Consider the following 143,813-nt stretch of genomic DNA (forward strand, 5'->3'; position numbering starts at 1 on the left):
TTCAAAGAAGTCTAGTGTCCTTATGGAACTTTCTCTTTTTAATTTGGTAGGATATATGCAGAACAAAGCAAACTCAAGACAAATAAACTTACATTTGTAAGTCATTTCAGGGGACAAAAGACACATAATTCACTCGGTTGGAGTACAAGAACTCTGTTACACACAACTGAATCCACATTTGTAAACAAACCACTAGCTTAGTTTAAAAAGCCCCAACAAACAAGCAAATGCTTTCTCAAAATACTAGCGGCAGAAACCACCTGTTATTTTTGGTAAATTCAGATCACGTCAATTTGTCTTGAGGCTGTTGAATATTGGGTTTCCTGTGCTCACTTTTCTCCACCCCAGAAAACATATGATTCCTTATTAGACAGATATTTGATCCAAGTCACATCAGATACTTTTTTAATTATTATTTCTTTAGTGGGTAATTCCTGCATTTGTCTTCTCCCTTACTTTGACTCCTAGCCAAACCAAGCAGCTGTGTACTCCCAGCTTACAGATCCATAAGAGCTATCCCCAACAGCTGGGGACTTTGGGACATTTAACTAATCTGTGTGGCTATATTATAGCTCTGCTGTCATCCTTACATATTTATTCAGGTTCAGTTCATGAACAACTTGTGTGCACGTGGGAAATAATTCAGCCTGCAATTAAAGATGCCTCCTCCACAGCAAAAATGCCTCTAAGAATCTAGAACATCTTTCCCATTCATATTGAAATTCAGCAGCTAAAATAATATCTCCCCAAGTGATGTTCCTAAGGAGTTTCCTGCTGCCTGCAGAAAAAGTCTGAGGTAGGAGACCCTGAGCACTTAAATATGATCTGCATTCTGAACAGACTCCAAAATTTTTCTTTCACTTCAGCCTTTGTCAGCTATAAAAATGCTTCTGCCATTAATTTAGGAGCCAATGCCCAGGTGGCCAGCTGTTAATGTTACTGATAAACTGCTTGCTCCTGTTGAGTGGTGCCTCACTCCACGCCTGCTCCCCCTGAGGTCAATTTGCTGGGGGCAAGCAGTGCACAAATTCAGCAGGATTTGGCCTTCGTTGGGAATCTTTTTATGAAAACTGAGTAAAGGACTCTTCTGGTTTCCTGCCCAGTCAAAACTTTTATGTAAGGTAGAAAGGGATAAAGTTCCTGCAGCGCACATTAAAAATATGCTGGGCAAAGCAGCCTGGGTGATTCCTGCCTCAGGCAAAGACAAACCATCTGTGAGATTGATTTTGCTCAAGGACCTGGCTGTACTTGGCAGGTAACTGGGGAGGAAAGGGAATCCTGGTGTCTGTGATAGTGGGGTTGATTCTGGGTGAGAATTGTCTCCTGCCAGGTCTCCAGACCTGGCACCTGGCAGTGCCCATCTCTGCCACTCCACATTTGGGGACCTGAGGGCAACCACGCTGATCAGGAATGAGCTCCCAAAGCACACCATGAGGAATGAGCTGTGGCCCAACTGGACACGTGCTGCAGCAGTGGAACTGGGGCTGGCTTCAACAAGTGACAATCCACCACCACACACCACCTCTCCCACCCCGAAAGAGTGCTGGACGCTCCCAAGGGCAAGGCCTAAACCACTGAGTGTCCTGAGTTGGAAGGGACCCACAGGGATCAGAGGGGCCAACACCTCAGTGAATCCCCCACACAGGGATCAAACCTTGGTGTTATCAGCACGAGACAATCTCAACTCGTTGCCTTCCTTCCTGAGTAAAATAATTTTTATTTCTTGCTCTAACAGCAGCCTCAGACAGAAGCAACAGCCTAAAAAGTGCATGGGGGAGGGCTGACTGTGTGAAATGTTTCTTTCTCTGAAATTAAATGCTGGTTACATTGGGACCCACAGGCAGTTTTTAAATGCCCTTTGCAGACATATTTTGAAGTTTCTAGATTTTTTTTCTATAATTGTAGAGATGGAGGTGGCTCAGCACTGCACTAATGGGATGTTTGCATGTACCTTCCCCACTCTAGGTCCTGGTTGCCTTTCCATCCTCCAACTCTTCCTGTGACCCCCAAGTACTACTCAAAATCAGCCTTCTCCCACACACTGGCACCTGCTGGGTTACAACCTGGCCAAGAGAACCCCAGGTCTGGGGTTTTGAACGTGTTTTGTGAGTGTTTCTGCAGGTACACACATTTTTAAATTAACTTTAAATTAAATTAAATGCCAACTATGGTACTACTTAAATTGGAAAACATGGAGCAGCCTAGCCTTGCCCCCTGTAATTTTTTTGGCACTGTACTGCAACAAAAATCCTGTGGTTTTTGATTTTGAAACCGAAATAAGCAATACACTTATAACCTTTGTGTTCAGGGAATATCACAGAAAGGGGCACTGGTAGATTTGAGGGTTATTGAAGATGAGAAGGATTTAACAACTACACCAAGTGAAGTAATAAAGTACAGGGGGGTTTTTACAGTGCTTTATTTATTGTGCCTATGTCATTGTCATGCTAAAACTGCACACTGCTCTGTGTGGAGGATTTTAAAGGAGGATTTTAAAAATAATTGGAAAGCTATATAATTTCATTGCTGTGGCTGATAAGAGTTGTGAAAGTGTTGTCTTAGCCTGGAAAGCTAAAAATTTCATCATATTGCATATATTTAAACCCTGATGTTTGTCACTTTTTCCATGATTTACTGTGGTTTGGACAGGTTTTCAGCCTGAAAATTACAAGGTATTGCATTCAGTCTGCCATAGATTGACTTCCCCTAATCTGAAATAAGTGTGCTAAGTGTGAATTTTGCTTTGTGTAAAATAGCATTAAATGTGCTACAAACACAAGTTTACACAGGAATAACACCAAACTGGGGCCACTAAGAGAAAAAAGAAGCCTCTGATTATCCTCTTACTGTACAAACTCTGCACCTTACTCTTGGATTTTCAGGCAGGAATGGCAATATTTTAATTACAGTAGATTAAATAAATTTGAGTAGGAATTAAATATTCTGGGCATTTTAAAAATAAATGGACTTTTATAGAGATGGTCCATAAACTAAAGGAAAGATAGTTGTGAGAAAGTCTGTCAAAAGATCAGAAAGTTAATGGTGCATTAGGAAGTGTGAGACCTGGTGTGACCTAAGTGGCGCATAAGGGATGGGAATTGTCCTGGTTTCAATTATGAAATAGGTCTCATCTCACTCCATGAGGTGTTGGGAGATTTCCCTCCCCTGACTCTCCTTCCCATCCTACAGGGCTGGGAGTGAGCAAGGAGCTGTGTGGCCCTGGCTGCCAGCTGGGGATAAAACACAGCAAAGACAGACCATAATTTTGCTTCTCTGTAAGTGAGAGAAGCAGCTAAAGTAATCCAGAGTATTGGATCATCAGTAGCCTGCAATCTCTTTATTCCTGGAGGCATGTAGCAGATTCATTCTCAGCTCAGTTACAGAAGCTGTGGAAATGACCAGGAAAACTTCTTTCTTCTGGAGGCCTGGCATCGAAACTCTCCACGGTCTTATCAACCCAACCAACTTCTCACATAAAAAACTTTTTAAAATACAGAAGACAAAAGAGTGAGCTCACTGAAGAGCCTTTTTTAATAATTACAGAACCACGGATTAGTTTGGGTTGGAAAGGACCTTTAAATGTCATGTGGTTCAATCTCCCTGCAATGAGCAGGGACTGCTTTATCTTCCTATTCAGTACCTTTAATGAAAAGCAAAAGTGCAGGTTTTTATCCACAGCCCTTTGTCAAGGGATAGGGACACCCAAGCTTCTGATAAACATACACAAAACCATAAGTTCAATGTGTTATGATTATGCCTTCATTTCTGATGCTTTGGGGGTTTCTCTGGAGGTTCACACATTAGCATCTCCATCTATAAGAGTTACAACCAACATTTAGCTTTTCTCCAGGTTTGCAAACAAGAGAGGAAAACCTTGACTTCCTTCCTCTTCATCAAAGAGCTCTCAGGTGCTTAAAGCAAATTGCCAAGAGGATGTTGGATTCAAGATTCTCTGGTGCTGCAAAAGTGGTGCTCTTTTTCTCAGAGGTGTCTGATTCCCAGGGTCACCATGTGATGAGCCAGAGGAGTGCTGAGCTCTGTGTTTGAGAGCAAGAAATGCAAACTCATAAAAGACTCACAGAGTGTATAAGAGAGCTGAAAAGCCCAGAATTACATCATAAAGCCTGAGCTGTCTCTATTCTTTCTTTTCACATGATATATCTATCCTCTGCTATCCAGCACCACTTTAAAAATACCTGAGCTTGCTCTGAGAGTGCACACTTGCACAACAGGAATAATTTGACACCAGCATTTGTGCTTGGAAATTCTGTGAGTGTGTTGTTAAAGGGGACTTGTGTTTTCCAAAACAGACTTTTAAAAAGATCAGGCTCTGTTTTCATCAGGCAGCCTGTGTAAATTCTTCAGTTCTTAGGTTGCTTCTGGAGTATGACAAAAACCATTTGTCATATTTACATGTCTGGTTGCTTCTCCTGCACCACCTTACCAGGAGAGCATCCAGCCTCACATTATTTAAAGGCTCCTTGGAACAAAAGCCACATATCCAGTTCATTTATTTCCTCCTAAAACCACAACCTTGGGTGAGTGCCATTCTCACTTGTTCTTTATCATGTGTCAGCATTTTACAGACACTTTCCCTCTGCCAGCATAATCTCCTATGTGAGCCTAATGCTGCCAAACTTCAGAATTATTTGCCCTTAGACATTTTCTTTGTCACGTATGTTTTTCTGATACCACTTTGAAGGGGATTTAATTGTAATCTAGGCCACAGCAGACAAAACAAATTATTCAAGTGATCAGCAGCCTGCTCCTCAATACCACAACCAATACAGGACTCAATCCACAGCTGTGGGTACCACGTTTGGCTGGAGGCTAGAATGGATACATTGGATTCAAGGAGGTATCTTGTGCTGTTGGGAGGCTGGGAGGGAGCTCTGCATGAGGTCTGGATCCTCACAGGGACTCACATTTGTTTCAAGGTGGCACTCCTGGCAAGCTGCATTTTCTGCTGCGCAGCTCCAGACAGCGCCCAGAGGCACAAGCAAGCCCACAGACTTCCAAGAATGTGGCTGACTCCTGCCCAAATCCACTTTTGCTTGTACCAGATATCCTCATTAAAGCCAGTAATTTAGGTAAAGGCACCCCAGCTGATTTAAGGAAGGGTTTACAAAGCCAGTTTCTAAAGCAGCAAACAGAAGGGTTAAACCCACCTTGCCTCTACGCTTCTCCGAGGAGACGAGGCAATTTGCCAATTTTGCAGCCCTCAGTAAACTTGACAGAATTGTTTAGCTGGACAAATTGGGTAAATTATTTCGTAAATACGTGCTGTTGTGGCCTTTCCCTTAGCTTGCTTTTTCTGTCTTTTCCTGGTTTTTTTTTCACCACTCTTATAATTCAACTTTGATAAGCCCTTGTGATTTCTTACTATTCCCCCCACTCATTTACCCCACCTCTAAGCCAAAGGGAGCAGAAGGGGACAAACAGTAAGAAGCCTGTGATCCTGCCAGAGTGATGCAGCAGTGGGGTGCCCTCCCAACCTTGTGGAAATTGAAGCCTTCCCCTGAAAGTTAAACAGTCTTTATTCATCTTTATTGAGTGTTTACACCAAGTGGCCTTTTGAAGCCAACCAGAGCAGTGCAAGGGCTGCACACTGCCTGTAATAATTTTATATTTGCTGCAGAATTCAGAGCAGGGGGGAGATATAAAGCAGAGGCACCATGGTGCCAGCAAAGCAGTATTGATATTTTTTTCAAAATTCTGTGTTTGCTCTGTGAGGTATTTGTCTGACCTCACTACTCAAATGACATTGATGCCAGTAACAATTTTGACACTGACTTCAAACAGATTTTTTATTTTTCTCTTCCCACCTCCCTGAATTTTCACAAGCACTAAAAGTGTCATCTTGAAATAAAGAAGTAAAACATACAGGGAAAGTTGCATTAAATCCAGTCTGGTCCTACAAAAGTCCGTGGAATGGCATCCTGTTTTCATGAGGGATGTCCTGAGCAGAGCCATGATAGGGGATCTCTTACTAGAACAAAAATTGGGGGAGCAACCTTTATTTTGTGAGCCTATCTGCTGAAAAAATTCAGGTAAAAACCTGATGTGCTCGCAGCAAAGACACAAGCACATGAGCACACCACTCCAGAACCAGCCCCATGCCCTGGGCCAGGGTGTGCCAGCTCAGGGAATGAGTGGTGGAGATGACTTTTCATCTTCAACAACTCACTGTGGATACTGGGGATAGCATTTTCCTGGCATAAAGCTGGTTCTTCTTTGGCAGGGCTCTGGCCTGGTCTGTGCTTTACCTTCGGTCTGGAATATCCAGACAGCTCTTCCTGTACAGCTGGTTCCACAAGACTTCAAGACCCAAGACAGAGCTTTTATATCCAAGCATCTCCTGGTTCCCAGATCATCACCTGCCTAAGACCAGAACCTTCTAAAGACTCCCTTTGCCACCCACCACGACGCTGCAAACTGTGCTGTGACCAATCCTGTCCACTGGAGCTGCTTCCATCACTGTCACATGAATAAACAAGACAGAAATTTTGACGAATGGAATAGATTCACAAGTAAAAATAACTAAAGGCACTGACAGAAACTTCACATAGAGGATCAAGGTACTAGCCAGATGTTTACTAATCAATGAAGTCACTATAATGGTTTCTCTTCCAGTTGTCCCTCTGCCTGGGATTAATTCATCTCCAAGATGAGAACAACAGGGACTATTAAAAACAACAGGCAAGGAGGAAAACATGACTGAGCATCAAACTCAAAGCACACAGCATGAACAAAATATGTGGCAAGTGGGGATCTCAAGAAGGTTTTACAGCTAGTTGTTTAGAAATATATACACTGCCACCTCGGAGAGGGAGCAATAGAAACAATCGACTGGATCACTCACACTGACAGAGAGAGCGATGCTGCCACGTGCAGCTGAACACTTCCTCCCTCATCCTGGCAGTGGAAACAGGGCTCACAGAGTATTTGTGAGTATTTGTGTCTCCTTTAGGCACCTTCAGTCAGTTCCAGGGGTAGAATGAAGCTGTGACTGAGTACTAGTGACATTCAGGGGTTTGGGTTTTTTTTTTTTTTTTTTGTTTTGGGTTTTTTCTGTTTTTTGGGGTTTTTTTTTGTTTGTTTTTTTGTTTTATTTATGGGTACTTGGAATGTACTGAGGTCTTTCCATGGTAGCATTAGATTTAGAGAGGAGACTACCAAAGCCAGAGGGGGTGGTGAGCTCTGTGACCCTTCCTGTCGATGTTACAAGGTTCCCTGCTGCTCTTGTAGCCAGAAGGGACCACAGAGACAGTGTGGTTGACTGCCTGTTTTCCTCACCCACTTCTTGAGCACCCTCTGACAGGATCAGCCTTTAGCCTGTCTGGATTTATACTGCCAAAAGAAACAAAGTGGAAGCTTTGTTCAGGTAACAAAAACTGCCTCGGCCTCTCCTGCAAGGCAGTAAAGTGGCACACAGCCCTCATTGGTGAAAATCCATTTGGCTTCAAAGCTGTTGTTAGGATTTGACACCAGGCCTGCCCACCAAAGGATTTTTGCAGGCATTAAGTGTTAATACATTAATTTTGGCAGAAAATAAACCCTCTTGCAGATCAGAGGGGCTGGGTGTGCCTGGGCTTCAGTTCTGGTTAAAAGCAATTCCACACCGTCAGCCTGGTCACGTTCAGTAGGAACAGTCATGATCACAGATTCACAAATAGTGCAGTTTATTGAAAGAAGAGAAATAACAGACTCAGAACTGCCATGGATGAACATACCAGCTATGAGAGAACTCTAATAAAAACCATAATATTGTACTAACCTGGGTAATAGTAATCCTGCACAGAAGCTTACCAAGAAGGTGTCCTTCCCTGAGAGAAGGGAGAACAGAATATCCACTCATCTGTCTCCATCTGGTTTGTTTTGGGGCTCCCTCGTAGCTAGGTGAAATTTCTACCCTCCTGACAGACAGCCCAAACTTAACCCCCTCCTCCAGCTTCAAACAGCAGGATCAGGGTGGACAGTTGAGTACTTCAGTCACATATGTGGTAGCACTTACCTCATGAAGATTATTAGAGAATGCAGGTATGAGAACTTTAAAAGACAGGCAAAACTCACTTTTTGTCTGTGCTGACCTTCAAATTTTCAGTCACACAGCCTTGTTCTGTTCTTCACGTCTTATCTTCACAGGACCTCCCCCCACAGCCAGCTCAGCCTTTCGTGATGTCACCCATGCAGTTCTCCATCTGCAAAGATAACACAGAACGAGCACAGCATGTGCTGCACACAGGAAGCCTCAGCCCTTCCCTGACTCCTTCAGGATCAGCATCCATCCCACAGTAAGGCTGGAGCAGCCAGTGCACTGATGATCCACCACAGCAACGTGAAGGTTTTCAAACATAACACACAACATCCTTAATGCAGTTTTAGATATCTGAAAGTCTTTGCAAATTTATTTTTCCTGGCTGGTGAAAGACTGTGGAGGACAGAAAGCAAGGAACATCCAGAGGACTATTTTTTTCCCTTCAAGTGGCAATTCAAATGAAAAACATAGCATTTTGAAATATTGGAAACTGTGTTTAGATAAATTGGATCATCTTAATAGAAACAAAATAGTCCATTCCTAGTAAATTAAAGGCTTAACTTTATTTGAACAGTTTATTTTTTCCTCTCATTTCTCATTTTCTAACTATAATTATGAAAATAGTGGGGGGGGGGAGGGGGGAATCATCCCAGGCTGACCCAAAATAAGTCTCTCACCTACTCCAAGGCTAAAGAGAAGTGAGAGGAGTCCTGCAGCTCAGCTCGTGACTTGGGCCTTTCAAAAGATGTGAGCAGCCAAAAAGGAGGGAGATGAGCATGAATTTAAGTAATATCACACTCTTTAAGGCCTTGGGGTTTTTTCTCAGCAATGGGAGCAGAAGAACACAGAGCTGGACAGAAGGACTGTGATAACCTATTTCCAAACAAGCCCAGTTGCTCAGAGGAAAAAAACTCTGTAGAAGGTCACTGTGATATACACAGGACAAATGTTCTGCAGCCCAGAAAGCAAACAAACCAACCCTACTTCAAAGAAATGACAGTGAGCCAAGCAAGCGGAAAGAGCAGCAAGAGAAATACGAGGGGTGATTTTAATCACATTTCCCTGCTGCATTTTTCGTTGCTGAAGGGCTTTCACCAACTCTAGCTGCGATGCTCAGACACAGATCAAGGAGGGATAAATTCTGTGGCCACAGCTCTCCAGCAATCAATGCCACCAGCACTGCTATGCTCATGGTTACACAGGGTGACAACCAGCTCAGAGGAGGCGAATCCATTTGCCTGGGTCTGCCTGGTCTTGTTTCAATTGAATAACTAACACACACACACACACACACACACACACACACACACACACACAAAATAGAGCAGACACACACACACAAAATAGAGCAGAATGGACATTTCTATGGCAGCAACCACCGTGAGAAGGTGAAAATGAGGGAGGAGTGTTGAAGGCAGCCAGTCCTCAGCATGAAGTTGAAAAGTCAACAACTCTGTCAAAAATTATATTCTGTATTTTATTCAGCTCTGGAAGAGAGACTGCAGTACTTCTGAAAAGCAGGGTGCAACTGATAGCAGTCTCCAAGTATTTTATTAGACTACAACAATTGTGCTCTTTTGCACATGAATATTTATGAAAAAAAAAGGCAGAAAAAATAATGACACAATTTTCCAAATATATAAACTTTGGTGGCATTTATATCCTTTCTCAGGGCACTTTCTGGAAATATTCCAGCCTCTCACAGAGCACTACTTAAGGAGTACTTAATGTCCTCTGAAAAACAAAGCCTGTGTTCAAGAAATTTTTTATATCAGGGACATTGCAGAGAATTTTATTAGCAGAAATATTTGAGCAAAGAGTAAAAATAAACACAAATGTCAGAGAAGACAAATCCGTAATTTATTTATTTATTGCTGTAAATAATGAAGCTGAAAAGATACTTTCAAGATGAAGAGCCATTTGAGTCACAAGCATTATCAACAAAATTTGACCACTCTGTACAGTTCAGGTTTCTAACAGTGACAACTTGCTATGACTTGCTCAAAACTGAATACAGAGCACAAATTCTTTACAGCCATAATCCCCAGAGTAGCACTGATGACCAAAAAAAATCATATCACAATCTGGTCATAAATTATCCACAAATGAAAAACAAACAAGCAAACAAAAACCCCAATAAACAAAACAAAACCCAAACAAATTAAAAACTGACTAGAAAAATGGCAAGCAAACAAGAAGAAAAAAAATACACTGAATGATTGCATTTTTCTAATTGGTTTCTAGTGTAATTTTCAGAGTTCTTTCAATAATAAGGCTGATTAGCTTTCCTGAAGCATGTGCTTTTTTAAATTAGTGTCACCTGTGCCCAAAAGCCAGAGGAAGATTTTCTCATATAACAAAGCTTTAAATGAATGACAATTTAGGACACAGAAGAGTCACCATTTCTTATAAAAATAAGTCCCACATGAAAACTAGTAATTATCTAGCTACAGAACAGAAAATTTATGTGCTTACCAGTTATTTTTTTTCCAACCTCACAAGCAGGATGCAGATAAAGACAAGACCTCTGGAGCTGTACAAATCTCAAACGATCTCTTTCTCACTACCTAAAGGTAACTCCTGCGGCTCAGGAAAAAAGAAAAGTTTTCTACACACTGTGTGTGAGATTTACTATACCCAAAGCCAATTCTCCCAGCCAATAATTCCTTATTGCTAACAGAGGAGACTTGGAACACCTGTGTTAACACAATCCATCCATTTCTTCAAAGAAAATGAGGAAAAGTGACAAGAAGAAGCCAGGCTGACCAGACAAGAAACAAAAATGTAATTACAAGGCTAAAAGAAAAAAGGAAAAAGAAAAGGGGAAATAGGAAATTCTTGCTAACTCAGACAAGCTATCAGCTCACCCCTACACGTGGAACATGGTGCACTCTCGGCCTGCAGACCACCATGCTCTCCTCTGTACTTTTCCATGCTGGGAACCAATTTTGAAACCTTGTACCAATTTAGAGAGAGCAGTGTGAGAGAAGCATGAGCCTTGCAGGGCACTGGGAAGGTAGCAACAGGCAGGGGTGAAGTCAGTGTGCTGGGGATGAGGACATGAAGGGGGAAAGGACTTAGAGAAACAGCAGCACGACTGCCCAAGACCTGGGTAAGACCTTGCTTTGAAGACTTTGTACACCTCTGGTGACCCCTGCTCAAGAAAGATGAATTTAAATCAGGAAACACACAGTTCAAACCTATTGGGAGGCAGTCACCTCCTCTTTCATGCAGCATGATGGGAAGTGTTTATTTCTATGCAGATTTTGTGTATGTCAATGGAAGAAAAACCAAGGGGGGACAACAGAGTTTTTCCAGCAAGGGTAGTAAAACATTTTCAGAGTTTGTCCAGAGATTGGTGACTGCCCCATCCCTGGGAACAGTCAAGGTCAAGCTGAATGGGGCTTTGAGCCACCCCATCTACTTGAAAATGTTCTCCTTATACCAGGAGGTTTTGAGTAGATGGCCTTTTAAGGTCCTTTACAACCCCAACCGTTGTGTGATTCTATTGTTTTCTTTTTCTTCATAAATATCTCTGAAGATACACCTCAAAGAAAGGGGAAAGGAAGTTAATATCCAAAGAAGGTCTTAAGTTAAAACACTGGGTCAGGGTAAACTGCTGGAGGAGGGGCCGAAAGACCTCTAAACACTCCAGGAGTGAATGTATCAAACCATCCTCCCATGCAGGACGCTGCACTGCACCCAGGACTCAAACGGGGAGAGAAGACAGCAGTCCCACGGGCAGAAAATGCACCCAGGTGTACTCAAGCTGGCAGCCTCCGCCTCGCTGCCGAGGAGAGCCGTGAGACGATTTCCATCGCGTGGCCGAGGAGAGGGATTCCTCTGGGATCCCTGCGATCCACCACAGGACTAGAACGTGTCAATGCCCCAAGCACAGGATCAGAGTCTCAGACCTGGGGTCTGCACGGCTCCCAGAGCCCAGGATTAAACCCATCTACCAGAACTAAAACAAGTACGGGGACTTCCCGTGATCTTTTCAGACAAGCACACAAACGCCCATCTCAGCTCTGCCCTGTTTTCCTTTAGGTCAAGGGTGTTCTGTCCTAAAAGCCATGTCAGGCAGTGCCCCGGGTTTGCGGAATCACGATCTCGGGTCCCACATGTCGGAAATCGGTTCCGTTTGAAGCAGCAGCGCACGGGAAGGCACCGGGCACTGCCAGCGCTGCTTTCCACAACAAGCGGCAGCGGCAAACACGGCTCCCCCTCCATCCGAGGGGGGACCCAAGCCGCACCTTCGGTTCGCAGCCCTTGGGACACGAAAAACAGCTCCGCCGCTCCGGCGGGGTGAGGGGGGCGCCCCGCGGCAGCACCGAGGGCTGCGGAGGGGCCGTCCCAGGACGCTCCCCGGGCGTGCAGAGGGGCGGCCCCCCAGGCCCCTTCCACCCCTGGGCGGCCCGGGGAGGAGCCGAGCGGGGCCGGCGCTCGCCGTCCCTCCCGGCGGGAGCGCAGCGCAGCCCAGCGACCGCCCGCAGCCGCACCGGCAACTTTGCCCGGCTCCGGAGCCGGCGGGGAGCGCTCCGAGGGCTGCGGGGGGACAAGGGCAGGGGGCTGGCTCAGGGAGCCGGGCCGGGATTACGGGGCGGAGACGCTGCGAGGCGGGGAGCGGAGCCGGGAGCGCGGAGCAGCGCGGGGAGCCGGGCAGGGGCGCGCCGGGGGGCGCGGAACGGGGAGCGCGGAACGGAGCGGCGCAGAGCCCGCCCGGGCTGCGGAGAAGCGGCGGGCGGGGGGAGCCGGGCAGGGCAGCATCCCGCTCCCGGCGGGGCAGCGGGCGGGGGTCGGGTGCCTGCCGGCCCCCCGGAACCGAGGGGGGCGGTCCGGGGGCTGAGCCTCCCCGCAGCCCCGGGGCGGGGGCGAGGCGGCGGCGGCCCCATGGGCGGCGGCGGGGGCGGCTCTGCGCGGGGCTCGCCCGCCGCGGCTGATGCCGCTGTCGCCCGCCCGCGGGGCGCTTGATGCGGGCGGCGGGGCCGGGGGAGGCGGCGGCGGCGGCGGCGGGGGGCTCCCGGCCATGTGTCGGCCGGGGGTGCGCGGGGTCCTGGGCCGGGCGTGCCTGCTGCTGCTGCCGCCCTGCGCCCTGGTGCTGGCGGTGGTGCCCGGCTCCGCGTCCCATCCGCAGCCCTGCCAGATCCTGCGGCGCATCGGGCACACGGTGCGGGTGGGGGCCACCCACCTGCAGCCCCGGGCCGCTCCCGCCGCCGCCGCCTGGCCCGGGGAGGCGTCGGGCGGGCGCCCCGAGGGGCCGCGGGGCCGGCGGGCGGGGGGCGGCGGGGCGCAGCGGCGGGCGCCCCCCTCGCCGCGGGACGCGCTGCTGCTGGCCGTGGCCAACCTGAACGGCGTGCCCGGGCTGCTGCCCTACAACCTGTCCCTGGAGGTGGTGATGGCCATCGAGGCGGGGCTGGGCGACCTGCCCCTCTTCCCCTTCTCTTCAGCCAGCGCCTCCTGGAGCAACGACCCCGTCTCCTTCCTGCAGAGTCTCTGCCACACCGTGGTGGTGCAGGGGGTCTCAGCCATCCTCGCCTTCCCGCAGAGCCGTGGGGAGATGCTGGAGCTGGACTTCATCTCGGCGGCGCTGCGCATCCCGGTGGTCAGCATCGTGCTGGGCGAGTTCCCCCGGCGGAGCTTGGTAAGGCGCCGGGGACACGGGGAGAAAGCGGGGGCAGGGGAAGGGGACGGGCGTCGGGGCCGGGCAGGGGTCTCGGCAGGAGGATTCTGACCGAGGGAGAAGCGCTCGGACCGCGGGGCGGCCGGCATCGCTCTTCGGTCCCTCCCTCCTTTCGCACCCCGCTCCGCGTTAGCCCCTGGGAGGCCGGGGAGAAGCGTCCTCTCCCTGGAAAGGCAGGCAAGAGCTCGGTGGCACAAGCGAAGTTGCTAGCCCAAAGCCACACACTGCGATTAGTTGCAGAGCCGAGAGCAGAAGAGGGGTCCGGGACATGCTTTGCATATCAAGAAAAGGTTGTTACGGGGGAAAGAAAGAAAAAGGCAAACCGAAAAAACCCCGAACGGCTTTCAGAGTGTTTGTTTTGGGTCTTAATGCTGTGGTCTGTGTACGGGCACTGCAGGTTGGGCACCAGGTGACACTTCTCAGAGAAGTTGTTCAGTGTAACTTGACTTTGCATCGAGCTGAGCTGAAGTGCCAGGAATTTCTGTAGTTCAGTTTCACCTCTAGTTCATGCGTTGGTACTATATCAGATTTTTGCCAATTCGAGCTGCCTAACTAAAGTAGTGGAAACTGCAGCCCATCCTGTTTGCTTGATTTTGTAGCACAAATAGTATAAATGGAATTCTTTGTGTTTGACAAAACTCAGGCACAAGCAGAAGTAGCATCAGGAGCTAAACTTTCTATCGTACAAAGACATGTAACTTAGTGTCACACACTCTGGAGGAAGGTGATACAGTATTTTGGAACTGCATTTGATGTCAGGAATCATCTTCAGGTAAAAGAGCTGGAAGAAAATGCTCTATTCTGTAAAGCCTGTGCAAGGGAAGTCATAAGTAAAATGGTACAGCTGCCTTTTAAGTACAGGATAAATAGCTGTTTGATGTAAAAAGAGGTAGCTCAACTTTGCTTTCAAAATATAATTAGAAAACACAAGTGAATTTGCTTTGCAAAAACAAATACAGACCACAGTCTGGATCTAATTTCTATGGGTTTGGGGGTTTTTTCAGCTTTTGTGTGTTTGAATTGTGACAGAAAAGGTAGAAAAAGTCGGCCTTAGGTAGTTCCTAGTCTGTAACTGAAGATGTGACTGCTGTATCTGGTCTGCATCAGAATGATTGGAGTCAGAAGGGACCTTAAAGAGAATCTCATTCCACCCCCTTCCACACCTTCTACCAGACCAGGCTGCTCCGAGCCTCATCCAGCATGGCCTTGAGCATCTCCAGGGATGGGGCAGCCACAGCCTCTCTGGGCAACCTGTGCCAGGGCTTCATCACCCTCACAGTCAAGGATTTCCTCCCAGTATCCCATCCAGCCCTGCCCTCTGGTATTTTGGAGCTTCTGCCCCTCCTCCTGCCACTCTGTGTCCTTGTCAAAATCCCCTTTAATTCAGCTAGGCTTCTCTACCTCAGCAAAACCCACATAACTCAGATCTCTCTAGGTTTAAGTAGAAACTCGGGCGTAATAATCAGTGCTGCTGAATTCTGCTGTTGATGGTGCCAGTAGCATCCAAGTTTGCTGTTGCATCTACCAGCCTTGCAGCTGCAGGCACAACGGTGCTGGAGGCAACAGCCAAAGCTCCCTGAGGGCCAAATCCTGAGTGCAGGATTTGCTCTGGCTGTTAGCATTATTTTATCTTCCATCTCAGAGAAGGTCTAAGTTCACCCAAAGCTGCCTGAGTTCACAGGATGTGTTCAACACATGCAGCACAGGGTTAGATTTCATTGCTGCTTTCCACAGATTTCAAAGCTCCTGCCTTACTTTCAGATTGTTCTCAGTGTGGAGCCGAAGGATCAGTCTGTCCAAATCAAGGCTTTGTTCTTAAGCAGACTTTAACTGGCATCGTCTTCAGTGACAGTGAAACCAATGCCTGGCACTGCACCTGTGCTGCACGGACTCCGTTTTTCTTTTAGGCTGAGTTTTAAAAAATTACTTATTCAAGGATCTATGGCTTTAAAAAGACAACTCAGACTTGCTCAAAGGCCAGCAGGCACTTGAATACAAGTGTGCTGGTCTATCATGGTTGTCTTGGAAGGGCTGACATCTTTCTGAACACTGTTTTTTTAATATTTTCAGTTATTACATACCATTCTTAGGCTAATGCTGGAGGCAGTGCTACAGCAGCCTTGCCCTGCATACTTCTAGAGTTACAGGATTTCCAAGAGCGTTTTGGACCCTGAAGTCCTGGCGTTGTTGGCAGTCTCTGTGGCAGGCAGGGGTTTTGTGTTGCTCACAGTCCCACACCAGCACTGACATGAGATGAACACGCCCCAGACCTGTCACCTTCCTGTCTCTGTAGAGCTGGAGCTGCAGATTGGCTTCTTCTACTGACAGGCCATCTTGGAGGAGGCAGTTGTACATGGCATCATTGTGGACAGGGCAGATTTTACTGATAGGCCCAACATGCAGATGTCCAGAGAAGAAAAAAAGACTGATTTCTAACCCTACTTCTGACTTGGCATCCCTGGGATCACTCCTCCTGCTGATGCTTGGACAGAGCATCTTCCCTCCCACAAAATCACTACAGCATGCCCTTAGGAGTGCCTGCAGATATCTTCCTTCCACAAAGGCACAGGAGCAGACCCAAAACTTGTTTTGCCCTTGGAGGGCATTTTGTACTTGTGTTCATGTGAAGACCATGGCAAACAATAACAAACCCAGTATTCACTAGATGCTGTGTCATACTGCTTCTCCTTAATATTGAAATCCTTTATTAGGGTGATCTTAAGGTAGTAATGTCTAGCAAAGTCTCATTTTCCACACTACAACAGGACAGGAGCATACACATGCAATGTCTTGTACTGCTGCTGAATGTTAATGTCATTATTTCATGCAGAAGTTTATAACAGGCAAGTGTTCACTGTAATTGAAAAGCACGTTGATCTTGGAGCAAATCTCCTCTAACATGGAAAAAAGCAATAGAATAAAAGGGAAGGTAAAGATCCAGAAATTAAATACATTTCAACAATACTGCCTCTTGTCTCTGTGGTGTTTGATGACAGTAATGTTTCAGACGTGTAACATCAGAGGAAATACACAGCACCACAGATGGGCAGCTACAGTCACGTAAGATACCTAGACAGTGTTTTCAAAAGTTCTGTCGTTGCTCAAACATATTTAAAAATCAATTTCCCATTAAATTCTACCACCCTGAGGATAAAAAAAGAGAGCAGTCTTTCCCCATGCCATGAACGATCACAAGACAACAGGCACCACAAGGTGTGGTACTACACTCCTTCTCCCACAAAGCAACAGCGTATTCTAAAGGTTCAGGAGTGTGTTGGTTTCAAGGGACGCTACACAGAGTAAAATGTGACACACTTTTTTCATTTTATATCTGTGATTTAATTGTTAATGTACACTAATAATATATCCAAGTGCTTTTGTGACCTGAAAAAATGCTGTTTACTCTTCCGACTTTACTGTCATTTCAGTAAATTTTCACACTCAGTGAGCAAAAGTAACAATTTAACACTGTCATTCAGCAAGGGAAAAAAAATAGCACTGGATTTCTTCACTACTAACACAAATGCAAATTGCAGTGAAACTTTGACAGCTCATTATTTTGGAGAAGGCATCTTCACAAGCACTGATGCCACTGAGGCAAGGCTTGTCACCTTATGTATGTTTGTATCAAGAGAAGCACTTTATCTTTTGTTTCCAAGATTGCCAATGTCATTAATAATTTTCCCATGGATGGAACAGGGAAAAGATCCAGAGAACATGAAGCATAAATAAATTCAGTGATATTGCTTCTAGTAGTACAGCTCAGAGCTGAGTCTGGGAAGAACAGCCTGTAATATCCATTTTGTTGGTGATAGTATCAGAAACACAGGGGAGGTCATGTTTGCAGCAGTGTTCTCTGAATTCAAAGGAGTATTTTTAGTGGGTTTCATATAAATCAGGACCTCTGATGTCTGTTAACATGAAAAGGAATCTTCTCAGAGTAACTAAACTGAATAAAGTAATTGCAGATCATCAGTCCCTGCCAGTCTGTGCTTTACCTAGTTTCTTAAAGGAACTGAAACTGCAGTGCTACTGATTACTGCTATGACTTCAGAAGGGGCCAAAAGAATAAATAAACCAAATCAAAGTTCCAGATTAAACTGAATTTTCCAGTAAAAAGCAAGCTCAGCCTCAGAACAGATGCTGTCAAAAGAAACTGCCTATAATATTTAATTTTTTGTTTTTAAAAGAATTAAGTGGGGTTTTTTAACAGCTTCCTTATTTATAGATATATCAGACCAGCCTGGATGAGGAATTGCAGGTCTTTTTGGAAACAGACAGGAGTACCACTGTGAATACAGTGTCCTCAGAAGTCATACTGACTGCAAGACACAGACTATGCATTGCAGTGAGGGCAAGCAGAAATTACAGCAAAGGGACAGAGATGTGGGAAAGCTTCTGCCCAACTAAATGCCCAGAGCCACTTTTTTCTTTCCTTCTCAGAGACAGAATTTCATTTTTGCAGAAAAGTGGGTTTGATTTTGGAGAAAGTTTTAATAATTCCATTTTCAAGGGAGAGAATGCAACACACACATTTGGCTGCAGGCTCTGGTCATTCAAACTGCCACAGCTAATCTGTCTTAGTCCAGATACTGGGAGCTTGTGCTAGTTTCTGTGTAGATGAAGAATATGTGTTCAGTCTTTCTCTGTGGCCAGCGACCCTCCTGACCCAACACTGAGTAAATAGTGTGTGGCACTTGCCTTTTGTGTACTTCAGGAGGGTTTATGAGAGGAGTCTTGAGAGGAATCGAGGACAGAAATTCAGAGGATGTGCAAACAAATGCCCAGTTGCTTCTCTTTCAGCCAGAGACCCCCGTGATATTTCCTCTATCAAAAATCTTTGCGTGGAACAAAGAAAGGGAGAAAAAACCCAAACTAGTCTCTTTATTGGAGTTAAAGAGTTTAAGGAAGATCCAGTTAATCAAACCTGTAGAAAAAATCCCTTTTCAGAATGCTGGGAAGTGGTGAGAATGTTTAACTTCAGTTCTCCTCAGGTTTCTTAATTTTAAAGCCCTTGGCGACAGAAAGAGCCAGAAGTCTGCTGGGATAGCACTCATTCAGAGCTGGCCAGTAACAAGATTTTATCATTCCTTGTCTCATGCTGATTCTTTGATGCAGAAAAGCTGAGTTAACATCAAATTCAGTGCCATACATGATGTTTATTTTGGGTTTGGCTCTTTTTTTTCTATTCTGGGTGTTCACAAAACAATGTCTTCCTTGCTGCTAGGTCTTTCATAACACACTGCACAAACTCCTGTCAGTGATGAGTGACTAAATTGTGACAACGGTAAATCATTGATTGTTACTTTGCTGAAGGACAGGCATTATCAGAAGAAACATCAAAGAATACTTGGCTTAATCCACTAAGTAAAAATTATAATTTTGCCTAGAATAGACAAATTTAAAGACAACCTGTTGTCAGATTCTATATGAGTACATAAATTACTGTACTGAACAGATTGTTAACAAAGAAAAGTAAGTTTGAGTATTTAATATAATTTCCCTCAAGTATTCGTTCATGAAAGCCAGTGAAAGTAGAGCTCCAGAAACTAGAAATCAATAAAAGATCTTGTGATGTGTTATTAAATTTATTTATTGTGATTAAATTCACACACTACCTTAAAAAGTTCTCCTTTAGGGTATATTTAATAAATTGTTTACTATTTAAACCCACGAAATATTGAAAATACATAATTTTAGGACTTAAGACTGTGCTGGATCTAGTTACAGTTTTAAGTCCTCAAATAAAGTGTTTATATTGTGTTGTATTATTTTCCTCTCTGGATTCCCAATCAACTTTTAAATGTGAAAGAAAACCAGGCATAACACATCGGGAATTTATGTATTTATTGTAATCAGCAGAAAACTAGAAAAAGCAGTTTCCTTTAAAAAAACCTAAATTTACCTTCCAGCAAAGACTCAGACTATAAAGGCATGTTTTTGTAGCCATTCACTGAAGGGCTTTTAAAGAGTGGAAGGGTTGTCTTCTCAATTTGATGAAATGAGAGTGTGTCAGATCTCACTCCAATGCACTCTGTGCACTGCAGAGTTTGTTCTGAAGAGTTGAAAGCACCCAGAAAAAAGAGGAGGAAGAAAACAAGAAGAGGAAGCAAGAAAACTGGAAACGTCACATGTCAGTGACGCAGGGGAAGAGAAGGAGAAAATAACCTGAACTGAGAAGAGAAAGAAGAGGTGCCCTTCCCTATGTCTTTACATTTTGTGGTTCTAGCAGCAAAAAACAAGGGAACTGAATTTTGTAGGAAAGCACTGGACAAAAAGCTGGAATCACCAAGCACAGAGAAGAATGGCTTGCCCAAATCAGAGTTGAATTCACAGGGCTGGCTTGATCCCTGGCTAAGAATAGTTACTTCCAGTGAGTAATACTTGCCCAAAAAAGCATTCCCCACCCCCCCAAAATGCATTGTCTCTCTTGCAGATTTCTCAGGAAACTGATTAAGCCGGCATCTAGGATGCAGTGATGGGAACAGGAATTAATGCCAAATGTAGATAATGGTTTATTGCTGTTGCCAGAGGGATGTCTTGCAAAAGGTGTGAGGCCTTGGTGTATTTGGGTGTGATTAACAGAAGCCTTTTTGCAAATTTCATGCTGAGAGTTATGATTAGAGTCCCTCATGATGGTCTGGGACCCAGGGTCAGACCGGTTAGGATTTCAGAGCACCAGGTTACTGGGATGCATGCAGCATCATACCAGTAGGTACCCAACAGGGATTTCCTAATAAATGGGGGCAGGTTCAGGCACAGGGACTTAAGGATTGGAGCTCTTGACATTAGTGACTGTACTTTACTTCTGCTCTGGCCCTGAAAGACTCCACATTTTTCCCAAAACCCTGTCAGTCAGCCAAATTGGTGGTTCTCACCACCACAGGGAAAGGATGTGCAGATGGTGGAAGTAGCAGGAGAACTGGGAGAAGGATTTAAGCTTGAGTAGGCAGCGCTGATGGATGATTCATTTATTAAGGGAGTCACACTCGAGCAAAGCTGCTTGTTCAAGGGGCTCCTCATCAGTGTGACTCAGAAGTTCACAGCCTGGCCCCAAGTGCTTCACAGCTGTCACAGCAAGCTGATAACACTGCTCTTGGTAATATTCTTCATGAAGAACTGTGACAGACATACTGCAGCCATTGCAACGTTGCATGCTGCACTTGTGGGGCATTGCAACCAAAAGTTTGTGTGCAGTTGGACTTGAGACTTGGACTGGGCTGCAGACAGAGTTCCAGAGCATCTCTCTGTTCAGGCTTGATGTTCAGCCCTCAGACCTGGGCTCTGTGTGTCATTTCCCTGCAGTGTGGGTCCATGCAGGCACTAATGAGCATCTTGCATCCCTGGAGCACAGGAATGCCCTGCTGGTACAAGCAGAAAGCAGGTGCCATCCCCCGTGCCAGGCTGCCATCCTGTGCCTCTGCAAGCTCTGAGTGCCTTGTCAGTGAGTGGGGAGATGATGTTGAACCTCTCAGATGCTCCCTGCTGCAAGAATGGTGAGGTGGGAGAGCCCTCAGAAGCTGATGGGAAGGTTTCCAGTTGGCAGCAGTTTGGAAAGGTCTGGTGTGCAGTTTAGTGCTGGATAATTAACTTTTATCTGAAATGTTTCGTCCTGGGTGGCTGCAGGCTGCAGATGAGGGGGTGGAGGAGGAGGGCACAGGTGGGCACAAGTGCACCCTCAGCTGACACTGAACCAGAGGAAATGGGGAAATTACTGTGATCACTCAGTTCTTATTATTATACAGGAAAAATCAAATATTGGGGAGCTCAGAAGAAGCAGCCATTTTTTCCTTTTCTTTCTACAGTATTTTTATTACTCTTTTTTCACTCACTTTCATCTATGATGATCATTTCCGGAGCCTGTTTTACAATGTGGAAAGTATTTGAAGTGGATTATAAAAATCTATGAATGTGCTGCACAGCCATATTTTAAACTCTTAGTATTTCCCTGAAGGCATGGAATCCCACTTCCAACTTCTTTAAGACTGTGAAGGAAATTATTGCCCATGCTGTCTATATGACATTTTACAAGACTTTCTAACTCGAGACCGAGTCAAAAGACAAGACAGATCTTCAAGCATCAACTGAGATTTTAAAATGAAGTTTTGCATTTTTTGCAAAGAAAGAGCTATTAGACATAGCAAATAATAACCAGAAAGAGCAGCTGAATTATGCACCAGCCTCTCTCAATGATGATACTGATAAAGCAGTTGCATTACACTGATTTTAATGGCATACTCACTCAAACTGGCTTAAAAAGGTCTTTTGATTTTGCAAATCAGATGAAAAGTTGGTATCATAGAGTTCATAGTTTGATAATTTTCTGGTGCTATTTTAGGTGAAAGCATAATTATTTATCACTTTCTGAGTATGTAAGGCTCACTCATACATAACTGCTTTCTGTAAGGCAGCGGTTGTTTTTAAGAATTTTCTGCACTCAGTGTAAGTGTCAAAAGAGAAAAAAACAAATCTGACCTCTATTTGGAGCTGCCCTCCTTTGAGAGTACACTGAAAGTGTTTTAGCTGTGATTTACATTGTTTTAGTGTGCTAATACTATAGAGCTGATTTTACTCTGCCTTAGATGGGCAACAAGATGAAAGGTTTATGTGGCTGCTTAAGTTGTGTGTGTGATAGGTGATGAACTACAGAAGCAACAAATGGATACCCACTGACAGCCTTGAGGCAAACACAGGTAAATAGTTACAGCAGTAAGCAGTGGTATTTTTTGTTGAAGTGTCGAGGCATGACAATTTCAGATGTCCGATCCTCTGTCCCTAGAAGTGTTGAAGGCCAGGTTGGATGGAGCTCTGAGCAACCTGGCCTGGTGGAATGTGTCCCTGCCCATGGCAGAGGATTGGAATGGAATGCTGTTCAAGGTCACTCCCAACCCCAATTATTCTGTGGTCTGTGAAAGTGTCTGCTGCAGAGTTCATGACCAGAGAAATGGTAAAACATAGCATAAGTGTTTCTTCCTCAGAGATAATGGGGAGAGAAAAAACACCTATTAATCACCTCTATAAAAGTTCCTACTGCAATGTGGCAGTACAGAAATATCCTGAGTAGCTGGTATGGTTAACAATACTCCTGTGGCATCTGATTAGGAATCTTACATCAGCAGTCAACACAGGGAAGGCAAAATGATGATTATTCAGTCATCCTTATGATCGTCTTTTTATATACATGAATTATTTACAGAGTACAGGGTGCTTACAAGCTTGTTAATTAAAACCTCCTTTTTCACTTCAGTTATACCCCTAAGATTTCTTCCAAGCATGTCATTCTTCTAAAGACTTTTATTTCATGTTCATTAAGCCATATTTTGTTTAATGTTTTCTTCCATTATCTAAACTGAAAATCCCTTAGTGTGGAGTACTCTTGGGAAAGGATTCCTTCACAATGAGAGTTTGTTTTTTGAGAGATAGATGGGTGGTAGGTCTGTTTTGGATATTGATGCCCAGAATCCCCAGGAATGCTCAAATATTTTTTTCAGGTGCTCTGTTATCTATCTACTCTTCCATTTTCAGTGCGGCATGCTCATTTCATCCTCTCTTTATCTTGCCCACTGGTCTTTGTTCTGAGGTCCTGTTTTCCTCTGTAGGATACTACAGATCCTGAACTTACAGAGTCTGTGAACTGCAGGAAAAGACTGCAAGGCTCTATTGTGATACAAATGATCAGCAACATAAATTGCTCATCACTCACTGTTCATCTGCACTGAAGAGCACCAAAAATAAGGCACTTATTTATAAATAGCTCAGCCTGCTGGATTCCAGTGAAACACAATTTTGTATCTTCCCACCATTTTGACAGTGCATATAAATATGTAACATGTAGTTATGTGGAAGTGAGCTGTGCCACGATGTCCTCCTGGGGTGTTCACAACCCTTACAGGTTTATAAGTGGCAAATTTAGACCCATGGTGGGATGCAGCAGTGCCACATGATTAGCAGAAGAAAGATGCTCTGTTTGACAGGGAATAGGAGCTTGTTGACCAGCTCATACTGCCCTTCTATTCCTGCCCAGAACTGTACTTTAAGAGGAAAATGAAGTGAGAATTCACAGTGAATAATGCATCTGATATAATCACAGACATTTTATTTCTGTGTCTGAAAACCACCTGAAATTTCTGGAACAAGCCAGAACAAAGGAATGGCAGTATCCCAGAGCCTTACAAAACATACATGGGAGTACTTCCTTTCACTTCACTAGCTTTGAGTAAGGACCAATTTGAGATACAGTTTTGGTTATCTAACTAAGCCCATGATTTTTTTTTCCAGTCCAATAAACACAGGAATTGGTGATATACATGGAATCTGGAACTTGCAAATATGTCAAGTGTTTGGTTTTGCTGTGCATTTTCTATAAGCATTTGTCCTAGTGTAATTTGATTACTGAAGTGTTCATGAAAAGGGGAAAACATTCTTGTCGAGGAGAACAAAAGCAGCTGAAGTGAATATTTTCAGTTGTATGAGTGCCTGCATGCTGCTTCTGATGCAGTTGGCATGGTTTTTTAAAAAAATATTCAGACTTCATTTAAGTGTGGTATTGTTTTGCTTTGAATGAAGAACTAGTCCAATAGGATCTGTGGTTTGTTGCTGTGATAATAAAAATATATTCATAAGCAAGCTTCGGATTTCTGTCAACTCTAACCTTTAATTTTACCTGAATTTGACTTATTTTCACCAGAGTTCCCACTTTGCCTAAAATCTTATAGAAGGCAATTCACTAACTATGATCAAGAATAATTCAGAAAATTCATCTTTTTGTGGATCCATATTATGCCAGCACTGTGAGAGCAAATGCATGTCTTCCGAGAGTCATACAAAATTATTACAATTTTATTGGAGAATAATAAGCAGCAAAATGGCTTATTATTGTCAGTGAGATGAGGAGAAATGAGTCTGCAGTCTGACCACTGAACAGGGGACTCAAATGGGAAATTCATTCCTCTTTAATACAGTTAAAATCACAGGAAAGTACACTGGACTGAGTACTGGAATAGCTGCTGGTCTACCAGTCCAGGCATGAAGAAGTCCAGATGTATTCCTGTGCTTTGTCAGAAGCCTCCTCTGGAAGATTAAAAGTTGCCAGGGAATTACCCATGACATGTTTCCTGTCTATAAGCAATGACTGCCCAATGTGACACTGATGTGGCTGCCACTGAAAATGTTTAGTGGTGCTGTGGCATCCTTTAACAGAAGATCCTTGTTTCTTGAGTCTCCCTTTGTTGCTTTTATTCTCACTGCTGGCTGTCTGTTTCATTCCAGTTTGCCACATACCTCGCAGAGCACTTCTGGGGTATCAAAGCTTTATTGCAACAAAATTCAATTCAGGTTATAGTTTTTCACTTTCTTTAGTTCCATCCCAGGTGACTGAAGTATGTAATTCTGCACATTGCTCTAATAACTGTAGTACATTCCCCATCCCTGGAAGTGTTTAAGGACAGGCTGGACAGAGCTTGTAGCAAGCTGATCTAGTGGGAGAAGTCCCTGCCCTTGGGACTTCAATCCAAACCATTCTACGATTCTGTATCTTATGCTGACCAAGACTTGCACTCAAGTGCTAACATCATGTAAACAACGAAAGCTGAAATGTGGAAAGAAATAAAATCCCGACATTCCTGTGTCTTCAGGGAACATACTTTCTTTTTGTGGCAGTTTTTGCTGGAGGTTCTCTCTCCCTGAAGCAGTACCGTTTCCTGCAGAGAGAGCGACAGCAGTTTGCAAGCTCTTGCCAAATTCTTAGGAGTGGTGATCTGTCATCCCTTCCTCTCAGGTTGTCTGGGGGAATTAGATACTCCTCTGCAACACTCCCGCTTGTTCGGAGCGTTAAAAAGAATCGCGGTCCCAGAAATAGTCGCTGCGAATTCCTTGTCCCCAGGCTTTGGTTCACCAGACTCTGCCGAGTCATCATGGATTATTTGCATGGGGATGGAGAGACGCAGGCATCTTGCAGAGATTAGTGAGACGTGACGCTCCCGTATTTTGTCGGAGGCGCTTATCCGTGTTAAACTCCCGGGGTGCGCCTCATTTTCTCTGGTTCTTACCCTCTCCTTCAGGAGGATACAATCACCCACTCAAGGAGCAGAAATAGTGCATGACTAACTATGTCACGGAACAAATGATTAACACTAAGTAGTTTGTGCAAGCTGTTTGCAAACAATCCACGTGCCGACAATTACGCGGGAGCAATTTTGTGAATACCTAACTCAGTGTGTTTTGCATAACTCAAGACTGGCTCCCAGATCATTAAATTCATAACTTCTGTCTCGTTTGCTAAATTCATGAATGTCATTATTTCTTCGAGCCCGTAGAAGTTGTAGTGTTAGACTTGACTGTGTTTGTTAGTCTTGGTAACACCGGACTGGCGAAGCTGTCGGAGCGATGGTGGCTCTGATGACTGAGGAGCTGTTTAAGAGGAGTAACAGCTGCTGTGTTTTTAGACTTTCTAAATCACTTGCAAGTTAACTTACAAGTTTTTAAGTGCAGAGGAGGGCAGGCTATGCTGGCATTACTGATCTGATGCTCTCAGATTCTCAGTGACACAAATAAAGATGCTGTTTGCCCCAGCTACACCCGGAAGACCCACAAGCCCGAACACTGGCTGCCCAACTGCATCAAAACACTCTCAGAGTTCATTTCTGAGAGCTGAGAGCCTCTTTGCCAGCTGGAAAAGTTTATTAGCTGTTTTCAGGGTCAAAAACCTGACTTGTAGAGAGCGTAGCATCCATGGATCAGGCCAGAGAGAGCTGAGCCATGAGGAAGAACGATCTTGTACCTCTGTAGGAGTCTCAAGCACAGACAAGAGTTTGTTGATCCATTTGGTTCAGAATGTTTGGGAGCCTTTTGACTCTCAGAAATGTGCAGCCCAAGCAGATGCTAAAGCTCTTAATAAGGTAACTAAATGCCCAATGTTCTTGGGTAATTGGTGCTTTGCAATGAGTGTAGTGGCTTTTCAGCTGTCACGGGGTTTTTCAAACCCTATGTAATTCTAAGGAGGAGGTACATTAATTTTTAAGGGAGATTATAAGACATTATTTCATAATAGGAAATGGAAGCAGTGGAAATTTTAAGGAATTGCAACAGAGAAGATAAAACCAGTATCAAAACTAGATTTTCATAATTTCCATGCTGCAAAGGATTCTTCCCATCCCTAACATCCAGGCTATTAAATTGTTGCTGTTACTTTCATTACTTTCTCATAATCAAAGCCACCCCCTGCTAACCTGCCACAACCTTTCCCCTCAAACAATGTAAGGTATCAGTACACATAAGTTTTTACATAAATAGGTAGGTTGAAAAACTTTGTTTACAGAGAAGTTAAATTGGTATTTAATTGTATCTCAACAATTTGTCCACATTCTTCTGTCTTTTTCCTACAAGTGTATTGAACTTCCCTGCCATGAAAGGCCTTGCCTCGTAAGAGCAGTATGCTGAGTTATTTATGGATGGACACATTGCTTAAAGCCTCAGTTACCACTGCTCCACTGAATCTAAACATGATTCAAAGGAGGGATTAATATGTATGATTCATATTCCATTATTACTTACAAATCTTGTGCAGTCACTTCATTCTTGGTCCAAATGACTACGATAGGTGCAGAGAGACCAAACTGGCAGCAGTGGTCATGCAAGTATTTGTGTGTAGTAGGGACGTGAAGCTGTTGTGTATTTTCTGTCAGGCATTTAGATGAGCCCAGAAGATTGAGTCACAAGTAGGAGCTGTAAATGCTCACTTGATGATCTTGCACATTATAAATCCAAGAGTGAGACAGGGATGGCTGATGGTTTTTGACACATTCTCCCAAACCTTCCCATAATACTGGCTGTAAACCACTTTCTGTCCTCTGAGGCACCTACTACAGCAAGATCTTGTTTCATGGCTGTATCAAGGACTTTTGGAATACTGTGGACCATTAGTAACTTGCCTTTAAACTAATGAGGAAATCACAGTACCAAAATACCCATAGACATGGGGTCCTGATGAGGGGATTTTCAGTGGGATGCTGTAAGGGCACACCAATGCACCACAGCAGTATAATGGTGCAAATACCCAAATTATTTAACAACACGTAAAACAAATGGCTGTTACTTCCCATAGTTTTTGTATATTGAGGCAGTTGTGTCTAGCACAGCAAAGAAGTGGAGATTTCGGCCTTAGATTTTGCTTCTGGCAAAGGCTTGGTGTATTACTTAATCTGGTTTTTTTTCCCTTTTTTCCCTCTGATCCGTGGCTTTGTAAAAGTCTGTGAAGTATTTATCTTGCTGCAAGCCTTAGGATGGGTGAGAAGCCTGGTGGTGATGTGTCCCCCTGGAGCCCTGTGTAGGGGGCTATCCCCGCGTTACAGCCGGGTTTGCTCACTGAGATTAGGCAGGGATCTCAAACTGGATTGCTCAGGTTCTATATTCAACATCCAGACGGTGCCTCTTCCTCCTCCTCCTCCTCCTCCTCCTCCTCCTCCTCCTCCTCCTCCTCTCCCTCTCCCGTGTGCCTGGTAACGGGCTCTGTGCAGTCACACACTTTAGTGGGTCGTTGCTATAACACTTTATTGGAAACTCAAATGCTTCTGCCTTTGGGGGCGGGCGGTGGGCGCCTCTTGATTACGGGATCTTGCCTGATTTTGTGGTTTGCATGCTCAGAAAAAGCAATTCCAAAACATGTCCACAAAACTTCTACATGCTGGCTTGTCTTTCAGGATTTTGCTTGTTTGTTTATGACAGTGTTTTAAGTCAGTATTGGGAATTAAAAGTAGAGAGCAGTGGTTAAAGCATTTGTAGTGGGTAGAAGCCACTAGGCTTTGGTGCATTTTCGAAAGTTCAGATTTCTGTCTTGTCTTGAAAGGTAGTGAGTCTGCGGCTGAGGACCTTAAAACACCACAGCTCCCAGTTTATTTGGGTTTGCCCCCTGCTGAGGAAGGAACATTCACTGCCTGATTAGTGAAAGCTACCCAGCGAGCTGAGGATGCCTGTGTCGGCTGAGACCCTCTGACCCTGGCCAGCATTGTGGGCCTCAGGTCAGCAGCAAGAGGCATTTCAAGTCCACTCAGGACAGCACATTACAGTGGCCCATCCCCTTTGTCAGCTGCCTGCATCCCATCACATGGAAACTGTATTTGTTTCTAAAAGAGATGTTTGATTTTATTTTTCCCTGCTCATCCTGTGCCCTGAGAGCCAATTTTAACTATTTTTTTTCTAATTTCCCATCTTTCTAACTAAATCCTTGGTGTATTAAATAAGAAACCTCAAATGAAGCTGCTTAAATTCTGATCCTAGTTTTAAGCCAAGCCACGTACACCCATGAATTCACCTCAGAGCCATGTTTTTAATGCCTAGCCTCAGAAAGATGAACTACTAACTTAATCTACCCTGGCCTCATTTAATAGAGTTAAGAGATCAGGCTTTGCAAGCTTAATTCTCAGCTTTCTTTCATACAAAAAAATCAATATAGTACAAAATGCCCTTGTAGCTAAAATTAATCCTGTGAAACATGCCTGGAGCAAGGCCCAGCAGAAGAGGATGCAGTGATGAGCTGGTGCTGGCTTTCTGAGGAATGGGACATGGGTCAGCATCAATTTCCCCTGCTGTATATTGCCATATTCAGCTATCATTCCAGGGGTGCCCTGTGGATCACTGCTGGGTATTTCTTTGACAGGCAGAAGGAGGAGGAAACTATGGAGAAGAAGGAAACTTCTTCTCAGGGACACAGCTGCTGAGGGTATGGAGAATGCAAATGCTCAGGAAGGGTTGAAATCACTTTCAAGCCATGCTGTTATTGCACTGGTGAGTGAAAATGGTGCTCCATCAGATTTTATTCCTTGCTGCAGGTGTTAATGGTGAATATAATCTAATTGGATTAAATGCTGTGTGCATACACCAAGTATATTTCAGAAAGGGCAATAGCTGTTTTGTAAGATGGGACCAGACTTCTTTTACCAACACAGCATCAGTCTTCTCCATACCCTCTCTTTTATTCTCCATTTCCTTCCAGAATTAATTTCTTCTTGTTCAGTCACTGTTTTGCTTATGCCAGAAAAGTTAAGTCATACAGAAGGAGTACTCACAGCCTGTCACACCTCTGAAAACGCAGCACTTTCCAGCAATATGCTGCAGGATGTCCATCTTACTGATGGGAAGGTGGAAGCTGCTGAAACAGGGCAAAGATGGGGGGAGTGCTGCTTCAAGAGCCCTTGATGCTGAGGAGCCTGGCAGGGGTGACGTGCCAAGGAGCCCAGTGTGGAGCAGTGCTTGGCAATGGGCATCATAATTACAGCCCTGGTTGCCAAATTCCCTGTCAGCTCTTGTGCTGTGTTAGCAGGGGTCCTCAAGAGCAAGGCATGCGAGCAAATATTGCTCTCAGCTAATGTGAGCTTTAGAAACCCTTCCTCTGTGCAAAGCCAGGGATTCATTGTTAGCCTAATCAAGGTCTCAGCACTGTTAGCAAATTGATATTGTTTGTCTCAATGATACAGGGGAATTGTGCAAGTGCCACAGCTCATTCTCAGTAACAACTCAGTTCAAAATGTTGTAGTTAGAATCCCTGCATCTCTAGGATCATTCTCTGGGTTCCCAGGTCTTTAGAGAGACAGGGCACATGTGCCTGCGTGGTTGTGGGGGCTGGGGGTTGTGACTGGCAAGTAATCTGTGTTCCAGGATTTCTCTTCTGTACGCTGTCTGCATGCCTACTGTATTTACTTGCCCATTCCTCATTTATTGGCAGTTCTATCTTATGTCCACATTTGTGGCATGTGGTACCTTTCATACACTGCGTAGTTGTCCTTTGTTCTGTGTAAATCCTGTTCTACTCAGTTCTCAAGGCTGCAGTCTGCTAGTGACCAGTAGCTGACCACTGGTGAGTGGTGATTTTTAGTCCTGGCACCTCGTGGTGTCATTCTGTGCAGGCAATGGTGTTACCTTGTGCTGTCATTTCTGGGGACTTTCAATATAACCCCGTTTGGTTTTTATTTCATCGGTCTTCAAACTGTTATTTCTCCATAATCCAAATCACATTTTATTCCTGCAGCCTGGTTACAGCTATATCTTTGATCTGGTGTTGGAGGGAATCGCTCTAAAAGGCTAAGGAGAGTTCTTCCATTAGCAGACACACGCGCGCACACACACACACACACACACACACACACACACACACACACACACACACACGCACACAGAGCAACCTTGTATCTGCCTAAATAGTTTTCTTCAGGTTAAACCAGCAGCATTAGTGTGATACCAAAATTTCTTTACAACAACAGAGTCTTTCTCTATCATGCCTCGGATGTGAGGAGCAAGGAGACAAATTCCAGCAAGCCTAAAGAACTTTAGTCAAGGTAGTATCTTCTTCAACGTGCTGCTGCTGGTTTGGCTCTGCTGCCGTCAAAAGCTGAATTCCTTGAACCAAAAATTTGGGGGGAAAAGCCCCTCCCCTGTGTATTGCATGAATAACAAGTGGGAAAACTCAAGACTGCCTGCTTCAGAACTCTTTTGAAATGGATCTATTTGGACTGAAAGTCAGGATGTGCAAAGCACCAGTGCTTGTGAGGTGCTTCTTTACAGAAAAGCACTCAGACATCCCTAAACAGTCTGCTGAAGGCCTTTGATTCCAAAGAATGCTGTTTCTTCTTAAGGGTAGGATTAAATGTTGCTTAACACCATATTACAGCTATCCAGTCCCATAGTGGCAATCAGAAGGAGCCCCAAAAGATGCTCTTAGTGGAACAGCCACTGTGGTTTGTATTCTTTACAGGTGTGGGAAGACTTGTAGTGGGGCAGCTCCTTCTGGCAAGTCCTCACCCCCCTCAGCAGTCCATTCTGACCTCCACACACAGCAGCTCCTGGCAGCTTTTGCTCAAATGTTTGCAAGAGCTTTTTGGACTCTGATGACAATTCTGTGGCAGCTAGGAGTGAACACCACAGACATGGACCCACCACTTCCTCCCACCCAAATTGTGCTGCCATTTTAAAGAAACGTCATGGAGAATTAGCACAGCTCTCCCTGGTCTGTCTGTACATGCCCCTTTTTTAAACCATAAAGGGAAATTTTAGGGAAGGGAAAACTGTTCTCTCCCTTGGATCTGTATGAAATGTTCTTCACTGAACTTTGAATATTGGAATTTTTTTTTTTTTTTTGCTGAAGCAAAGAACACCTTGAAGTTTTTGAAGTAATATTACTTAGGATAATTTATAAGTGGCTATTCAGATAAATAATGGACACTACTTTCCAAGAGCAGCTGAAAGTTCATATTTTACATTGCCTCTATGACCTTGTAGAGAGAGCTGAACATATTCAGATTAGTCTGGAGTATTTTTGTGTAGCATTAGAGAAAGCAACCTCAAGTCATGTCTGTCTGGTCTAATAAAAGAAATAATTTTCAAGACAAACTAAGTCAAAATTTAAATTAAGCTAACTCCTGTGGTATAGTGATTTTTAAAATCAACAGTCAGTGCATTTTTAGGATTTGCATGTAAGCATTGCCTGGATGGATGCCAGGCTTCTTTTACTGCAGGAATAAGGATAGCTCTGGCTAGTCTAAGAAAGCTTTTCTTTCAGAGCATTTAAACCCTCTGCAAAAAATGGTCTTTAGTGTGGGGACCAACCCTTTTTGAAATTACGGTCTTGGTCAAATAAGGGTGTATAAGGATACAGATGGACAAGAGAAGGAAAAAAGGAATTTCTGACATCATCTCACAGGTTTTTGGTCCAAAGCAGGTCTGGGATTTTCTTCCCCAGAGAACCAGAAGTCTGCATAGCAGAAGCAGCAAAGTGCTGAGGGCAGAGCAGGTTTTTTGCTATAACAGGAGCTCACCTTCCCTCCGGAGCAGCCCTGTGGGCTGGGCAGGGGCTGGGATGTGTTGCAGAGGGGGCACCTCGCAGCTGGTCAGGAAGGGGGGCAGGACTTCCCACAGTCTGTCAGCTGCCAGCACAAGCTCCTTCTTCAAGTATTGCCATTCCAGCAGAGGCAGCACACATTAAAAAAATAAAGTAGCATTTCCTAGCACCTTTTCTCATAACATGAAATGAGGAAGTGCCCATACACTTTAAGGAATTTGGTTTTAGACTTAATTTTTTCTAATTTAAACCATGGAAAAAACCAGTTCTCCTGGATTGAATCTGTGGCATCAGTTTGCTCACAGCTGCTGTTGAGCTCTCTTTTAGAGCTGTGAGTCCCCACAGCGGCACTGCAAGCCAGGAGGGTTTTTTCCTTCAGTGGAACTTTCTCTGATCTGATTATATATCTGTTTTCTCCTTTGTGTTTCTTATCAAAAATGTATATACTTACATATATATATATATATATGTGTGTGTGTGTGTGTGTGTGTGTATAAGCACTGCCTTTTCCCCAAGAGTCAGAGGGGAATAATATTTTCTGTGTGTTGTTTACTTTTACACAGTTAGCAAAACAATGTTCACATCTATGCTTTTAACTCTGCTAATGAAGCTATTATAATGTCAAATAAAATGTCACCGTGACTATGCCTAATTAGCATTACAAATTCGGTTGAAGGGATAAATGACCAGATCCTTCAGGGTGCAAGTCAGCCCAGCTCCAGGCGCTTGTGCTCACAAGATTTACAAGGATGGGTCTGCAGACTGATGAAATGGAGGCCTGGAAATTGCTGCATTAATGAAATGCAAACCGTGTTTCAGCTGCTAAATGAACCTGCTCTCTCAGGTGTCTCAGGCAAAGGGAAAAACCTGTAAAAACTGCTCTGGTTTGGTATACAGAAAGCAAATCAGTAGTTAGATCTCTGTTGATGGGCAGGAGAAGAGACACATCAGACCGTGTATAGCTTAATGCTCCATGAATGGCTTGGTCCAGAGCCCACTGAAAGGCAGTGGAAAGACTGTCAGCATCTGATCCAAAGGCAGCTAGTCAGAAATTAAGGATTCGAGGCCTGTTCTTTGCCGAGTAAACAGTGAAGTCAGGTGGTCGTGGCTGGTTTATAAAACAGGAGTTGGTGACGTCCAATAAAAAATTAAGCACTCATGGACATAGAAGATGTTTCTGCTAATGGAGCTGTGTAAACACATTATTAAAAAACAGACAGCAATTAGCATTATTCAAATAAGGTTAAATTGTGTAGTTTGAAGAAAAACTGGGGTAGATCACCAGTCTTCAATGGCAGCTTAAAGTCAAAGACATTTAAACTGAATTTTCATGTGAGTTTTAATTGTCATTTTAACTGAAATAGTCAAGCTCTGCTAATTTCAAAGGGAAGTAAAGAAGGAGTTTGCCTGAGAACTTTAATAAGGGTGGAGGAGAGTTCAATATACAGATGAAATCTCATAAATCTCTGTTCTCTGTTATTACCATGAAGTTGTACACATCTAAATTATCATTTCAGTTGTCAGGAACCTTCTCTGTGAAATTACACTGCCTCAGCAATTACCACTGAATGATTTAATAAATAATTTGTAGAAGTTCTTCATTAAAAAGCAGTAATTGTTGACTTTGAAGAGAGACAAATCAACAAGAGATATGTAAAAGCATTAAGAACACTATAATATCAAAGGCTCTCTACTGAAATGTGACTTCTGTGTATTTTTCTTCAACTGCAACCTCCATACAAATGGCAAATAAACCTTTCAAAATATAATTAGGAAGGCTTAAAATCCAAATATCTCCAAAGAAGCATTCCCTTCCCTCAGTCCCAGTACAAAGGAAACCATTGATTACTTTTCCTCCCCAACACCTACAGGGATGTTCTTATGGTGTGCAGAGGCAATGAGCTGAAACTTTAGCAGAAGTAATGCCTGGTGACTAAATTTTATGTAAGCTGTTGTATCGGAAAAATTCTGAAGACAGGTTTGCAGTCCAATACTCTTAGTAAAGAAGAGAGACTCTGCTGCTTTTTCAGGGCTGAATGTTTATCTTTCAAGCATCTTAGCAGGGAATTTAGCAGCTAATAAATCACAGTGATGATAAGTGCTTTTGCCAGTGCATCTGTGGGCTCCTGAAGGTGATGTGATGGCTGAAGCACAGATGGTCTCACTCCGAGGAGCTCTTCTACACACAGGCTCAGTCCAAGCCAGGTTATCCCAAATAACACCTCTGTTCAGGGAGGAGGAGTGTCTCAGCATGGGAATGGGCTGTTGCGCCGTGCTGACACATCCAGGTGTGCTGAACATAGGGCAGGGATCGTAGTGCTGGAGCTCCTGAGCACTGATGCTGTGGATGTGGTTCTGTGGGAGAGTCCAGCCCTGCAAGAACCTGAGAACTCCCAGTCAGGTGGAAACTGCCTTCACCTGCATTGCTGGGTAAAATTGCTCCCATTTTTCTGGCCCTGAGGCAGAGTTCCACCTTCTCTGGACTGTGTGTGCTTGGGGGGCCCAGGGTAATGCCCAGTGATCTTTGGGTGTGGGTTTTCATCAGTTTAGAGTGTTCTCATACAGGAAGAATGGTTCAGTAGAGGAGCAGAGGCAGTCTTGCATTTGTGAAACTGCGCATGTGTGCTGAGTTTGGCATGAGGACATGGAGATCTTCAAAGAGCTCAGCCTGCTGGGTGAGGTGGAGAGACAGTGCTCACACAGTCTTATCCCTACTGGGATATTCTGGATACTCTTACTCCCCAAATGGTCTGGGTATGACAGGTGCCAAAACCAGACCCAGGATAGGGTGAGCCGTACAAAAGCTCCAGTTTGTTTTTTGTTTTCTGGGCTGTTTGATGCAGCAGTATGGACACAGCTGTTACTGCAAACATCTGTCACTTTCTGGTTGTTTTTCTGCATCTGGTAGATGCCATAGTACTGTGCTTGAGATGTTATCATTCTGAAATACTGAAGGTGTTTGCTGCTCCCTGCAGAGGAATGGTCAGATTGTGTGCTGTCCTTTGTATGTGCACAGAGGCTGTTCTGTGTATACTGAAAAACATTTCTTCTCACTGGCATTAACATTCGAATTAACTAAAGCTTGCAGAGTTTGGCCGATGGGAAGTGAATCATTGTGTACAAAATATTTCTACTTCTCCCTAATCTTGGACAAAGAGGACAAGGCAAATCCTTTCTACTCCCATCTATTTCCAGTGAGAGACTAACTGGAGTAAATTTACATGAATATCTCATAACCTCAGAAAAGAAGTTTGCTGTGATTCAGTTTGCAGGGACTAGCTTATTCAAGCCAGCTTCCCAAACCCTCTATGCACAGTGCTTTATTTCCCTCCTAAACTTATCATGTGTTTTAATTAGTAGGCAATGCTTTCCAGCTCAGAACTCAGAAATTCTACACAGGTGAGCTCCTTGTGCACTGAGTAACTTGTCCTTTATCAAAGAGTCATCCCTCTTGTGTCTTGCTGGCAGTACATGATGTGCATCGATTGTGGACAGTGTTCTGTTTAATTAGCTTGTTCTTGCATCTCGGTTAAAAAAAAAAAAAAAAAAAGGGGGCATAGGTACTAAACCCAAGAGATAACAAAAAGAACTGAGAACATCTTCAATTACAGCATTCTTTTTATCAAGCTCTGAATTTAAACTGTCTGGAAAACAGATTATGAATTCATGTAGCTGCAAATTAACACAATGGGCCTGCTGCTTACAGCCAGTACATAGCTCTTCAGGGTTTGGGGTTTTTTTTTGTGATTTCACCCCTTACGTTTGTGTTGGAGTGCGCAGGGTTTTATTTAATAAAACTAGTGTAAATTGACCCATTATCATATTATTCTCAATTCAGAATGACATTTCTAAGATCCATACACACTGAAGCCTGTTATTATCAGCAAAGTACTTTTAAAACCAAAATGACATTTTTTATTGAATTTGAAAATGTTCGATCCCTCACATAATACACATTAACTACTGAAAACATAAGAGAAGGATGAACTGACCTAAAGTGTTTAGTAACATAATGGATAAAAAGATAAAATCCAGGTACCTGTGTAGGGTAATATACAATTTGAGTGGACATGAATACAGACAGATGCTGACATAAAGTCGCAACGAAGATCTCACAGACCAAAAGGTGCACTGGAACAGACATGACATTTTTTGGACAGCCTCATGGCTGGAATTAAATGCCAGTGTAAAGTGGTACAACTTCTTTAGGAAAGCTACAGGAACAAGTTCTCAACTGAAAAGAAAAAGTTGGAGTAATAGATAATATGCTAGCTGAAAGCCTGGTAGAAACATTTTTGTAGGGCATAGAATTTTTTCATAGCAAATGCCAGAAATTGCTTGGATTCTTTAACTTCTTTTCTTTCTTACTAAAACTGTAAATAAAAAAATTATTTTTAAGACCAGGGAAAAGACAGGAATGAAAGTAAAGGAAAAGAATGATCAAATAATAACTACTCACCTTAAGAGAACAGAGGAGTTAGCCTCAAATCCCCCTTCCTTTTCTGGAAAAGATAAAGCCAAGGGCAATGGTGTTGGGAAACATAATGGGTCTAGTTCTGTAATAGCATCAATGACATGATAAAAAATGAGTATGAAATGCTTATTTATCAAAAGTTTTCCAGCTCAGAAATCAGAGTCTGCGTATCTTAGCCTCTTGTGCATTGAGTAACTTGTCCTGTGTTGTTGGTAGTACGTGATGTGCCTTGGTGGTAGACTGTGATCCATTTGATTAGGTTACTCATATGTCTGAAAAAAATCCCCCCACTACACACATAAAAAAGGGAGCCATAATAAAAAGAACTGAGGGAGTTTCTTTTTTTTTTTATTGTTTACCAATGAACCTTTCAGCATCCATTTGTAAATGGGTCACTAAATGGGCTGAACTTGAGCAGTAAGGAAATACCTTTTTATATCACTGTTAGGGGTGCAGGGAAATCTTTGCTTGAGAATGCTTTGAAATCCAAAAGGACAAGTGGGTAGAAAGAAGATATTCTCAGAAACAGGCTCATTAATGACTGCTGCGGTTGAGTCAAACTAACAGAGGAAGCCCATGAATCACAGTCCATTTAGGCTGGGTGGGTGTAAATTTTCCTGTTGCTCACACAGTTCTGTTGATTGGCAGGTGGTCACTTTGAACTAAAGGAGAGCATAAAAATTAATCAGGCTCATTAGGTTGTGTCCAGTATATTTCTGATCATTGTCTTTCATTTTTATAACCACAGAACCCCCTTCACCTGCAGATGAGCTTAGAAAACTCACTGAGTTCTGATGCTGATGTCACTTTCTCGATCCTCGCGATGAACAGCTGGTACAATTTCAGCCTGATGCTGTGCCAGGAGGAGTGGAACATCACAGATTTTCTCTTCCTCACACAACAGAGCTCCAAGTTCCACCTGGGGTCCATTATAAACATCACAGCAAACCTCACTTCAACCAGTGACCTTCTGAACTACTTACAGTTTTACCTGGAGAGCATCAAAGACACGACGTCGACCATGGTGATGTTTGGGTGTGACATGGAGAAAACGCGGAGGATTTTTGAGATAACCACGCAGTTTGGTGTGATGCCTCCAGAGCTGCACTGGATTATTGGGGATTCACAGAACGTGGAAGAGCTGAGGACAGAAGGCTTGCCCCTCGGTCTCATCGCTCACGGCAAGACAACTCAGTCGGTCTTCGAGCACTACGTGCAGGATGCCATGGAGCTGGTGGCCAGGGCTGTGGCAGCAGCCACCATGATCCAGCCTGAGCTGGCTCTCATTCCAAGCACGATGAACTGCATGGACACGGAAGAGAGGAATATCACTTCAGGCCAGTATTTGTCAAAGTAAGTTTTGCCTTTTTTCCCCCCCCCCTTAGGTAATATTTGCTGTATTGCAAGTAAAAGAATTTTCTTCTCCCTCCCAACATTCTCTGTGGGTTAGCTATCATGTTGCTTACCCTCCCTCACAAACACGGTTTTTTCAGTATTTTCTCCTGCTTCTTATGGGCAGATAATGAAATTTTAACTTTGCCACAGTGGGAGAGAAGCCAGAACTTCAAGATTCTGGTAGAAGAAGACAATGTTCCACAGAAGCAGAAATCACATAGTAAGCATAGGCTAGGTTACAGACTGTACTCTGAATCTTGTATTTATATTTATTTATATAAGGTGGGCTACTGTCAAATTCTCTGAGATTTTGAGTGTACAAAACACAGAATATTTGCACTGTCTAAGCCCTCAGACAATATGAAAATGTGTAGTAGCCCTTGATAGGATGCTTCCATGGAAAAGAGAGGAAAAAGATGCACCTTCATCTCCTCAGAGGGTTTCTTTTGGTGAGAGCACTCAAAAGTACAAAGTGCTGTCTCTGCTTCATGTCACTATGTAGAGGCTATTCCCAAAACTACTTGTGTGTTCCCGTTTGGAAATATTCAGTTTTAAACATACGAGTGGAAAACTTACATGGTTCTTTTTGAAAACAAGCAAAATTATCTTGGGTAACTACATTAATTCATCACTTAATCTACATCCAGCAACTGTTGCATGTTTCCCCCCCTTTACATCTGGTTTTCAACTTAAAGATTTTGTTGGACAGAGTTAGGATAAAAGTTCTTGAGGCTTTTTTTGAGAAACATAATTTTTTCTTGGATATGTCTGCTCAATCATGAATACATTATTAACAGCACTGCTCAAAACACAACCATTTGAGACCCCAACATTTCCTTAGTCCACTTGTCCATTCAGAGTCAAAAACTCTCTGTTTCCAGAGAGTGGAAGAGGGCTTGGGAAATAAACACTGGACCAACTCACAATAACCCAGTGACTTGTGATGTTTATTTTGCCACATTATTCTGGATATTTTATCTGAAAAGTAAAAGCAGGAGCCTTCTTAGAGTAACAAGAGGACAGCAGTTTTATGAATAGGCTTTTTGAGGTTTGAAGAAGAGATTTAAAAAAAGGAAAACAAAAATAAAACACTTAAATGTATTCATGAAAAATAATTCATCATTGATGCTCTCTACAGAGAACCATTAGCTTTTGTAGTGTTTTCGGAGACAATATGCAATTTCACATCTGTGAAATTTCCTTTTTCCTTCATATTGGTAAAGGTATTGTGGAAGTGAAAGAAAGAACTGTGTGATTAGCCTTGTTTTTTTCCCTATACATTTGCTTGTGAACGCTATTAAAGAGAAAATAACAGGTTAGAGAAACCCTTGTGCTAAATCAGTGCAGCTGTTTTTGCAGAGTTTGAGCGAGACAGGTACTGACGGCCAGAGCTGTGTTTGTGTCAGCAGCACAACTGTTAACTCTGAGTGGTGCCATTAATTTCTCAGGTGTGGCATGCTGATGAGTGGCTTCACTGTGACCAACCTGGCCCATCTCACCAGAGGGTTTAGGCATTTTTAGCCCCCAAAGATGAAAATTTTTGTCTGGTGCTTAACTACTTTTTAGTAATGAGTGCATTTTTCTGTCTTAATGAACCCAATTGTCTTGGTGGGAAGCCGGGAGCTGCCATGCATGGGGATGGCGAAGGGGATGAGGGAGAAGAAGCAGTGCCTTCACCTCGCCTCTCTGCAATGGGTGGATGAACAGCAGCCACACTCTCTGGCACAGCCAGAGCTTCTTCTGCCAGCACTGATCTCATACCTTGGCTGTGCAGACATTTAAGTGAACCCAGGAGCAGAATAATGAGCTAGTGCATGGCAAAGCATGCTTGTATCTGCATGGATAGGGGTATAGATGTACAACCTCCTGAAGATTTTACTGTTGTAAGTCACTGTCCATTATTCCTCTTACAATGAGATTGATTCCCTCATCTGTTCTTGCCTGCTCACAGGAGCATCCTTGTTGATGGAACAAGGCATTAAAATTTCAAAGCCCCATCTTGTCTTATAGCTTTAATTAGTCTTACAGCTTTTACTCAGCTTCTTGGGTAATTTCATCAATCTGCTATTTCATAAGTCCATAAAATCACAGAATGGTTTGGGTTGGAAGGGACCTTAAACATGACATCATTCCACCTCCTTGTATGGGGAGGGACATCTTCCACTATCCCAGGTTGCTGCCAACCTGGTCTTGAGCTCTTCCAGGGATGGGGCAGCCACAGTTGCTTTGGGCAACCAGTGCCAGGGCCTCCCCACCCTCACAGGGAAGAACTTATTCCCAGTATCCCATCTAACCCTGCCCTCTGGCAGTTTGTAGCCTTTTCCTCTTGTCCTATCAGTAAGAAATCTCTCCGGCTCTGTTAAAGTCCCTTTAGGGACTGCAAGTTTGCCCCAGAACCTCCTCTTTTTCCATGCCAGTTCTGGTTCTTGCCTCCAGTAAGCTTCCCAAAGAGAGAGGTGGAATGACCCAACCATCAAGCTTGAGAGAAAATAATTTCATTAAATCATTCTTAAATATACAACAAAGATACTGCTACTGGAGAGTGATAGTGCTGCTAAAGGTCTAAGGAGCAGTTCTTGTAACAAAGCACATGAGAAACAAAGCTGAAATGAGCAAATGACACACTTTGGACTCATTGTTCAAACTAAAGTGACTCTGATAAAGCCTTGATGCAGTTATCATAGACTGTCAGTGTGAACGTCAGCTCCCATATATTGACACAGCATCAAGAAAATTCATTCAGCTGTCAGACTTGAGGATCTGGCCCTTCACCTTCTGAAATTTGTGCAGACTGTCTTTCTATAGAGATCTGTCAGTAGCCCTTCTGAAATAGCACTGCTCAGATACTGCCAGCATGTCTGTGCAGTACCCAGCACTTGTAATTCCCAAAGATTCACACTGGAGATTTCTAGCTTAAAAAGTGTAGTCAGAGCCTCTTATCTGTTTCCTAAAGTTATTGAGCAAAGGAGTTTTCACTTGAAGTTGCTGGCATGAGTTTCACTGGTGCTGCTCACAGTGCATGCAAATGCTCAGCAGCCGCAGCTGCTTGCGTATAAAACAAAGTGCTGTTAAAATGCTTCTCCAGCATGGTTCCCATCATTTATTTTGATTCATGTTCTGTCACTACAAAAAAAACAGAACATGCAAATCAGCTGCAAAGATAAGCCACCAACTCGATGAGGTGGTGAAGTTGTACGTTGGAATGCTGCTAAATCTCTCTCAGGTACCCGCTCCTAACAGAACCACAGGACAGGTTCGGAGGGCTCGTTCTGCCCTCTTGGGGATGCTCACTTCTACTGTACAAGTCAGGGAGCAGCACGCATTAATTCCAGTGGTCTCCTTCCAGCTTCAGAAAATTAATGTAATGCATTGTTCCATGGCTTCAGTCACGCCCAGAGCACCTGCTTTGCAGCATTCTCATGCCCAGGTCGTACTGTATTAGCAACATGGGCCCAAATTCATGAGAACTTTGCAAGCCTATTCCACTTGCGGACTTGTGTCCCCCTGCTTTTGGCATTTTTGTGAACTGCTAAGTCTTTTGAGCACGTCTCCTAAAAAAATTTTCACGCAGGTCCATCTACACACATGGAATGGTTTTACTGTTAACTGTCACAGTGGTGGCTTCTGCCTGTATGCCCAGCAAGGCTTGTAAAGAAGTTGCACAATTTTTTACAGAGACTGAGGGAGATAAAAGAGAGAGATAAAACCCAAACAAATTTATGGGCACATAAACCTTCCTTTAGTGCTAAAGATTGCCTGCTCCCATAAACTTTGTCTTGATAGTGTTTACATACACAAAGCGGGAAGTTACACCATCAGGTAGGAAGCATGGATTAGGAGGGAAGGAGTGGGCAAACAGTGACAGATACCACTGATTACAGGAGCTATGGTGTCCTTTAACAGTGGACTGAATGGTAAAGGATTTAAAACATGAAAACTGCATTTATAGTTCATATATGTTTATATTTATAAACTGTCTGCGTTTTTAGGTGTGATTTCCCAACCCAAGCTAGCACATGTACAGATCATCTGCTTTTGAGAGTATTGTCTATGTTATCTTTCTCCAAACTCAACCTACTCAAAGGAGACTGAGCAAGAACTGTGAAGCTGCCTTAGAGAAGGCTATCACAGATGCAAACACACTCAAAACTAAAATATTTTCTTTCAAAAATTTGCCTTTGCAAAGGGCTAAAATTTATATGACTTTGAGACTTAAACAATGCAGAGTTTTAACTGCTGAAATCCCATTAAAAATCATCAAAAGTCATCAAAACAAAGTGTAGAGACCGGACAGAAGTATGGATGTACACATACTTGCAACTGATTTATTGTTTTCAAATCAATTGAAGGTTATTTTTTTCCTCTGTAACTATTGATAAACAGTTAACTCTACTTAAAAGTTTATGTCTTCCTTATTGAGGCTGGAATGACAGCCCTTATACTTCTCCCAACACTTACTTCCATCCAATTCTCAGGATTAATGTGAAGTGCTATATTCTGCTACGACAGCTGAGGAGTCTGTCTTCTAAATGCCTCTTACTGAAAAAAAATGCACACGACTTGCCTTGCACCATATTAGCAACAATTTAACTTGGTTGTTTTTAACGGAACCAGTGTTTTAAGGCTTGTGCAGCCCCTGCCAAATGCATAGCAGCTCTGCTGTTAGCAGCCTGCAGTTCAGCTAGGCATGGTGCTCACACTGAAAAGGATTTTCTACTTCAAACACTCAATTCCTACTGAGTTCCCAGCTCCTTTATCCATGTCGTTTTTAGGCTCTTTGATGATGGCTTGCCAGAAGTTGAATTCAACAGGCACAGAGGACAACTACTAGCACACACTGCCTTGCAATACAAAGGAAATACACAACTTAATTGTCAGTATCTGGAATAGTAAAATTCCCAAAATTCTCAATGCAAAATGTGCAGTGCAAAACTGGCACACTTCATGAGTTCTGCTTCAGTGGCAGCACTGCACATTTAAGAACATTACTTTTGCACATTTTTTTTAAAAACTGCTTTTTCAGTTGGTTTTTTTTTTTTGTAAGAATTAAAACTGACTGTCCTAGAGCAGCCATCTTTCACTTTCTTTCCTTACTTTATTCTGAAGTGTCTAACAGTGATTTACCAATGCCAAATTTGCATTTTTGAATCCAGATTGGTTCACTTGAGAGTGCTTGAAAGCTGTTGACAGCACTTCAGTAGCCCCTCTTATGTAAGCTAGATCTTACTGAGATTATAGCATTTTTCGTGGAAGGACATTTCATACATAATTTCCACTCTTCCATTTTCATATGTATTTTTATCTAGGAAAGTGACAGCAGATCTGGTGAGTTCAGCTTAGAACTAACCTGTGTTTCATCAGTTTGTGAGGCAAAGGTAACTGAAAAAATTACTGTTCTTGTACTCATTTTTTCTAGTAAGTAAAAAAATACATCTTTCCTGAGGAGTTTTCATTTGCATTAGATAGTAGGGGAGCATCCCCATATAATTTAGTCATAAATTATGTGGCTGGTTCGTTGTACCACAGGATCTATGTGCTATTAATGGTCCAGGTGTTCAGCAACGTCGCCGTCTACTCTCTTCAAAATAAATTCATGATTCACCTGTCTGCTTCTGACTCCTCTGCTTTCTCTCTCCAACAGGTTTTTAGCCAACACAACTTTTGATGGTCTCAGTGGCCACATTAAGGTGAAGGGCTCATCCATTGTCAGCTCAGAAAATAATTTCTTCATCTGGAATCTGCAGCATGACCCCGTTGGAAACCCGATGTGGACACGCCTGGGGAGCTGGCAGGAAGGGAAGATCATCATGGACTATGGGATATGGCCAGAACAGGCACAGAGACACAAAAGTCACATGCAGCACCCCACCCGGCTGCACCTGAGGGTGGTGACTCTGATTGAGCATCCCTTTGTCTTCACAAGGGATGTGGATGATGAAGGTCTCTGCCCAGCAGGGCAGCTGTGCCTGGACCCGCTGACCAATGATTCAGGTGTGCTAGACAACCTGTTTGAAACCCTCCAAGGGGGCAATGACACCGTGCCCAATGAGCTGAAGAAGTGCTGCTATGGCTACTGTATTGACCTGCTGGAGAAGCTGGCTGAGGATATGAATTTTGATTTTGACTTGTACATTGTTGGGGATGGAAAATACGGTGCCTGGAAGAATGGCCACTGGACTGGGCTGGTGGGAGACCTTCTTGCTGGTACAGCTCACATGGCAGTGACATCATTCAGCATCAACACTGCCCGAAGCCAAGTGATTGATTTCACCAGCCCTTTCTTTTCAACCAGCTTGGGGATTTTGGTGAGGACCAAAGACACTGCAGCTCCTATTGGAGCCTTTATGTGGCCACTTCACTGGACTATGTGGCTGGGGATATTTGTTGCTCTTCACATCACAGCTGTATTCCTCACCTTGTATGAGTGGAAAAGTCCTTTTGGAATGACCCCTAGGGGAAGGAACAGGAACAAAGTGTTCTCCTTCTCCTCTGCCCTCAATGTCTGCTACGCGATCCTGTTTGGAAGAACAGCAACCATCAAACCCCCCAAGTGCTGGACTGGAAGGTTTTTAATGAATCTCTGGGCTATTTTCTGCTTGTTTTGCCTGTCGACATACACAGCCAACCTAGCTGCTGTCATGGTGGGAGAGAAGATCTATGAAGAACTTTCTGGAATACATGACCCAAAGGTAAAGCATGTCTGTTGTTATTAACTCAGCCTTTTCTTTTCTCCATTCAAAATTCACTGCTGCATAATTTATGGTTTCTAACAAAATCAGAAAGTAATCTTTGTGGGAAAATGTGGTTGCAATTACTTACAACCTGGTGGCATTTCAGGAGGAAAGTTCAGTGAGATAGGACCTTGAAACACCGATAAGAATGTAGGGGGAAGGATTTAAAAGATTGAAGGTGAGGAGAAAGATTAAGTATTCTGGTACTGTCCACTGCGGAGAAGAACAGTTGGTTCTACATGAAGATTAAGGATTTGAGTTCAGTTCCAAGTTCCCTTTGATGGGACTTGTTTAAATCAATTGGATGACTCAGACCATCCTAAAATCTACTCAAACAAAACAACTGCACAGAATGAGACGAAGCCATTGATCCTCTCCAGGTAGGATTTTTCAAGTATTTGACTGGTCATAATGCTGCTGGCAGTGCTGGCAAAATTCCCCATGAATGCTAAATGAAACATAGCAGAGCTGAAATATTTTGAAAAATCCTACCTTATGCTTCAAAACAGAGGAATTCACTTTACAAGTGGTCAGGCATTTGATTTGCAGTGCAGTTTCTGCTGGGGAGCCATCATGGGAGGAGATGAGCAAGCTGTAGACAACCCATCCCAGAACTTCCTCCGCCTTCTCTCTCCTCCTTCCCAAGAGGGCTTCAGTTGGAATTTAGTCCAGTCCTTTTCTAAGACTACTCTTAATTTATTTGTCACTAAGTAGGGATCAGGAAAGCAAGGGGCAGAATGGCTTTTAGAGAGATGGCTGCAGGTGACACCTGAGCATCCTCTGCACCCAGCAGTCACCCCAGGGGACACGATGGCAGCAGCAGATTTCCCTTGCTCATGTGGCACTTTCTGCAATGAAGGTGTGATTGTATTACCCAGCTTTATACTCATGACATAACTGCGGGTACAGAAACCATCCACCATGTGTTTGTCTCAAGGGACTGAACTGACAGATTGTTCCACTATAAAAAAGTAACTTTAATAACACAAGAACAGGGCATACATCTTGCTTTTGTAAACTGTGTGGATAAATGGTACATATGCCCCTCCAGACAGCAAAGGCCAGGCCCCATCTGTTCCATTAGTGGAACCTCACAGTCAGGCTGATGACCAGACAGTTTTAACTGTGCAAGTGCAGTGACTGACTCACTCCCTGCAGTGTTAGCTAGATGGTTTCTACCAAAAAATGTTATAAACAAAGAATAACAGTTTTGTGGCTCACCTAAGGTGCTCTAAAATTGATTTATGGCTTAAAGCAAATGGCTTCTAATAATCTGCTATTCCCCTCCCAACAAAAAATATCATAAATATTGCATTAATATCTTCATCAATACAAGGCATAGAAGTCCATTATATATGATTTCCTCAAAGCATTCTGAAGAAGCAGATGAGAGCTTTCAGCTGAATTTCCCCAGCTCCGGGGATATCTCTGTTACACCGTTGTGCGAAGCCACAATGTTGGTTGAAAATGAGTTTAGTCTTCTGCTCTTTGCATGGGCATCTCCTCATCCATCAAATTGTATCAGATTGCATCCTATTTTTCAGCATCACTCCTGTGACCACATGCAGTGTTTTTAAAACAGGTGTTGGGAAATTCCTGCAGCCCCAAGGAAAATCAAATTATTCTAAATGTGTGCTGTTGAAGCTTAGTGCAGAACATTAAAGCATGTCAGGTGCTGCAGACACAGATCATAGTCCAGAACAGAAACACTGATGACTCCTGGTTAGTAGCCTCAGTGATTCCATTACCTCGTGGGATTACTAGCCTTTCCTAGGAAAGCACTTCCCTGCTTTATCGAATAAATCTAAGCCTCTGAGTAGTTACCAGCTCCCATCGTAGGAATAAGACTACACAGATTTTAGGAAAGAAGATTGCCTGCCGTTGCATGAGCTGCAGAATAGTTTTGTGTGTGTCATTCATGCATTTGCCTCCAAAGTCTTAGTCTGAAAGAGTAGTTGTAATAGAAAGTGCACTGGTTTAACCTTGCTCACACGAGAGCCTGAGCTATGGCTACTCAAAGTTCTCTCTAAGAATTAAAGCTTAGGTTTAGGAAATATTTGGGCTACAGCAGTCACACATTTACAGGCATCACTTTAGTTGGTTACTTAAAGCATTTTTTATGTGACTAAAAGATGTTATGCTTGGGTTTTTCTTCCCAGATATATTTACCTCTTTACTGGTGGAGACTCATTTCAAAAAGAAGGCAGCAGGAGAGAGAAATAACCTTTTTAATTTAAATATACTTCTAAACATCCTTCTGCTGCTTTCAGTATGCATGTGCCCTTTGTACTGTGCTTTTGAAATTTATTTAAGAAACAAAGCCCAAAATAGAGGAGCAGCTTTCTGGAGGTGATGTAAGACATGTAATTTCTTCAGGCTGTCAGCCATAAATGGCAAATCCCATCTAAGGTTGTGAACAGTCAGGAAGGACAGAATTAGAGCTATCTCAGTTGGACCTTTAAATGCACTAATGATATAGAAGAGAATATAGAAATATCATCAAGCTGCTGAAAGGAGGAACAGCCAGTGAGACAGGAACCAGAGCAGAAGGAAAGCAGTGTGAGGAATGAGAATTAATTTACTGGAATGTGTCTTGAATTTGGGGAACTTGCCATGTATTTTCTGTGTAAGAGTCTTAACCAGGGCAGGTCACTAAAGCCACACTCCTACAGTGTCCATCAAAGGTGGCTGCCCCCTTTCCTAGGAGGTACAACAGGAGCCCATTGGTTGTTGAGATCTTGAAGCAATGTCCTGACGCCTTAAAATCTAATTCTTCTAAGAAAATGGGTGGTTTGGGGCCAGAGCTGCCCCCTCCCCCCTCATTTTCTAACTGTACAGGTTTTAGACATCATCTCTTGCCAGTGGAAACTGGCAAATACAGCTTTTGTGTCCACTGGAACACGTTCAGCCTCCCGTTTGAGCACAAGGAGACAGGATAGCTACAGGATTCATGTGCTGGCTGCCCAGATGGAATATGCATCCATGTCCTGAATCCCTCTTAAGAAACTCTCTACAGTATATGGCAAAGAAGTTTGAAAGCTTGTCTACAGACAGAGGACATAGAGAAAAAGCATTGTATTTGTATTATTTCCTCTACTTTTATCTCTTCTCTCATCTGAATCACACAGGCTCATTTCACTTTTTTTCCTAATGTCACCTCTTAGGTTGCACAAAAATATTATACCATTATTCTTTGTCAGAGTGCCTGGCAGCCAGGTACTCAACCAGAGCTGAGTTCTTTCCAAGGTTCAGATGTTCCTCCTCCAGGCTTGCAGACCAGAAGCCTGCCTTGGGGATGGTCTGATCACAGAATTACGGAATGGTCTGTGTTGGAAGAGGCATTAAAAACCACCTGGTTCCCCCCAGCTGCCATGGGGAGGGATACCCTCCACAAAGTTGTTCATTTATATATATTTTACTCTTTGGTACAGCCATGTGTAAGCCCTAGAAAGAAGATATTTTACTCTGCAGAGCAGCTCATGGCAGGTGATTCTGAAGGATCCCCCAGAGAGTGGAGTTCTTTTAGTGGCAAAAGGACCTGAATGGCTTTTGGGTTTTTCATGCAAGAACACATAGTGGAGATGCACCTTGATGTCCTGAGTGTGCTGGATAGTGCCGGTTATTTGAGGCGAAAGAATTCTGGAAGCCCATAGTGCAGAAGAAATATTTCAAACATGCCACAATGGAAGCAAACAGCTGCAGAAGGGAGAGGAGCTGGGCAGATTTTCCATAAGGTAGTCCAACACCTAGCCTTCCTTTCTGCAAAAAGTGTTCTTTCAACAATTTTATGAGGGTTTTGGGTGCTATCCACCTGTTGTGACTTTTGTGACAGCTGACAGTTTTTCTTTCCATCTTTACTACACACCTAAGTAGCCATTTACTCTGGTTATGTTTTTACTCCTCTGCATCACTTTACCTTCGAAAACACCTCTTGGCAGTGGCAAAGTTCCTTTCTCTATTATATTTTGACGTAAAATATTGAATGTATTTAGCTCCATTTAAAAAGGAAAAGGACTACTTCTTTGGGTCCCATCACCAGCAATTTCACTGCATTGTGTCTCCTAACTTTACATGCCCACATAGAAGAGATAAGATATTATTATTCAGTCTACTATACCTTTACAGTTATATTTTGTACAGGTAGACTGCTCTTAAGGAACTGGCTTCAGGACAACATCACCTAAACCATTCCCTGGAAGTGCCTCCTTCTCTCTGCCATGAATTATGGTGTTTCCAAAACTCACAAAAAACCGCAAAGTGCCCCAATAAATACACTACAGACACCTGCTGTCACTCTGGCAAGCTCCACCCAGCAAGTCCTTCAAACAGCCTTGGTGTGCATTGGGATTAGTCTCCAGAAATCTCTGTTCTTCTCCTAGTTCAGTGCCTGAAGACTTGCTCTTATGAGGTGGCCACATTTTTATTACAAAACTAAGTATGCTGAGTGATCCAGGCAAGTATTTCTGAGGTTTTGTTAATCAGGAATTCAGTATGTGCAACCACCCAGATATTTGTATCCAGATATACAAAATATGAGGGTGCAAGCTCTCATTTCTGATTTATGAACATCTCAGTTAATTTAGAGGCCCTATGGTCCTTATTATATCAGTTGAATACTTTGTGTTATTTGTATTAAAACTGTCCAGAAACAAAACTGGCTAGCAACTGCAGATGAGCTTTAGCAACACCAAATCACAGGAAAAGAAAGGTCAAGCCACTCTATGTGTGGTCCCTCATTAGAGGCATGATTCAAATACTCCTTCTTTTAATGACATTTTCCATCGAGTTCAGCAATTTTTAGAGTGAGGTCAGAACTGTTGTGTATTTATTGGTAAATTTTCTTCCTGAAAAAGGAATTTTTGTAGGAATTACACTAATGGAAATTACTGCTGTGGTCTTTCACTGCAGCAGCCTGAGATGAATCATTATAAGGGGCACCACTTGAACTGCTATGTGTTAAATAGATAATAAAGTAGCATTTATTTAAATATGCATTAAATGCATTAAATTGTATAGCAAAAAATCAAGTTACAAACTCAGTGGAATTTTAAAAATCTTATTTCTGCCCATAGGGTTTAGTATTTGTACAGGACCGCAGGGTTCTTTTTACAACTAAAAGAAACTACAGAGCATGTTTTTCTGTGAAGGAATTACTGGGCACAGGAAGGTCATGATTCACAGCATCACAGCCTGCTAATTAATACATGGTGCTTTTCTGAGTATTAATGAGTCAGTGAAGGATTTGAACTCAAAAAGATTTTCAGTGTCACAGAGAGGAAAGTGAAAAACTCTCAGACAAAGGCAAAATTGAGTATCAAGCTCCAGCCAGAATAAAGAATTGCAAAGCTGTCTCGTACAGGAATGAAAGGCACCTACAATTTATGGATGTGCAATCTTGACTTCTTTAGCTTCCCCATGCAATTTATGGTGGTGAACGCTTGACTTGTTTAACTTCCCCATCACCTCATTAAAGATTTCTTGTTAAAGTTACAGCTTTGGAGGTTCAGAATCTGGCCAGCTCAGATCTGCTTTGTTCTGATACCCATTTTATCAGACAGTGCCTGCAGTGTTCTGAAAATGAAGTTTCCTTTCCCAACTAAACACGTTTTTTTATGTCTTCTTGCCAACAATTATCTTTTTGTTATCTTTGCATATTAACCCTTACTGCTTGAGGTCTTTACCTACGCACATTGCCTCACTATCACCGCCTGCCCTGGCCATTCCTCACCTCCCCTCATTGTTTCAGACAAAGAATTTAAGGGTAGGTGTGGAAGAGAGGAGGTCCTGCTGTCTTCATTCCGTGTGGTGCAGGTCATGAAGGTTGTTCTTTGAGCACCAGCGGGAATTAATCTGTTTTAGCATTTTCCCATCTGTGTGGGGGTCAGTTTCTCATTCTCAAGCTAAATACCTAAATACCTAAGTGTCATAATATATTTTGAAAAAAGAAAAGTGAGCCCACCACCAGAAATAGCACCTGCATCATAGGTGGGGTTCAGACCCTTGAAAGAAATAATGCAAGTGGAGAATTACACGAAGTTAGTGAAGTAACTGGCAAAAAGTGGCAGAGAACAGTGAAGGTGCACAAGCTGATCCTGTCACCTGAGAGGTGGAAGGTCATTGCGTAGCTGATTTAGCAGCATGGAGAATGTTTATTTCTGTTCACAAAAGTCACGGCCGTGGTGATCTACAGAGACCAGAGTGCTAGTCTGGCTCACCCTCCTGAAGCAGAAGTCCTGCCTGGTCCACTGGATTTCAGGGATGACAACTGTCCAAGTCCTCTGGAAGAAATAGTGGTTTTCACTGAGTGCATTAAGATTTGATTGAACACCAGGTAAAGTCAAATACTAATGTCTATATTTCACTGTGCAAGAAGCCAGGGTATCCAAATATGGCCATAATTTTTCATTTACACTTCATGCTTAACACATTCCTCACTGATTCCAAGAAGGGAAAAATCCCTTTCTGTTCCCATGTTGGATCTGTCCATAACACAGGATTCCCTCTGATTAACCTTTATTTGATGCTCTTGAATCCAAAGCAAATAGCAAATAGTGTGTGTTGAAGAAATGAGGGCAGTGCAGGTGGACAGTTCTACCACCTACAATTGGAAACCTCTTCATCCTGGTTACTCACAACCCCTTTACAACACAAACCCATTGTTTATTCCTTTCATGGAAAGCATAGAGCATTATTCCTGCCTCACATGTTTAGGTAGAGGACTGTTTCCAGCCCTGGCACCCAGGGGACAGTTGCCACATGGCCAGGGGGTGGGAGGACTGACCTTCAACCAGCAACAGCTGGAGCAGAAGAAATTTGTAAGGAAAAGGATTTTAAAGACAATGGTTTTGAAGATGGTAAACTACCTACTTAAAGTTGCTGCCACATTAGATTTCCTCCTTCCGCCCTCAGATGTTTGTAGAAATCCGTGATAGCTTTTCATCCAGAGGCTGGAGACTCAGGATGGAAGGACAAGAGGAATTCTCCAACCAGAAATCTTCTTTGGTATCTCTTTGGTAGCTTGAACACGTTCTCAGCTGCACAGCTCTTCTTCACTTGCTTGTGATTTGAAAAGGATTTCACCTGCCTGACAGTGCATTAGCCACGTTTTACAGGGAGCAAGCAGGAGAACATGCTGGATGAAGTGACTCCGTCTGGAACATCTTTACAGCTGCTTTCTGATGAAGTGGAATTAGAAGCAGTGATTGGAAGCCTTTTGGGAGCTACATCCCTTCTTTTCCCTCAGTCTACTAATTTTTCTTATAATATTTTACACTTTCTACCTTACAGCACTCAGCTCTCACAGAATAAATCACAGCTTAGAGATCCCTCTGTCCAGAAAACTCTTAGAATGCTATTAAGAAACAGGGATAAACACAGCTGCAAGTTCATATTCTCCAGAGAGGTCTTCTTACAGAGCTTTTTGCACTGCCCAGCACCTGAATCATCAGGGCAGCCCTCAGAAATTAACCACAGACCTGAGTCCCCCGTCTCATCCCTTAGCTGAACAGCTTTTCCAACACACAAAGGAGCAGAGCAGATCTTACATTTAATTATCAGTGCTCACACAGGGACCATGAACACAAAGATTCACATTTTTGAGCAGAGACCTAAGTCACAGTTTCCTTTCACATATTCCCTTGTTGCAGTGAAAAGAATAAACTGTCAGCAGTGGACTCTGCACTTGAGTCCAGATTGAAGCTGCTCATTGACTTCAGTGCAGCTGTCAGGTTTTATGGCAACTAATGACCTCTCTAAGCTGGATTCAAAGTGACAGAATTTTAAGGAAATCTGTCATTATCTTGACAAGGAAAGAATCAGCTCCACCGATACTTTTCACAGCAGAGAAGCGAAAGCATTGATTCAAATGTATTCTGCAAACACCCTCTCCTGGAGGGCCTGGGAACCTCCCAGCTTCCGAAGCCTGAACACGTAGGACAGTTCCTGATCAAAACCTCCACTTCCAGAAGTTGAGCTGTGAATTTTCATCTGCTAAAATCTGAAATTCATGTGCTTCACTGTGAATAATTTTCTTTCATCTCCCTCTGCACCCCATAAATATTCACTAGTTAGTTTCAGTAGTTAGTTTTCACAAACTCCTGCAGATACGAAGGGAAAGCCCATGAATAGTTTTATATTGGGTTTTGGTTGGGATTTTTTTTATTCCTATTATTTCTTTTTTTTTGTTCACTTTCCCCTGAAATTTTGCTTATCACTTCCAATTGCTTATATTTTCTCACTGGGCTATGGAAAATCTATTGGTGGCTGGGAAACTGCCTAAATATGTGGGTTACATAAGGTGAAGTAAAATACGATTGCTTTATGTGTGAGAGACAGAAATATCGTTGTGAAACAGCAGATTTCTAAAACCACATCAGTCCTTTAACTAATGCTGTCTTTCTCCAGTGATTAGGAACTAAAACTGAGCAGATTTTTAAGATTCTGGAGCAGTTGCCTGGCAGAGATCATGCTGGCAATTCTGCTGATACACAAGGTGCCCATTAAACACTGCACTTGATGTTATAACAGGTAACCAGCACTGTTGTGGAAGTGAGCTACTAAAACCTTTGGCACCATAGTTTTTCCTCAGAAGTTGTTATAAAAGTTAGGAAAGTGCTTTCAGCCATGTTTTGCATTTCTATACCCTATTTAAATTAAAAAGCACCATTATGGGTAGTGGTAAAAGCTAAATTCACATTAGCTCTGTCACTGAAGTGAGTGGTCGCTGGCACTGCCCTCAGCTACATACTGAGTTGCCTTTTTCTCATTTCCAGCAAAAAAATAGCTCATGGAGTTGAATTTGGGCATTGAAGAGGCCAACAGAATGAATGATGAAATGCTTCTCGTGTGTTGAGATCATGATTAGAAATGGAGTTCCCAAAGCATTTTTTCTCCAGTCCCATTTCACAGAACTCTTCTCAGCCAGACTCAGTAAGGCAGCACCCCATCAATCAGTTTTCTAGGTTTCAGTTACATCGATGCTTGTAGAAAATAGCCACAATTTCCCTTCCCAATAGCTGCTCTGTTTAGATGTTCCTTGTCTCCTCGCAGGTCCCAGCAAGCTCAACCTCCATGGGATCAGCAGGCAATATTGTACTGCCTACTTTTGTGGACCTGAGACCATAATTTTCTGTACCTGGGCTCTTACTGCAAAAATAAATGGCAACTGAATGGGATGTAAACCTCAAAATGATACTAAACTAAACCAGGGCACCAAGGGGGGAAATGTGCTGGAGGTAAATAACATGGTTTTGCAGCACTGAAAAGTCACAGAAAAGCCAGAACCTGCTAGAAAGATCTCAAAACCCCACAGTTCCACAGCCTTGAGTGTGCCAAGGTTAACTGCTGCATTTTCAGTTTTAAATCCCAACCCGCACTGGAGATTTCTGGGCCTGTTTCCTTTCAAGTTGGCATCTAGGTGTTCTCCCCAGCTGACAGCATTGAGTGCAATGGCAATGCATTGCATAAAATGGAATGTGCCAAGTTATGCAAAACCCCTGTCATTCAGGATTGTGTTTTCCTGTTTCTGCTGCTGTGGTTTCATCACATTGATGTTTATCATGTTGGTGTTTTCATGCATAATTGGCACCCCAAGCCATAGATGTATGCAGATGCCCAATTCGTCTCAACATCTCCCCAAATAAAACAAGTTCTCCACTTCCCACACAGCAGATGTTTTAACAACAGCAGACAGAAACCAAGGAGATCTGGATGTAAGGGGCCAAGCTGAGGGAACTGGTAACTGCAGTGTTTGCTTTCAACAGCAAGAAGCACAAACATCATTTGTCTGGGAGCACCATGTTATGCAAGGCACAGAAGACTCTGAGAAGTCCCAAAGCTTGTCCTGGCACTGTCAGAGAAGTTGGATGTACTGTAAAGCTCTGGTGTTTTCTTAAATACCTCATGGCCTCCCTGTCTCAAGGGACCCAACAGCCATTTCACCTCTTCAGTGCTTGGCAGCATTCACATTTCCCTTTTTTTTCTTACACAGTGCCTCTTGTTTGTTTCCTTACCCATGATACATTTTCTTCAGCAGCGAGACTCCTTCTTGGAAATGCTGGGCACAATCCATGTGTCGTACAATAGATACTGAGAAGTCACAGGGACAGCAGTGTTCACAGGGACACCAGTTCCAGAAATCACAGCTCTTTAGCCTTTCTCCTGCATCTTCATCCTCTACTTCCCAGCAACATGTCCTAGTCCTTCCTCTCAAGATTGCTGCCTTCACAGAAGATGGAACATCCTCCTGAGCTATCCATCCCTGTCCTGTACAGCAAGATCCTCTGGTCTTGACATTCCACAGCTCTGAACCTGTAAAATCCAAGCACTCAGTGCTCAAGTGCTCAGGCCCCTGTGGCTCCATGTCTCACTCATCTCTTGATCTGCCCCAAATACTAAACCAGGTCCAAATGGGACATCAACATGTGCGTCATCACAACTTCATGTGCAACAGCTCCCTTACAGTAGAGTGTGGAGCTGGTTCTAAAATTGGGGCGCACCCAAAGAATGGACCCTCGTGGTATACATCATTGTTTCAGGTATAAACAGTTCACTGATAGGAAATCCATGATCTCCAGTATTTGAGATGCAAAAGCTATACTGTTGGCTGCTGGGGCTGTCACCCCTTTTTTGGAGAGCCACTAACCAGCAGCACTAAATAAGTTTTTAACCCCTTTTAGCTTCCAACAAATAAAGTATTAAAATACATTAGCAGTTAATAGGTTTTATCATAGCTACTCAATTGACATAATCTTACCCCATGCTGTTGGACTGCCCAGGCTGTTGGTGTTTCCCTGCTGAAGCTTACAGCCAGCTCACTGCAGTTGGCTGCAGTGGCCTTGCCAGATAACACTCAAAGGGCTGGTTGCTTGATAAATGCTAATGGGTCTTCAGAAGAGAGATCCAGGGAAAATTTTTTCACCAAAAGGGTTGTCGGGCATGGGAACAGGCTGCTCAGGGAAGTGGTGAAGTCATGATCTGTACAGGAATTTAAAAGACCTGTAGATGTGGCTCTTGGGGATGTGTTTTAGTGATGGACTCAGCAGTGTTGGCTTAGTGGCTGGGGGTCTGATCTTTAGGGTCTTTTAAGCCTTAATGATTCTGTGATTCAATGATCTGATAGTCAACGAAATTTAGATATCCTTATTTGACATCCTGTTATTTTGCAATATCTGTACCCATAACAATCCTCACATCTTGTTCAATGAATTGTCAAGCCAGGACAATTGTGGTGATGATTTTCTCGGGAGAGAGGGTGCATAAACCCCACTTCACTGTTACCTCAGATCCTCATCCAGGTTTGAACAAACCTTGTTCTTTCCATTTCTTACAGCCACAGATGTCCGAATTTGGAGGGACTTTGTAAGGCTGTCTAAGCCAAATGCCAAGAAAACTCATGTCTGCAGATGGATCTGCAGCTATTGCATTGATTTATTTTTAATTGTGCTTGAGTCACCAGCAAACCTCCAGGCGCTCTGGATACAAAAGTGTCAGCATTTTCTAGTGCTCTTTACCTGCTTTGTGGTGGTTATTCACCTCTGACACTGAATGCTGAATTGAAAAACACGGTATATACACAGAAATAGAGAATCCACATAGCAGAAATTACTCTGATTTCAACAGTTATTTCTTCCAGTAAGCTGGTCTTTATATTTGCAATTACTGGTATAAATGCAAGTAACTGCCTCCTCCAAATTATGAATAAAAAAAAAAATACATAGAATCCATTCTTGATTCTTCAAATGCTGATTTTTCAGACTTTATGATTTCTCTGAAGCCCTAGGCATTAACATTCCATTGCTGGTTTATAGAAAACAGAAAGACTCTTTCAGTGTAGGGCTTTCAAAACATAAGACGAAAGATAGAGAGCATGAGAAACAGAAAAGATCAGAAAAAAGAGACAACTAATAAGGCAATATTCAGAGCAAGACTATGGTATTTACCTATCCTGTCAGGACACAGATATTTGTGGTTTCCGTCTTGTCACATAATCTTCCCAGGAGAGGGCTACAGAAGGTAAGAAAGCAGCAATGACAAGTGATGAGTCTTGTTCCCATCCTGAAGTTTTTATCTTCTGTTGAAGCAAGTAACCCTTAGCACTCTTAAGAAATCATCAGTGAAGTGCTTTTGGCAGCATTTTGCACTGTCAATCCACAGAGCTGCAAGCAGACCTTTTCCTCCTGTGGGTGAGCAGCAATAAGAAGAAAAGAGAAGTCCTTGAAAGACATAGAGGGTTAAAATAAGTGTTAACATTTATCCTTCATAGAAGGAGTTGATCAAATACAAAGCTGCAGACACGTAATAATTCTTACGAAAAAGCAGAGATTACCAGAAGCAGGTAGAGCCCTGGATACAAGGGATGGCTGAACAATTCCCTTGTACAGACTTCCCAAGACTTCCCACCAGGCATATGGTGTTGCTAGAGACAAGATATTAAGCCAGATGGACTTCTGATCTAATGAACATTCTGGTGTTGTCATCATTTGGGGTGAAATTTGACGGCGTGCCCAACACAAAGCAAAGCGTGGGCAGTCCTCAGTAAAGGGTTTAGGATAGAAAATTGCATGGAGGTGCAGTTTACTGTTTTTGTACCAGCCTTTCTCATTCAGGCTTAAAAGTTTAGCCAAAAGCAGACATTGGTGACAGGCTGAGTGAGAGATGTGTTCCAGTGAAGACTTTATCTGCAGATCAGATGTTGCACTGCAGTTGGCATCACTAGGTGGGCCACTAACTTCACAACAAGCACCTAAGTTGACTTGGAAAATGCCAATGTGGTTCAGTGTTGGGTCTTAATGGGGTTTTCAGTCTCTTCTGAAAAAAAATAAAACCTAAAAAAATAGTCCTGACTGTGGGGATGATCTTCTTGGGACAGAGAGTGCATGAACCTCACTCCAAGTTCCTTCTTTGAGCAGGTCATCTTCAATGTCTCAAGACTGGGGCTGGCAGCATTGTGCTGGAAGTCTCCATGATGTATTGTCACAGCCCAGCTCCTGTTATTTATGTCTTCTGGCACCTGAATGCTGCTCCCACACTCCCAGGCAAGAACATTTCCCTCTGTGCCCACAGTCCTTCTGGCACAGCCCTATGGCCAGCTCCAGATGGAGGCACACTCTGCATTGCTTGTCCCTCAGCCATCTACACCAGAAAACATTAAAAAAAAGGCAAAAAAAACCAAAAAAGCGAACCCAGAGTAAAAGCAAACCCACCAAAAAAACCAGGACTCTCGGCCATACTCACAGACTTGGAATTAGTGGCAGGTCTCATTCCTGGGTTGCAAGACAGGGACCAGATCAGCAGACCACAAGGCGGTAAACACCTGCCCACTTTAATTTTCAATTTCAGGTAAAAATTACCAGAAATACAGAATGTTCATAGCTTCCATGACAGCAGAATCACCATCCAAAAGACCTTTTTCTGTTCCTGTTCAGACTAAAGTGGGTGACAGTGAGTTTGCGTCCTACCTCTGCAATTCTTAAAAAAAACTACAGACACTCTTTTATCCATGGGGTCGTTGAAGAGAAGACTGGGAAAGGTCTTTTTATGGCTTTGTGCTGCCCTGCACTCTGTTCTGCTTAGATGCAGAGGCCAGATGGACTGGCAGAATGCTTCTTTGCTTGGTCTTTGCCAAGCAGAGCATGGCTGTGGTGAGATCATCTTTGCAAGCTGCTGTGATGTCCATGAGCTTCCTGGGAAGCAAATACAGCATGACTGCTTCAGCCTTAGCTCTGTTTGGCTTCCTGTGCTCTGAAAGCTTGGCCTGTTAGAGGCTGGTGGATTGCTGAAAGCTTTTTAATTAGTGTGCCTTGGCAGCACTTGGCCAGTTCAAGGAAGTGCTTGGCGTAGTAGAAGATGCTGCCTAACTTCTCCATGGCAGCTTGAGACTTCCCCCAGCAGTCACTAAATGCTCCAAAGGCAAACAGAAACTTCAGGAAGAAGGGTCTGTAAAACCCAAACTGGCCTCCTTGTGGCTGCAGACTGTGCAGTTTGTTCAGAGAAGGGCACAGAACTGCAAAAGACTGTGTTTGTGTGTATATCCATGGCTGCAGCCTGGGCCATGCAAAGGGGAATTCTCCCTCCTCACTGCCAGGGGAGTCTTTTTGGTGACCTTTCAGTCCTCAGTTTGTCTGTGAGCAATGGCAGCTAAAACTGTGATATGGTGGGTAGACTTCTAGAACAGGGAGTTCGACCGTTCTGCACAAGGCTAAATTTCACCCCTAACGACAAAGTAAAACATTCTGAAAAAACAAATCTAGGCTGTGTGTCCTTTGCTGGGTACCCAGAGCCCAGAAGGTGGATTGTGGCTAGCCCAGAGGCTTTTCATAAAGTTCAGTTCCTGAAACATTGTCTGTTCTAGAGACAATCCCAATAAACACCTACACGTGGGTGTTCAAGGTGTTTCATGAGGATTATTTTCAGTATGTGAAGAAAACCTGAGTGTGGACTGACAGGCTATTTAGTCACCTGGTAAGTCTTTCCAGGCTTTTCCTGGGGGGTGGGAAGCTGCCTGCAGGAAAACACTCAGAGGGGCAGGCCCATGAACGCCGAAGATTTCTGAGGAACTATCGGCACACTAGGGCCGAGACACCACGTGTGATGGGAGGCAAATGGCTCTGCTAACCTTCTCCTGTGCTCCCCTCAGCTCCACCACCCATCCCAAGGGTTCCGGTTCGGCACGGTGCGGGAGAGCAGCGCGGAGGACTACGTGAGGCAGAGCTTCCCCGAGATGCACGAGTACATGCGGCGCTACAACGTCCCTGCCACCACCGACGGCGTGGCCTACCTGAAGTGAGACCCTGCAAACAGCACCACACCTGCCCCACTGGCTGCTTGTTATGATCTGGTTATTAAAATTGTAAAAGGAGATGCTTGGAGTAAGGGAAAAAGAGGCCAAAGTCAGTAGTAGGGATTTTATTTAACAGTAAATGTGTGCAAGAGAGAGAGAGTGAAAGAGACAGTGACAGAGAGACAGATGTAGAAAATATCACCACTCCATGGATGCCATGTCCCACTGATCTTCTCCTTCCCAGTGTTGAGGGTCCCACAAAACATGGGCGTTCAATGAATTAATATCCATTTATGGTATTAAAACCCTCACCACCTCTTTAGTCAACCTGTATGGCAGGTCTTGTTCTTATTTCTGCATTTGTCCATGGAGGGTAAAAATCATCAGCTTTGCTTCTGTTGGTGGTACTCTGTAGTATTGCTTGTGCCATGATACTGCTTTGTCTGGCATGAAGCAAAGTATTGATGATCTGTCCTCTGGTTGAAAAGACAAAAGTGTATCCCAGCTGCTTCTTGTAGTCTTTGTTTTTGTATACAAGGAGAACTGAGGAAAAACGCAGTGCAGACCATCACCTTGAATGGTGATGTGGAGGAATGACCTCCTGGGTGTGGGAGTGCCATCAGGCCAGGGCAGTGTATAAACTCCTGGCAAGTTCCTGAGCTTGGGAGCCCTTCATCAGGCAGTGAGAAACATTCAGAAAAAGACATCCAGTCCAAGCAAAAGCTGCCAATGAGGTTCCTCAGTGTGGCCGGAGGAAAGGAGGTTCTCAGAGAGGAACCTTAATTTATCATTATATGAATAGAAGAAGCACTAGACTGGTAAAAAGTAATAAAAGTAATAATAAAGTAATTACTAATGAAGTAATTAGAGCAGTATGGTGTCAGTGTGCCTCAGAGACATTTGTGCTTAACAGTCTGGGAATCATACAACTCTTGCAGGAAACATGGGAGGTGGTAATAAGCCTGAAATCATTCATTCATTTTCTCTTAAAAGTTGCCTGGCAGATGGTCTGAGAACTTTTCACCAGAAGTTTTTTCCTGTTGTTTCCTGTTTCTATATTTTTCCCCAGATCCATCCTGTTGATAATCAAGACCCATGGCAGTTCTTTGGGTCAAAGTGGAGTAAATGGATTGAAATCAATGAAGTAATCACATCAAGAGAACACCCAGACTTTTAAGGGGACAGGAAGGGAGGGTGCAGTCCTGGGGTCAGATGAGATCAGGCGTTGCAGCTGTTATTTTTATCCAAACCTGCTGTTCAGATATTATTATTTTAGCAAAATTCAGTCATTGTGTTCATGAAGAAAACACAAGGAAAATATAGATTTCCCTCCTTGGGTGAAGGAAATAATTTACTTCATATTCAAGGAGAAAGGAGGAGAAATACCTTTGAATAAGTTATCCCTCTGGGTTTTTGCTATAATATCCCCCAAGTTTAACATCACAAAGAAAATAATATAGCAACAGTACTTTTTAGCAATTTTTGATCTTCTCCACTAAAGCCTTGTGCCACTTTCAGTTGAGTCAAAGTCCAACATTTTGTAGTGATTTTTGTCTTTCAGAACAATAGTATTTTGTGGGAGTGAAACAAGTCCTAAACACACTGACTGCTTTAAATGCACAAAGTTTGCATTTCAAACAATTCTGTCCTTCAAAATACAAATCAGTTTTCAATTTAAGTGCAGATGTGCTAATATTAGTCCCTGTTTTCATACAGTAATTTTCCAGAAAACTGCATAGAAAATGTTCTGTGTCACTTTGACCGTGATTGTGTTTCTGTGTTTGGTGTTGAATACAGGCATGATCCAGAAAAACTTGATGCCTTCATCATGGATAAAGCACTCTTAGATTATGAAGTGTCAATAGATGCTGACTGCAAGCTCCTAACTGTGGGAAAACCCTTTGCCATTGAAGGTAATAACCTGTTTTATAAACTGTTCCTCATGTGCTGAATTTGCTTTGTTGTGCTGTGGTAATCTCAGTGAAAATATGGAGGTGAAACTGAGGACCCATTGAGGATTATGACAAAATCCTGAGTGACTGAGCAGAACAAAAGCTCCAGCCTTTTCTTCTGGTGTTTTTTTTGTTGGTTTTTTTGGTTTTTTTTTTTTTTTTTTGAGTTCTCGTATCACTTTTACCACCTGTTTCCAGGCCGGGTTGGGTGGAGCTTTGAGCAATTTGGCCTAATGGAAGATCCCCCATGGCAGGCATTGGAATGAGATGTCCTTTAAGGTCCCTTCCAACTCAAACCATACTGTGATTCTGTGATCTGTTGCCAAGCTCTATACAGAAATTATTCCAAGTGCTCAGGCAGTGTGTCTCCAGATAAGTAGGAGGCAGAGTCCATTTCCCTGCTCACCATGAAAACAGAGGCCCCTGAAATGAGGCTTCTTTTCTGCCAGTTCTCCTTGTTGACATGTGTTCAAAACTCAGTTCTAACATGTTCACAATGTGGTTCTGCAGTTTCACTCTCATCTGCAACAGGCAAATACTGTTCTCATTTTAAAGGTGAGCTCAAAGATTCCCACTGAATCTGTAGTTAATTGAGAAGGGAGCCTCCCCTGGTGCTTGGCCTCCTGCAGCCTTGAGAAATTAGCAAGGACATCTCAGAAGGCAGCCTGGAAGCAAGGTTGGTGTGAAGCTGCTTCCAGCATGGATGAGCACATGGGCAGCAGACTTTAGAAACCACTTTTGTGATAAATGGACAGTGCAAAGGACTGGTGCTTCCACTTTCCTCCCCTCCAAGGGCAATAGCTCCAGCTGCTCCCATCACAATGTAAAACAACCTCCTTCAGAAACCTGATAAATCCCTTTCAAAAAGGTCAGTTCTGCTGAAATAAAACCAGAAGCTTCCACAATTTCAATTCAAGTAGATTAGATTTCAGTATAGAAAAAGAAACAAACAAATAAACTGTACGATTTTGGATAAGTGGGCTTCCTTCATTTCACCCAATTACAAAAAAAGCATGCTGAAAATGTGATATTTATAAGTTCTAGCTGTGCTAACTCTGAAACAAATCCTTTGATGTGAGCAAGTTTATTCAGGTGGAATTACAGGCACAATGCAAAAAACTCAGCAGCAAGGGAGAAGCATTGTAGAAACAGTTATCACCTCATCACTCATAAAAAAGTGAGCCACTGTCCTGGAAAATTCAGCACCTCTCTGTTTGTGAGGGCTTTTTCTTTCTTCCTGTGTTGATGTGGGTTTCTTTAAGGAGACAATCTGAAATTCTGAATTCTGAACTGAAAAACAAAAATCCACAGTGGACTAGAAATTAATTTCTGCAGGCAATTGGCATGCAACTGCATGTCTTCGAGGGATCAATTGTATTTGTTTCGAATTTCTTAAATCAAACCCCAGATTCTGGTAAAAGTACCACATTCAGAGTTACTGAATTCATTTTCACTTACACTAAGTCCTTTACCCACACTTTAACATGGTGAAAGATAGCACAGTGGCTAAAAACTGCATTTATTAGTGTCTGAAAATCCCTGTCACTGCAACAGCAGAAGTGCACGAACTGAAAACATAGCCCCAAATTGCTGTTTGATAAAAATGAAGATGGCTCCTGTATATATTGATGTGCGTAGAGCTCCTCATCAGAAAATGCATAGAAAGAAAATGTCACATCTGACACCACAGTCTCATCCACTGCTCTAACAATCCAAGGGGATCACAGAATGATTTATGTAACATTGAGGCCCTTTTGCATTGCTGAAAGAATCCATGACAAGGGCATGAAGAGGTCTGTGTTTCTAGAGAAAATATTTATTAATCCATTGTCTCCATTTTAAGTTTTTGAATCTCCAGTTTTAGATATTTCTTGTGTGGCCATAATAATGCTGAATTTGCTTATTCTGTTTCTATTGGGTGACTTTATTTTGCACCAAAAAAAGGTCTTGTCTCAGCATTTTCAGACCACAGTAAGCCAGGTTTGAGCTGGCTGGCTGGCTGAAAGTGCCAGCTCGCTCTTCCATGCTGAAATGAACATACATCAGCAAAAACCAAACAAGAAAGAGAGAGATGGTTGCACTGTTCTCCCTTCTAGGATATGGCATTGGTCTTCCCCCCAACTCTCCGCTCACCTCAAACATCTCTGACCTGATTAGCCAGTACAAATCTCACGGCTTCATGGATGTTCTGCACGACAAGTGGTACAAGGTTGTTCCCTGTGGAAAACGAAGCTTCGCCGTCACGGAGGTAAGCAATGAACTCGGGTCACCTAAGTGAGGCTTTGTGCAAGCTGACAATTATCTCCCCTCTTTCCTAATGGCATGCCCACTTGGCAGGGGTGGATGGCAGCTGAAGGGAAGGAGGAGGCATCAAAGGCAAGAGCTGCTGACCCAGGCAGCAGTCAGGGCAGAGCAGGAGGAGCGCGTCAGTGAGATTGTGCTGCTGAGTGAGGCACCAGGGAGCTCCTCTGGACACAAGCAGGGCATGAGGAGGGCAGTAAAAATCGTGATCTGGTATATTTCATAGCAAACCTGTCTAATTCTGATTCCGCTCAACTGTGTGTGTACCACGATCCACAGAGAGAGGGGGAGCTCAGGACATCCCAAATTTTTAATACATCCTGACCACTTCCAAACATGGGTGGCAGCTACCTGTACCAAAGGTAGGATTTCAGGCTAGAAATGGTCTGCTAAAACACCATGCCAACAAGAGAGGGGAAGTAGTTCTATGAGGAATGGAAGTAAATCTTCATTGATGTACCACATCACAGGAGTTACACCATTCTTTATGAGGAAAAGATAACTCTTACCAGAACAGCAGTTTTTCCTCAAGTTCCCTAGACTGTCAAGTGAAAAAAAAAGATAAAGTATTGAAGAATCAAAAGCAGCAATGTGTGAAGCTTATAGCATACTCTTTTAGCTGAAGGTCTTCCAGGAGGGATAGGTTATGTCTTCTCACAGGTACAGAACAGTTAGAACTCTGCTTTCTCCTTCTCAGACCGTTCAGCCAAATGCCAAACACACACATGGTGTTCCCTGAGGAAGTGGCAGCATTCTCCTATCAAAGAGAATCTCAGTTTCCTGGACTCTGACTCCCACTTTTCAATGATCAGCTGCAAACCTCTGGCAGCTAACTAAATCACTACAAAGGTAGCATTTTTTGAGATACGACAAAGCAAATCTTTATTTGGCATTTTTAATATATAATTTGTTGGGGTATTTCTGCAGGTCTTACTACATTCTTTACTTTTTCATTACAGTTGTGTCAATAGGAAATAAATTATATTTTAACATCAGACATTCATGGAAGAAAATTCAATTTATTTTTATCCAACTTACTCATTTTTTCTTTCTTTTTTTATGTGATTAATTCAACACAAGAAAGCAAACTTAAATAGAAGTGTATATTCGCTTCTCTTTCTGATTTAGCTTATCTGAAGATTGTATTATCATCTAAAAAGGAAATTGTCTTCTTAAAATAGCAGTTCCTTCAATGACTTCTTGTTCCTCTACTTTTTAACAAGTCTTTTGAATTAAATCTCAGGAAATTACAAGGTGGTAATGCTATAAATTACCTCAACATTGCTTAAAACTGAAAATTCTTACAGCAGAGAAAACTTACCTTCCTAGTAAATCCCTAGTGATGTGACAAAAGGAGCTTCCTCTGATCATGTCTTACCCCACAGCATTCATCTGGGGCTGTATGCTCTCTATTCTTAGTCATAGAATAAATTCCAGTCAAAAGTACAATTTTATCTAGTACTAGTTTACTTTCAGAACATGCGGTTCCTTCTGAAGTCTGTGGACCGAGGTGCTTAGATCCCCTGGGAGGGGCATGAGATGATACACTGGACTGCAGAAGTATTAGAACCTGAGTAATACCTGCCTATAAAAATTGTAAATAGATGTACATCTATGGGGGTCCTTGCTCAAACCATTACTAAGAGAGGTGCATGATCAACACAAGATTCCTCAAGGCCTACCAACAAAGGGAAAGGAGGTGGGGCAAAAAACTGCTCCAGTCTGAAAATAAAGTTCAGATTTTGCCTGTGAATAGTCCCATGGAATTCCTTTGGGTTTTTTTTTTTTCACTATTGAATAGATTTTAACCACAGGATTTATGGGAGGCCTTAAGCATGGCATGACAGATGGAGGACATGTTGTGCTTTAACATAATTAATTCTTTTAGTATAACGTCCCTGTGAAGAAAGAAGGGCAGGTGTAGCTGCTCCCAGGCTGGTTGTCTGACCATAGTCCTTATTCCATCTTCAGTTGCACTAATTCAACATCCACAACTGAGTTTTTTGTTCAGAAACTAAAGTCCAACAAGTTGGTTCAGTTGTCTGAAATTAAGGACTCAGTTCATGGAGTCCAACAAGGCCAAGTGCAAGGTCCTGCACCTGGGCTGGGGCAATGCCAAGCACAGATACAGGCAGGGCACAAATACAGAACGGATCGAGAGCAGCCCTGGGGAGAAGGACTTGGGGCATTGGTGGATTAGAAGCTCAGGATGCCCTGGCAATGTGCTCTGGCAGCCTAGAAAGCCAAAGATGTCCTGGGCTGCATCACTAGAAGTGTGGCAGAAGGTCAAGGGAGGTGACTGTGCACCTCTGTTCCCTCTGGTGAGACCCCACCTGCAGAGCTGCATTCAGCTCCAGGATCCTCAGCATAAGAAGGACGTGGCACTGTTGGAGGAAATCCAGAGGAGACCACAAAGGTGATCAGAGGGCCTCTGCTCTGGACCCAGGCTGGGAGAGCTGGGGGTGTTCACCTGGAGAAGAGAAGGCTCCAGGGAGACCTTAGAGCCCCTTCCAGTGCCTAACTGGGATCCAAGAGAGCTGAAGAGGGACTTGGACAAGGGATGGAGTAACAGATAAGGGTTTAGACTGAAAGAGGTAGGTTGAGAGGAGATAAAAGGAAGAATTGAAACATTTAGGTGGTGAGGCCCTGACAGAAATTGCCTAGAGAAGCTGTGGATATCCCACCCCTGAAAGTGTCCAAGACTAGGTTGGGACAGGGCTTGGAAGAACCTGGTCTGGTGGTTGGTATCCCTACCCAGGGCAAGGGGTTCAAACTAGATGGTCTGTAAGGTCTCTTCAAAACCACAGTGTTCTAGGATTCTGTGAATCTAAAAAGTCACTGAAAGACTCTTATGCAATCAGAAAGTGAGCAGAAGCAGAATACCACTTGCAAGTCTGTGCCATTTGTGGGCAAGCTCTGCTAAGTCCAGATCTTCATTTTCCTGAGTTGCCTCACTTTTAATGTATCGCTCATATGCATCCCCTCTTCTTCATCCATTCCTTTTGGACAAGAACTTGCAGATTTTAGAATGTGTGATTTCTTAGTTGGGAGAAATTTATTAAACTTAACAGCCAAGCAGCAAACACTCTCCAAAGTACAGGTTCCCCACTGTTACAGCAAGAAGTATGGGAATTAGTCTTGGACTAACCTGTATGTTGGTTTGTATCATTTACTCCTGTACAGCCCAAAACTCTGTAACTTTACTCCCTGCACTCAGTCACAGTAGTATTCTGCAGATTCACTGAAGAGCGGACAGTGTTCAACAGAGAAGCAGATTATTCATTTTTTGAAAAAATCTCAACTTCTCAGTGGGTGGTCATTCACATGGATTATTTACCAAAGTGAGACCCAGCAATTGCCTTTTGACAGCAAGAGTAAGGCTTTGTATTCTTCTATGCCGATTTGATAAATTTGGTCTGTGACATGCTGCACCTGTTCTCCAAGAGTAATGATGCCAAAATGGGAATATATGTAGGTGAAATACTGATCAGTATAGCCTTTAAATTGGTGGGATATCCGTCATCCATTTTGGTCATTACCTCTTTAGCTGTGCCTGATTCATATCCACCTGCCACTCCTGCCCACTGAAGTTAATTTTTCTATAGATTTGTTTTGAGATCCATCTTCCTACTCACCATTTTTTAGTAATCTTACACTGGGAAATTATATTTCCTGTGGCAGAACTCAATGCTAGCTCTTCCCATCTCTCTCTCTCTCTCTGGCAGTGGATGAGCACTTTGCTTATTCTAAACTGCATTTCAAAACGAAGTTGTCCTGGAAAGAAATTATTCAGTCTGGGGCTGGAAGATTTGCAGTGAAAACCTTGCAGCTCTTCAAGCTGGGAAACCAATAAAGATGGTTTATTTTCTGATATTGCAGAGGTCAGAAGTGCTGTTTTGTATCAACCTCTTCAGCAAAAACACTTACCCAAGGTATCTGACCCTGACCAGCACCCACTGGATCATTTATGGGGCATGCAGCTAACTCAGGCTTGGGAAGGACACTGCAGTGAATTGCACTTTACCCTCTCCACTGCAGGTAATTGTGGATGGCAGTGGCTGTTCTTGGTGAGTGCTAGCCTCCAGCAATACTGCCTGAGTACTCCTGGTTTAAAATTGTAATGTTTTAGTTTCAAAGGAATGCCTATGTGGCCAAATTGCTGAGTTCCCTACTTAGGGTGAAACATGGTGCAGGAGGGATAAGGGATTGACAGAGTTATATTTGCACATCATATCTGGGCATAATCAATGTAATTTGTTTTTATTTTTGCATAGAGTACACTCAGCTCTTCCTCTGCTCTACTGTTATTCTCACTGATGCCTCTTCAGAAGGAGCCAGGCTTTTGGGACTTGCCTTTCCATCCCATTAGCTCCACCCAAGCTCAGAATAGACTACAGAGAGAAGGTTTTAACAAAAAAAGTGGAAAATCAGAAAGTGAGCAGAATGTTTCCCAGAGGGGTGGTGGATGCCCCCTCCGTGAAAGTGTTCAACCATCCCTGGAGGCATCCATTAGCTGTTCTAATTGAATATGGCCCTGCTTATTCTGGGGCAGTTGGACAAGGTAGCCTTGAAAGATCCCTTTCAACTCAAACCAGCCTATGATTCTGTGATTTTGGGAAACCAAAAATTTTGCAATTTTCTGCTCCTGGCAGCAAAGCAGCTCTGGAACTCAGCCAGCAGGGCAGCAGGCAGGGGTATCCCTGAAAGGCAAAGTGCCTGCAGTCAGTGGGTTTGGCTGCTCAGGCCAGGCAGTGATGACCAGGGCAGGGTTTATCAAGACAGTTCAAAAAAGAAGAGCCTTACCTGGTCCATGCTTTGGGAGAAGCTAATTAAGTGTATACAATCTTTCACAGCTTAAAAAGCTTTCACAGTTTAAAAACATTTTTATGTTTTCAAAAATGTTACTGTTGAAACTGTATCTTCTGTTTCACTTGAAAGGTTTGTATTTCTCCTTTTATATTCATAATGATCACAGGACAGCTAGAACTCTAGAACTTAGACTGATTTCCATGTTGACTGGCAGTTCAGTCAGATAACAACCAACACATGGAATAAAAAATGATATATTGCTGCATGCCATTATCCCACCTATTAATATCAAGAACTTGCTGATGCTTCACACAAATGGTATCTTAACCTGACATTTAAAATAACAATGTATGAAAGCACACAGACCTTGCAGCCCAAACTGACCCTGACAGTGGTGATGCTGGGGAAGGCAAAGTGTTGTGAACCTCCTCCCAGTTCCTGAGGGACAGGTCCATGCTAGCAGTGGGGATTGGTCCTTGACCACAGCCTTCCATCTGATCCAGATGGAAGCCACACAGAAAAAAAAAAACTCCTTTCATCTTTGAATCATGGAATAATTTAGGTAGGCAAAGACCTCTACGATCAATTAATCCAGCCATTAATGCAGCACTGCCAAGTCCACCACTAAACTGTGTCCCTAAGTGCCATATCTGCAGGTCTTTTAAATCCCTTCAGGAATGGTAACTCCCATCAGTGGTGAGATCCGTTGATGGTTGTTAGCTCTCAAGTTTCTGAAGGAACTTGCTCAGACTCACTGGTCTTTTGCCTGAATTTATGATCTTTGGCCTCAGCATCACTCAAGAGGCACAATCAGACAGTGCCTCATTCATCTTGCCATGATTTCACCCAGCTGTCATCCAGAAAATTGTGCCTTTCTGCTCTGTCTTCTTCCTAGTCCCCTCAAAGGTCAACCAATAGTTTCCTTTTTTGTTACACCCATCGCTTGACAACTCAACAGTGACTTTTCCAACCTTGAAGTTCTGGTTTATATTTGTCCCTGGTGCACTGCAGGTGTCAAGGAAAGGCCATGCAGACACTTCCAAAAAGGAAACAAAATGCAATGTGCTCATAAATAGCAGCTGCCCATCAGTCACCTTTCACAGCGCCTTGTCGTGAGAGCATGAAAAACAAACACAAAGAACAGGGAAAAAAGGTTCTGCTGTACCAACACACTTTTCTCAGTCTGCCCGTATGCTCTCTAGGGAGGGAGAGGTGGCCCCTGCCCACAGGAGGAACTGGGAATGTTTCCAGAAAGGGTCTCACAAAGTGACAGATGTTGCATTGAAAAGGGGTCATCTCAGTGTGGGAAGAAACAGTGGGTTCTGGACTTGCACTGTGGAAAGAAATACTTTGCACAACAGTCCTGCAGAAGGGAGTGAATGAGTATTGACTCTGTCAACAGAGTCAGGAGATGTGTCCTGCAAATGAGTAAAAGATTTAGATTCATCCACTGAAACTGAAAACAAACAAAAGAAAAAGGTGACTGTCTGAAGAGGTGCTGACAGGGCTTGGAAAATTGATGAGTAGAAAATAAAACATTTATTACAAAACAGTGTTTTTCCAGCTCTGTGCAAAACCCTCACAACAAGCAGGGAAGGGAACTTGTCTTGCCAATATGAGACAGTATTTACAGTATCTTAAAATTTGTCACTCGAAACTCTAAAGCCATGGTCATCAGTCTTTGGGGGGGATAATCTCCCTGAAGAGATTAAATATGTATTATTTTTAAGCTGCTACTTCTTTGAGAGCACAGAAAGCCATAAGAATGAAAATCAAGTCTAAAAATAAGTCTCTCTGCAGCTACAAAAAATGCCACAACATGGAAAGGGGGACACGTTTTAATAACACTTAGCTGACTAAATAAAAGTATCAGCATCAGTAGGATTTTGCAAGCCTGCTGAGATGTGTAAATGAGTTTAGAATTCTACCCTTCATATCCATTTATCCCTACTAATTCCTTATCAGTACAGGTGCTGCAAACTGAACTTCCAAAGATCAGCAAACCTTTTAAAGGGAAAATGCAATCAAGAAAATACAGTTTATTATTATACTTAACACACACATGATACCCGTATTTAGTATTTGGGTTCAGCAGTGTGTAGCACCAATATCTGTTCTGCACTGCCAACTTGCAGATTATCCACAAGAATCTTTACAAGCTTCTAATTAGTCAAAGTTGGATCACAGGAGTATTTGATGACTTATTCAGTGCAGCCAGGGAGAGTAAAGCACTTACAGTCTCCTGTAGTAGGGAGTAAAACAGTTCTTCCCATGAAAACAAATGCTGAAATCACTAAGTGCCGTTTTTGTCTCTACTGCCTGCTCCAAAGTGAACACAAATGTCAGACTGGCTTCTCTGCATCCCTTTACTTCTCTTCAGGGTTAAAAAAAGAAAAAAAGGCACACAACTAGAGTGGAAAAAACAGGAAGTATTCAGATAGCAACTGCACATATGGGTTGATAAATTGGAAAAGTGTCTTCAAGGATGTATTGTAAAGAAAAAGCACATATCTTCTGTTGTATTTGTTGGTGTCTAGAAAATGCCAATTTCCCAATTTGCCAGTGGGAAGCAACCTGGAGGCTGTTACAACTGTCGTGGTTAGCACCCATTAGCAGTAATTATCGCAGGATTGACTGCACTGCCTATTGCTCCAGAAGAATTACATGACCATAACTGAGTTCATTCTCCTAAAATGCAGGAAGCTACCTCCTGGATTTATGATTACAAACTTGGAGCAAGGACTGCATTTTTATCCTGGCTTAAGACAGAATACACCACATGGTGGGCTTTTATTCCTTAGGAAAAAATAAAATACAATAAAAGGAAATAAAAATAATACATTGCAGTATAGAAATCCACCAGTTTGTTTTCTGTTGCCACCCCCAACCCACATACTCACTTCCCTAGCCCCTAACCCTTGAGCAGAGAGGAATGCAGTAATGCAGAGAAACCGGGTTTTTTTCCTGCTCTTTCCATGTATATTCTATGTATGCTCCTAAAAATACATAAAAGAGCAACAAAATAAGTATTTGAGCTTGCTCCTCTAATGAGAGAAGCCTCTATTAGAGGTTGAAAATGAGAGCTGCTTCTATTAGATGGTTTCCTTTACTATTTAACGTGTCTCTAATTACAGATAGCTGATAAATAGCCAATTTACAATGGTTTGTGAATATGCTGATACTGCTATGTATAATCACTCCACACTGCATTAATTATTTCTACCCTACCTTGTTTTCCCCCTTAATTTAGTCTCAAAAATTTCCTTTTACTCTGCAGCCTTTATCATGCAGCTCTTCCAATGTATTACCTTCTTCATTGCTAGATGAAATATTATTGATGCTTTGTTTTGGCACTTCCTTTGCTAGGAAAAGATGTCTTGTTTGGGACAATTTCAAAAGCCATCCATTACAGGTGAAAAACTCATCTGGGATGACAGTGCTGGAATTTCTTTCACCTGCTTCCAGGGAAGGTAGAAAACAATTCTGCAGAGCTGACAGGACAGGGAGCCAGACCCTCATCAGCATAAATCAGAGAGGCTTTGCTGAAGATGAGGGAGTTATTTTTCACGTAAGGAGCTAGCCAAGTGTGCTTTCTGTAGCAGTGCTGGAGTGGCATCAAACACTGACCCCAGGCATTCAGGAACCCCCACTGCAATAGGGCTTTTTATTATTATTTTGAATGGCTAGGGTTTTATGATATTACATTAAACCCAGTTCCCATGGCAAGAACCACCCACAGGCTGTTACTCTCTGTGACATCCAACAGCTGGAGCCTGGGAGCACTGGTAGATAAGTGTATTCATCAGATGACTGAGCAAACACATAACCTGTTCATTATTGTTCTGTTTGTTCTCATGTTTACTGTTAGCTCTGCATCTCTAAGTTGTTGCATACTTGCATTTGAACACCCTTTCTGGGAAGGGAGTGATTTGCATTAGAGCTTCCTGGAGAACTGGCAAAAGCAGCTTTAACCAGCATGTTCCGCTATTTGGGATAGCAGGTTTTTTGCTTCTTACAGATACTTAGAGATGTGTCAAATTCAAAGGTGAGCCATACTGAGGCCTTAACTCTGAGACTTCTGAGAAAAAGGTCAGACGTGGGACCTCATTCTTATTTTATTCTACCTGGGCTAAAAGTTGGGCTTCACTGCCAGAACTACAGTCAAATACTTTGGTGCTTGAGCAGTGTAAAGCATTACCACCTGTAATCTCTGTGTCACCCTCCTATGCCCCCAGCTGAAAGGACAAACTGTGATACAGCAGATCATAAGAAATTGTGATGTGGAGAGGCAAGTTTTGCCTTGAGGTTGAATTGATTCAGTTTCCATAACAAAAAAACCCTTGTGCCAAAATTTTGACACACTTCTACCCCAGAGCCATTTTGCTATGTCTTTCTTATGGTTTCCAGGTTCTTTAGAAATTGCTTTTACACCTCCATTAGACCCTTCAACACCCTAGAAGTGTTTATTCACTAGTACAAAAATTCTCATCTTGAAAGTTCTGCTCAGTGTGCTTCGGGACAAGGAGGCTGATTTTGGCAGAGGATCCCCAAAACAAGAATCCATTGCCAGTGCCAGTATGGGAAAGTTCTCACTCTGCTAGATTGCAGAAGCTCTGTTCTTGTAAAAAACTCGCGATATGCTATCTCATACCATTGTGTTCTAAAGAGCAGAAATCAAAATGCAAATGCAAACCAGAAGAGAGAAATACAGCTCACAGTCACCCAATCAAAGTACACAGAGGGACTTCTGAGCCCTCAGCTTCAGTGGACTCATCAGTTATGAACTCTGTGGCTTAAAATGACCTTAGAACAAGACTTCACAAATATTCTGTGATGCATCTTCTCACTAATTCCAGTTTCTTTTTCCAACTTATGGAAATACTCATAATAAAGCACAATCCCCACTCCCACCCATGGAGCAAATGAACACAAGGAACACAACACAAGGTCTAGGGTAGCAGCATCACAGATGACACACAACCCTTCCCAAACTCTGCTCCTCTTTTTTTTTCATTCATTTACTTGGTGAGTAACATTGTTTAATAGAAAGACACAACTGGACTTTGTGTTCCTGGAAATATTTCCATAATAATCTGTGAGCAGTAATTTTTTGCAAGGGATTTTAGTTATTTATAAACTTAGTTATGGAGGCCTGAGAACAGAGGTACGACATGCATACCTCACCCACACATTGCAGTACAGGTATCTGTGGTACAGATTTCTGCTCTACACAGTTTCTTGGTGTTCAAACATCATTACTGCCAATAAGACAAATTAATTAAAGGCTTTCTATCCTACATGAAAAGGGTGGATTGGCAGAAAAAGGTGTATGTGTTCCTGTTTTCCATAGCTGTAGTCAGAGTTCCTAACACAGTTTCAGTCCTGTTAATGTAGGGAGTGGAGAGGTGCCATGTTTGTGCCACTTGCTTCACATTTTCTCCATGACCCTCCATCAAGGGCAAAGCACAAAAATGGAAAGTTCACAATCAATTCCCTGAAAATATGAACACTTATAGAGCAGTAGCTCACTGCTGATGAAGGACTTGCTTTACAGCTCATTGACTACATTCTATCAAGCAGTACTTTCTTTTACAAATGCAAAGACACTGCAAACACCATATTCTTGTACATTTAACACTCCACCTCATTAGGGGAATTTCTCAGTTTCCCTGGTGTTTGGCTGATTCTCTTCCCATGACAGAGCCTTTGCTCTGGCTGAACACCAAGTAGCACAGAAAGGCTTTGCTGTAAACTCTATCCATACTATTCTGCATTATTTCACCACTCTGTATAGCACATTTCCACATGAGAAAACAAAGCATCTACTCCAGCACACTAACAACCTCCTGCCTTAACTTTTCCTTTTGATTTTATTCACAGACACTGCAGATGGGGATAAAGCATTTCTCAGGGCTCTTCGTGATGTTGTGCGTTGGCTTTGGTTTGTCCATTCTCACCACCATTGGGGAGCACATCGTGTACAGACTGGTCCTGCCACGAATCAAGAAAAAATCCAAGATGAAGTACTGGCTCCATACCAGTCAGGTATGTTCTTCAGGTGTTCTGAAGGGACCCTGTAGAAGTTGTGTGGCTGACCAAGAAAGCCTGGACAAGAATTAGTTATGAAATGCTGTAAGAGCACTGACAGTTGGAATTTGAATGGTGTCAGCAGCTTCTGGAGTTTGAAGAGGCTGACCTAAGGATGGAATGGGAAACACAGAGGAAATTTAAATATTATTTAAATATTCCGTTGCAAAGCTTATGGAAGGACCCCTCCATTTGCGCTTGCAGCCTCATAGCTCAGCTCTTTTGGATGATGGAAGCAAAAGTGTTGTTATCCTGAACTGGCAAACCAGAACATTCCACCTCACTGTTACAGGTTCCCAAACCTGCGAGGCATGCAGGAAATGCTGGGTAACCTCCCTCATTATTCAAGAGAAACTAATGGGACAGAATTGCTCTGGGTGTTGGCTCTAAAGGAAGAAGTTACTTTACAACAAAAGGCAGAAAAGGGAAGAACTTCCATTGCTTTAAAGCAGCACAGAGGAAGAAATCTTTTAAAACTAATTTAACACCAAGGATTGTTCCCAGACTATTAATCAACTTTTCAGCTTGCCTTTCTTTGGGAAAGAACAGGAAAATAAATCTGTTGTAATGACAAAGCACAGACAATTGCTTCTATCCTTCAATGTGCTAAATAATTTATGCTCAGGTCCATCATACAAAGCCCAAATTGTTTACCTATTTGTGGAGCCATTTTTAATCTTACTTCTACTAATTTATGTTCCTCTTTTTCCTCTAGAGACTACATCGTGCTCTAAACAGTTCATTTATTGAGGAAAAACATCAGCCTAAGAAAAAACGAGTAGAAAAGAGGTAGGAAGCTATCCATGCCTTACAACACAAACTATAAAAATTACTTTGAAATTAAATGCCTTCTGTTTGGATATACAGTTTTGCCCCAAAGGTAATAGCAGTAAAAAAAAGGAAACAAGATAGAAGTAACAAATGAAGAAGGCAGAAATTAATTATTTTTTCTAGTATTAAATCTAGAAATCTTGTTCTTTCATGATTTTAAATGCAGCTAATAAAAAAACTCCCACTGCAAAGAGAGGCTTTGCAGTTGAGTTTAGGGAATGAATGACTTCCACGCCAAAGCACTGGCAGGTAACCGGGGCTCTGAGAGGCAGAGCCTTTAGAGGCAAAAAGAGATCAGGCACTCACATGCCTGAAACTCCTTCAGCTCTCTTCTTTAAATAAGAAAGCTGAGGAGAGGCAAATGCAGTCCTTTGAAAATTATTGCATCCAACAAGTGTTGTTGGAGAAAAACGTAGGTAACAGCTTGGCCTTGTTTTCATAGCTTGTGTCTTCTGCAGAGGAGACAATGGGATGTACAGCTTCCAGGAACACAAGGCATTGCATGGAACTGTGCATGTGCTCAGCAACTCAACTCTACTGGTGCACTTTGTAAGGACACAGACAGCAGCACTGCTTTTCTACAGAGAAGTTCAGGCACAGAGTATAGAATACAAAAGGTCTTTCAGAATGTTACTGGATGTTTGGCCTGACTGAAACCTACAGATGTCAATGTATGTGGTGTTTCTTTAATAATCCTCTGCTAAAGGCAGCAAATATAAATGAGTAAGCATCTCTAAGCTCCTAACCTGCCTTTATACACACAAATGTCTAAAAATGCCTGCAATTGATCTCCTTTGTTCATTCCTTCATCTTATCAAAGAACACCATGTATGGAACCTGCTTTCACGCAGCCACTCCTGGCTTTTGATCTGTGAGCAGCAGGAGAGACCATGAGTGCTGCAAAATGTTTCCTTCTGCTGCACCCTCCTTGTTTGGTGGAACAGGAGGAGATGGTGCATAAGCCCCCCAGGCAATGGCTTAGAAAAAGATCCATGCAAATAATCTTCCAACTTAGGAGAGTGAAGATGTACAGCAGTCCAAAACCTTCTGCCCACACAGCAGTCATCCCTCAGGTGTGTGCATGTACACCCACCCACTGTGCTTGCTCTTCTCAGCATCTCAGGGCTGCTGTTTGCACAGAACTGGGATGAATTTAGAGCCACGAGTGGGATGTCCAGATTGTCATGAACACTCATCAAGGCAACACACTGATGCCTTGTGAAAGCTGACCTAGATCAGAGACTAGACAGAGCTAAGGAATAAAGTAGGTATTTATTAAGAGGCCTCAAATAGATCCACCTTGGGCAGCACAACCCAAAATGGCCAGAAAAATGGACGACAGGTCATGGGGTCTCATACTTTTATAAGCTTTGGTCCGTTAGCATATTGGAGCTAATTGTCCAATTACAGCTTTAGCCCATGAAGTCACATCCTTCTTGTTTTCTCTCTTCAGTCCAGCAGTGTTCATGCTCAGGGTGGGAGATCTGGATTGGCTGTCTTTGGTCCCCAGCTAGAGAAAGAATTGTTTTGTCTACCTATTCTGTGAAGAGAGCTTACAATCCCCTAATATGAGGCTCAACACTACACAATAAAGCAGAATAAAATCTGAAATATGAAAGCTAAAACCTGAGCCATCAGCACAACACAGAGCTCTCAAATCACTGACATTATCACACGTGCTTTCATTCCTGCTGGGCCCTGAAGAACTCTTAAAAGCACCAAAGAAAAGAGGTGGAAAAAATTGGCATCATGCTACTGCAGGTATCCTCCTGAAGGAAAATCTGTTGGGTTTCTTAAGGTCACCAAAACTACAAAAGCTGCTCAGCATCAGTACCAAATTTTAAATGGTTTTATTGACTTGGTGAAACTGGAGTGCTAACTGTGGACTGGCATTTGTTAAAATCAACTGCCCGGTCTTGGAGTCTTCCCATCTTTTATTCTGAAATATGAGAATATAGCTGATCTGCACAAAAATAAGCAACTCTACATACACATCCCTGCTGGGATTCCCTGAGCTCTCTGGAGCATGATCCAGGCAGGGGCTGCTGCTCCTGCCTGACACCTCCCCTCCAGTCTCTTCTCTGTGCCAGCCCATCTCTTGGAAAACACCCCCAGTCACCACCTCCTTGAACAAAATTTTCACTTTCCAAGTTCCTTTACTGCAGTCAGATGAGAAAAGTATCCATCCCTTTAAACCAACTGCTTTCAGCAGTCACAACCCTGAAATATCAACCTCCTTCCTTAACCTGCCACATAGAGCTCACACCAAGAGGCCTTTTGTCCAAGGATACCCACAGAAGAGCTTGACAAGGGAGCAGTTTGAAACACAACTGCTTCAGAGTTTAAACCTGCCTTTATCAAATGAGCACACACCAACCTGTCCCAAAGGAAAAGCAGGCAGGAAAGAGAAGCTCCTCTCCCACAACAGCAAGCTCTGTGCTTCCTTCTGTTCCAGCTGGAGAGTGGAGGCCATGGGCTACACCTCACTTTGGGAAGGAGCCCTGGGAATTGGCCTGATCTGGGAGGGCACCAAAAGGAATTCCCCAAAAACTAGGAAAAAGTTCTCTAGAATCAAAATATTACGGAAGTATTTCTGCAGGAAAAAAAATTGAAGCATTTCAAAAAGTTCCCAGACTGAAATTTGTGCTCCAATTTGACAGCCTTTAAGTCTCTGTGGTGTGTCAGGAAGCTCAGGAACGAACCGGCAAGGCTTGGATAAACATCATTGGTTTAAACATCATCCCCCAGAGCACAAGCAGCTCCCCAACAAGACTTCAAGACTAAAGGACAAAGCTTCTCCCTTCACCTCTCCACAGCAGCTCTGGGGAGTCTCTTTCCTTCTCCATGAGAGCAAATGCCCAAGTCAGAACTGACTAGTAACACACAAAGGACTAACACTGTAATAAACTTGCACATTGCAACCACAGAAGCTTTCAGAGGCTTTGAAGGACTCAGATTTTCCTGAGCTGCAGCTGAGTAATTTCATAACTGAAAAAAGTTTTGGGAAAGATTACATTCAGGGTTCTGTTCTAGCCTCTGCTATGGTTAAATCACAAAAATTTGGTCATTTAAATTCATGATTTGTGCTTTGCAAGAAAACATAATTTCAGGGATAAAGGAATAATATTTCTATGTAACATGCAACAGCAGCCTTATATTTTTCCAGTAGGATGGCCGACAGTGGAGGTCTGCACAAAGACAAGAGCAGGCCCTGATGTGGTGTTAACTCTCTTCTCTCTGTTCAGGGCCCATGTGGGGAACAGCCAGCATGCAGTGTGGAACACAGCCAACCTGGGCAACTGCCACCGAAAAAAATACATCTGCACTGATGAGGGGCAAAACGAAGTGACAATCCATCAGCACCAGGACATCCCCCTGCCACAGGGGAGGAGAGAGACCCCGCCTTCCTTAACCACCAACGGGAAAGCAGAGTCCCTCAACACTGCGAGGACCTCGGTGCTGCAAGAGCTGACAGAGCTGGAGAAGCAGATTGAAATCATCAAGCAGGAGTTGCAGCTTGCCATGGACAGGAAATCAGAGCTGGAAGAGTATGCACGGACAAACAGAACTGCAGAGCCCTAGGCCAACTTATCTGTGCCCTTCCCCTTTTCTTCCTTTCTCGCCTTCCTCTGTAAAATTTGTAACACACTTTTGTAATGCCAGAAAGGGGTGCAAAAATAAACCAGGCAATAAGCTCTTCAGGAGAGCAGAATTGCAGCAGCCCACAGCCACTGCCACCCTCCTGAGTTCTCCTTTCACAGCAAGTTTCTTATTCTCCTGGAAAACACCAGCCATTCCCAAGGGACTGGAGAGACAAGGAGCATCCCAATGAGAGTTCCTTGTTTCTCCACCTGACAGTACCGTGAGGTTTCACTTTTTTAGCCCTTTCTGTGCATTAATTAAGGGGAAAAAAAAAGAAAAAGAAACCAAAAAAAGGTTTAAACTGTTCATTGGCAGTATGTCCCTTTGTTGGTACATTTTTGTTGTTTCTGTGTGGGTCTAGTCTCTGTTCATGTGAAGGCTCCTCACGGATGCCTCTTTATGGCAGGTGCTGTTCTGTGTTGGCAGTCCCTTCCCTCCTGGCACAGGCTCACAAGACAAATTCCTGGTGGCAAACCCACCACACACCATTCCCTCAGCTCTGTCACACAAATGGAGGTGTGGCAGCTCTGAGGCTGTGGTGAGGGAACTCACCCAGCTTAAAATAACTTGGCAAAAACCAAACCACCACTTCTGTCTGCCTGTGAGCCTAGGCTGGGCTTCCACTCCCTCCCCGGGAGAAGCTGTGCAAACACTGCACTGACAGGTGAAGGGATGGATTGATTCACAGTGGCACAGGACAAGGATGAGAAGGGAGAGGGGGCAGTACTGTAAATCAGTATTTACCTCAAAAAGTGAAATACTTGCCAGTGTGAAACTACTCCCTTAATATTCTCTGTCTTAAGATGACAATAAGGTCCTTTCTCACAGATGAGGTGACTAAAGGGGCTCTGGACCATGATTTATTCAAATACCAAGGTCCAGTAAAAACCAAAAGGAGTCACCAAAACCACTCTGTGAATGAAGAATGAGAATTGCGGTTTCAGAGGCAATGTACTGAATGGAGCTCTCTCCCTTCTGGGTGATGAGGGAAAGGAAGGGTAAGCTGTTCAGCATCTGAATAAACACTGCATCAACCCAACTGACTGTGTTTTTTAAATAGGGTTTCTACCAATTTCTAAAAATCACTTCCACTTCCCAGCACATCCCATATTACAGAGAAAAAGAGTTGATAACATTGTCTCTTAACTGTGGTCTCCCAGATAAATCACCAAAGTAATTTTAACTCTCCCTCTATCTCCAGTCACCTGCAGGGGTTGCCCGGGGTGTTCTTGTTAGGTGGAGTTCAAAGACTGCAGGCAGATTGAGGAAGGCATTATTCTACCTATCTGCATCTCTAACCTTTGAAGAGCCCTGGTACATGAAAACTTCTGCAACAGCACTAAAAGCTGATCACAGTGAGACCCAGACTAATTAGCCTCAGGAGGTGATTGTCTGTTCCCTGCTCAGGGCTTGTTCTCTGCTTTTGTGTGTCTGCTCCTTCCAATGCAGTAACATGGGGAAGAGAAATAAGGACATAAAACAGAGAAGTGGGATCCACAGGTCTGCACCTCGGTAGGTCTAATAGATCTGGGATGTCCCCACATTCCTGACAAACTTGATGGATCCTTACCCACTCAGATTACTTTTGTTGCCTTCCCTTCCCCTCCCTCTCCCCTTAAGATAATCAGATTTCTAGAAAGAGCTTTTTTGTTGTGTAGCACCTGGTACCTCACAATCTCCAACATCACTGGTTTTTGAAGAGATGAATATTGTTCTTTTCATTAAACACTAGGAAAGAAGTATTTCAGTCCAATTTTCTAAGTATTTTTATCAAGGCTTTTATGTCCTTATCTCTACACACATGAGCCCAGAAACAGATTAAAAAAAAAAAAAAAAAAAAAAAAAAAAAAAAAAAAAACTGAAAATGTTAATCATATCTTAAACAAAAATGTTTTGCTTCGAAGCTCTAAACACCAAATCCTTCAACAAATCTGACTTCATTTAAAAGCAAAAATATAAATGGAAAAACGTTAACCACCTAATAACTACTGTTAAGCAAGTGTTATTTCTGGTGGTTGTCTGAGGAGCTTCTTTTTTACCCCAATACTTACTCATCCTTGAAAATTTTAATTATTTCCACATATTCTGTTTCTCAGAATGTATGGAAATGGTTTAATTAAAAGCAGAGAAAAACTCAGTTATTTCAGAAATTAGCTTGAAATAAGCTATTACTTTAGAACAAAACCAACACATTTTTCTTGCTAAGGGAGGACAGGAGTTTCCAAAACTCCTCTGTGAAACTAATGCAGATTGTTTGAAGTATCCATTTCCTGCCAGGAGCAGAGGGATGCCAACCTGGGCAGAGTGCACACAAAGCTCATTTCAGTAGGAAGGTGATACAAGAGACACTGGGGATGGACAGAGGGGCTTTGCAGCTCTACTGGGGCTGTTCAGTTCAGGGTGCTATTCTCAGCTGTAAAAGGAACTCTTGCTGCTGTAGCAAAGCTGTTTGAAGATGCAGACAGTTTGCTCATGAGCCAGGTCCTGGTTGAAGAAGTGTTTGTACCCCAAAATCTACCAGCAGCATTACCACCCCATTCTTTAGCCAACTTGCTGCCAGAACCTGTAATCCCATGAGCAACTTCCAGGGAAAGGGGAGTGGGTTCTACTCTCATTGCTTCTAACAGCTCTTATACCATAGCAGGAACTCCCAGCAGCCCAGGTTCCCCTCGGAAAGACAGGATGCCGTGTTCCTTTTCACTTTTCAGGATCCCTCATCATTTACAAGCTTTACTCATACATTTTGAATGTTTTCAGTAAGATAATGAATAGTGTAAGAGCCTGTGATGAACTCCTTTCACTTATTTATCTGGTATTTCCTGCAGGGAGGGGATGGAGGAAGGCAGGAGATTCCCTGCTTCAGGGAAGGGACACCCATGAGACAAACCTCTGACAGGTGCACCTTCCATGCAAATTAGGCTTACAGGGAAAACACTACACCCTAGGAAGAAATGTCACAAATCAACAACTTCCCATTTTGAGTTTAGGAGCAGACTTCAAATGCAGCCTCCAAGTACAGGGAGCACTGACACTCTAAGCCACACGACATCTGTGCCAAAATTCCCAGCAGCCACGACAAAATGACTGCAGAAATAATGCAGCATCCTGGTCCTCCTGTTGTGTCAGGAATAAGCCACTGGGGATACAGCCAGAGGGACAAAAGTTGTTCCAGCTGAGCATATTTTGAAAGGAGAGGAAGGAAGAAATCACATCTCTACTGCAGTTTAAAGCTTGTGAGAAATGTTTCCAAGAACTGGACAAAGGAAGGATGGGAGAACAGACAGTACCAGAGGTAGGAGTACCAGGAAAATAAACCAAACAACAGCTTTAATAAGAATTTGTGCATAACAAGGTTAATCTTTGTGGTTAAGTTGCAGCAAAGGGACGCTGAAAGCTCTTTTCTGAGAAAGACAATGACAGCAATGCCTCAGCCTAGGGGAAGGTGAGCACATCAATCAGGACTCATCAGTGGAATGCTATTTCTAAGGATCTCCATGATCTCTCCTTTCTCCTCTTCTGGATATTTCGATGTGTTTGTTTGGGGCTAGGGTTTCCTGGTGCACCAGCCCTCTGGGGTTCTTGCCCTGGCTCAGGAAGATCACAGGTACCTACAGAGTTGTTCCACTGAGTGCACAGATTAATTTCCTTGGCCTCTATTGGGCCTGGTAATTGGGAAACTCTTCCCTCCCAGGAGCAGTGCCATTCCTTGATGGGATTTAATTAGCAGAGCCCTCAAATGAAGCTCTCACAGATCTCTGCTGCAGCTCAGCTTCCATCCCACCAAGGCAGCAGCACATTCCCACCTTGGCAGTGTGGAAGCAAGTGACGGGAAGTTTCCTCTCAGGCACAAAGAACACACAAAAACCGAGGGCAAGACCAAAGGGACAGGGCCAAGAAAGGAAGCAAGATCCAGAGTGTGTTTCTTTCCAGACCCTGAAGGGCGCTCCCAGGAGACACTGCAGCCCAGGCAGCAGAAGCTGGGATGGAGGGAGGGAGGGAGGGAGGGAGGCCTCGGCCGATCCTGTGGGAGTCGCTGGCCCTGAAGGCCGCGCTGCACTTGGGGCACTTGCGCTGCCGGGGGCCGTAGCACGGCCGCACGTACTCCAAGCAGAAAACATGGAAGCACTTGGTGAGCAGCGCATCCTTCTTGTGTGTGCTGCAGCATGGGCACGTCAGGCAGGCCTGCAACACACACACAGACATAGACAGACACACAGAGAGACAGACAGACACATAGACACAGACAGACACACACACAGACACACAGAGACACACTCAGGCACAGACACACAGACAGACACACAGACACATGCAGACAGACACACAGCGCACACACACAGACATATGCAGACATACAGCACACACGCAGACACACACACACACAGGCACACCCACAGAGACCCCCACACACACACACAGACCCCCCACACACACACAGACACACACACACGCAGACACAAACACACACACGCAGACACACACACACACGCAGACACACAGCCTTGAGGGGCGCTGCAGCCCAGCCTCTGTGCTCAGAGATGTCTCAACATGAAGGTCCTTCCATTCCTCAGAAGGACAATGTGGTTTCTCCAGTGCCAGAGTACAGATGAGAGATGTCAGATACTGGAAGTGTGCCTGCACACCTTCTGACTGAGGTAAAAAAGGAAGCTGAGGGACACAGATACTCACCTTGCAATCCTTGATTTCCTCTATCAGGATCTCATCACAGCTGGGAACCATGTCAGGCTTCTTTGTGGTCTCCAGCTTCCTGCACAACCCAGAAATATCTTCCTGCACAAAAACAGGAGACCAAGAGAAGGAGCAGCACATTCCCTGTCAGCTTCTTCAGGGACCAAAGAGAACATGCGCAGCCGGCTAAGTCATGCCACCCATAGTTTCATCCCCTGGATTGGAAGGGACCTTAAAGATCCTCTAGTCCCAGCCTCCCTGGGATATTATCCCAACAACCAGAAAAATGCACCCTACAAGTCTGCACCACAGCAGAGACTCTGAATTTGAAGGTACAAAGAAAGGATGGTCACCTGTCAGTTGTCTGGCAGAATCAGGTTTGACACAGTCATTCCCAGAGCTGGGCAGAAATTAACACCCAATTCCCAGCAGCTGAACAGCTGTCAGATACACCAGGGCAAAAATTCTACATGTGGACAGCTTGACACTTCCAACTAACAGGCTGCCAAGCTCCTTAAACTCATTTTGGCCACTTCAGCTTTGACAAGGTAGAGCAGTTCTGTTCTACAATAACAAGAATCCAAATACAATAACAGGAACCACCTCCAGGAAGATCAGCTGGGACTTTGTAACTGATGACACTGTAAAGCGGGAATGGCTCCTGAACTGGAACAGCTGTGGCAATCGAGAGCTGCTCAAATCCAGAAGCAATGTGCAGGGAAATGGAGACCAAGGATGAACAAATTTGGGTTAGACAGAGAAGGGTATAAAAGGAGCCAGTCTCATGGGAAATATGGGCAGTCAGTACGCAGTTGTCTGGCTCAGCCTTGCCCACAGTCATCACAGCCTGTCCTGTCCTAGATTCTTGTATCTTTTACTAAGTATTGCCATGTAATCTAACTCTTTACCCCATGTGTGTGCTGCACAGAGGAAGTGCTGCCTATAGGTGAGACCTGCTTGTGAACAAGGCAAGAGGGGCTTGGAACCACAGGGGTCCCAAAGAGAGGGACATGCTGGAACTGAAGGAATCTGCAAATAGGTCTGTGCTTATGAACCTAGAGATTGGTGTGTGTGTGTGTGCCTGCACTAGCAACTAGTCCCCGTTTATGTCCAGACCATTCCAATCTCTAAATGACCAAGCCGAGAAGACAAACAATCCTCAGTTCTGAGGAGAGAAACAACACAGTTCTGCTGCAGAGTATCTGAAAAGAAGTTTAAGTAACACATTAAAAAGAAAAGAGGAAGAGAAATTAGGAATACCTCAGCTTTTGCCTTCTCAGCTGCCATCAGCTGCACTTTGTTTCTTTGCTCTTTGGGGACAGAGCAGTATATATCTAGCAAGAGTTTCATCTCCTTCTGACTCTCCTGAGCCTTCCTGGAGAAAGGGAAACAGACCACAGTGAGAACACAGCAGCAAAGCCACTGTTACACAGCCAGCACCACAGCCTGGCAATATTCTCTCATCTCCCACATGGATATGGAGTCATCCTGGGGTCATCTTATCCTGGTAACATAAAACAGCAGCTGAATACAGGCTGGAAATAAAACATATTCAGGCACATAGGTTGAAATGCAAGAAGAGGGCTGGAGAAAGGTACCCTAACAATAAGCTACAAACTATTCACCTCTGCCTTGGGAACCATTAAGGAGTGGGAACACAGCTGTGTCCTCTATTAATAACCTGCTGCTGTGAACTTCTATGCTACTGTTATGACAGCAACAAATCAACATTACTTGACCCACACCATGAAGTATCTTCTTTGGTAATTCATGCTTTAGGCTACTGCACTGACCACATCATAATCAGACACAGAGAGTGTCAAGAAACTCTCTTGGTTCCAAATTCCAGTGATGCTGATCCCGTAAAAGAAAGAACGTGTGAACACCCCAGGACTGGGCACTGCTCACACAGGAAAGGGAGAAACAGCAACTCTTACTTGAGCTCAGCCTTCGGCTGCTTGATCACTTCAGGCTCCTTCTTTCTTCTATCTTCATGCTTCCCTTTCTCCTTCTCTTTGGACTCTCTCTCCTTCTTTCATTCCTTCTGCTTCTGCTTTTCCTGCTCGCACTCCTTTTCCTTCTCTTTCTCTTTTTTCTCGTTTCTCTCTTTCTCCTCGTTTTCCTTCTCTTGTTCCCTCTCCCTTTCGTGTCTCTCCTGCTCCCATTCCTCTTCATCTCGCCTGGCCTTCATCTCATTAAGATCTCCAGAAGCAGCCCTGGGAACAGTCACTTGGGCAGAAGGATCATCAGGCTCCTGCTTGATCTCTGCAGGTTCCTCCTTTGTGTCTTAAGTGCTGCACTGGGACTGGAGGAGAGCACTGCCACTGCGAGAGCGGATCTGGTGTGGAACAGCAGGAGAGATGACCAAGAAAACAAATATTAAAGTTCTTAGCCAGGAGTCTTCCTCATCCCCTTCTCCCTTGTCTTCCCAGATCCATGCTTCCACGCCCCCTTTTCATGGAGCGCTACACAGCTACAAAGGAAGAGCATTCATTTGGTCAAAGGAAGCAGCAGAGTGCGGAGCTCCACAGAAAATTTCACTGCATCCTGCACAGCGTATCAGAAAGGTTGGTATTCCTGGCAAGGGTGACAGCATTCCCCCTTCTCATAAGCCTTTCCCCTCTTTTCTGGCATTTCCTCCTGTGTTACCTTGCTCAGGTCAGACTGGGCCTCTCTCAGTTTGCAATTGTATCTCAGCACCTCTCCCTTCACTGTGGTTGTGATTCTGGAGGCTGCTGATGAGGTGACGCATCTCTCGATTAATGGGGCCTGCAGAAACAGAAACACCTCTGCAACAAACCAAACTTCTGCCAACCTTCTTGAGGACTTTCATGGAGATGGAGAACAAGCTAAATGACAATGACAAAGAACAAAATAAGACTGTTATCATTCTGCCACATAACAAAGCAACACTTTTGTCTGAAAAGAAGTCATGCCAGTTTTACACCCAACCATGGTCTCCCAATAAGGTGAAGAGCTTTGGTTTTTGAGATGAAGAGACCTGCCAGAACAAGTATTTTAACAGTAACAAAGAATCAACCCAGATGTTCTAGTGCACTGTAGCCCTAAAGGGCAGTGTGGGGGAGGTGGTGGTCATTTTTAGGCACAGCACAACTCCATACCTTCTTGCTCATTGACAGCCTTGGACTTGCCATAAACAATAATCACCTCATCAACAAAGATGGACACATAGAAAAGTGAGAGAATAGAGAAAGTGCACATGCAAGTAGGCATTATGATAGTCTTCTACCAGTAAGACATAATGACTGAAAGTAAATGTAAAAAAAAAGTACAGAATCTGAATCCTCCTTATAAAGACAGTTAGCAAATGATTGTGACTAGCAGCAGAGAAACAGACACAAATATACATGCATTCAGCTTAAAAGTAATTAGAAGGGAAAAAAAAAGTTATAAACTAAAGACCACTTATCTCTAAACAGACTCATATGGATAAACAGAATTCAGAGGTGCCTCAAGACAGCTCCCAGCATCAGATTTAGGTTATTAAGACAGGCATTTCCTATAATTGGCACTAAGATGAAATCTGGATTATTCTCCCCACCATATACTCATCTATCACAGAACCACAGCTTCTTGTGCTACTACCTTTAAATCACAAACTCACAGGCTGTTTCCTATGTTTCCTTTCCCACAGAGTGGGAAAGACAGAAATTCTTTGACTCTTTCAAGAGCCTCTCTCCCCACACAAATTCCCTTATTGTTTCTGTTCTCTGGTTTCCACTTGCACAGGGCATGGGGAAGGTGGAGGAGGGATCACCAGAGGTGAAAACAGTTTTAACCAGATATGGTTAAAATGGACTCAAAGATCAGAACGGGACACAGGCAGGAAACCATTACAATTTCCAACCGTGGCCACGCGGTGTCACCAACGCACTGAGCTGCAAGTGGAGCCACAGACCAGCTCAATTGTACCCGGAGCAAAGCGTACCACAGCTAAAGAGCAGGCTCAGAACAGACATTGCAATGAGGTTTTTGAGGTTTTCTGCACACACAGCACCGCAAAGCTGAGGGCAGCCCATCCCACAGAACACCTTCGTCCTCACACAGGTACAGATGTCTCACCTTGAGCTTTTCATTTTGTCTTGTTACTTCCTCGAGGCCCTGATATAGTTCCTCCAATTCATTAAGGTGATTCCCAGCTCTCTCTTCCAGCTCTGCATTCATCACCTCAAACTGTTGGGATAAACTCCTTGCAAATACTACTGTTAATATGTCTCCCGAGAGTGCTAATGAACTATCTGTTCATGCAGCAACAGTAGTTACAGAATGAGCAGTCAGGTAACTTGACCAAGTGAGACAGAGTCTAATTCCACCAGGTGCTTCTTCAGTCATTTTGCCATACACAGACAAAATGGCTTGCCCAGAGTCACGCAGCTTTGTGCCACATGATCTAAAAATTATCTAAAATAAGTATCAAATTCTGTTCAAATTGTGGCCCTTGCTCTTCGTGACTGTATTCTTCCCCTTGCCCACAGCCAAGCCCCTGGCCTTCTCACCTTGAGGCCATGAATTGTGATTATTCCCCCATAGAGGTACTCCCAGCTGCTCCATACACCTTGTAGCCTTTGGAATTTACCCGCAAAACATGTAAGGGATTCCTTCAAGACCCAGTGAAATACTGACAAGAGTGATGCAGCAGAAATACTGACAAGAAAGAACACTGCAGGTTCTCAGCTCTCCCAGCAAAGTCCCAGAGAGAATGTCACACACCCATCTGTCTTGGTTTCGAAAGACATGTGTCTGCTAAGGAAGGCAGGAGCCTCCCCTGAAATGGAAAATGTAAACCCCCTCCCTCCAAATTGCCATAAATTTTAAATTAAGGGGCTCTCAGGCAAAAAATATGGGAGCAGGAATAATAGTTCTTTACTAGGGAAGAAAATAAAAAAATAAAATGAACAATGAAGTAAACTAAAACAACACTGACAGAGTCAGAACATAACCTGACACATCAGGGTGCTGGTAGTAGTCCACAATTGGAATTGTGGCTGCAGTCCTCCTGGATTGTCAGGTGTGGTTCTGCTGGAGCAGTGATCCTGTGGAAAAGAGTGTAGTCTTCCTCTGAAGATCCAGTGGAAGAGGCAGCTGTTCCTCTGGGAAAATCCAGTGGAGAAGCTGTGCTGGTGTTCCAGAATCTCCAGATTATATCTCAGGTAGGAATGCCTGGCTCTTCCCTCTGGGTGGCGCATCTCACACTGGGATGCTACAGTTCTTATCAGTCATGCAGTGACATTCAGTAGCCTGTTATCAGCAGATGCCTCCCCAGGGAAAGAAGTGCTTGTGGAAGAGATAAGGAAAACTACCCACTTAACAGAAAACAACTGCCATAGAGATGGCAAATAGAATACAATTTGCTTGGCAATCCAGGACACCATCCAACACCCTCCCCACTTCCTAGGTCTCCTGGCCAGCGCATACTCGTTCCAGGACGTTGCCAGGTGGCGGCTGAGCCTCTGCTCTCTCTTGTGGATCTTGTCAATGTCCCACTGAAGGTCATCAATCATGGTCTCCAGGACAGACACCCGGGATTCTGCTGATTCTCAACATCCGGGAATTCTGCTGATTCTCAACCAAAGCACTCCTTTGGTTGCAGTTCTCCACCCTCTCCTGCAGCTTGGAGAACTGCAACAAAGGAGTGCTTCAGCCAGCACATTGCTTTGGGCCAACTTTTCCTGACACTGCTCAGGAGTCATTTTTCTCTTATTCATCACGTGCTTTTCATCTTTGCTGTGCTGACAGACTATTCCATGAACTGTCCTGAATTTAATACTGGCCAAATCCCAAGACAGCAACAAAAATAAGACAAAACTTGAAAACAGAGAAAGAGCAGGAAGCTGGTAATATCTGGCAGAATACAGAGGCAGCCACCTCAGCTGATTCAAAGGCTTTTTTTGATTTTAATTTTTTCAATCCCTATGTCTATCTACTCAACAGAGCATCTAAGTGCTCAGAGGTCTAATGCTGAGCAAGACCACCATAAACACAAACTTTAAATGAATTGAAATCTCTCAAACAAATGCTGCTACTAATGTGAATCCTTTAACAACTGGGAACATCTTGTAATTGATATTATTACCCTGTCAAAAAACACAGATAAACCAAGGAACTGAGAATGACAGGGATGTCACCTCGACTGTTCCAGGTGTCTACACAGCCAACTCAGCATCACATGCCCCCAATTTCTTTGCTCTCCTTTTCTTTACAAGTTAAATCCATTCAGTTCACTGACTTGCTTATATCCTTTCCTTTAGTCATGTAACAAGCAAATCCATCTGATTTATACAGAAAATTTATGTACAGATCTCCACAACCCTTTTTCACAACTTTCAAACCATGCTCCTCCTGTGCTTCTCCAAGGAAATGAGCTGCTTTCCAATCTATGGGAACCATAAATTACGCTAAACAGGTCCTCAAAGCAGATTCCTTTCTCTCTCCTTTTTATACCTCCTGAGACATGACTCTATGCTTCTGCTGAAGAACAGCAACCAGGTCCTGCAGCCATCCATTGTCATGTGACAGGTAGGTATTCAGCTCCACTACTGCTTCTTCCATCAGTGAAATATCTGAAAGATGCACAAAGAAAAGGAAATTAACAGAAATCAATGAACACTGATTTTAATTCCTGAACAGCATAGAGAGAAATAAGAAAACAGAAAAGGAGATTTCTGGATCTAAGTTCAGTTTAATGTACCTTTGCCACGGGTGCTTCCTGAGGGCCTGATCTCCATCCACAGGTAGCTTTGACCTGCACTCCATAAGCAAAAGGCTCTGCTGTTGCGGTGTGTTGCAATGTCCTGTTTTAAACTTCCGGTCCCTTCCCAGGTGTGCCTATCCCTCTCTCCCTGCCCCCTCGCCCCTCGCTGAGTGTGCCCTGTCAATCAGGCTAACATACCAGCAAGGCGTCGTGTGATTGGTCCCTCAGGCCTGGGGGACATTGGCCCGTATAGGTGTCCCTAGTCCCTTGAGACCCTGCCCCTTCACCTGGTTGGTGGTTCACCTGTCCCCTCCCCTTCCCCTGCCCTGAGCTTAAAAGGTTAATGAGACCATGCGGCCTCCATTCTGTTGGAGGAATTGCCCCGGCTCAGACCTCTGTACCCATGGAATAAACATCTGGATATAACCCTCCAGCAGAATCCTCTCCTTCATCTCTTCACCATCGCCAGAAGCTCTCTCTCCTGAGGTAGCCTGGACTTGCGCCTGTGCCCCGCTGCACTCTCAGCCAAGGTATCTCTGGGGTAAAACACCACAGTGCTGCCTTTGGCCCAGCAGCGAGGGTCAGAACTGGCCCAGGCACCATCTAACTGGTTATATTGGGATTCATATTTCAATACTCTGCAGTTTAACAGTGCTGCCCATTTCTGACCTGGGGACCATCCCCTCACACCAGAGATCACTTCAGCTGTGTCTGTGCCAACAGCCCAGAGCATGTCCTTGGAACCAGGGACACACAAATGCTGCCCAAATTCATGCATAAACCTGCTGCAACAGGTGGCCCAGGGTGACACACGAGGCCAACACACCATGACACCATGTGACAACCACAGCACCAGGGTAACGGGTGAAACTAGAGCACCTGAGAACAGGCTCACATGGCACCAGTCAAAGCTACTACAGTTTATGACTGCCGGTCAAGGACAGCAAGACTCTCCTGCACCAATACCAGACTTGGTCAGAGCACACAGAAGCATGAGCTGATATTTCACCCAAGGTTTCTTTCAAAAGATTAAAAATCTAACCTTAAGCTAATGACGTTTTTGCAAGTCATCTGAGTCTAAAGTGAATCTGCTACATTAATTTTTAGAAGATGGTCATTTGGCTTTCTCTGCAGAACTCTGCTGTGTTCAAAACTGACAGCAACACTAAGCACACCCCACCATTAGATGGGTACAATTTTGCTCAGGACTCAGTGGAAACTGAGCAGCTTGTTATTGCTACACCTTCTAAGCTGCAAAGGAGAAGGAGTCCACCATCAGACCACAATGCTGATTTCACTTCTTTACCTGTAAGCACGAAACCTTTTATGTGGTGGCTGAGAACAGGTGGCTGAGGAGGTTCAGCTGTGCTCTCTGATTTCTCAGGCACATGAACAGAGTACTGGCAGAAACAAGCTGCTTCTTAGCCCAACACGCTGAGCAGAGCCCTCAGCACTCAAATACAGAGGTAGATACGATGCACTTCCAGCACATTGTCCTTTGGAAGAGGTTTTGATAACAAGAGTTTGGAAAGGCAAACAAATTCATTTTAGAAAATAAATGCACATGAGAAGGACTAGACTTTAATGTCTACAACACAGGATCAGGTCTAAGGTGGGGACAGATAAGCATTTTTGAATACCTGCCACCTTTGTCATACCTCCACTATTCAGCTTGTGAGATAGCACATCCACCTTCTCCTGCAGCTTGTCATACATTGTCACAATCTGGGCAACAGCACTTTGGGAGGACTCCACACGCTCCTGCAGCTAAGATTTTATCTCCTCACTGGTATTGCTGATTAGAGTAGCCAGGATGGAGAATGACAGCTTCAATCATCCCCTGAGAACATAAAGAGGTGAAAAAAAGTGTGTTCTAGAAGGTAGCATATCACTGCTCTTTACAGCCACAAAAAAAAAAGTCTGTCAGCGTTTAGAAGTGGAAATCAGCATTGTCCACAGCTGAAATCCACCTTTCCCATTGTCCCCAGATAGATGCCTCACCTCATTCCCTCTCATCTTTACACTCCTGATTACTGTCAGAGTCTGGATCAGGTTCTGGCACCACCAGTCCTTTTCTTTCAGACAAAAGGTCTCCAAGACCTTTGTCCAGGTCGAAGCATTTAAGGATGATGCGGATATTTTCATCAACCTGAATGATGGGACAGGCAAGGCAAGACAAGGTAAAGAACGGATGTGAACACTAGGAGTGCAGCGGTACAGGGGAGACAAGAAAACTGTATATGAAGCAACAAAAGCTGTTCCCAACCTGATTCCAGTAGCAGTTGATGATCACTAGAGAGGCATCATCAGTGGTCTGCTGACACTCCAGCTTCTCCATGTGCTCCCACAGCTCATCTTCCATTGCCTGGTGCTGGTCAAGCATCTCTGCCAGCTTCCGATTCTTCGTCTGCAGCATCCGCATGTCCAGCTCCTCCTGGGCACAGGCACACGGCACACAGGCCAGGTCACAGAAGGGCTCACCATGACCCCAGAGACATTTCTGCCTCCAGATGAAAAAAAACCAAAAGGTGGAGTAGAGGTATGCAAGGAAGACATACTGTTGAAGAAACACCACCAAGTTTAATGGTCTCCACAGTGCCCAAAAATGGTGCCCAAATTTTCAGTCCCTGCCTTCTTTTCCGAAAGTGCAGAAGGGCCAGGCTCTCCAGCCATCCTTTTATTGCCAATTTCAGACATGGTGGCTGAAGTGTACAGATTCCCACCTTCTCTAAGTTCTTCCTGAACATTAAAGAATACTGTCAAAAAAACACCAAATACACATCCATGTGGTCAATTTCATTTGGGGTTTTTAACATACTGAGGCATCATGGTAACAAAATGCCCAAAACAGAGAAGATCATGGAACCAAAAAGATTTTGAAAAATGTTTGTTGGGAGGAATAGATTAAAAATGGAAGAAAGGTAAGGAGGAATGTAAATCACTGAAGTGATCTTGCAGCTGGAATAACCCTTGACAAGCCTGTGATCCTCTGGCTGACTTTAAGAGTGCTCACATGTCTAATCCTGCACCTCTGCCCAGGCTCTTGCTTCAGGGATCCCACAAGGAGCAAGGTAACAGAAACAAATCTACTCCTTGTGGTCTAACTGGGAGTTTGTGCCAGCCTCACACATTCTGGTTCAACACTAAGCCGTAAAAGACACCAGCAGAATCTGCACTGCAAGCAGAAAGTTCATGGGGAAAATGTCCACTGTTCTGTAACATTAAAATAGAAGCACCGCACCTTATCACCCTCTTCACAAAAAAAAATCTTCATCTTCCAGATGAAATCCTCCATCTCTGCTTTTCTGTATTAACAAAAAAGAACCAGGTTAGACTTTAGCAAACAACTAAGACAGTGTGTATGTGCACCAGTTCACTGCACAACAACCAAACTGTTCCTATTGAATCTACACACAAAGCCAGTCAAAGCTGAGGGCAGCAACACCCTGGAAATAAATAAGCCCTGAACCGAGAGAGCTCACAAATCCTATGGAACTGAAAAGCAACTCAGACTCAAGGCTTGTAAAGACCCATTCCAAGAGTTTTGCTATGTACCAGGAGAGATGCAAACATGTTTGATGAGAAGCAATTCCTAACTCAAAGCAGTCTGAAAAGCTCTGGACTAACAGAGAATCACAGAACAGCTGGGGCTGTGAGGGAGGACTGGACATCACCTGCCCTGTGCTCCTGCCTGGAGCAGGCTCAGCCAAAGCAGGTTGCCAAGGATCCTGTCTAGGCAGCCTGAGCATCTCCAGGCACAGAAACTCAGCCATGGCTCTGGGCAGCCTCTCTAGTGCTTGATCACCCTCAACATTAAAATAGGCCTTTCTCCTGTTTGAACAGTATTTCCTGTAGCTCTCTAAAATATTATTGAGCAAAGTTACAAGAATCTCCTTAAAGACTTTGCAAAGTGAACGAGCAGCTGGAGATGAATAATGGAACCAATCAGATCATCACTAGACATGAGCTGCATTCTTCTCCCACAGCCACTGAGGCTGTGCCAGACTGAATGAAACCAGAAGTGAATGAACTGCAGACCATACCAGTAAAACCCGACCTGTTCCATTTAAGCCTATAATGCCATTTACAGTCAAACCAGGGGTTAGGAACTGAACGTTCCAGTTCTTATCTGCTTTAATTGAGCAGTTCTACTGAAAGCAACAAGGCCGCTAACCTTTTGAAGACACTACTTTGCCAAACTGCAGCATTTCACAAGCATTTCAGCTTGGCAGTCCCCTTTAGTGTATAGGATGGTATACAGTATAGTATACAGCATATTGTATAGTATAAAGATTATTTCTAAGTGAGTTATTGAAACAACACATATGGGGATCCTGTGAGGTTTCTTTTAACAGAAACATTAAATTACACCTCAAATTTAAAAAGACAACTGTCATGGAACCATTTTCCTTCTCCTAGCAGCAGCACTTCAGCTGGAATTCTAAACTCAAGTTAGCTTGGTAGTAGAATATTTACAGATTCCAAGCATGCTTGTGGGTTTTACATGCATTTGGAAAGCTGGGAGGAGTGAGGATTGTTATCTTGAAGGGAAAAATGTTCCCTCCTTCCCTCCCGAGAGCTCAATTACTCACTTGTTGAAGGTAGTGAATTTGCCTAAAGAGGTAGAAATAAGAGCAGTTAAGGAACATCAGGCAGGGGATTCAGAAGAGACAACAGGTAATCAACTGTTCAATGGAGATGTTCAGAAAACAGTGCTTCTGCCAAAGATCTCTGGGATCCCCCCTTTGCCCCCTGTGACTGAGCTACTGCCTGAGGGGGAGGGGGGAAGTGGTGGTGCTGGTGCTGTCTCTTCCACCAGAAGAGTTGGAGATAATTAAAGGTAGTAGGGCACACGAAAGAGGGGAGAACTTATTAATAAAGGACAGTAAACAGTGGATGCCAGGAGCTTTGACCCTGAGGGTGTTGGGACAGCTCCATGGGGGTGAGTCATTTGGACTTTTGAGGATTGGCAATGCTCTTCAAGATCTACTGCATTGGGTCTTTTTGTTTTAGCAAAACGTGCTAATGAGAGGTGTCCGGCTAAAGTTAATAGCCAGACTACAAAGGAAATTGTAAGGCAGGGAAATGACCCTGGGCTTTATGTCGTTTCCAGGACATATTTTACCGAGATTCCCTGGGCAAGAGGGCTTAGATATCCTCTGGTAGAGTATGCCGGCTGGCAAGGTGGCCAGATGAGTTTCTAGATGCTTCAGCAACTATTTGATCATTGTGAGAAACAAGGTTCACTCTTTAAAAATTTCAAAGGTTTTATAAGAGATAATAAGCGATAAAGCAAAATTAACAGCACTGGGTGCATAGCCAGATGCACATGGTTAACAACTCTTATATACTTTTTCATTGCATTAGTCAAATGCATATTTATGACAATTACACATATTCAAACATTCCTTTGAGTTTACATGTTCCAGGAATTCTTTATCTTAGTTCAACCCCTGACCTCAACTTCTTAAGAGCACATGCCACAAATCAGATGTAATTTTGAGAGTCTTGTATTTTATTTATTTCCTCAAGAGCCCCCTGGTGTGTGGTTAGAGTTATTGATAGCCGAAGGGTCAGTGGTAGATTTTTCCTTGCTCTTTCAGCATTACTTGCCTGGTTCTTTTCAGTTATCATACAGACATTGTAGCCATTTTTACAAGTACTTCCTATCAACATTAGCTTTACTACTCTTCAGTTACTTACAAAAGTAAAGCTACAATTACTTCTGCAAAAGTTAATGTTATAATACACATTACATAGCCTCTATTTTAATATTTTGTCAAAACCTAAACTATAATATATATCACACCAAGATATACAATCTACACAGGGATTAGGGTATTAACATAAAAGGCTGACAAATTCTACTGTATCAAAGGCAGTTAAATAGAGATTACAAACTGTACTGTATCAAAATAGTTTACTAAAGTCAATAATAGCAAAAGCCAATAACTACATAAATTATTCCTAACAATCAGTTAACAAATGGTTTCTGAATATGGGATTGTGAAGGCAGTGGACTTGGATGGGGGAAGCTCATTTTACAAGGGGATCCTTCAAGGTATTATGGCTGCTTTGAGATTTCAGTGGGGCCTCCAAATTCCCTGGCACCCTGAGAATTCAGGTCAAGTAGAAAGGATGAATGGACCTTTGAACACCCTTTGAAGCTGTTAACAGAAACTAAGATGCCATGGGTACAGCTTTTGCCATTAGGTTTGGCAAGATAAGAGCCAAAGCCGAGGGAATATTCAATTATTCACCTTTTCATTGTTTGGGATTCTTACCTTGTTCATTTTCAAGGCAGCAGTGAGGAGATGTGTATTTAAACTAGTGTGTGGCCAGGATACCGTGTCTTGTGAAATCTCTTTTGACATGAAGCCCAGTTAGCATAGATGTTGCCTTCGGACTTTGCTGTTCATAAAATCCAACTGGGACTGCAGAGAGAGCAGCCAGGAGAGCTAAACACAGATGGACCCATCCCACTTGAGTCAAGGTCACGAAAGCCCTGGAGATTTGGACTTCTCACCTGGAAGAAAAGGATGGGAGACTTTGGCTATGGGTAGCCATGGACAAGGACTTCTAGTGACTAATGGGGTAATATAAACTGTTATTATCTACTTCATTCTCTGTATTTATTTGCCACACCTAGTGCAAGGAACAGACATGAAAAAGTCAGCAGGGGGTGTTTCAAATGCTCCATGTTGTGAAAAAGGGTTAATAATAACTAGGGTTTGTAAAGACAAATTGAGAAATAAGAAGAGGAGGAACTGAAAGGAAAGATCTGTGCTAATGTCTTTACAATTAACTGAAATGGGTCTTAATGTCTCTACTGACTTTGGGCAGCAGGTTTGTTGCATAGCTCAGACAGTTTGGCTCCTGAGACAGACAAGTGGGTCTGTACAAGCCTGAACTTCGGAACTTTGGGGTAGAACAGGAGTTTTAAGGGGGGATATGGGGTAGGTGGTTCAGGAAGGCTGTACCTCAGCCAAAGGGGAAAGGCGGAGAGAAAGATGCGGCCAGGAGCTCAGGATGAAAGGAGGCTGCGCCCTCCAAAAGCCTGAGAGAAAACCCCACGGCCATGTGCCCCGGTGCACTCCTTTCCTTTATTCGAATAAAGGCGAAAGACTCCTCGGTCTCCTTTTTGGACAAAAACGCTGACGTTTTCGGTTTTTCCTGACACCAGGAAAGCGTGGAGTTTCCCCCTCTGGAGACATCCCAAACCCACATGAATGTGTTCCTCTGTCACCGGCTCCAGGTGACTGCTTTTGCAGGGGGATTGCACAGGGTGATCTCCACTCGACCGATTCTGTGATTCAGCTTCCCATACACATCTCCCACACTTCCTCCGCTCTCCCATATCCCCCGGGGTTCCTGCCCCTATCCCCGGCACCTTCCCTCCAGCCCCCATCGACCCCTCCGACCTCCACACAGCCACCTCCCAGCTCTCCCTGACCCCGACTGTCCCCACAGACCCCCATCACCTCCCCGTCCGGCCGCCCTTCCGCCCTCCCCCGTCAGAGGGGCAGACCTTTGCCCTACCCCGACGCCGGCACTCGCACCGAAGATGCCGCGGGCGGAGCCGCCCCCGCCCACAGGCGGTCCCGGCAGAGCGGCCGCCTCCCTGCGCGCCGCTGGGTGGAGCCGTGTCCCGGCCGGAGCGGGTGGGAAGGGCGTCGGAGATGGTGAATGGGGGCAGCATGGTCTGTGCCAGCCATGGTGTGGCAGCAGGGCCAGGGCAGTGATTGTCCCTCTGCATTCGGCACTGGAGAGGCCACGCCTCGAGTGCTGTGTCCAGTTCTGGGCCCCTCAATTCAGGAAGGACACTGAGGGGTAAAGTGTGTCCAAAAGAATGTCTTCAAGTCTCTTCATTTCCCCTTCTCCCATTTGACCTGTCTGGTTGGAAATGAGGAACTGTTTGCAACCCCAAACAAAATAGAGAAGCTATTTATACTAAGACGTTTTTCCTGACTTTGGCTATGCAGAACACACAGTGATTTTCCTTTCACTGAACAAAGAGCAAGAGTTTCCGATGGGATTCCTCAGTTTCGACCTTTCTGAAAGTTACTGTGCTTGCCTTGGTGCTGTGGGGTTGTGCCGCAAAGCCAAGTCAGAAGGATGACTGCAGCCACAGAATGAGGGGGTTCGAACCGAGCCCGGCCAGCCCGGAGCCGTCCCCCCGCGCTGTGCCCGCAGCCCCGGCTCTGCCGCGCTCGTCCCCGCCACAGCCGGACCGCACCGGGGCCGCGCTGGGCGCGCGGGCCCGAGCACAGCGCCCCCTCAGGCCGTGCTCTGCCGGTGCAGCGGCGGCGGTTGCGCTGCGGGCGTTGTGGCCACAGTCGGCGATCGACGCCATGGCGGAGCTGCCGCTGCCCGCTGGGCTCAGCTCCAGCACCTTCCCCGCCAAGCTGTGGCGCCTGGTGAACAGCCCTCGCGTCCGCTCCGTGCGCTGGGACAGCCGGGGCCAGGGACTGCTCATCGACCGCTCCCTCTTCGAGCAGGAGCTGCTTAGCTCGGGCGACGCCCACGGGGCGGGCACTGAGGGGGCGGTACCAGCCCCCGACTCCTTTCAGGCCACGCACTTTGGCAGCTTCGTGCGGCAGCTCAACCTCTATGGCTTCCGCAAAGTGCCGGGCTGGGTTGGCTCAGATGAGCTGGGCCATGCCGGGGGCTGGCTTCACTTCAGGAACCCCAACTTTCGTCGCGACCGCCCCGACCTCCTGCTCCGCATCAAGCGCCTGACCAGGGCCAACAGGCAGCGGCTGGCAGCGGGGCTGGAGGTGCGCAGCCGCCAGCCCAGCCGCTTCCAGCAGCTCCACACCGAGCGGGCGGTGCCCTCCTTCCCCACCGGGCAGCCGCCCAGAGCCGGTGAGACGGGGTGGGAGCTGCGGGTGGCGTGGGCTGCGGCCGTGGGCACTGCCCGGCGGGGCAGGAGCGGGCCCTGCCCGTGCTGGGGCTGCTCAGCGCAGCTGCCCCGGCTGGCACAGGGCTGTCCTTGGGCAAGGCAGCTGTGCCGGCCGGGCCCGGCAGCTGTGCCGGCTCTGCCGGGCTGCCGGGGCTGCGGGACAGTCCCGCCGCGGCTGCGCTCACCACAGCCTGGCCCGCTCGGCTGCAGCTGGCCCAGCCGTGCGCCGTGGCTGGCGCTGCTCCTTGCCCTGCCCTGGGATGCCTGGGGGGCTCTCTGTGAGTGCGTGTGAGCCGAGGGCTTGGGCCCTGCTGGAGGGAGCCTCCTGTCCCTCCGGGGCAGCGGGGAAAAGACCTGCCCTCCTGCGAAGGAACAGCAGTGGGACAGTTTTCCCAGACAGTTGAATGAATAGGTGAGAGCTCAGTAGACAAGGAACTGCTTGTTCCTAGTTGAATAGCTCCAGAATATGTTTGGTTCTTTTTTCTTCTTTCTGACGCTGCTTGGGAGGATGGGAGCTTGTCTTCTCTGACAGAAGTACAGTTGCTGCCAAGGGAAACACACCTGAAGACCAAAAGTGACCCAGCCTTCCCTTTGCTTCTATTCTTCTTCTCTCACTCCTACACAGTGCTCTCATACCAGGACCTTGCTGCTGCCTCATCTGAGGGTTTAGAGCTGCCTCCAGGCCCTTCCAGGCTAAGTGCAGGTGCTCAGGAGGCTGATGTTTTCCTAACATCACCCAAGAAAATCTTTGCCTCATCTGGACTTCTTGGGATTTCATCACAGCAACCAGGCACAGGCAAATTTCAATTCAGCCATGAGCTCATCATTCCGCTGGTTCCCATGGAGCTTAAATGCCAACCTGAGCTCATCATTCCCCTGGTTCCTGTAGACCATCACAACCCTTCAATGGCCTCTCCAGAGAGGAGCAGCTGCACATCTTCAGAGCAACAGTTGCCAACCCGCAGCCCATCAGGTAGGGAAAGAGCTTCTACCTTTGCTTTCCAAGCAGGTCCTGGTTAATGACCCTTTAAAGTGTTTTCCTGCAGTGCTCTATCATGGGTAGATCTCAAGTGAGAATCAGGTAGAAAGTGTCAAGTCACCTAGGAAGAGGGACCTTGAAAACAGAAAGATTCTCTGCCTGCTTTTCCTGCCCTTGCTGCAGATTTGGAGGATGTTCTGGGCATTTGGCAGACAGCATCTGTAGGGGTACAAGGGCAAAGCAAAAGTTATTGCCTAACAAAGTGGTCAGTGTTAGGTGGACTCTCCTCTTATCTTTGAATGAAGCCAAACTAGGACCCCGATAGGATATTGTAGATGTTTAAGACTGTCTGCCCTGCAAATCAAGCCATGCCATTGAAATGAGCTCTGTGCGCCCCACAACAGCTGCAGCTGCAGAACATTGCCTCACCCACAATGATGGTTTTAGAAAAAACTCACAGTTTCATTTCAGTGTGTGCGTCTGCAGATCTGGGCTCTTCCTGGGTGAATGCACTTTCTGTGGTTCATTGTGATGAGAAACTCAAGCAGCCAAATCCCAAAGCTGCTGGGAAAATGCAAAAAGCTGCGATTATAAGGTGTTTCTGTGTGTCTATATCAGATTTCCAGTACATGCTTTAATTTATGTACATATCAACTAGGATAAATATTTTTAAGAGGAAGAACTCACTCCTCCAATCCCCTGGGAAGTCTGAATACATTTCTGGAATGGAGGTTGCTGTGTGCTTCCTGTGATGTTTGATGCAAGGCAGCACTGAGCTCTGCGTCCCAAAGACACATTGTGGAGCCTGACCAATGTGTTTGGATTCTTGCAGCCATCCCAGACACTTCAGCCCCCAGCACTCCAGCTGGCAGTGCAGGTTGTGCAGCATGGACAGCCCCCAGCTGGCTGTGGAATACTCCTGGGGAAGAGGAATTGCCACCGCCGGATCTGGACATGGTGCTTGAGACGCTGGAGGAGATGTTTTCTCCCTCTGCTCAGGTAACTGCATTGGACAGGGAAGAAAGGGGCTGGACTGAGAGCTTGTGAATGTTGTTGCATGGCTGAGAAGGAAAAGCTCCTTGAGTTCAGCTGTGAATGGACAAGGAAGGCTTTGCTTGCTGAAAGAAGATTTCCAGAAGAAAAGGGAATGAAAAAGGGGGATAGCCCTTAAATGAGGATGAAAGGTGTTCACCGGGTTTGGTTGTTCCTACTGGGAAGCATCCCTGGTGCAGGGGCATTTGTGGTGAGGAAGTGGAAGCTTTGTAGGTTCTAAAAGGCTTTGTTTGCTTTTCCTGCTGGGAAAGAGGAGAAGAGTGTTGGGAGAAGTGGCACTGAAGGCCAAGTGTCCCGTGCAGGGAGGGGCATGCCAGAGGTGCCTCTGTAGCAGCAGCAGATGTAGGCTGTGCCTCTTTTGGGTGGGAAGGCCGAGGCAAAGCAAGGCTGGGCTGCAGCTGCTGCTGCTGTGTGAGCCCTGCCGTGGTGTGGGCGCTCCCAGAGCCGTGGCTGGGGCTGGGCTGCAGCTGCAGCTTTCTTGTCCTCTCAGTTAGCCGCTGCCTGCAGTCCAGATTCCATTGGGAAATCCTCAGCTGGGCAAACTGGCCAGTCGTGCTGTCCGTGCTGCAGAGCTCAGTCGCCTTGCTCTTGGGCATCTCTGTGGGAAGAGATGTGTGTTCCCGTGCTGTCCCTGCCAAGCTGCAGCCTGGATGAGACTGCTGTGCTCAGGGCAGTGGAGGGAAGAGCACATCCCTGTGCCAGGAGCTGGCAGGACTCCTTCCTTAGCAGCCATTCCATGTGTTCAGTGTCACCCCCATGTTCAACACTGTCAGCTTTGACAGCTTTTGGACTGTGTTTGAGAAGTCAAATCTTTTTGACTGTTGAAGGGCTTTGGGGCCCAGAGTTCTTGTTAGGAACAAGGGATTAAATGTGTGAGCTATGGAGGTGTTGGACCAGGTGTTTTGTGTAAGTGGTGAGAAGGGTTTCTTCCTTTCTGTTTCTCTTTTAAGGGGAAAATTAATGTTGCCCCTGAGTCTTCAAGAGGGGAGCCTGTGGACAGAGCTGCAGCAGAGGGAGCTTTGCCTGGCACCAAGAGCTGCAGGAACAATTCCCAGGAGCCCGAGGAGCTTGGTAAGGACAGAGCCCCCACTGGTTTAGAGAGGGGTGAGATGGCTGCTCTGAGCCTGCCTCTGGCAGGAAGGGAGATGAGAAGGGTTGAGTTCCTGTCTGCAGGCTTGGTGTTCCTGGTGCTTTGAGTTCAAATCCTGCATGGGCACAACGTGCCTGAGCCCTGCCCTGCACGCTTCTCCAGAGGCTCTGACCCTGAGTCCTCTGCTGGGGCAAGAGAGCAGGGAATAAACCTGAGCTTGTGGGAACTGTGTCACCAAGCCGGGTGTCCCAGTTTTGTGCTGATGTCCACGGATAAGTTTGCTGCAGGATGTCGGTGCTCTGGAGGCAACACTGAGTGACTCTTGAAGCAAGAGAGGAAAAGCCCAGCAAAAAGTGAATGTAGAAGTCAAAGCGTTTTGTCTCCAAGCATTAAATCAATGCAGTACCACCAGTCTGCTGATAGCTGTAGTGAGATACATTAGAAATACAAGCAGCAGAAGCTCTGAGGCCAAGGAGATCATTAGTCACAAATCCAGCAGGTCAAAGAAAAACTGAAATTACCCCAAATTAGGGAGAAATACAGTAGAGAGAGAGCACTTTGGATCTGCATTCAGCAAAGCTGGTGCAGCCTGCAGGCCTCGTAAGGAGCTCTGTCCCTCCCAGCCCTTCCTGCCAGAGCTGATGGTCGAGTTGCAGCAGCTGCTGCTCACTGCAGAGGGCAGTTTGTAGATGCCAGGTAATGGAGCTGGTTCATGACTCAGCTCCCAGCACCTTCAGCTTCAGCCATTTCAGTAAGGACTGAGGTCTCTCTATCAGCCCAGAGAAAGAACAAGGCTGGGCTTCTTTGTGGCAGCTGGGACTGTCACAGCACACTGTGTTTCAAGCTCTCCTGGGTGCCATTTGCACTGCAAGTGCCGAGATTTTACTGGGACTCTTCAAAACTTCAAAAGTTTTGAAAACTTGGAAGGATCCCTGTTCTTTAAAGAGCAGATCTGAAATTGTCAAATAAGAGTCTGCCTTTCAGGCCATTTTTTCAGTCTTTGATGGAAGTACAGTTACTTCAAGATGGAAAGATGCACAGAGGCCAATACTGACCCAATGTTCCCTTTGTTTCCCAGATATCCACCTGATCTACCTTGCCAGGAGGGCTGCCCTGCGTGAGAAGAAGAATCAGAGGGAGAGCCTGTGACCATCGGGCAGGTGGAATCTCTCCATTTATATACAGATTTCTATAAGTCTATTTGTATATCCCTATGGTTATATTTGTAGATTTATACAGGTGTGTTAATATAGTAAATCATTATATATAATTTTAATATATATTTATTTTTAAATATACATATTATAAATATATATTTATATATATTTATTTTATATATAGTTATAGATTTATACAGGTGTGTTTATATAGTTAAATCAGTATATATATTTTTTAATAATTGCATCACATTTATACATGTTACAGAATTATATTTATAAGTATGTAGTTTACATTCATAGATTTTGAGATTTACATTTATATGTGTATAGAGTAACATATATATATTTATATAAATATATTAAAGTGCATAGCTATTTAGTTAGAGGTTTGTGGCAATTTAGATGCATAGGTTGAGCTGTGTAGGCCTAGGCTGCATTTGTACCTCTTTCCCCCCTCGGCTGCCTTTTTCACCTCTTGCTTTTCCCCCGGTGCCCCCTGTGTCCCCTGTCCCTGTGCTGGGTCCGAGCTGGCGGCCGGGCCGGGTGGAGCAGCACTTCCAGCCCCGGCTGTCCCTGGAGCGGTGGGAGCTGCCGCTGGCCCCAGGCACTGTCCCCTGAGGAGCTGCTGAAGGACGGTGAGACTGAGGGGGCTGAGGGGGCGGTGGCGCCGAAGGGACGGTGACCCTGAGCTGCTGCTGGGGCTGAGGGCTGTGGGGCAGCCGAGGGCCATGGTGGCACTGAGGTGACAGGGAAGTGGCACAGGCTGACGGGGTGGCGGGTCTAAGGGGACGGGATGGCTCAGAAGGGACTGAGGGGGGTGAGAGGACTGTGAGGGGCTGAAGAAACTGAAGGGGGCTGGGGCTTCACCGAGAGCATGGCGGGGCTGAGGGGATGGAGGGGGCCAGCAGGGAGCACAGAGGGCTCCAGGACTGCAGCTCTGCCAGGCCTTGGAAGCAATTCCAGAGCCTCCACTTTTGCCACAGCTGCCATGAAGACCTTGAGGACATCCAGAGACTGATGGGAGGCAGCAGGGAGGAGCTGAAAGCCAGCAGCAAGAGCAGTGAACGGGGACCTGCTGCTGCCAGCCTGGAGAGAGCCCGGGTGAGGCCACAGGCCCGGGCAGGCAGGCTGGGGCTGAGGCTGCCGTGGGCTGCAGCCGTGGGCACTGCCCGGCGGGGCAGGAGCGGGCCCTGCCCGTGCTGGGGCTGCTCAGCGCAGCTGCCCCGGCTGGCACAGGGGCTGTCCTTGGGCAAGGCAGCTGTGCCGGCAGGGCCCGGGAGCTGTGCCGGCTCTGCCGGGCTGCCGGGGCTGCGGGACAGTCCCGCCGCGGCTGCGCTCACCACAGCCTGGCCCGCTCGGCTGCTTTCTCTTTCCGACCCTCCTGGGGAGGCTCTGACATTTCCTCTTCCCTGATGGAAGTGCAGCTGCTGCCAAAGGAAACCTCCCCATAGCCACTCAGTGTTCCCTTTGCTTCTCAGAGTCCCATCTGCTGCCCCTGCCCAGGAGAGCTGCTCTGCATGGGAGGAGGAGACCGAGGGAGAGGCTTTGAAGATGGGGCAGCTGGGATCCCTCTGCTTGGAGTGCTGTTTAAAGATACATGGACTTTCACGTGGGCAGGGATTATTTCATGCGTATTTCCATATGTGGGTCGCTATTTGTATAGCAATATTTCTATTTATATGTAATTCTATGTATGGATGTATGCTATGTCTATGTATATTGTTCCATTTCTGTCTATTTATTGATATTTACATATGTGTCCAGATATATAGCTCTGTGTTTGTATTCATGCAGTTGGATGGATATTTAGCTTGGCAGAGTGAAATTTGTATATATACTGATATATATATATATTTTAATATGTGTATTTTATGTAGTATGTGATATTTAATCTATATTTACATCTGTAGATTGTTATAGTTATGTATGTATTTATATATGTGCATATACATATGTATTTAATTCTATTTAAAGATGGATGCAGGGTATAGTTGTGTAATTCTATTGAATTCTTAGTGTGGGGCTATTTAGAGAGGGAATGTGTATTTTTGTATTTCTATATCGGCTCTACATTTGTAGCAATAGGTAATAAATTAAGTTGTTAAACGCCTAATTGATCTTTGTGTATAGTGAGTTGTGTATAGTAGAGGTTGGCAATAAATTAAGTTTTGTTAAGTGAATTTGGTATTTGTATATTTTTACATGGACTGGTTATAATAATCTAATAAACTCCTACTTTTTACCTAAATTGAGATTTGTATAGTTCTATATTGTCAGTGTGAGTGTAGCAATTGCAATTTGTAATAAATGACATTTTCTAACTGAAATTGATTCTCGTGTATTTGTGGCTCAGCAGTGTGGCTGTAGCAATCTGCAAGAAATGCCATTTGTCAGCTGAGATGGGTGTTCTGTGATCTGTGCTACCCAAAGCCATGAGCAGATGTAAATGCTGGAGGATTTTGGCCATGCAAATCTCCAGCCATGCCCAGCACATGCCCCACCTGCACTCAGGCTGGGCAAGGGAAGCGCAGCTTTGGGCTGGCAGCAGAGCCCCACGTTGGCTCAGAACTCACTGCAGAGGCTGCTGAGAAAACTCCTGCGGAGACTCTGCTGAGAGCACAACTCCTGCTCTGTGGATATGCAGATAATTCAGTCCATGTTTGGTTCTTTACATACAAACACATACAGATATACGTAGGGAGCACTTAAAAACCTGTAACATACTCAATTATGGGAGCTGAAATGGACTTTTCTCTGTTTATATAAAGGGTCAGCAGAGTTGTGCCATTCTGTAGCCATCCTGTAACAGGCAGAGATCACTGTGTCTAAGCAGTGCAGTTGTAGCAATCCATAATAAATTTCCCTTTTAAACTGAGATTAGCTTTGGGGCACTTCTCCTTTCCATGATGAGTTACCTCATCAATGTTTGTCCCTATTTCTCCACTGATCCTGAAGCTCTGACGAGTGTAGGACAGGCCCTGGCACCCAGTTCCTCACAGGCCTGTCCAGCTGTGGGCAATAGACCTGTCTTGTCTGTGAAACATCCATCTGAGGTTATTTGTCTGAGAGCCGTGTCCATATCTAGAACCCCCTCAGTCAGCACTGTGGCTGGGGAGGGGAAAAATGTAAAGGGATTCTGGCATTTAATCCTTTTTAACACGTATTAGCACTCAGCTGTAGCCTAAACTTAGTAAGGAAAAGGACAGACTTTCTTTAGTCATGCAGTGTGGGATAAATGGTGTAGGAATAGCCACAAGCCAAGCTGCAGGAGCAGCTTCTTCTTGGTCTTAACAGGACATTGTGTACAGGAAAGCACCACCACCACCTTAATGATTCACCTCTTAGGTAAAGCCACAATGGTTCACCGTGTAAAACTACCTGGGGATGGAAATAACGAACGTCCCCGGGCTGGGGCAGAAGCCTGGGAGTCAAACACTTGGAAAAAGAGACCCGGCAAAGCCAGCCCAAGGCACAGGCACGCATTTGGCTCCAGGCAAGAGGGAGCTTGTACTGCCAGCCCGGGAAGGGACTCCAGGCAGAGGAGCTGGCCGGCGGCAGGGAGCAGCTCCTGCTGTCAGGACTCGCAGGACGCAGGAGCAGCGGGCACATCGCGGATGGACAGCGGAGCCGCTCCTGAGCCGCCAAGGTGACCCCTCCTGGGGCTGCAGTCACAGCGCAGTCACCTGTCCTGCACACTCCCTTTGGCTTCTTGAGCTCCAACCACTCCAACAAAGCAGACCTGATCATAAATTATAAAAATTATAAGACATCAGAACTAGTTGGCCACTGCTAATAGTGGATTTTTGATTTCTTTGACTGTCTCTGCATTAGTACCATCTCTGTGTTTCCAAAGGTAGTGCTCAGCATTTAGAGCCAAGCTTTCTCTGCTTTAGCAGATTTATATACATACATATATATATGTTTGTAATTTTATATGTTTGTAACATTCATCTGTGTGAAGAAAGGGTAACCTTAAGAAAGTGTACTTGTTTAACAACAGCATGGTTCCATAGAAATTTATTTCAAATTCTTTTCTGAGGTTCCTATACTAGAAAGACACTTTGCTAAAACTGTTAAGGATGAGAATTGCAGGGCTGGCTTAAAATATAATCCAAATTTTATTTCATTCTGTGTACTATTTCCATAAAATCTGATTAATATCCCGGAACAAAAAACTAGAAAACTAGATTTCTCTTTTCTTCTTTTTTTTTTTTTCTAGGAAACAAGACCCATATAATTTTGATTTTTATTTTTGAGACAGTAATCCACTGGACTAACTGACACCTTGGAACTTCTTTATCATTTACAAATACCCATGGCTCTCAGGAATAGAAAGGTTATAGGAAGGGAAGATAGCAAATCTTTTAAAGCAGTGACCTGAGAGTTATTTTACATCACTTTATAATCACCTGGTTAAATACACCATTACCTAAAAACCATGTATATATGTACTTGGTACGAAGTATCAGCTGAATAAATGCTATACATAAACAAGTTCTCATCCACATTTTTTGCTAGCCTCCTGTTCTGTTCTTTCTCAGTAAAATCAGGAAGAGCTCTTTGAAAAATTAATCCATTAAATATTGACAATCCTGAAGTTTGATTTAGGAGTGTACAAACAATAATTTTAATTGTCACCAAAGAGAAACAAAAGTGACACGTCATCTGTGGTAAACACATCTGTCATCTGTAGGATGTTGTATCGCAGTTAATATGAAGATCTCATGAATGATGGGGATAAGAGACACTGACCCTTGAGGATTCAAAGAATCATTTCACAACAATAAAAAGAGTTTATCTTGCTCACCTTAGTTATACTTAAAATGCATTTTATATGGATTAGATTTATACTGATTAAAAACTCATCACTTCTTGTATGCTGCTGAATAATTAATGCTGACTATTTTAGTCTCAGCCCACAGATTTAAAAGACAAACATTGCCACAGCCTGCAGTATGGAACCAGTACCACTTGATTTGTCACTGAAGTATCAGAAAGTGTTGTAAATGACACAGACTGCCATCGTGAGGCATTCCCAGGACCTGTTCAACATTGCGAGTAAACACAGGTCTGATTTTCAGTCTGTCAGAAAATTTGCTGAGAGCAAAACAAATCTCTGAAATTGCCATGTCTATAAAGAAGAAAATGTGCCAGTAGAAAAAAAATCTGATTAACAGATTCTGTAAGTAATCATAAAATGACAATTAAGCATTTTTGATGCAGAATGATGCATCATGATGCAGAATTGTAAGCACAAGTGGCCAGTATCATCATAACCTGTTTAGAAAGGCAGAAAAAGTCAGTAAATTACAAAGTTGATTGTTGTACTCATTCGTTTGAGGGTTGCTAAGGCAGCAGCAATGCAGTTCAATATGAAAGCTTTGTTATTGCTCAGACCAAGTTATAAAATCTCTTGATTATCCATGTGCAGCATGATTTATTCTTTCAGCCAATATTTGTGCTCTTGATAATAGAGTAGTGCAGCCATGGACTGCAAGAGACAGTTTAGATCACAGACTTTATGGTTTCCATCTAGGAAAAGCAATGCTAGAAACGCTTTAATATTCTTCACATTTTATTATTTTAAGCCATCTAAACCAAGAATCATTTTTGCCTAAGTTTTTGTCTTTGCTCCTCTGGGCTGCTCCGAGATTGTATATGAAGGCTTGTCAAGTCTCTAAAAACCAGGTATCTAGAATTTAGTTCTGTGGTCTCAGCACAGCCATCTAATACTGTTTTAAATGTAAAATGTCCATAAAGAGCCTACAGATACCACCCAAGACCTGCAGAACACTCATGTCCTTTTGGACAGGCAAATAAAAAATGGCATGTCCCCTTAAAAATGCTCTCAAACACTCTTAGGCAGCTACATAAAGTTCCTGTAGTAGGACTGCATGGTATTTGCAGTCATTACTTCCCCCACTAAAAATGAGGTGTATTACAGTTGATATTTAATAATTTCAGGCTGTACTTTAGTTTCCCATGTACCTGTGCCTCCATGGGAGCTGGGTGTCCAAACTGCCTGTAGAGCTGGTGGAGATCTCATCCTTGGTTCAGGTGCCTTCAAGAGGGCACCTTGATCAATTTAATCGACCTGTGGGATCTATTGTGCCTCATTTGCTGCTCCAGAAGAAAAAGGGTCTCCCATACACACATGGACCCTACAGACATGGAGTGCAGGGCAGGGGTCTCGGGTACAGGAGATGAGCTGCTGAGGTGGAAGGTACACTCATCTTCTTTAGATAGATAGATAGATAGATACATAGATACATACATACATACATACATACATAGAGAGATAGAGAGATAGATAGATTAGACAGATAGATTAGATAGATAGAGACAGAGATAGATGATAGATTAGATAGATAGATAGATAGATAGATAGATAGATAGATAGATAGATAGATAGATAGATAGATGCATACATACACACATATAGATAGAGAGAGAGATAGATTAGATAGATAGATATAGATAGGTAGATAGATAGATTAGACAGATATAGAGAGAGAGATACATGATAGATAGATAGATAGATAGATAGATAGATAGATAGATAGATAGATAGATAGATAGATAGATAGAGAGATAGATAGGTGTGAAAATCTAGCTCAGCTTGGAGGCATGAGAGGCTGCAGGAGATTTTGGCAGCTGCAGACATGCTCAGCTGGCACTTCTGCTCCTAACTCCCAGGGTAAAACCAGGAGGCTTTGTTGAGGAGGTCTCTTTTGATGGGAACACAGCTTCATGGAGGGCACTGACTTTAGGAGTCTGACTTTTGAAACAAATTAATCCTTTGCTGAATGACTGTGATTTTGGCAGGTATGAATAATTATAATGAAATTCACTTAAGGGGAGGGTGACACATGTATGTGACATAGCAATAAAAAAAAAAACCACACAAGTGGGATGCACTTTCTGACTCTTTGCTGTGAGCTGTCAGCATTTTTGTCCTTACTTGTGTGACTGCTAGAAGAATACAAAGGAGAATTCAATTTCAAGAGTGGTGTGAAATACAAAATAAGACTTACAGAGAGCAGAGGAATGGTTGTGATTTATAAGCACGTATCTCACTTTAATTGGAGAAAACAGAGACTGATTACAAAGGACATATAGATCAGTTTAATGTTTTCTCTGTCATCTTTTCACAAAGTATGCAGCTTCCAGCCCACTGCAGGCAGCAAGAATCCTTTCACTGACCTGAACTGAAGAAACTTTTTTATCATAATAGAAGGTACTTATTCATGGATATTTATTAAAGATGTGATAGCCAGTCTTGTCTTTTTTTACATTTATTCTGGTTTTTCTATCATTCCTTTCAATCAGCATCTTACCAGCAGACTTCAGATGCCTTCAGAAATTGCTTGACATGGTTTAGCACTATTTGATTCTGCCTGTATTTAACATCACTCTTTGGAAAGTATTAACTGTACTTCATGCTTTTCCTTACTTTCTTTGTACAGTCTTACTTAAAAATAAATGTGAGGAAAATATACATTAAAATGTGTACAAATTGAAATAAAAGTTACAGAGTCATAGCCATTCAGTGTATCAAATGGGTTAATAATTGTAATGTGTGTTTCTGTGTATTTATTCTCAGCTCTAACCTAAGTTTTTTGTTGATCCCTATATTGCTTCATTGCTTTCTCTGAAGTGCAACCTCCTCAGGCAGGTCTAGGGAATTCCTCAATGTAAATATTCTTTTTCTTTTTGGAAAACCAACATTTTTTCTTACCTGCAAATCACAGATCAGGTCAGGAGAGGATGTTTTTCCAGTATCCCTTAACTGCTTTATTAAACACCACTCAGAGTATGGAAGGATTACCATCTAACACATGAAATGCAAGTTGGTCCCTTCAGGCTTTACTCACTTTGCAGCTCTTGAGGCTTAGAGAGGGATTCTCCACCAGTACCTGAGGAAAGCAGCTCTTGACCGCACCACCTGCCGGACCAAACAGCACTGTGTAAAATCATGTTCTCCTGTGTGTTTGGTACATCTGCTTCCTCTGGAAGACAAAAGTAAAAACTTATCTTTTAAGAGTTAAGCTATAATAGAACTGAAGAGTTGTTTATATTGTTTATTGCTACTTTTACCCATTCATTCAGGATGGTAAGAGGAACGACTTGGAGCTACTTGAGAGCATTCAGCTGTTTATTGCAACTTGCAGAATGAGTCGTGAGATGAGAGAGCAAATGTGTTTATGCACAGAGACAGGTACAACAGGCCTTTGCTGCATTTTGTAACTTAACAACTCAGCTTACAATTATTTCCTGTTATATATTTTTAGTCTGTGTTTAATGGAACCTGCAGAGAAAACATGGATTACTAATTCTGTTGTAACATTACTCGTAAGGTCTTTCCCTATGGAGAAAAAAAGACAGTTATCCTAGTTTGCGAGAGGTTTATCTCCTCAAAAATTCCAATGCAAAAATTCATTTGGGATATAGGTAAGTGTGGAGAAATGGCTCCATGACAGAGGTCATGTAGACATTCGCTTGTTAGCCGACCAGGAGCTGAGAAAGTACCGAACACAGCTAGTTTGAGAACTGCATCTGCAAGATAGCGGGTCCTTGGGCCTAGCTGGGTATGATAACAAGTAGACAGAGAGATGTGGGAAATAGGGAATGTAGGCCCAAAAAAATGAAGAAGAGTTGATGGTATAGTTTAACCAATAGATTGCTTGGCTTACAAAATATTCATAAGCTTATTATTTGCTGTATAAGTGTCTGATGCTCTCTTCAATAAACAGAACTTGCTTATCACTCATATTGAGTGTCTGAGTCTCCCCTCACCGACAAGTAGCTCATCCCCGACAAAAGCCTCATTCTGCAACAGGAAAGTTGTTGTAATGTAACTGTTTTAAATTCTTACTCTAATTTTTAATTTTTTAAACCTTAAAATCAATGATCAATTTACTGATTGACTGCAGAAACCTTTAAAATGCTCGTCAGGCTGGCTGAGAATTCACAAGCACACTGCCCTGCAATGGTGTACAACCACGGCTGCTGAGGCTGCTGTGAATGCGCAGCAGTTTTTCACAGGTGTGGGACTCCTCCTCTCCAGCACAGGCGCTGGCACAGAGGAACTGGTGATCGGATGTTTTGACGGCCTGTTTTGCAGCAGTCTCCGGCCTGGACGAGCCCTGCTCCGACTGACAGGTCCCTGCAATGAGCCGATGCCCGCAGGCGGCGAGGAGAGACCCGGGCCCCTTTGGCAGCGTTCCCAAAAGGCCGCAGGCCGGAGGGGAAGGTCGCTGTGCCCCCGGCGGCCTCTCCCGCGGGCTCTGAATTCGGGCACGGCAGGGATCCCTGGAGCAGATCCCGCCCTTCTGGCGGCCGGCCCGGAGCTTCGCTGAGGGCGCGGCGCTGCCGGGGCCGGGCCGAGCCCTGCCCGGGCCGGGCCCCGCAGCCCCCGAGGCTGCCCGGCTGCCGCAGCAGGAGCTGCTGCCGCTGCCCGGGGCTGCTCCGGCCCCGCAGGAGCTCTCGGGAGCCCCGAGCGGAGCACACGGCATCGAGCCCGAGCTGCTGAGCTCCCATCCCCGCTCCTGACGCTCCGCGACGGGCTCGGATCCGCGGGCCGGAATGAGCTGGGCAGGTGGGACGCCGCTTTGATCCGCGCTTGGGGCGCTCGGGACCGCAGGAGAAGTGCCACCGGCAGCTGTCATTGGTTTGGCCATTTGTATGGCATTTGTGTCTGAGTTCGGCCTTATTTGGCTGTGCCATATCTGGGAGCATAAAAACTATTTTTCATGAAGGTAAGAAAATGGTTTGATTGTTATCCTATGTGCGCATGATGCTAAATATAAACACTCCCTATTTTACATGCCAGAGGCCTGCCTTAAAGAACCTCTGACTTTGCAGATACTATTTCCATAATTGTATATCTTTCAGAGGAAGCAGCACAGTTTATCTGAACTAAGTCCTTCCTTACACTTAAGAGAAAAAACAGGCTGTGTGAGAGCTCTGCTAGCTGGGAATGCATGAATGGAAGAATTTTAGGACATTGCTATGGAAAGTGCAGATGTTTAAGTAGGTATGTTATTAATAAGAACCTTGACTAGGCCAATATTCAAGCAGCAATCAATTTATTATTTAATATGGTAAAGTATGACCAATACAGAGCTGGGTACACGGGGGGAAGTTTTCCCTCCAACTGCATGCCGATAATTATTGTTTACAAGTATTTATAGGAGTACTCATTAGTTTTTTTCAGCAGTTTCTATTTTCAATCTTTTACTCATCAGCAATTTTTATTCCAAATCATTACATCATAATTCTATACACTATTGTGATTTTAATTTCTCAGGATGTATCTCAAAGGAGTATCCCCAGATAGTGACAGTCCAGTTTCTGAAAGAAGAAAGACAACTCCCATCTGGTGGGGTCCAGCTCCCCAGATGTGTGTCCACCTTTTAATTGCAGAGGCTATAAATCTCATAACAGTGATGTCCAGCTTCCCTTTGGTCGAAACCATAAACCCTTGAGGTGATGTTCGTCTTCCTTTCTCAAGCTGTTTTTCTCTGCTTCAATAAGGCACGAGATAAGCATATTTCCTTTATATATATTCCAAAGCTATAGTTTCAAGGATACAAGTAATACTCTAAAATTATACTTCAAAAGGTTATTATTGCAGAGCTTTTTATGGATTATATGCAAGCAAAAAGCAACATCTTTGACACCTTAATTCCAATGCTCCTAAATCAACCAGGGTTAATTGCAAACAAAAGATAGGTTCAAAGGCCTTTTTCTATGTTTTATTTTCCTCAGTTATTATTAGAATTGGCAACTGTCCCATTGTTGGTGTCCACACATTTGCGTTCACAAGTACACACTTCGCCTGTTTGTACCTGACATGAAACACAGCTTTGCATCTCACAGGTATGCTCATTTATGAAGGTAAGTACAAAAATCTGAATTTTTCCTGTATTATACTGAGCCCCCAATATATTCTGCAATTGCACTTTCCTCTGTATTTTTTCATGCTGATGTCACTGGCAGTGACATGCTCTGTGCTAAGTGCTGGATTGGATGGTTGGCTGGGAGATGCCTTTAGTTTTATGGCACACAGGGGTCTAAGGAGGGTGTCCCTGTGCTCTGGCACCAGCTGAGGTGCAGGAGCACTTCCAGGGCTGCCTCCAGGCATGATGAGCTGGAGTTAAAGCTGTGCCTTCTGCTGACCAGCTGATACCACCTCTGACCGTGAACAGCTGGGCCTGATATAATAAAGAGAGCTTTCTTCCTTTCTTACTAAGAGCCAGAGTCTGATAAAATGGATTCTTCATCCTGCTCTGACCAGTGAATACCAGGGTTCATTTTCACAAATTTCCTGCTTTATCTGCTTTGTACCTGCCAGCTACATGAGCCATAATGTCTTGCTGCTCAGCTTCCTTGAGAGAAGCAAGCATTTCTTTGGAAAAGAGCTCTTCACTAACAGTTGGACTCACAAGTGGCTCATTGATGTCCCTCTAATTCCCAAGTTGTTCCACATCTACAGCTGCCTTTTAGGGATAGACCCTGATGCTCCTCTGATTTCTGTGGGATCCTCTTTGCCTAACACTTTCAAGAATGAGCTAGAAGAGGCAAGTTGAGGTTCAAGGGAAGGACTTGTGTTTCCTACTTCATCCTGGGTCATTTAATTTGAAAAGTTTTAGACTTTGATTTTCAACAGTGAATTGTCATCGGCCCAGACTTCAAAATCTCTAGCACATTCATGTTTTCAACATTAAAGTTTTTACACGCTAAAACAGTATTTTTTACTGAATTTGAGTAAAAAATTAAATGGGTGAAGATCCCTCCACTTAGTGTTTTTCTTAGTGAAAATTCCATATTGATACAGAATAAAGTGGATTTATTTGGATACTCCTGAAAACACCCTGCCTTCCTTCTCCCCTTCCTTTGCTCAGTGCAAGGAATAGCAACATTTCTTATGTCATATATGTTTGCCACTTTGCCAAACATTTTGGAACAAGCAAAACTGAGTGACGCCTTTTTTCACCAAAACATGCAAGCACTTGTGCGAATGTTTCAAATTTCCAAAAGTCAAGCTAAGGCTATCATCAGTACTTGCCCTGACTGTCAGCTTGTGCAGCCTCCTTTTTCTACAGGAGCAGTCAACCCACGATATTTGCAAAGCCTGCAGTTATGGCAAACAGATATCACTAAATACCCTTCCTTTGGTAAATTTAAAAATATTCATGTTTCAGTAGACATGTTCTCTGGTGCAATTTTTGCTTCTCTTCACACAGGTGAAATAAGTAATAATGTAATGAGACTGATGCTGAAAAATAAATAGCTCAACGCACTTTCCCAGCAGCCCCATCTTGTTCATAGTCTGTAAATAAACCCCCTCGCCAGTGTAAGTTTGAAGATCATACATTTAGTAATGCAAGGTAGTTAAAATCATCTGTTCTGGAATCCCTTCCCAACTTCAAAACCCACACACTTAATTTTTTCCTCCAGCTACAGCAAACCTAGACATCTTTCCCCTGCTTTCTCTATTGTAATTGACTAGTCCTTTCTCTCTTTCATCACTGATTTGGTCAAATAAAACTAAAATGCTTTGATCGCTTAAAGCATAGTGATCTAGTCAGCATATTTCCTATTTTCCCATTTATTAGGCAACAAGACTTAATTCTAACAGGTAATAAATACATGCAGCGAGGGGTGGTCTTAATTTAGGAGTCTGGCTAGCAGGAGGGGCGACCAACAACCCACTGCAACAGGACGAGCGCCCCTCACCGTCTATGGCCTCAGGCTGCACTCATGGCGGACGGATTCGCTGCTGATGAGACGAGACAGAAGAGTCTGGACACTCACTGGGGACTGTCGGATTTATTGTAGAACCCAACGTGTCAACCAGGGAGTGACCCGGAACAAGGGGTGCAATAGGGTTATAAAGGGGGGAGGAATTCCAATAGGGGAAGGTAAAGGAGCGGGCTTAAGATAATAGGCATAAGGGTAGAACCAATAGATACAATGTAAGGGAGGGGCCCCAGAACCACAGCGAATCATACCTCCCTAAGTGGAGAAGATTCTGTCAAGATGGGAGGAGTGGGGCGTGATTGACTGGGCCCAGGGAGGAGAAACAAGTCTACATAAAAGGGAATGAGGGGGAGAGGAAATTATATAACAGAAGGCATTGACAGAAACTGGTGGGAGTTACTAGGGCAACCAATTAATTGACAACACAATGGCGGGAAAACTGGTGAGGGCAGAACCTTTACAGAAAATGGGGGAGCAATACAGAAAATGGGGGGAGCAATTAAACAGACTAACAGAACACACTACAACAAAAACAGACCTTCATCTTTAAGAGGCAGAGGACATGAATTCCATTCATATTGGCTCCTTAATATTTATTTTATCTTCAGAGTGACTCATGAACCCTTTCAGGTTTGGATAAGCAATTAATGCATCAGTGACTGCAACAGACAAGGAAGAGATGATGGTGAGCAAGCAAATAATGGCTTGCTTAGCCACACAGCAGGCTCTGCAGTTTTAAAAGAGAATTTAATTACATTTTGTGAGTTTTAAAGAAGTAAACGGAGAACAAAAATCTTTAAATGTTTGGAAGTATCATATATAATAATACAAGTGTTAATGTGAGAATCTACAGAATATCCTGCTTAATGATGCATGTGGTTGTGCACGTTTTTTTTTTTGTTCATGGGTATGCTTGTGTAAATAACCACATGTAAAGGGATTTTTCTAACTCTTTGCAGGAATATTTAAATGGGATATATATTCATGCTCTAAGCTCTGTGTGCTGTGGCAAGAACACTAATGCCTATATATATAGCAAGGTTTCCTTTTAGAAAACTCTTTTTCCCTACTCATTTCCAGCTTGTTCCCTGCTCTCCTTGGGTCAGCAGAGCAGTGCCACTCTGCCTCCACCTGGAATTTGTCTGTCCCTTTCTTCTTCCTGTTCCAAAATCACCCTTAATCCCTGCCTCCCACAGCTCTGCCCACTGAGAAATAAGTGCAGCACCAACCAGTTCATGGTCTCCACACCTGTGCATTATTTGCTGCCATTCCACAGAACCCAGTGGAGATGTGTGGGCTGTGCTACCATTGGTGGATTTATGTATTTTCACATCTCCACAATTGTCATGGATTTAATGCTGCCTCTGCTCCTGAATCTCTCTATGTCCATTTATCTACTGCTATTGCTCAGGGTACCCGGTGCTTTTCAGCTGGACCAGAATTGTTTCAGCAGACATGTATGTGAATGCTTGTGCAGATACAGTGTAATAGGGGCTTAAGAGAGCTGCATCATACAAAACAACATCAGTGGGCATTTTCAGGAGAATCTGAAGAGGAGGGGATATAGTTCTTACACACTGCACAACAGCTCCTAGTGCTGTTGTCACAGAGCACCCTGCAGATCATTCTGTGCTCCTTTGTGCTCGGCCCGAGGTGCCAGTGCTGCTCTCTGGGCTTGTGCAGAGCCAAGGAGATCCCCATGGAGGCCACTCTACAGCCTCATGGATGCACAAGAACTTCAGGACACATTTAAGCCTCACACACATGCAAAAAACCCAAACCAAACTAAAACACCACAAAAAACAAAAAAACTCCCATGCAAACAAAAAACCCATGGAAATTTGTTTACAAGTTATAATTGATTGTCTCGTGTCACCTCCATTCTGTTTTCCAAAGCACTGTCAATGTTCAGACAGAAGGACAAAGACAGGTTTTAGCAGGACTGACCAAGTTTTGGTAGGGAAGGAGCCTGCTCTCCCCCATCGGAGCCTGCTGGCTCTGCCTTTCTGGATGGGTGGCACAGCCCCGGCCGTGGCAGAGCAGCTCCTGTGCCCCCGCAGTGGGGCTCACAGCACTTTAGGCCACTCTCACCCTGCACTGCCCAAGGGCTGCTCTGGCAGCGCCCTCAGCTCCCTCTTGGCCCTTTCCCTCCGTGCTGCCCTGGCAGCTGAAAGCCGAGCTGGCCCAGGGGGCGTCTGGGCTCTCAGCCACAGCTGGGTTCTGCTGCTCCAAGCCTGGAGCTGCCACGCTGGGGAACCCACAGCTGAGAGCCTCCCTGGAGTGCAGCAAACAGAGGGCCTGGCAGGAGGGGAAAGGGCCTTGAGGTCAGGCCAGAGATGAAGGAAAAGGGGAATGGGAAAGGAGAGAGGAGAAAATTCACAGGGCTTGAGAGCTGAATCTTCCCTGCAAACTTTGTATACAGTCTGGATTCCCAAAATATCAATGGTGTCTGAGTTTATTATTAAATAAAAGAGATGAAAAAGAATATTGATTAGTTGTTTATTGGCTATTCTGAGCACTGATGATTTTGGGATCTGAGAAATTGGAGTGTGTGACCATGATACTAAAAAAAGATACATATGCATATAAACATGTAGGAATCAGAAACACAACATAAAAAAATCAAAGATCAAATAAATTCTGGCATTTTCTCATTTTGAAAGTAAGGAAATCTGAGCTACAGGTTTGCTAAAATTCTTGCAGGTACTTTTATATGTAATACAAGCATACAAAACTTCAGAATGGCATTTTCAAAAACACTTTGTCCTCACCATCTTCTAACAGTTTTCCAAACAGTTGGAGACTGAAATAAACAGGGCTAGGAGACTTCTTCTCTTTTTTAATGCCTTTATTAAAAGTGGTCAGCTCAGGATTGGGCAGCTTGGCAGGGCTGCAGTCTCCCGTCGTCTCTCTCAGGGCGACCCAGAGGAGGAGGATAGGCGCAGCTTTGTCCACTAGGGGCAGAGCCAGGGATTAGGTCTTTGTGAGAGTCTTTTATGGCGCAAAGATCTCTTCGTTGTTACTTTTCCCGGCTCCGTCCCCCTCAGTCTTGGCACTGGGATGACTCCCGTGGTCAGGGCGAGAGGGACTCTGAAGGTGTTCCTCATCTCTGCAGGCTCAGCACTCGGCTCCTGACGTCCAGACATCACTCCAGTCTCTCAACTCTTATTTGGCTCGTTGTTTTTGGGGTTTTCTCAGTACGTTTGGAGCCGTAGTCCCCCACAGCATGCTGGTCCTGGAGTCACTTTGCATAATCCCCCCCCCCCAGGTCTCTTCTCCTCACTGTTCGGGAAGTTTCCCACCCATTACTGTCTCGGAGAAGGGCCATTACCTTGCCCCAGCCAGGGCTTTTACTAATACAAAAACAACCATTAACAACAACGACCCACAATTACCATAATACATGCAGCAGCCCAGCAATAGTCATAGTTTTTTTCTCACAGAAAAAAATCAACTGAATTTTTGTTCATAACAGAGACAACAAAAATATCAAAGTTCTGGAAGCTCGAAAGTCCTTTCATCTCAGTCTAATCCTTAAAGAAAATCCTACGTTATGTGTCTTCTGAAAAATAGGCATAATTATATTCTATTAAGGAGACTTTTGTCTTGTTTTATTTTTAAATCAGCTGTGCAGTACTCAGTACTGAAAAGAAAACAAGATCTTTCTTGTGGCCTAGAATGGTAGCAGAAAGAAGAATTTAATAGACTCTATTTAGAGCTTCATTTTTCTTACTAGTTACTTTTGCTGGAATTGCCTAGCTAAAAACAGCCAGAATTGCTCTAATAGAGTAATTTCTTCCAAGAGATTAAGAAGGACAGGAAAATACAGGTCAGTCAGCCTTGTCTCTGTCCCCTGACAGGTGATGGAGTAACTAATCCTGGAAACCATTCCAAACAAGTGGAGAAGTCAATTGGGAGTAATGATTACCTACCTAATGCCCGTGACAGGGCAGCCAAACGGATGGATATGGAGCAATGGATGATGTCTACCCCAGCTTTACCCAAGCCTTTGAGACAATCTCCTACAGCATCCCTAAACACAAACTGCCAAAACGCCCAGTGAGGAAGGCTGAAAAATGGATGAGGCACAAAGTAGAGCTGGAGGCAAGTCACGGGTGCTGTGACCCCCAGGGGCTGATGCTGGGGCAGATGCTCTTTAATGTCTTCATTCATGGCCGGGCTGGAGGAACAGTTCACCCTCAGCAGGTCTGCAGACAATGCAAAGCTGGCAGGAGCAGCTGATAGCCCAAATGTTTGTGCCATTCAGAGGGGCGACAGCAGCTAAAGAATTGGCCTGAGGGGAATCTGATGGAGTTAAATAAAGGGAAATGAGAAGTCTTGGACCTGGGCAGGAATAACCCCAGGCATCAAGAGCTGCAGTAGGCTGACTGCCAGGAAAGCAGCTTTTATATTTTCCTTGCCTTGGTGCTGTGGGGCTGTGCCGCAAAGCCAAGGCAGAAGGATGACTGCAGCCACAGAATGAGGGGGTTCGCACCGAGCCTGGCCAGCCTGGAGCCGTCCCCCCGCGCTGTGCCCGCAGCCCTGGCTCTGCCGCGCTCGTCCCCGCCAAGGCCGGCCCGCACCGGGACCGCGCTGGGCACGCGTGGGCCCGAGCACAGCGCCCCCTCAGGCCGTGCTCTGCCAGTGCAGCCGCGGCGGTTGCGCTGCGGGCGTTGTGGCCACAGTCGGCGATCGACGCCCTGGCAGAGCTGCCCCTGCCCGCCAGGCTCAGCGTATTGTGAAATACGGAATGTCTCCCTGACCACACACTGCCTGAAAGCAGATGTCTATTCAAACTCTGAGATTCCTGGAGACGGCTAGATAAAGATCAACACTTTAGCATAAGAACAGATGCTGCGAGCACGATGATTGCCAGATCTAAGTCATCGGAAACCGCCTAAGAACGATCATTGTCCTGCAGATAACATCAGCCAGGGATGCCAGAAACATACATGTGAATACATGACTTCCCCAAACTCAATCAACACTGGCTATCAACCAGGAGACGACCTTTTTCCAGCTCTGCACAGTGAAAGAACCAGCTATGAATGTGCAGAGTTACAAAAGAAATTGGGACTCCTTTGCCTCAGGCACAATAAGCTGTATAAAACCTCGTTGCTAGAAGTGGCTTGCGTGAACAGGAGAGAATTTGATGCAATAGAGGTCGGATCCAGGTTCACCCAGCGCCGATCCCAGGCTTGACGCTTTTTGGCTGTGGTGGTTTCCAGGATCATATTTTGGTCGCGCAAAAAGATAAATCTTTTCGCATTTTTGATAATTTGACATTCAACTGATAATTTATAATACCCGCCAAGCTGTGGCGCCTGGTGAACAGCCCCCACGTCCGCTCCGTGCGCTGGGACAGCCGGGCCCAGGGGCTGCTCATCGACCGCTCCCTCTTCGAGCAGGAGCTGCTCAACTCGGGCGACACCCACAGGGGCCATGGCCATGGGCTGGCCCCAGTCCCGCACACCTTCAGGGCCACGCAGTTCCGCAGCTTCGTGCGGCAGCTCTACTGCTACGGCTTCCGCAAGGTGCCGGGCTGGGTCGGCTCAGCTGCGCCGGGCGATGCCGGGGCCTGGCTCCACTACAGCAACCCCTGCTTTCGCCACGACCGCCCTGACCTCCTGCTCCGCATGAAGCGCTGAAGCGCGGCCAACAGGCAGCGGCCGGCGGCGGGCCGGGAGGGCAGCAGGCGCCCGCCCTGCGCCTCCCAGCAGCTCCCCGGGGCGCGGCCGCTGCCGGACGGGTGCCCGCCCAGCAGCTTCCTCCTGCTGCACAGGGAGCGGGCGCTGCCAGCCCGGCGGGAGGGGCTGAACCGCTTCCAGGAGCTCTACGGGGGCAGCCACTGCCACTTGGGCGGGAGGGACCTTGCAGCCGCTTGCAGGAGCTCTGTGGGGAGCAGCTGCCTCCGGCCGAATGGGAGGTGCTTGGGATCCAGCCCTGCAGCTTCCAGCAGCTCCACAGGGAGCAGCAGCCCCCAGCCCATGACCCCCAAGATAGGAAAAGAGTTGTAGCCTTGTTTTTCCAAAAGGTCATGAAAAGTGACCGTTTGAAGTATTTTTCCACAAGGCTCTGTCATTCTCGGCCAGAAGTTGTCAAGCCTACTAGGAAGGGGCACCTAGTAGGTGAAAAAAAAGAAAAGATTCTCTGCCTGGTTTTCCTGTGCACTTCCCATGATGTTTGATCCACAGCAGCACTAGAGTTCTGTGTCCTACAGCCACGTTGTGGAGTCTGACCAATCTGTTTGGATTCTTGCAGCCACCCCGGGCACTTCAGGGCCCAGCGCTCCCGCTGGCAGTACAGCCTGTGCAGCATAGACAGCCTCCAGCTCATCACAGAATGCACCTGGGGAGGAGGAATGGCCACCAGCAAATCTAGGCTTTGCCGTAGAGAAAAGGATTCGGGAGATCCGGAGGTCTCTGTCTGAAAGATCTCCCTCTGCTCAGGTAATTCCATTGGATGGGGATAAAAGGGGTGGACTGAGAGCTTTTGAACCTTGTTACATGGCTGAGAAGCAAAGGCTTCTTTAATTGAACTTATTTCATCATTATTTAGTTATTGAATTATTCTTGGTAAAGAAAGATTTCTAAAAGAGGAGATGAAGAATAAATGAAGAAGAGGTTTTACTTGCTGGGAAAGAGGAGAAGAGTGTTTGGAGAAGTGGCACTGAAGGCCAAGGGTCCCGTGCACGTCCCCTCACTTGATGTCTTGTGGTTTTCTGTGTTCCCCTTTTGTATCAAAGGTCATTTTGTAAGAGCTTCAGTTTCACCTTGGCCCCCTGGATCCTGAGTTTAAAAGGCTTGTCATGTGAACCGTGGGGGCAGCGTTCCCTCCGCTGTGCCCCCTGTCCTTTGGGAGTGGAGGAGTTATTGTATCCCTGATATGATTACAGCAAAATAGTGAGTGATCTTTGGGTTCCTTTCTTTCTGTTTTTCTGCTCAGGGCAATGTTGGTGTTGCCCCTGATTCTTCAGGAGGGGAGCCTGTGGACAGAGCTGCAGCAGAGGAAGCTTCATCTGGCACCAAGAGCTGCAGGAACAGTTCCCAGGAGCCCGAGGAGCCTGGTGAGGACAGAGCCCACACTGGTTTAGAGAGCTGTGAGATGGCTGCTCTGAGCAGGGTTGGTGCTTCCTGGTGCCTTGAGTTCAAATCCTGCACGGGCACAACCTCCCTGAGCCCTGCCCTCCACGCTTCTCCAGAGGCTCTGACACTGAGTCCTCTGCTGGGGCAGAGAGCAGGGAATAAACCTGACCTTGTGGGAGTTGTGTCACCAAGCTGGGTGTCCCAGTTTTGTGCTGAAGTTGGTGGATAAATTTGCTGCAGGGTGCCAGGGGAGGCCAGGCTGAGTGACACTTGAAGGTCAAGGAGCACAACATCAGAGGCCAACCAATTGAAAAATCACAGTAACTCCAGTATCAGAAGGAAAAGCTTGAATGACCCCTAATTAGGGAGGCCTAAGAGGAGAGAAGGAGCACTGTGGATCCATCCCTTAGCCAAGCTGGTGCAGCCTGCAGGCCTCGTGGGGAGCTCTGTCCCTCCCAGCCCTTCCTGCCAGAGCTGATGGTCGAGTTGGAGCAGCTGCTGCTCACTGCAGAGGGCAGTTTGTAGATGCCAGGTAATGGAGCTGGTTCAGGACTCAGCTCCCAGCACCTTCAGCTTCAGCCATTTCAGTGAGGACTGAGGTCTCTCTGTCAGCTCAGAGAAAGAACAAGGCTGGGCTTCCTTGTGGCAGCTGGGACTGTCTGTGTTTCAAGCTCTCCTGAGTGCCCTTTGTACTGCTGGGGCTGAGACTTTATCGAGATACTTCAATGTTTTGAAGCACACTTTTGAATCCTTGGAATGGTCCCTGTTCTTTTAAGGGCAGATTGCTTCGAATTGCCAAGTGAGAGTCTGCCTTTCAGGCCATCTTTGACAGCCCCTGGTAGAAGGACAATTGCTGCCCAAGGGAAAGGTGCAGAAGGGCCAATATTGACTGAGCGTTGCCTTTGCTTCCCAGATGCCATCTGACCAACATCTCCAGGAGGGCTGCCCTGCATGGCAGGAAGAGACAGGGGAGAGCCTGTGACCATCGGGCAGGTAGAACTCCTCTGTTTGTAGATATGTTTATAGATTTCTATGGTTCTATTTATTAGTGGTTATAGTTCCATTTATAGATTATAGTGTTCTATTTATATGGGTATATATTGATAGATCTACATGGTTAAGTGTGGATATGTATACAGTTATAGATGGGATATAATTATATTTTATTATATATTTACATTTATAGATTCTCAGAGTTAGATTTTTATATGTGTAGAGTAAAATATTTATATAAATATATATATATATGTGAAGTTACATTTATGAATGTGTATAGTTATATAGTAGGAGGAACAGGAATGTTTAGATGGAGACATTGATGGATAGATTGCTGTTGGTGTAGGCCTAGGCTGCATTTATACCTCTTTTTTCCCCTTCGGCTGCCTTTTTCACCTCTTGCTTTTCCCCCTGTGTCCCCTGTCCCTGTGCTGGGTCCGAGCTGGCGGCCAGCCCGGGTGGAGCAGCACTTCCAGCCCCGGCTGTCCCTGGAGCGGTGGGAGCTGCCGCTGGCCCCAGGCACTGTCCCTGAGGAGCTGCTGAAGGACGGTGAGACTGAGGGGGCTGAGGGGGCGGTGGCGCCGAAGGGACGGTGACCCTGAGCTGCTGCTGGGGCTGAGGGCTGTGGGGCAGCCGAGGGCCATGGTGGCACCGAGGTGACAGGGAAGTGGCACAGGCTGACGGGGTGGCGGGTCTAAGGGGATGGGATGGCTCAGAAGGGACTGAGGGGAGTGAGAGGACTGTGAGGGGCTGAAGAAACTGAAGGGGGCTGGGGCTTCACCGAGAGCATGGCGGGGCTGAGGGGATGGAGGGGGCCAGCAGGGAGCACAGAGGGCTCCGGGACTGCAGCTCTGTCAGGCCTTGGAAGCAATTCCAGAGGCTCCACTTTTGCCCCAGCTGCAAGGAAGACCTTGAGGACAGCCACAGACTGACGGGAGGCAGCAGGGAGGAGCTGAAGGCCAGCAGCAAGAGCAGTGAACGGGGACCTGCTGCTGCCAGCCTGGAGAGAGCCCGGGTGAGGCCACAGGCCCGGGCAGGCAGGCTGGGGCTGAGGCTGCCGTGGGCTGCAGCCGTGGGCACTGCCCGGCGGGGCAGGAGCGGGCCCTGCCCGTGCTGGGGCTGCTCAGCGCAGCTGCCCCGGCTGGCACAGGGCTGTCCTTGGGCAAGGCAGCTGTGCCGGCTCTGCCGGGGCTGCGGGACAGTCCCGCCGCGGCTGCGCTCACCACAGCCTGGCCCGCTCGGCTGCTTTCTCTTTCCGACCCTCCTGGGGAGGCTCTGACATTTCCTCTTCCCTGATGGAAGTGCAGCTGCTGTCAAAGGAAACCTCCCCATAGTCACTCAGTGTTCCCTTTGCTTCTCAGAGTCCCATCTGCTGCCCCTGCCCAGGGGAGCGGCTCTGCATGGGAGGAGGAGACGGAGGGAGAGGCTTTGAAGGTGGGGCAGCTGGGATCCCTCTGCTTGGAGTTCCATGTAGACATTTCTAGAAGTGCACATAGAGATGGATTATCATTTGGATATGCACATTTGTGGGTTGCTATTTGTATAGGACTATTTCTGTATGTGTGGCGTTTAGGGATGTACGCTCTGTATATATGTACGTGTATATATACATACTTGTTTGTAATTACATCTATGGGTATATTTCTATCTAAGTATACATGGATGTTTTTATATCTGTGTTTAGTTCTGTTTCCTATATATACAGTTTTGTTGCTATTTATTTCTATTGATGCAGCTATAGGCATATGGGTCTTTAAATAGTTATACTGGTATTTGCATAGGTATATATGTCTATTTTTATATTTTTATATGTATACATATGTATAGATGTATATTTGTATTTATGCATTTGTATTGATATTTATCTTGGCACAGTGATATTTTGTTATTTATAGATAGGTTTATGTTATATATCTGTTTATATATATAGTATATAATATGTAATATTCAATCTATATTTATATCTGTATATTTTTATATATGTATTTCTATATATTTATTTATGTTTATCTATTTATTTATATTTCAACATGTATGGAGTTGTATAGTTGTATAATTCTATTGGTTCTGTGTATAATTGTATGAGTTCTTGGTACACGGCTATTTAGAAAGAGCATTCTTATTTTTGTATTTCTAGATGGGCTGTATGTTTGTAGTTATATGTAATAAATTAAGTTGTTAAATGCCTAATTGATCTTTGTGTATAGTGAGTTGTTGTGGAGGTTGACAATAAATTGAGCTTTGCTAACTGAAGTTAGTATTTGTATATGTTTACACAGACTGGTTGTAAAAATCTAATAAATTCTGGTTTTAACCTAAATTGAGATTTGTATAGTTCTATATTGTCAGCATGGGTATAGGAATTTGTAATAAATGACATTTTGCAGCTGAAATTGATTCTTGTGTATTTGTGGATCAGCAGTGCTGGTGTAGCAATCAGCAAGAAATGCCATTTGTCAGCTGCGATGGGTGATTTGTTGTATTTTATTGAATAGTAAAAGAGACAAAGGGAAATAAAGAGAAAAGAAAGGAGGAGAAAGAAGTGTGCATGGGTGGTGGGGGGACTGGGAGAGGGTGGCAGGGGTTGTGTGTGACAGCATTATCACCCATCCAAGGGTCCCACCATGTCTCGCTGATCTCCGTCTGGTCTCCTTGGTGGTGAGGGTCCCACACCACATTGCCACACATCCCGACGAGTGAGGGATTCCCTGGATTAATACATGCTTTGAGAGGTGGGAATGCCCAGGTGCCTCCCCTCTGGGGGGCCAGCTGGACACTGTCCCTTGCTGCACTGAGGGTCTGTGGCATCGTGCTGCAGTGCTCTGGTGCAGGGTCTGGGCACCCCTCTGGGGACCCTTTGATGGGGCACATCACCCCCTCTGTTGTGGACAAGCTTTCCCCCTGAGAAGCGCCCCACAGCTGGGCTGCTCTGCCCAGCAGAGGATGGGCGGCCACTGCCTCTCACCACAGGCTTTCCAACACTCACCCAAAGCCTCTCTGCCCCCAGCTTTGGTGCCACAGGTCTGTGTGAGCCTGGCAGCTGATAGCCCTGGGGCTGTCCTCTCCACCCTGAAGGCATTGGCTTGTGCTTCCTGAATGCCCCTGAGCTGTTACTTTATCTCCTCTTCATCAGAGAACCCTGGAGGGCCTCTCAGAGCCCCATCCAGGGTGTGGTGGTCATCTCTGCAGCTTTTGTAACACAGCTCTGCTGTAGTAGGCCAAAGTTCTTTAATGAAAATGTTTAAACCATAAACTATTGTGTTTCAGTCTCTGACACCAGGGAGGACAAATCCACCCTCCATCCCACGGGCAGCTCTATAGGAAAGTGCTCCAAGTGTCCCCCTGAAGCTCATCCCAGAGACCAGAAGCCAGCAGGGATCCTGAGCCAGCTCTGCTGCCTTTGGCAGCACTTTGGCAAATGAGCTGCAGCAAGGGGGAGGCAGCAGCAACTGTGACTGCTGCAGGCTGGGGATGAAGGAAGGGCCATGGACACACGTGCTGAGATGCTCCAAAATCCAGGACAACTGGGAAGCAAGAAGGTCTCACAAGCACTGATATGATGGAAGCCCTTTGTGTGAAGTTCCCTGAAGGAACTGCCAGGGGACTTGCTCCTAGGATGAGCAGTAGCAGAAGGCAGCAGGATCTGCTCCTTTTCCTGGCTCTGTTTCAGGACACAGGCTCTGATGGCCCCTGCTCCCACAAAGCCCTTGCCCATGGAGGCTGTAGGGCAAAAGCAATCCCACTGCAAAGAGAGGCTTTGCAGTTGAAGTCCACTTGTGTTTAGGGAATGGAGTTTAGGGAAGGAATGACTCCCGTGCCAAAGCACCAGAAGGTAACCGGGGCTCTGAGAGGCAGAGCTTTTAGAGGAAAGAGAGATCAGGGTCCCACATGCCTGAAACTCCTTCAGCTCTCTTCTTTAAATAAGAAAGCTGAGGAGAGGCAAATGCAGTCCTTTGAAAAAATATTGTGTCTAACAAGTCCTGAGGGAAGAAAACCGAGGTAACAACTTGGCCTTGTTTTCATAGCCTGTGTCTTTCTGCAGAGGATACTGGGATGTACAGCTTCCAGGAACACAAGGCATTGTATGGACCTGTGCATGTGCTCAGCAACTCAGCCCTACTGGTGCACTTTGTAAGGGCACAAACAGCAATTGTATCCTGTATCCACCCATTAACAAAGGGTTGTTAGCAGTAGGATCGAGGTATCCACTCCCTGGGGAAACCTTTCAGCATTTATAATCTGGACAAGGCCACATCTGGCCCTGCCTGGGGGTGCTGGCTCCAAGCCAGCTCCCTTGGTCCCTAGGCAGGCTCACGGAGAAAAACCAAGAGGAGAATGACACCAGCTGTGCCCCCAGCAGAAGCTCTGGCACATTGCTCGCCCAGCACTGTCAGAGCCGGGCTACTCTCACAGCACACTCGGGAGCCTCGTGGCCGCCAAAGGTGGAGGCACTGCAGCATTTCCCGGTTCCCGGCCATGGCTCTGCAGGGCTTGGCTGGGACAGCTTCCCCCAGCTGATGTACAGCTCTGGATGAAGGGGAAAGCATTGGGGTACCTGAAGATGTATCTTCCTTAATCACTGGAGACACCCTTTTGTAATAATGCTGAGGTGCATTGCTTAGCTTATCCTTTCCTGACTCTTTTTTGCACTTTTGCATTAGAGCAAATGACATCGTTCCTTCAGCTGGTGTCTCTGTCTGCATCTCTGACCCTCCCCACCACCGAAACAAACACACAGCCAGTTTAGCAGGAGACCTGCCTCTCTGCCAGCCCATCTCTTGGCTAACACCCCAATGGCCATCTCCACAAATGAAATTCCCACTTTGCAGCTTCCTTTTCTGCAGGCAGGTGAGAAAAGGAGCCACTCCCAATTCTGGACACCTCCGAAAACCAACTGCTTTCAGCAGTCACAACCCTGAAATATCAACCTCCTTCCTTAACCTGCCACATAGAGCTCACACCAAGAGGCCTTTTGTCCAAGGATACCCACAGAAGAGCTTGACAAGGGAGCAGTTTGAAACACAACTGCTTCAGAGTTTAAACCTGCCTTTATCAAATGAGCACACACCAACCTGTCCCAAAGGAAAAGCAGGCAGGAAAGAGAAGCTCCTCTCCCACAACAGCAAGCTCTGTGCTTCCTTCTGTTCCAGCTGGAGAGTGGAGGCCATGGGCTACACCTCACTTTGGGAAGGAGCCCTGGGAATTGGCCTGATCTGGGAGAGATCCAGAAGGAATTCCCCAAAAGGTAGGAAAAAGTTCTCTGGAAGCAAAAGATGATGACAATATTTCTGCAGGAAAAAAAAAAAAAAGAATTATTGAAGCATTTCAAAAAGTTCCCAGACTGAAATTTGTGCTCCAATTTGACAGCCTTTAAGTCTCTGTGGTGTGTCAGGAAGCCCAGCAATGAACCTGCAAGGCTTGGATAAACATCACTAGTGTCTATCCCTCAGAGCACAAGCAGCTTCCCAACAACACTTCAAGACTAAGGGACAAAGTTTCTCCCTTCAGCTCCCCACAGCAGCTCTAGGGAGTCTCCATTGCAAGATCTCCTTTGTCAGTCTACAGTGACAAGAGTTGGCTGCAGGAGGCATTTGCATGGGAGCTCTCCCCAGGTGGGGGGGAAGAAAAAGAAGAGGTGATTCCTGAGGAAAGAAAAAGGCAACACTGTTTGGGAAGACACCAGAGTTCGCTAAAACTCTAGGCCAAAAATCCCTTGAATAAAGCAACATCCATCCACGAGACAGCACTTTAGCTTTGACATCAATGCTAACAAAATAGCTGCCCCTTCCTGCTGCTGTAGCTGACACTCCAAACCATGAGAAATGTGCCAACTCTGCCAAGGACAGGCAGACATGGTGAGATAAAAACAGCTAGTCTTCTGAAAAGGAGACCAAATGAATGTCCAGAGAGGGGGGAGCTCTGGCAGCCTGGAGATACTGGGAGCACAGACAAGGGGGACCCATGAGTACCCCAGAGCCCTGAAACAGGGACCCCAACAGGGGAGACCCTGGAGCTGCTCTGTCACCAAACTGGGGAGCCCAGGGAAGGGGAATCTTTGGGATCCCCAGGACCTCCAGTAGCCCAGAGAGGGGGGAGCCCACAAAGGAGACCCCAAAGAGGAGAGACCAGAGTGGGGGAACTCCTGGGTGGGAGCTTTTTCTGAATCTTGGTATTTCAGAGGTTTATATGGATATAAGGTACCTGGTAACTTCTACAGTGAGATTTAGGCAGAAGGAACTCCCAGCCCAATTATACTCTCATCTTGTTTCCCTCCAAAACAGGACTTCTCTTTCCCAAACCTTGCCTGGAACAACCAGGCAGAAAGGAAAAGGAAGATGTCCCAGAATACCCAGGCAGGCGAGGAGGAAGTCACTGCCCCTTTCCCCCTCCATCTCCCAGCCCAGCATCACCCCTGGCTGCAGGACAGCCCGACTGCCGGCATCGTCCTTCCAGGGATGGACTGGGGAGATCTCCTTCCCCTTCCTCTGGCATGGAGGCAAAACCCATCCTCTCCTTGTCCATCCTCTCCTTGTCCTTCCTCCCCCAGACAAGGAGCTGAGGATGGAGACCAGGAGGACAAATCCCCATGGCAGAACCTCGTGGAAGAGGCTGTTTTGAACAGCTCCACAGTGCAGGAATCCAATGGGGAGGAAGAACCCCAGAGATCTCACAGAAGGAGGGGCTCCAAACCCAGCCCAGGGTGCTCCAAGGAGGAAAGACCCACCCTGTGCCAGGATGGCAGCCAGAGATCCAGCTGGAGCTTGGAGCTGGTGGTGTATGAGCAGCTTCCTGATGCAGAGAAGCTCTACGGGTGCTGAGAAGGTTAGAAGAGCTTCAGCTGGAGCTCCAGCCTGACCCAGCACCACACTGGGGAATGGCCCTATGAGTGTGGGGAATGTAGGAAGAGCTTCATCCAGAGCTCCAGTCTGATCTGTCACCAGATGATCCACAGTGGGGAACAGCCCTACACATGCTTGGAATGTGGGAAGAGCTTCAATAACAGCTCTGTCCTCATTAGGCACCAGCACATCCACAGTGGTGAACGGCCCTTGGAGTGTCAGGAATGTGGGAAGAGCTTCAGCATGAGCTCCTGCCTGATCTGCCACCTGGCTGTCATCCTTGACTCAACAGCAACAAACCCACCAGTAAGGGCAGCCCTGTCAGTGCCCCCACTGCACAAAGAGCTTTGTCCTCTGCTCCAACTTTATCCCCCATCACAGGATCCATGTTGGGCAGAGACCTGGTGACCCACATTCCCCAAGATCCACATTAGGAAGACACCTGTCCCTCTGCTTGCACCTGGCAATGATGTGAGATGGGACCAAAGAACATGAGAGTTCGGCCATGTCCCCGTCAGTATCTTCAATCCCACCTCAGGCTATTGTCAGAGACAGAGAAAGGAACTCTCTCTCTCTCTCTCTCTCTCCCAAGGAGAAGGGTGTCCTTTCCAGGTGGGAGAAAATACATGGTCCGAAAGAGCCGGATTGGTGTTGTCACAGTTTTCCCTTTAAATACTTTCTTTGTCTTATTCCTTCTGTTCTCAATACTGTTGTGCTTCCCAGTAACCTGTTCTTATCCCAGCCTGGGATCTTTGCCTTTTGTGCTTTCACACAGGGCCACTGTTTACACAGCTGGAGCCCTGATCAGTCACCAGAAGGCATTTCTGCTGATCCACCCTGAGTCCTGTGGACTCCCTTGAGATTTTGGTATTACTGCAGCTGAATGATGCTTTGCCACTGTTTATGCCTAAGCTGATTGCTATCCTTTCCTTTTCATAATTCACCAAACAACAACAAAAGTAAAGTAAAAATGGCAGCTGAAAATAATTTAAGAAGGAAAAAAACATTTCCCCTAGAAATAACTTGTCAAACCAAAACCAGAATCAACCTTACTCAAGGATGTGCTGCAAATTCCACCAACAGACATGAATATAAAACATGTTTGACACCATAAATGTGTGAAGGTTCACTGCTTTTCAAAAGTGATTTCAGCTTCATTTGAGGAGTGAAACAAATTCATGCTTCAGCAGCTGGTGCATGGGCTGGGTGCACCACACAGCTGAGCAAGTAAGTAAAGCAAACTTTATCAGCAGCAGTTGCTTTGCTTTCTCTTTAATTTCTTCCCATGCAAGAGGAGACAGACTTCAGGCTTATGGCTTCAAGAATATTGAGTTTTAACCACTTCGTAATTCACCTCATCTGCCTTTTTGTACAACCTGCTCTCATAAAAAAAATGGATTTTTATTTATTTACTGTGGGACATAAGAAGAGCTCAACAACTGCCCCAGTGTTTCATTTCTTCAAACAAAATTGTATACAAAAAAAGTTCCATCAGAGAAAGTTCCATCAGAGTCAAAGCAAATTGCTGCATGGTTCAGTTAAAATAAGCTAATTTTCAGAACTAAACCACAAAGTTGGGAATGTGAATAAAGGTATGAAATTGCTATAAAATGAACTGGCAAATTTAATAAGTTGATGATTAAGCATTACAGATGGATCTTCTCCAAAGAAGTTCAAAAGAAGAATTTCTTTATTAATTATCACCATATGATCAAAAGATGTTTAAGTCCTGGGTTTCCAACATATTTTTTAAAATGCTACATTTAGCATCATGCTTCAGGGGAAAACAAAAACTGTCATGTTTCCAATTTAGGTAAAGTATACTTTTGAAATGAAATATTTCAGTGCTATTTCTTTGGTTTTTAAACAAGTACTATAACTCTAGATATTGCTATTGCACAGCTCTTAGGTCACAGTATTTTACTGTAATAAAAGTAAGTTTGATTGAGACTGTAAGACCATTAGCTATTACAGTTTGTTGGTTTGGGTTTTTGTTGAACACATTTCTAATAAAGCCTCTTTTCCTTGCAACATCTTGCTGTTACTCTGGCACTTCTACCACGTCCCCTCCTGCAGATGCACACACACAGATGTAAGGCAATCCAAAATTCAAACTTCAGTTAAGGAATTACAGATTTTGGGGCAGGATGTGGAAGCACTGCAACATAGCCCTGTAGACATAAACATGAAGGTGTGTTGTAAACTCCGTATCCACAGACATGTGACTCTTAGGCAAGAATGATCTTTATATTGAATTTTCTAGAATTTATGGAGCAATGACTTTAACATGGGAAGTAGCTAAGCAGGACGTTCTGACAGGCTTAAGGTAAGGAGCCTTGATCCACAATTGCAAAGAAATTTAGTTCTAAATATACCTGAAAGTGAGATTAAAACACAAACGAGGTTACATGTTGGGAATCCAAAGTGATAATACAATTTTTTTTTCATGAAAGATGAAAGAAAAAGAAAATTGCGTAAATGCCAAGAAAAATATGAGAAGCACACTGAAAGGGTTACTACCTCCATGGGTCCAGCCCTGGTTTCTCAGTCAGGTGTGACCCCAGGCAGCCAGAGCAGCAAGGTGGGGCAGGACAAGCCTCGTAGGAGCAGCCGGGACAGCAAAGGACAGCAATGACAGCAAAGACTCCTGACACTTTGCAGACACTGTGCCATGCTGGGCACTTGTTTATTTAGGGGTGTCTTGCTTTAGGAGAGATGGTAGCAATGGACACGCAGCACGAGCACCCTCAGGGCAAAGGCACATCCAACACATCCCTCATGAACTCCCTCATGATCTCTGCTCTTTTGAGGAGTGCCTGAGTCCATCATGTGTCCAGCTCTGCTGGACAGCTGAACAAACTACCCAGAGCTGGTGAAAAAGGCTGTGAACAGCACCAGCACCATCTCCCTTGGAACAGGAGAACACCTGTAGCTGATGCTGAGTCAGTGCAATGTGCTCATGGGTGCTTTGGCAATAGAGCCTTGACTCGGTGCTGTGCAGGAGACACCCCCTTGTCTGATTTTGTTTTGTTTGCTTTTTGCTCCCACTGCTGACACTGAGCTGCTGTGGCTGAGCCTGAGACATCACAGACATCCTACCCTGTCAGCAGCAGCCCTCGTCCAGAACTGGCTATAAAATATGAGCAAAGCAACTGGGAACACCAATGTATGGAATCCTATGGCTCAGGAGCTCTTATGTCAGAGCCCTATATTGCCTGTGCCTTATGCTTGTCAGCACGTCCTTCTCTGTGCACAACATAGCGATTGGTGGAGGTTTTTTGCCTAAGAACTCTTGAGAAGGAAACATTCTGCTGGGATTCTCATGAGTGTATCCGTTCATTGCTGGGAAACACTAGAAAGTAAGGCCAGGGTAGCAGAGCAGCTGGAAGCTGGTCACTCCCTGCAAAGGGCTGGTGTGTGATGTGGGAACACCACGTTCCAGGATGTGCTCAAGGTGCTGCAGGTGAGGTTTGGGTTCAGAGGGCAGTCAGGATGGTGAGCACAAGATCCAGCTGCAGTCCCCATCCATGTCCCTTTCAGTGCTGGCTTTAGGGTGTCTGCAGCCTGGATCCAGAGCGCCCTGGGGGGCTGCTGTGGCTGCCTTTGCCCTCAGGGTGAGGATGCCCAGGAGCCAGTGAGGCCGGCAGTGGGGACCAGGGCTCTGGGGACTGTGACATGCCAGGGCACGGGTCACAGTGGGAGCTGGGAGCAGGGGCACGGCCAGCTTGGCAGCTGAGTGACATGGTTCTGCAGGTGTGACATCACAGAGGACAGGTCACGCTGGCACCTGTGTCCAGGGGCAGCACCAGGCAGTTGGATTCTGGCAACCAGTGAGTGCACGCACAGGGGGACAGCTGGGCTGGCTGGGGACTGGGAAAGGTGCCCTGGGGGTTTAAAGCCAGAGGGAGAGCTGGGACCTTCAGGGCAGGGCATTGTCCCCAGGGCTGGGGGAAGAGGGGCTTGGGGCTGTCAGCATGGCTGGTGTCAAGAGAGACTCTGGGGACATTCCAGGTGCCACCAGTTCCCTGCTCCCTCCCAGCCAGACAAGCTGAGCCCCCTTTCTCCCACCAGGCCATGTTTCCAACAGTGGCCTTCCTCCTGGCCCTGTTAGTCACCCATGCTGCGCTAAAATTGAATCTACAAATTGAAAAGGATGATGTTAAACGGATGCTGGAGCGTGAGGAATATCTGCACCAGGAAATGACCCGGCTCCTTCAGGAGATTGATGAGGACAAGTCCATCATAGAAAGGCTGTTCCTTTCTCTATGGCAGCTGCCGTGGCTGCCTTTAGTCACCGAGGCTCTTCTGCTCTCTCTGGCCTTCTGGCTGGTCAGGAGATGGAAGCGTGGCTCTGCCAGCTGCAGGATGCAGGAGGGATCCAGCAGCAAGTGGAACGTTGTCAGGGAGAAGTTCAGCAGCAAGGAGAAGGTCAGTGAGCATGAGAAGGACAAGGGCTCAGACTGGGGTGGCAGCACATTGGCTGTGCCCAGCCCATCACCAATGGGCACATCCAGGATAAGGCTGGAGTGGGCTGTCAGCAACCTGATCTCATTGGGAATGCCCCTGCTCATTGCTGTGGGGTTACACTGGATGGTCCATAAAGGTCACTCCCAAGCCCAGCTGTTCTGTGATTCTGCAGCAGGGCCTGCCCAGCACGAAGGTGCTGCAGGAGCTGGTGGACGAGCTCCTCGGTGTCTGCCGAGTGCTCTCCAGGAGGAGCTTCATGCCGGAGCTGCACCCAGCTGTTGAGATGGACACCAGCCCTGCAGCCTGCGGTGTCCAGGAGCACGGCAGCACCTACTGCCCGCTGGTCATCCTGCGGCCACCTCCCGGCCACTCCTTCATCCTGGAGAGCACCAAATGGCCGCCAGCCAGGCGCATCCGTGTGGCGCTGGAGTGCCTGTGCTCCGGGGAGCAGCTGCTGGGGCACATGTGCTTTCTGCATGCCTCCGGGGGCCAGCTGCCCACGGATCAGGACTGGTACCTGATGGACACCCTCTGCACGGGCTCCTACTTGGATGCCAAGAAAGTGACCCGCTGGGTGCAAACGTTGGTGCTGTCGGCCTGGCTGCTCCTGCCGCAGTCGCGCCACTGCCAGCTCACGGCGCTGCCCTGCGGCAAGTCCTGCGGCTTCCGGCTGAGCGGCGCCTCTGGCCTGCACTGCAGCATCGAGATGGCTCTGGCTGTGCAGCGAGGCTGCTCAGGGGCCTGCCTGAGCCTGGAGTAGGCAGCAGCGGCTCTGCCAGAGAGCTGCCACCTCTCAGACACACTGCCACGATGCCACTGCTGCTGAGGTGACAGCATTGCCACAGAAAAGGAGTGAAGTTACCACCTTGAGGAAGGTGAAGTCAACCATTCCTCATGGGAGTTTTTTCTGGTGTTCTGTTAGGATTCTTTAGTTCATTTATTATGCACTCTGAAAAATTTAGACAGATTATAAGACTTCTAAAACCTCTCAAGGCAGAGCTGGGAAGGTGAACATGACTTTTTCTTTGTTAAGAAAACTTATACAACCATAGGAGGCTTTCCTACAGTTTTTTACTCTTAAAAAAAATAAAATTCAATTATTTTACAAACATTTGGTCTACCATCAAGTCAGGAAGAGGAAGGAGGAGCTGGGTCAGAAGAGTGCCACGTGCACGAGTGTAGGGAGGGTCAGCTTACCAGGTGCTTGGTGCGGCAATAAGCGTATACAAGGATTGTTGCAGGGGCAGGCCTTGTGAACAGGCCCACCGGACAGCCAATGCTGTCCCTTTTTCTTAATTCAGTCCCTTGTTGCGGTTCAAGGAACCTTTAAAAATTTTAAGAAGTGAGATGTCGTTTCTCGCAATGCATAAAGATGTGTTATCAAGGGTATAAAAGGCCATTTTGTGTACGAGCCTCTGGCATTTTGCCATGCACCCAGCGCTGTCCCTTTTGCTTTGCTGATTTTTTTATTGTTCTCAATAAAACATCTATAACTCATTCCCACTCGGAGTCTGGGTCGTTTACAAAAAGCTTGCGAAGAGCTGCTCCTGTGCCCGAGGCCGGCAGGCAGCCCGGGCCGGCTCGCAGCTGCGAGGACGCCGGCAGCCTGTGCCCTGAGGCCGGGGCCGTGGCGGGCGCTTTGCGGGCAGGGCTTTTCCGAGCCGGCCGCAATGTGCTGCCCCCCGTGTGGGCCCGGCTGCGGCAGAGGCAGGCGGGAGCGCGGCGGGGCCGGCAGCGGCGGGCAGAGGCCGCAGAGAGCGGCAGCCCGGCCGGACCCGCTGTGGAGCGGCATGGAGCTGCCGGGCAGCCCTCGGGTGCGCACAGGGCAGGAACAGAGGCCGGAGCTAAGGCAGGAGCCGCGGCAAGAGCCGGCCACAGCGGCAGCTCTCCCCTGCCGGCCACGGCAGCAGCCGCTCGCCTCCGAGGCTCCGGCGCTTACGAAAGAGGAGGGGCCCGGCCCCCAGCACGCCCTGGAGCCCCGCAGCCAGACGAGCCGCCGGCGCTGCAAACGGCAGCGCAGAGGGTGCAGGTTGAGGAGGAGGACACGAGGCTCGCTGTGGGCCGCGCTGGGGCAGCTCTGCCCTCTCGGCCTTCGCCTTGAACCCTTTGCTTCTTTTCCAGGAGCCCTGATCCCCGTCCTTGGCCAAGGAAATCTCCCTCAGTCAGAGAATCCCTAGGTTGGAAGAAACCTTCAAGTCCAGCCCATGCCCTAACACCTCAACTAAAGCACGGCACCGAGTGCCACATCCAGTCTTCTTTTAAACACATCCAAGGATGGTGACTCCACCACCTCCCCAGAGGGTTCTGTCCCAGGAAGAGCCAAAATGGCACTGGGGCCTTGGACTCCCCAGCACTTGGAGCTCTGGAATTTGTTTTGTGTTTTTGCTTAGGGAAAGGACTTGGGAAAGTATTGGGAAAACTGGTCACTAATACAGTAGGCTACAAAGCTACAAATATATGTGCAGATAATATAGAAAACATAGAAAAAAAGGCAAAACCCAAATGGCATCAGCAAGGTCTTGGGCATGAACATTTATGTCCAGAGGGCCTTCTCAGCCCTATTTCTGTAGATTTCTGGGAATCAGAGGAATCCTGCTTGAGCCTGTGCAGAGATGGGTTTGGGAAGTTCATTTCTTTTTTTCTCCTTGGGGCAGCTCCTGTTCCTAACATCAGCTGAGCTTCTCTCCACCGTGATGCCTCTGATTGCAGCAAAACAATTCATGGCAGACAGAAGACACTGACACACCTCCAGGGACATGACTTTTTCCAGTGACAGCTGTGAGTGGGAGTCAGAGCAAAAACTGTAAACCACAACTCCACTGGAAGATTTCCTTCCTTTTCACTCTGCGAATAAGCTCTACATTCCCTTCTGAACTGTCAGTTGCTTGTTAAGGATGGAAAGTTCTTTTTCATTATTTTTTAAATGTGGTTTGGAAGATGATAAGGCTGTCCTTCATTCACAAACTCCAGACCAAAGTGCCTTTGGAATATGGCCCATGGGCAGTTTTTGCCCAGCCATGGTACTTCTAGATCAGAATTTGCAGCCAAAACCCAACAAAGCCTGGGACAGCCAAAACATCCTGGGGAGATAGAGGCCTCCAGCTAGAAATCAGCAGTGTTCCAGCCAAATGGTTGTGTAGCACTAAGTGCAATCTCTTTGCCTGGATCAGAGCCTTGCTCAACTGAAAAAGCAGGAAGATCAGCAAGGGTGCTCCCAAAGGCCCATCACATTGTTTTTATTCTGCTCATCTGGCTTAAGTTTGCAACTCAATGTGTGTCTGCCATTAAACTGATGAGAGAGGGAAAAACCAAACAAACCCCAAAAAACCCCCCAAAACAGGCTCATGGCAGGGCCATGATATTTGACAAGAGGAATCACTGGTGTGCATTTCATGGACCCTTCTCAATCCTATTAAAGTACTGTAGTCCTGGTTTAAAATAGACAGGTATGAAACAACTTTGAGAGACAGAGACTAAAATGGCTTGTGGATTTTTTTTTAAGAATGAGGGAAGCTACCCAAAAGGTTTTTTTTTACAACAAAGACTACATAAAATATACTACATAATAATTAACAACTGCAATAAATAATTTAAAAAATAAGTGCTTTGTGAGAAATTACGGACAGGCGGTCGGAAGATTTCGCATTGAACAGGCAGAGAGAACCCCTCCCCTCAGCTGTTAAAGTTACTTAGCCCCCCATTTGTTGGCCAGTGACCCCCATTTGTGATGCAAGCAGAACCAAGGTTATATAACCCCATGTAGCCAGTTAATAAATGCGATTTTGCTGTCCACCATATTGGTGTCTGCGAGCACATGGCCCGAGTGGCTGGGGGTTTGCCTCTGTGCCGTTCCTGAACCAGGTCATCACGCCTTGGCGGAGGCAACAGTGCTTTGGTATACAAATAACTAGAAGCACAAAAATGTAAAGATATGAATGCACATTTTCATAAAAGTATGAAATTACTGAAATTACAGACAAAACGTACATATACTGAACTACAATACAAAGGCAGGTAGAACTGTACTTGAACTAGCTCTTTGTACATTGCTGGAGTTTTTTCCTTGTGAAGAGGAGCTAGGGTATTGATGAAGAAAGGTGACACCAGCAGGACGGGGCAGCATGCTGTGCTCCATGCAGAGGCTGCCAGGGGCTGCCTGAAGAGTGTCCTGCTGCAGCCAGAGGCCTCCTGGCCTGGGCCCGGGAGCAAAGGGCCAGGGCAGCCACCTCCTCCTCGTCCTGACCCTGCCATCGCTCCCTGCTGCTGCTGCTGCTGCTACTGCTGAGGGAAAGAGAACCAAAGGCTGTCAGTGGAGAGCACCAGGGCAGTGCTGCTGCAGCCTGGCCTGCCCTGCCCTGCCTTCAGCGCCTGCGGAGCCATGTGGCATCCTGAGCAAGGAGCAGCAGCTGGCGTGTGCCTGTGGGGCTCCTGAGATTTGGCGTGTACGTGGGAAAAGCTGCCCCAGCCCTGGCCCTGCCCCTGCCCTCTCCAAGCTGTGGCAGCAGCACAGACTCCGTCTCTGCACAAACACCTCCAGTGCCCACGGCCCACTGGGTGCCCTTGCCTGCCGGGGGATGCCCTCCCTCAGGGTGCCACAGCTCCATGGCCACACTTGGGGGAACAAGTGAGCCCAGCTTGGCCGAAGGAAGAGGTCACCTTTGCTTCCCACTTTGGGGGCTTGGACAGGGCCATGGCAAGCCCTTGCTTGGGATCAGCCTGCAAGAAGCCAGCTGCACTCACAGAGCAACCCCACAGCACAAAGGGCCAACAGCCAGCAGTCACCCAGATCCAGTAGCCTGAGCTGGGAGCCTCTGCCCTGCTGGACTCTTCTTCCTGGCTGAGGAGCTATGCTGCCTGTGTGGCTGCTGTGGGAGCATCCATTCCCCTGCAGCAGCAGCAGCAGCAGCAGCAGCAACAGCTGGCCCCTGCAGTGTGCCCACACACAGCTCCTTCAGCGCTGTGGAGAGAGCAGAAGCAGCATCAGGCCCTGCTGCCCCTCCAGCCCCTAGGCAGACATGTTTGCCCACACAGCCCTGCCCCATGGCCAGGGACACGAGGGCAGGACAAAAGCCCGTGGTGGGGGTAGGACAGAGATGCTGCCCAAGCCCTAGCTCCCTCTGTGCTGCCAGAGCAGTGGTTGTTGCCGCTTCCTTCTGGTGTCTCGGTTTAGGATAAATTTCTTAAATACTTTTATTGTTGTGTTTTTTTACACAATGATGTTATCGATGTACTGTAGATGTTTTGGAATATTAATAAACTATTTTAAAATGCTTTTCTACTTTCAGGAGTTTTATTGTAGATGGGATCTTTGATAGTTTAGGTAAGGTGTTTAATTGTTTGTTGCACTTTGATTTTACAGTCGTTATCTCAAATGCTTACTTGAGTCTGTTTGGGTCTTTCAAATACCCACTTTGAAGGAAGTTTATGTCTAAAATGTTTGGGGCTTTTGAGCTAGTCACAGTAGGGTGGGGTTTTTATTCATTGGTTTTTATTCATTCTAGTTGGGCTTACCTCAGCTTCTACTAAAGTCAAATTTTGTCATCCCCTTGTCATGCCAGTAATAGAAATAGATTTTGTTTTTACATGTTTTGGTGGGATTAAGGTTTACTGTGCACTAGTCTTAAGTAAGGATTTATATTTTTGTGGTTCTGATGTGTTAGGCTAATGAATTTACACAGTCTAAAAACCACATTTTTTCTTAGCCTCCACCTGCCTAGAAGCAGGGCCCCTCTAAGCCTGGTTATTCTTTTTTGGGTTTTTTTGCATATATGTTTGGGAGGTTTTTTAAAGGGGATTGGATATGTTGTTATCATTATTATACTTGGTAGTTTGCTTATGGGCTATTGGAGTTTCTTTTTTGGTGGAATTTTTTCTTTGAGTCTTGTTGTCTTTTAATTTAAGTACCCATTGTGCCAGAGCAGTAGTAAATTTTTTAATCTTATTTCTTTATGTTTTCTCTGTTGTTACATAAGATTTATAGTTTAGTTCATGGGGTGTACTTTCTCTCCCTATCTGGAGGATGTTGTGTTTGGTATTAGAACTTCTGATTTGTATTGTTGAGATTTGGAGAAAGGTTTCTTTCATCTCCGTTCAGAGATTTTTGTGATTTTCTTTTACTTTGTTTTCTGATTTTTGTAGATGTGTTTCTACAGTTGTGGTTTTTGTACATGCTGGGTTACATATAGTACAATATGTATTACCTGTATATGTTTGGAGCTTCTTTGCCATATTAAGCAGGGTTTCTTTACTGTTATCTTACTTTATTATTGCTAAAGTAGAAGTGCATTCTTGTGGCCCAAGTGGTACAAGTTTTTGTCACATCAGGGATGTATATGGTACTAAGTTTGGATTAGTGTTTATGTCATCTGAGAAGACAATTCTTATTACTGTAATTTTTCTTAAGAGTTTAATCTTTTGTTCTGTGGTCTTCCAATGGGTCTGTTGCATATAGAGATGGTCTATATACAGGTGTCTTTGTGCCACACTTCCCAGGACCCGTGCCCAGAGATTGTGAGGGTCAGCCCCTCTCATCTTTTTTTGTTGGTTACTGGATTATGTGGCAGCAATCTTAAATGCTTTGCATTAGTATCATTTAGAATTGCAGTTTCACTTGAAGTATCTTAAAGATGGACTAATTAATTAACTATAGAGTTATCAGGTCATTGAGTGTAACCTTAGGTTACAAAAGTGTTTTAGGAAAAAGGACTTAATACTGACTCTTGATTTTGTTAGTTTTTGGTTTTGAGGATCTTTCTCATGGATCATCATCATTGTTTATTGGTGATTGGTTTAAAATGTGTGGTTTTTGTTTGTTGTGGTAGGAGTACAGCTATTGGCTGAGGTTTACTGTTTAGCTACAGGCTTAGACTTTTTGTCTGGTTTAGCTATAGGATTAGGCTCACTGTTTGCTTCAGCTACAACTTGAGTAGCTGGGGGGTTGGCTGTAGCCTGAGTGACTGGAGTAGCTGCTGACTGATTTTCTTACCCCCCCTCGCCTCTATTTGTGGCTCTACAGTATCTAGTAGTGTGTGATAAGCATATGCCAGGGCCTAGCTTATTGCAATGATTTTTTCTTTAGAGTCATTATGGTACTTCTTTTGCAGGTATTTCTCTGCTTCAGTTGGGTTTTGTATTTGGCTACATAAAGGAAAATCTTAGGTTATACGGTCAGAAAATTTTTTCAGAGTTTGGTTTATATCTTCTCAATCTTTACACTACTCAAAATTTTCTATGCCTGGGTTTATTTCTGGGTCAGGGGTCTCATGAGCTGTTTTAGATAGCTCAGCCCTCCTTCTAGAGAAGTTGTAGAGGCAAGAGGGGATGATGGCACAGCATGACCCATGTGGTGATGGGTCCTGGGCTCTCCAGAATCATGACAGGGTTCCTCTGGTCCTTGTATCCCACTCTGGAGGGACAGCAACTCCAGCTCCTTCCTGAGGCTCCTTCCTCCTGCTGGGGAGGTGTAGCCATGATATTTTCTAAAAAATCCTTTCCTTAGGATTTTTTCTCCTGAGAAGCCAAGAGGCCTCAG

At 45.0% G+C, this 143,813-nt stretch overlaps 2 protein-coding genes, 2 long non-coding RNA genes and 1 pseudogene across 5 annotated transcripts; 4 read left to right on the forward strand and 1 right to left on the reverse strand.

Moving 5' to 3' along the window:
- The first annotated feature begins 12,977 nt into the window (after positions 1-12,977).
- On the forward strand, positions 12,978-80,615 carry GRIN3A (glutamate ionotropic receptor NMDA type subunit 3A). The gene is made up of 9 exons (XM_064736279.1): positions 12,978-13,679; positions 37,767-38,371; positions 44,055-45,102; positions 59,780-59,925; positions 61,721-61,836; positions 63,972-64,123; positions 74,866-75,030; positions 75,788-75,861; positions 79,149-80,615. Exons 1-9 carry the CDS (start codon positions 12,978-12,980, stop codon positions 79,483-79,485), a joined length of 3,345 nt encoding a protein of 1,114 aa, XP_064592349.1. The 3' UTR covers positions 79,486-80,615.
- Positions 80,616-82,972: 2,357 nt separating this feature from the next.
- Positions 82,973-93,643, reverse strand: LOC135460102 (E3 ubiquitin-protein ligase BRE1A-like; annotated as a pseudogene).
- A 5,654-nt stretch (positions 93,644-99,297) lies between these two features.
- LOC135460103 (heat shock factor protein-like) lies at positions 99,298-104,216 on the forward strand. The gene is made up of 5 exons (XM_064736773.1): positions 99,298-99,811; positions 100,474-100,821; positions 101,660-101,826; positions 102,831-102,951; positions 104,049-104,216. The coding sequence occupies exons 1-5, from the start codon at positions 99,298-99,300 to the stop codon at positions 104,117-104,119; spliced, it is 1,221 nt and encodes a 406-aa protein (XP_064592843.1). The 3' UTR covers positions 104,120-104,216.
- A 155-nt stretch (positions 104,217-104,371) lies between these two features.
- Positions 104,372-126,535, forward strand: LOC135459610 (uncharacterized). 2 transcript variants are annotated; one of them, XR_010443063.1, is made up of 3 exons: positions 104,372-104,765; positions 125,874-125,991; positions 126,338-126,535. It is a non-coding gene; the product is annotated as an uncharacterized LOC135459610 (long non-coding RNA). The 2 variants fall into 2 exon arrangements; XR_010443062.1 differs by lacking the exon at positions 104,372-104,765 and adding an exon at positions 125,401-125,525.
- LOC135459665 (uncharacterized) lies at positions 113,402-125,019 on the forward strand. Its single transcript, XR_010443071.1, has 6 exons — positions 113,402-113,888; positions 114,901-115,011; positions 120,756-120,999; positions 123,157-123,344; positions 123,841-123,961; positions 124,894-125,019. It is a non-coding gene; the product is annotated as an uncharacterized LOC135459665 (long non-coding RNA).
- Positions 126,536-143,813: the final 17,278 nt, after the last annotated feature.

Source organism: Zonotrichia leucophrys, chromosome Z (assembly GCF_028769735.1).
Source record: "Zonotrichia leucophrys gambelii isolate GWCS_2022_RI chromosome Z, RI_Zleu_2.0, whole genome shotgun sequence".
In the NCBI taxonomy this organism is placed as follows: domain Eukaryota; kingdom Metazoa; phylum Chordata; class Aves; order Passeriformes; family Passerellidae; genus Zonotrichia; species Zonotrichia leucophrys.

Excerpts from the sequence above, each read along its gene's own strand:
- LOC135460103 (XM_064736773.1), top strand. The coding sequence starts at position 99,298 with ATGGCGGAGCTGCCGCTGCCCGCTGGGCTCAGCTCCAGCACCTTCCCC. Across the intron at positions 100,822-101,659 it reads GCCAACCCGCAGCCCATCAG|CCATCCCAGACACTTCAGCC; the intron begins GTAGGGAAAGAG and ends GGATTCTTGCAG. Across the intron at positions 102,952-104,048 it reads CCAGGAGCCCGAGGAGCTTG|ATATCCACCTGATCTACCTT; the intron begins GTAAGGACAGAG and ends TTTGTTTCCCAG.
- GRIN3A (XM_064736279.1), top strand. The coding sequence starts at position 12,978 with ATGCCGCTGTCGCCCGCCCGCGGGGCGCTTGATGCGGGCGGCGGGGCC. Across the intron at positions 13,680-37,766 it reads AGTTCCCCCGGCGGAGCTTG|AACCCCCTTCACCTGCAGAT; the intron begins GTAAGGCGCCGG and ends TTATAACCACAG. Across the intron at positions 75,862-79,148 it reads AAAAAACGAGTAGAAAAGAG|GGCCCATGTGGGGAACAGCC; the intron begins GTAGGAAGCTAT and ends CTCTCTGTTCAG.